Source organism: Macaca fascicularis, chromosome 19 (assembly GCF_037993035.2).
Source record: "Macaca fascicularis isolate 582-1 chromosome 19, T2T-MFA8v1.1".
Taxonomy (NCBI): domain Eukaryota; kingdom Metazoa; phylum Chordata; class Mammalia; order Primates; family Cercopithecidae; genus Macaca; species Macaca fascicularis.
The window spans coordinates 63,373,336-63,502,095 of NC_088393.1; the positions used below are offsets into that span (position 1 = coordinate 63,373,336).

The 128,760-nt window shown below is 56.2% G+C and overlaps 8 protein-coding genes, 1 long non-coding RNA gene and 1 pseudogene across 17 annotated transcripts; 3 read left to right on the plus strand and 7 right to left on the minus strand.

The window, feature by feature from the left end:
• Positions 1-795: 795 nt before the first annotated feature.
• LOC102132885 (uncharacterized) lies at positions 796-5,529 on the minus strand (annotated as a pseudogene).
• On the minus strand, positions 796-27,629 carry SHISA7 (shisa family member 7). Of its 3 annotated transcripts, none has more exons than XM_045380647.3 (6): positions 27,260-27,629; positions 14,525-15,227; positions 12,929-13,083; positions 11,066-11,131; positions 9,287-9,436; positions 796-5,628 (listed from the first exon to the last, which is right to left on the minus strand). In XM_045380647.3, the coding sequence occupies exons 2-6, from the start codon at positions 15,193-15,195 to the stop codon at positions 4,988-4,990; spliced, it is 1,683 nt and encodes a 560-aa protein (XP_045236582.2). In that variant the 5' UTR covers positions 15,196-15,227; positions 27,260-27,629; the 3' UTR covers positions 796-4,987. The 3 variants fall into 3 exon arrangements, with proteins under 3 accessions (XP_045236582.2, XP_065391013.1, XP_045236583.2); XM_065534941.2 differs by lacking the exon at positions 27,260-27,629 and adding an exon at positions 26,549-26,674; XM_045380648.3 differs by lacking the exon at positions 11,066-11,131.
• On the minus strand, positions 27,582-37,117 carry ISOC2 (isochorismatase domain containing 2). 5 transcript variants are annotated; one of them, XM_045380650.3, is made up of 6 exons: positions 36,871-37,117; positions 31,229-31,369; positions 30,248-30,457; positions 29,872-29,942; positions 29,596-29,713; positions 27,582-27,988 (listed from the first exon to the last, which is right to left on the minus strand). In XM_045380650.3, the coding sequence occupies exons 2-6, from the start codon at positions 31,364-31,366 to the stop codon at positions 27,908-27,910; spliced, it is 618 nt and encodes a 205-aa protein (XP_045236585.1). In that variant the 5' UTR covers positions 31,367-31,369; positions 36,871-37,117; the 3' UTR covers positions 27,582-27,907. The 5 variants fall into 5 exon arrangements, with proteins under 5 accessions (XP_045236585.1, XP_065391017.1, XP_045236584.1 ...); XM_065534945.2 differs by having other exon boundaries at positions 31,229-31,525; XM_045380649.3 differs by lacking the exon at positions 36,871-37,117 and adding an exon at positions 36,281-36,391.
• A 659-nt stretch (positions 37,118-37,776) lies between these two features.
• On the minus strand, positions 37,777-40,221 carry C19H19orf85 (chromosome 19 C19orf85 homolog). Its single transcript, XM_045379681.2, has 2 exons — positions 39,165-40,221; positions 37,777-38,753 (listed from the first exon to the last, which is right to left on the minus strand). Exons 1-2 carry the CDS (start codon positions 39,335-39,337, stop codon positions 38,261-38,263), a joined length of 666 nt encoding a protein of 221 aa, XP_045235616.2. The 5' UTR covers positions 39,338-40,221; the 3' UTR covers positions 37,777-38,260.
• Positions 40,222-46,122: 5,901 nt separating this feature from the next.
• LOC141409167 (uncharacterized) lies at positions 46,123-47,210 on the minus strand. Its single transcript, XR_012428107.1, has 2 exons — positions 47,064-47,210; positions 46,123-46,297 (listed from the first exon to the last, which is right to left on the minus strand). It is a non-coding gene; the product is annotated as an uncharacterized lncRNA (long non-coding RNA).
• Positions 47,211-52,411: 5,201 nt separating this feature from the next.
• ZNF628 (zinc finger protein 628) lies at positions 52,412-60,097 on the plus strand. Its single transcript, XM_045379356.2, has 2 exons — positions 52,412-52,598; positions 56,791-60,097. Exon 2 carries the CDS (start codon positions 56,796-56,798, stop codon positions 59,979-59,981), a length of 3,186 nt encoding a protein of 1,061 aa, XP_045235291.2. The 5' UTR covers positions 52,412-52,598; positions 56,791-56,795; the 3' UTR covers positions 59,982-60,097.
• Positions 60,098-60,782: 685 nt separating this feature from the next.
• On the plus strand, positions 60,783-63,158 carry NAT14 (N-acetyltransferase 14 (putative)). Its single transcript, XM_045378633.3, has 3 exons — positions 60,783-60,830; positions 61,231-61,350; positions 62,001-63,158. The coding sequence occupies exons 2-3, from the start codon at positions 61,279-61,281 to the stop codon at positions 62,547-62,549; spliced, it is 621 nt and encodes a 206-aa protein (XP_045234568.2). The 5' UTR covers positions 60,783-60,830; positions 61,231-61,278; the 3' UTR covers positions 62,550-63,158.
• Positions 63,159-64,032: 874 nt separating this feature from the next.
• Positions 64,033-89,394, plus strand: SSC5D (scavenger receptor cysteine rich family member with 5 domains). Its single transcript, XM_005590404.5, has 14 exons — positions 64,033-64,182; positions 65,020-65,046; positions 65,370-65,678; positions 65,899-66,012; positions 66,259-66,369; positions 66,732-67,040; positions 69,579-69,896; positions 70,587-70,760; positions 73,851-74,168; positions 75,772-76,368; positions 76,446-76,760; positions 76,991-77,158; positions 85,724-85,885; positions 87,600-89,394. Exons 1-14 carry the CDS (start codon positions 64,158-64,160, stop codon positions 89,315-89,317), a joined length of 4,665 nt encoding a protein of 1,554 aa, XP_005590461.3. The 5' UTR covers positions 64,033-64,157; the 3' UTR covers positions 89,318-89,394.
• A 9,627-nt stretch (positions 89,395-99,021) lies between these two features.
• SBK2 (SH3 domain binding kinase family member 2) lies at positions 99,022-107,120 on the minus strand. 3 transcript variants are annotated; one of them, XM_005590407.4, is made up of 4 exons: positions 107,041-107,120; positions 106,004-106,258; positions 101,496-101,698; positions 99,022-100,729 (listed from the first exon to the last, which is right to left on the minus strand). In XM_005590407.4, exons 2-4 carry the CDS (start codon positions 106,254-106,256, stop codon positions 100,139-100,141), a joined length of 1,047 nt encoding a protein of 348 aa, XP_005590464.1. In that variant the 5' UTR covers positions 106,257-106,258; positions 107,041-107,120; the 3' UTR covers positions 99,022-100,138. The 3 variants fall into 3 exon arrangements, with proteins under 3 accessions (XP_005590464.1, XP_065391020.1, XP_005590465.1); XM_065534948.1 differs by having other exon boundaries at positions 107,028-107,120; XM_005590408.4 differs by having other exon boundaries at positions 107,008-107,120.
• Positions 107,121-109,490: 2,370 nt separating this feature from the next.
• SBK3 (SH3 domain binding kinase family member 3) lies at positions 109,491-115,930 on the minus strand. Its single transcript, XM_005590405.5, has 4 exons — positions 115,102-115,930; positions 114,407-114,557; positions 113,704-113,906; positions 109,491-111,765 (listed from the first exon to the last, which is right to left on the minus strand). Exons 1-4 carry the CDS (start codon positions 115,144-115,146, stop codon positions 111,088-111,090), a joined length of 1,077 nt encoding a protein of 358 aa, XP_005590462.3. The 5' UTR covers positions 115,147-115,930; the 3' UTR covers positions 109,491-111,087.
• Positions 115,931-128,760: the final 12,830 nt, after the last annotated feature.

Sequence of the window (128,760 nt, forward strand, 5' to 3'; positions counted from 1 at the left end):
CACCACACCCAGATAACTTTTTTTTTTTTTGTATTTTTAGTAGAGATGGGGTTTTGCCATGTTGGCCAGGCTGATCTCAAACTCTTGACCTCAGGTGATCCGCCTGCCTCGGCTTCCCAACGTGCTGGGATTACAGGCGTGAGCCACCGTGCCTGGCCGGCTTGCCACCTCCTTGATGTTGGACTTCCGGCCTCCAGAACTGTGACCCATAAGGTGTTTTTTTTGTTGTTGTCATTTGTTTGTTTGTTTTTGAGATGGAGTCTCGCTCTGTCACCCGGGCTTGAGTGCAGTGGCGCGATCTTGTCTTACTGCAAGCTCTGCCTCCTGGATTCACGCCATTCTCCTGCCTCAGCCTCCGGAGTAGCTGGGACTACAGGCGCCCACCACCACGCCTGGCTAATTTATTTTTATTTTTATTTTTTTTATTTTTAGTAGAGATGGGGTTTCACCGTGTTAGCCAGGATGGTCTCGATCTCCTGACCTTGTGATCCGCCCATCTCGGCCTCCCAAAGTGCTGGGATTACAGGCGTGAACCACCGCGCCCAGCATGACAGAGGGCTTAGAACAAAACCCAGAACTTAGAAGCACCCTACAGTGCACCCCCACCTCCAGTCCCTGACCCCTCCTCTTGGTGGTGGGCCCTGGCCTGGGAACAAATGCTTAGAAGCCCATCCTTTGGCACATTGCCCACCTGCTACACCCAGCTACATGTTGGAGGCCAGGGGGCCTCCCCTGTGACCCACAAACATGGATGGAAATCCATCCTTTCTCCACAGTAAGCCTTGAGAACTTCGATCAGGAAAATGTCTATTTATTCCAAAAAATACCAAGTCACAGCTCCTCTGGCTTTCCTCACCAGGGAATCAGTTTGGGGAAGGGGCCAGTGTTGGAGAGGGGAGTGGAGAAAGGAAGGGAGGAGGAGGGAGGCAGAAGCTGTTGGAGGGTCTTCAGGTGTGGAACTATTTATCTTCTCCCTGTGAACCGCCCCCTCCCATGCTCCCCCAGCCAGAAAGGGAGATGCCTGTGTGTGTGTGTGCGCGTGTTTGTGCGTGCTTGTGTATGCATGGATTTGTGTGCATTTGCATGTGTTGGGGCAGATGACAAGGTCCCAGCTCAGGACACGTGGAAGGGAATTGTCAGTACACACCGGCTCCCACCCCTCAAGACTTCTCCCCTCTATGGCTTATTTGAGGTCAGATCAAGGCCCCAGGGTCAGGCAGCCTGTGCCACCTGAATGGGGACAGGGCTGGGGGCGGGATTCCTGGAATCCAGGCTGGCCTAGAGCTAGTGGAGGGGGATACAAAAGCTGAAAGGCCCGAACCCCCAAATCCTGGCGGCTGGAGAAAGCTGAGTGTTCCACGGAGGTGTGGAGCAGAGGGGAGGGGACTGGGTGGGGGCTGCGAGGGGGTGGGCGCTCAAGCTGGCTCCTTTCTGGGGAAGTCACAGTCGGCCTGAGCGGTGTCGGGCTGGGGAGGCCCCGGAAGGGATGGGAGAAGCTCCTCAGAGCAGCTAGAAGCTGTGGGGTTGAAGAACTGGCACCAGGGCCTAGGTAGATTTGGGTAACCGCCCCGTTTCCTCAGTGTGCTGTTTCCTCGCTGTGGTGTGAGCCAAGGGCTAGCTCTCTGCCCCAAGCTCCTGACAAGAAGGAGGGTGAGGTGCCAGTGTTTGCGGGGAGACATAAGAGGGAGGGGGACGGCCCAGGGGAGGAAGAAGAGACCCCCCCCACCTTGCCCTAGGGGCTGGGGGAGGGGCGTGTAGCCCTTTAAGAGTGGGGGAATGGCCGCCCCCGCAACATGGCTATGTACAAAGAGAATTGAGGGCAGATTGTGCAGTGGGTGCTGGGGACTTCCTGCCGCCCCTGGAGGCTCCCCCGGTGTTAGGGTGTTAGGGAGGGAGGTGAAGGAGCACCCCTGGCCCCTGCAGATGTGCTGGCAGGGACCGTTGCTCTCCAGCGTCCCTGCTGCAGGATGTGGCCAGCAGAAGACAGCCCTGAAGGCCCCAGGTTGGTCACCAGCTTTGGCCCATCCTGCGGGGGTCGGGGATATCTGAGGAGAATTTGGCCGGGGCCAGCAGAGAGCTGATCCTGGTAGGGGCCCCAGTGACAGGGACTGGGCAGGGGGCAGTGGTGTCACCTGAGGGTTGAAATGCTTCCCCTCTGGTGATGATGAGAGGTTTCTGGGTTGACCCTGTCACCAGTCAGATGGCTGGGTGAGGGGCAGCGCTGCTCTCAGGAGGGGCCTGGGTGCCTCACCGGGGGTAAGGTGAGGTTGGCTGAGGCCACATCTGTGGTGGGGTTGATCCAGGCAACATCCTCAGTCAGGAGTGAGGCAGTGACATAAGGAGGGCCAGAGTGGGGGTGAAGTTATCAGAGGGGGGCAGCTGGCCCCACCCCTGTCCTTTTTGTGGAAACGGGAATATGGCCTGTTATGCTGGTTCCCCTTAAGTGAACTACTGTAAGTACCATGCGGCCCCAGAGGACAACTGAAATACAGCCTGTCATGGTACTTGGCTCCTAAGATGATGGCTCTTGGGGGGTGATGGCACATGGTTGCAGTGGACTCTGGGATGACACCAGAGTTATGGTGGATCCTAGTGGGTGGTGACAGCACTGGATCTCATGGATCACAGGAGATGATGGCACCAGGGTTATGGTGGATCCTAGTGGATGGTGACAACATTGGACCTCATGGATCCTGGGAGATGACACCAGGGTTATGGTGGATCCTAGTGGGTGGTGACAACGTTGGATCTCATGGATCACAGGAGATGATGACGCCAGGGTTATGGTGGATCCTAGTGGGTGGTGACAGCACTGGACCTCATGGATCCTGGGAGACGATGACACCAGGGTTGAAGTGGATCCTAGTGGGTGGTGACAGCATTGGATCTCATGGATCCTGGGAGATAATAACATCATGGTTGGAGTGGATCCTGAGAACTGATAATAGCTATGGTGACTCCTGGGACATGAAGACACACGGTTAAAGTGGATCTGGCAGGTGATGACATCATGACACTCTTAGGTGTAATGAATTCTGGGATATGATGACACCATGGTTGAAGTGGATCCTGGGAGGATGACACCATGGTTCTGTCGTGGGAGGTGATGACACCAAAATCATGAGGGATTATGGGATATGGTGGCATCATCAGTCCTAGTGGATTTCAGTAGAGGATGTCTGTGTCAGGCATAGTGGATTCTGGAAGGTAATGTCATCATTGGTCATGGTGGGATCTAGGAAATGAATGACATCGTCAGCTGTGGTGGCTCCTGAAAGATGATGACACCGTGGTTGTGAGGAATCATGGAGGGTGGTGACACCGTTGGCTATGGAGAGTCTTGGGAGATAGTGACACCATTAGTCATGGTAAATCCTGGAAGAAGATGTTACCATAGTTGGGGGTCATAGGGAATCCTGGGAAAGGATTCCATCCTCAGACATGGGTAACACTTGACCCCGGGTGCAGTGCCATCATGAGTGGCGGGTATTGTGTGGTGCTGACAGTGTCAGTGAGGGCAAGAGTAGGTGTACCTCAAGCACCTCCCCCCAGTAGAAGGCTAGGACTTTGTTGACAGAGGCGATTGTCTCTAGATATGGCAGAAAGAAGAGTGAGGCCAGGCTATAGGACACCTATGAGTGCCAGGACTCCAGGATCCTGGTGATCCAGAGTGGCCTCCTGGGAGCAGAAGGGCATCTGGTGGTTCTGTCTCCCAGGAGTCATAGCACAGGTATGGGATCCAAAGCCCCATTTCCTCTTAGAGGGTCTAGCAGAGATCCTGCTGGGCATGTCCCTTGGGTTTGGGGAGGGAGCAACCAAGCTAAGTCACGGTTGGACAAGGCAGTAACTCTGGTGACACCATCAATACCGATGGCCTCCCAGAGTGGGCAGTGCCTCTGAGGAGGAAGCTCTGGTGATGCCATCACAGCACTGGGGTAGGGGGTTCACTGCCAACAGCCTACACAGACCATCATTTCTGGAGGAGGCCCTCCACATGGGCAGCTCCCCAGCGATGCTTCCTTTAGACAACATCTCAGGACAGGGCTCCTCTCTGCTCCCTGGCATCTTCCCTGGGGTTGTCCTGGACTCTGGGCCTGCCCTGCCTTCTACAACATGGTGGCAGCAATGGAGGCCTCTCCTCGTGCCATCTCAGAGCACGTAGCCTCTGGGCGACAGTGCAGAAGGGGCCTGCTCCTGGAGAGGTCCCAGAGTGGGTGGTCATCTCTGGTGATGACATCACAGGAAGAGGCACGGTCCCTCTGATGACGTCATAGGGCAAGGCACCTTCTCTGGTGATGGCATCACAGGAAGGAGGCGGGGTCCCTGTGATGACGTGGTGAAAAGGAGACCTTAGGTCTAGTGAGGACACATTGGTGAGGCATTTTCCCCTGCGACGTGTCCCAGGAAGATGGCTTTGTCCGTAACGATGACATCATAGGACACAGGCATCTTCTCCGCTGCAAAGACACAGGGAGAAAATCTCTTCCCCACGGCGATGATGCCAAAAGAGGCCTTGGAGTTAGAGGTGAGATTGTCTCTGCAGTGACACCACAGGATTGAATGCCATGGGGCAAGGCATCATCTCTGTTATTACACCACAAGAAGGAAGCCTCTGAGGACACCATAGAACATGGACATGGCCTCCAGCGAGGACCTCACCGGCCGGCCTCTTCCTCTGGGATGACCTCATGGGAAGGAGGCTTTGTCCCTGTGATGACATCACAGAACACAGACATTTTTGCTAGCGATGACGTCATGGGCCAGCCTCTTCCTCTGGGATGACATCATGGGAAGGAGGCCTTGGCTCAAGCAGTGACCTAATAGGAGGAGGAATCTTGTCTGCCAGGACATCCCGGAAGGAGGCTTTGACTCCTGTCCAAGGGCTGATCTGGGCCCCAGGCCCCTGGCGTGTGTGCGCCTGTGTCGGGGGATCCCGGCTGGGACGGGGGGCCCGGGAGGCCGCAGCCCCCCAGCCCCGGCCCTGGCCTCAGACAGTCACCTCGTTCTTGCTGGCCGTGCGCAGGTGCTGGGGCAGGTGGTGGCCCGGGATGAACTGCAGCTGCTCCAGCGTGCCCTGGCGCTGGAAGGGCGGCCTGCGGGCCAGCGTGCCCCCGCCCCCGCCGGCGTCGGACATCCAGGCGGGCTGCGGCGAGCCGTGCAGGGCGTGGTGGTGGTGGGCGTGCAGGCTGGACGGCGGCGGCAGCCCGCGCAGCGGTGTGGGGGGCCCCCCGGGCCCCAGCAGCAGGTTGGAGTGCGAGGCGGCCAGGCTGGCCCGGGCGGTGGGGTCGGGGGGCAGCGCGGGGCTGCGCGGGGGCGACAGCAGGTGCTCGCGACTCTGGCGCAGGGCCTCGGGCGAGGACAGCAGCAGGTGTTCCTGCGACACGAGGCGCGCCCGCGGCAGCGTGAACTCGTAGCGCGAACGGCCGCCATCGCCCAGCAGGTGCTCCTGGGACATGACCCTCCGGGGGTTGGGCGCGGGCGCCAGGCCCAGCTCCTCGGGGCCGCCCCAGGCCTCCATGCGGTAGCCGCCCCCGGTGCCCGGCCGCCGCAGCGCGTGCAGGGGCAGCGTGCCGCGGGGCAACTCCACGGGCCGGCGCTTCAGGTAGGCCTCGTCCAGATCCTTCTCGGCTGCGGGGAGAGGGGGAAAAGCCACAGCGGTGGGTCCCCTGCGCATCCAGAGCCCTCCCCCTCCCACCTCCTCACACCCCGCTCCCATGCAGGTCTGTCGCCCCACAAGGATCCCGGGCATCAGGTTAGCTGTGTGGCCAAAATGCAGATTCCCAGGCCCAGCTCACAATGCTGGGTCAGTAGATGTGGAGGACTTCCTCCTCTTCTCCCTTGCCTCTGCGTATCCCTTTTTGGGAGTAGAACCCAATCCAACTCTTGCTTTTGGGGGACCACTGATCCCCTCTCATCCTGGGGCAATGTGACTCACACTTGGAGTTGTGACCTGTTACGCTGTGAAGTTGATTTTGCGGGTAGGGAGCAGCATTTTGAAAAATGAAATCAAATAGACCAGAAGAGAAAACTAGGGGCCGGGCGCGGTGGCTCAAGCCTGTAATCCCAGCACTTTGGGAGGCCGAGACGGGCGGATCACGAGGTCAGGAGATCGAGACCATCCTGGCTAACACGGTGAAACCCCGTCTCTACTAAAAAATACACACACAAAAAAAAAACCTAGCCGGGTGAGGTGGCGGGCGCCTGTAGTCCCAGCTACTCGGGAGGCTGAGGCAGGAGAATGGCGTGAACCTGGGAGGCAGAGCTTGCAGTGAGCTGAGATCCAGCCACTGCACTCCAGCCTGGGCGACAGAGCGAGACTCCGTCTCAAAAAAAAAAAAAAAAAAAAAAAAAAAGAGAAAACTATCAGAAAGTGTTTATGTAATAAGGGAATCGGAGGTAAGTGATGGTTCATGAAATTCTTACTTCAGACGCGTGTGTGTGATTGAAATATTAAAGGATGAGATTTAGTTTAAAAGAATCCACCAAGGTCAGGCAAGGTGGCTCACTCCTGTAATCCCAGCACTTTGGGTGATTGAACAGGAGGGTCTCTTGAGCCCAGGAGTTCAGGACCAACCTGGGCAATATAGTGAGACTCCCATCTCTACAAAAAAAAAAAAAAAAAAATTAGCTAGGCCAGGTGGGGTGGCTCAAGCCTGTAATTCCAGCACTTTGGGAGGCCGAGATGGGCGGATCACGAGGTCAGGAGATCGAGACCATACTGGTTAACATGGTGAAACCCCATCTCTACTAAAAAATACAAAAAAAACTAGCCGGGCGAGGTGGCGGGCACCTGTAGTCCCAGCTACTTGGGAGGCTGAGGCAGGAGAATGGCATAAACCGGGGAGGTGGAGCTTGCAGTGAGCCGAGATCTGGCCACTGCACTCCAGCTTAGGCGATAGAGCGAGACTCCGTCTCAAAAAAAAAAAAAAAAAAAAAAAATTAGCTAAAGCATGGTGGCTCATGCCTGTAGTCCCAGTTACTTGGGAGGCTGACGTCAGAGGATTGCCTGAGTCCAGAAAGTAGAGCCTGCAGTGAGCCATGACTGCACCCCTGCACTCCAGCCTGGGCAAAAGAGTGAGATCTTGTCTCTTAAAACAAACAAACAAACAAACAAACAAAAAGAATCCACCAAAAAGTGGGGTGGAGGGAGTATAGATTAACAAAATGTGGCTAATTATTAAGGCTGAGTGATGGGAACCTGGGGCTCATTTTGTAATTTTCTCTACTTGCATATATGTTTGCAAATGTTTGTAATAAAAAATTTCAAAGCTTTCCTGTAATTAAAAATATATACATATATGTGTGTGTGTGTCTCACGGGTCACAATATGAAAATCGTTTCTGGGCCAAGCACGGTGGCTTACGCCTGTAATCCCAGCACTTAGGGAAGCTGAGGCAGGTGGGTCATCTGAGGTCAGGAGTTCAAGACCAGCCTGGCCAACATGGTGAAACCCCGTCTCTATTAAAAATACAAAAATTAGCTGGGAGTGGTGGCGCATGCCTGTAATCCCAGCTACTTTGGAGACTGAGGCAGGAGAATCACTTGAATCCAGGAGGCAGAGGTTGCAGTGAGCTGAGATGGTGCCATTGCACTCCAGCCTGGGCAACAAGAGTGAAACTCCATCTCAAAAAAAACAAACCAAATGAAACAAAACAAAAAACGCTGGGCACAGTGGCTCACGCCTGTAATCCCAGCACTTTGGGAGGCGAGGCAGGTGGATCACAAGGTTAGGACTTTGAGAGCAGCCTCACTAACATGGTGAAACCCCATCTCTACTAAAAATACAAAAATTAGCCAGACGTGGTGGCATGCACCTGTAATCCCAGATACTCAGGAGGCTAAGGCAGGAGAATCACTTGAACTCAGGAGGTGGAGGTTGCAGTGAGCCGAGATCATGCGACTGCACTCCAGCCTGAGCGACAGAGCGAGACTCTGTCTCAAAAAAAAAAAAAAAAAAAAAAAAGTTTCTGGCTGGGTATGGTGGCTCATGCCTGTAATCTCAGCACTTTGAGAGGCTGAGGTGGGTGGCTTGCTTGAGCCCAGGAGTTTGAGGCCAGCCTGGGCAACACAGTGAAACCCCGTCTCCACAAAAAATACAAAAATTAACCAGGCATGGCAGCACAAGCTCTTAGTTCCAGCTACCCGGGAGGCTGACACGGAAGGATCACGCTTGAGCCTGGGGAGGTAGAGGCTGCAGTGAGCTATGATCATGCCACTACATTCCAGGCTGGGTGACAGAGTGAGACCCTGTCTTGAAAACATAATGGTAACAAAGAAGAACAAGTGTTTCCTAGTGAGGCTCTCATTTTAAGAGGTTTGAAGGCTGCTCCACTGCCAGAGATGGGCCACAGACTGCAAAATGTCCTTGAGAGTCGCAGGAATGGGTTCGGGGATGGGCATGTGGCCCAACTTGCACCAGTGGCATCCAGGCCTGGGATTTTTTGCCAGAATTGTTGCCAGAGACTCTTTTCTGCCAGGGTCCCTGAGCTGGTAGAACGGCAGCCTGAACATCTGCAGGGCGATCGTCTCCACCACAAGGGGAGACTGTCTGAAAATGAGGCCCGCCGGTTGCGTAGAGAGCTAAGAGACAGCTCTTGGGCCCCCACAGCGGCTACATTGCAATCTGGTGACCTGTAGACTTTCCATGATCAAGTCAACGTATTTTTTTTCCTTTAACTTAAGTTGTATTTCTTTTTTTTTTTTTTTATTTTTTTTATTTTTTTTTTTCTGAGACGGAGTCTCGCTCTGTCACCCAGGCTGGAGTGCAGTGGCCGGATCTCAGCTCACTGCAAGTTCCGCCTCCCGGGTTTACGCCATTCTCCTGCCTCAGCCTCCCGAGTACCTGGGACTACAGGCGCCTGCCACCTCGCCCGGCTAAGTTTTTGTATTTTTAGTAGAGACGGGGTTTCACTGTGTTAGCCAGGATGGTCTCGATCTCCTGACCTCGTGATCCGCCCGTCTCGGCCTCCCAAAGTGCTGGGATTACAGGCTTGAGCCACCGCGCCCGGCAACTTAAGTTGTATTTCTATTAATTGCAAGTCCAAGTCCTGATTAATACAATAATAAGTCCTGGGAGGGGAGACCAGAAGGTTGCACTTAAAAGAAGCAAACCAGAAGTGATTCTGATACAAAAGTACATCAGGTAATTCTAGAACGAACTTGGTTAGTAAAACCTGGGAGAGAATCTAAAGCACTGGAAGGCGCTTGGGCCACTGTCCATGGTCCTGAACCCAGAATCTGGCCCCGCCCCTCCCCGTCACCGCCCGCTGCCCTTGCTAGGACTCACCCAGTCTCTTGAGGGAGGAGTAGCGGTTCAGCTCGGACTTCACAGCAGCCTCGTAGGACGGGGGCAGATGCGAGAGGTTGTGGAAGGACCGAGAGCAGGACAGCGTGGAGTAGTGCAAGGAGGGGCTGGGCGGCGGCAAGGCTCGCCAGTCTGGGTTAGAGGGGGCAGGGCCAGGGTCAGTCAGGTTCCTCCCTCAGACCCAGGAGTCCAGGCTCCCAGCCCCTCCTCCATCAGACACAGGAGTCCAGAAACCCAACCCCTCTTCCTTCAGACCCAGGAGTCCAAGCCCCAGCCCCTCCATCCTCAGACCCAGGAATCCAGGCCTCAGCCCCTTCTCCCTCAGACCCGGGAGTCCAGACCCCCAGCCCCTCCTCCCTCAGACCCAGGAGTGCAGGCCCCCAGCCTCTCCTCCATCAGACCCGGGAGTCCAGACCCCCAGCCCCTCCTCCCTCAGACCCGGGAGTCCAGACCCCCAGCCCCTCCTCCCTCAGACCCAGGAGTCCAGGCCCCCAGCCCCTCCTCCCTCAGACCCAGGAGTGCAGGCCCCCAGCCCCTCCTCCCTCATCCCAGGAGTCCAGACCCCCAGCCCCTCCTCCCTCAGACCCAGGAGTCCAGACCCCCAGCCCCTCCTCCCTCAGACCCGGGAGTCCAGACCCCCAGCCCCTCCTCCCTCAGACCCAGGAGTGCAGGCCCCCAGCCCCTCCTCCCTCAGACCCGGGAGTCCAGACCCCCAGCCCCTCCTCCCTCAGACCCAGGAGTCCAGGCCCCCAGCCCCTCCTCCCTCAGACCCAGGAGTCCAGACTCCCAGTCACTCCTCCCTCAGACCCAAGAGTCCAGACTTCCACCCCTCCTCCCTCAGACCCAGGAGTCCAGGCCCCCAGCCCCTCCTCCCTCAGACCTGGGAATCCAGGCCTAAACTCCTCCTCCCTCAGACCCAGGAGTCCAGGCCCAGCCCCTCCTCCCTCAGACCCAGGCGTCCAGACCCCAGCCCCCTCCTCCCTAAGACCCAGGAGTCCAGGCCCCCAGCCCCTCCTCCCTCAGACCCAAGAATCCTGGCCTCAGCCCCTCCTCCCTCAGACCCAGGAGTCCAGGCCCCCAGCCCCTCCTCCCTCAGACCTGGGAATCCAGGCCTAAACTCCTCCTCCCTCAGACCCAGGAGTCCAGGCCCAGCCCCTCCTCCCTCAGACCCAGGCGTCCAGACCCCAGCCCCCTCCTCCCTAAGACCCAGGAGTCCAGGCTCCCAGCCCTTCCTACCTCATACCCAGGAGTATAGGCCCCAGCTCCCTCCTCCCTCAGACTCAGGAAAACAGGCATCCAGCCCCTCCTCCCTCAGACCCAGGAGTCCAGGCCCCCAGCCCCTCCTCCCTCAGACCCAGCAGTTCTTTGGGCAGTTAGAAATCTGAGATTGTAGCCCATCATAATTCCAGCAGTTCAAGCTCCCTCTTCTCACCCCACCCCCTCCTCTCCAGGAGACAGGCTTGATGCTGGGGAAGAGGGCCCCGAGAAGGGGGCACCAGGCATTTGTCAGCATTCACTGAGTGCCTGGCCCCAGGCTCCATGCACCTTCTCCTCAACCATGTGGGAGAGAGATGCCACTTTTGGCGTCCACACGAGGAGGCAGGTTCACTTGGTGACCTGGCCAGACCATGAGCGCCATAAGGACTGAGCTCACAGTGGTCTCGCTCCTGCTCTACACTGGGCACCTGGCATGGCTGGCCCAACACAAAGCGGGAAGGGAAGGAGCCCTGCTCTTTCCCGCAGCCAGCCCCTCATCCGTACCCAGTGTGGCGGCGTGGTGCTTGGGGCTGTTGACGTTGAGGTGCAGGTAGTTGTGGTGCAGATTATCTGGGGGGACCGAGAAGGGAGGTGACGTCACTGCCATCGCTGACCCCCAGCTGGCACCGCGGCCCTGATCTCTGGGAAGGACTCTGGCCCCAAGGTTGGCCCCACATGCAGGACCTCGTTAGAGCTCCACAGATCAACCCATGCCATTGGCCACATGAACTGAGGCTGGGGGTCTTGAAGGTGGAAAGAGTGGGCATAGGCTCAGGGATGGGTAAGTGGTCTGTCCCAAGCTCCTAGCACCCCCCTCCCTGGTGCCCAGGCTAGAGATCTGAGGGGGTCACCTTGCTACCTCTCTTCACCTCCCACCCATGTCCTCTTGGTTCCTCTTGATATCTGAATCTCTGCCCTGATCTGTCCTCTCCCTCCTGGATTGCCAGAGCAGCCTCTGGCCATCCAGCCCATCCATCTCCATGATCAGCCTCACCGAAGTAACTGCCCTTCCACTGCTCAAGAGCCTTCCCATGGCTCGCCATCACCCACGGGACAAAGTTGAACCCAGGAATGGTGTTTGAGGCTTCAAAACCTGGACCCACTGGATGTCTGCAGCCCCATCTCCCATCCCTTCCCTCAAGCCACATTGCTCTTTCTAGTGAGCCCAGTGTGGTCCTGCCACAGGGCCTTTGCACATGCCACCATGCTGTTCTCACTGCCTTGAAGCCCTTCTTCCCATCTGCCTCAAGATCCAGCTCAAATGTCTCTTCTCCTCTCCACCCCTGACCCCAGCTCCGTCCTCGTCCTCTGGCTGCCTGGACCATCATCCCAGCCTCCTCCTGGGCCTCTTTCCTCTCATCTCTCCCCTTCGCATGGGTTCCAGAGGACCAGTTCTTCCACCCACTGCTGACTGTGTTGCTCCTCTGCTCGAACTCCTCTGCAGCTCTCCATCACCCTCAGGACAGAGGCAGAGCTCCTTAGCTCAGGCTGGCACTCAAGGCCTTCTTGGAGGTCACCAACCACCCTCTCCCTGTCCTCAAGTCTGGCCACCTCACAAGCTCTGCTACTCAGAGCTTCCCAGCCCCAGTAACTCCTCTCCTCCTCCAGGCCTTTGCTCAAATACCTCTTCCTCAGAGAAGCCCTCCTGCCCCCGAACCAGACCACATCTTCTCAGTCCCCCTGACAGCTCCTTGGACTTCTCCACTGATGCACTCATCATAAATTATAATGATATAGATCATATTTAAGTAATATATATTAAATATGATATATCCTATTTTAAAGATATAATTATATATATTTAACAACAGCAATAGCCCACCCTTAACATGGTATTTTTGCCTGTGTTACACATTATTCTAAACACCTGTGTCACCAATTCATTTGCTCTTCACAATAACCCCATCAAGTGAGTACTGTCATGCTTCTCATTTTACGGATGGAGAAACTGAGGCCCACAGAGGTGAAGTCACTTGACCCGGGTCACACAGTGGCAGAGTCAGGATTCAAACCCAGTCGGTCTGGCTCTTGACAAATTCGAATTTGGTAGTTGAGCCCTTGTGTGTTGTTGGCTGTCGGGTGGTCTGACACTGAGCGCAGGGGCTTGAGAAAGTCTAAACCTACATCACCAAGGTGCCCATGGAGCCCACCCACTGGAGCGCACAGGAGGGCAAGGAGGTGGTCTGGGTCTCTACGGAGTTCCCAGCCCCCGTCCGCCTTTCGCAGGACTCGGCGGTGCCAGGCGGGCGTAGAGGGGTGAGGGCGGGTCCGGGGTGATGGGGGTGGAGCCGCCATGGAGGGCGGGGCTACAGGATGAGGGGGCGTGGCCAGAGACGGAGGCTGCGCCGGATCCCACGTTCCACTCACCGAGGTTGGGGGTCTTCACGGTGTTGTAGAGGTTCTTGGGGGTCCTGGGGGGCATGCTGTCGGGACCGCCGATCCCCGGGGTCAGGGAGCTGCTTCGGGCCCGGTCCGGGCGGGTCCCAGGCCCCGCCTGATGTCTCAGAATGTCCACCAGAGCTCTAAAGGTGGCAGAGAGGTGGTCAGCGGCCTGGGGTCTGGGGGCGGTAGGGGTACAGGGAGCGCCCAGGCTTCGTTCCGCTCCCTGCTCTCTCCCTTGGGTAACCTGTCACTCAGCCTGCTTTTTTCGCCATTGGCCACTCCCGTTTCTCGTTAGCCACGCCCCCTCGAACGACCCCCTTTCTCGGGCCACGCTTCTTGCTTGAAGCGCTGCTGCCTTAACTCGTGTGGACCCCACCCCTTCTGTGGTCCCTCTCACTTCCCTGTGGGCTCACCCCACCCTGAATCTGGGACCCCATTCCCGTTCCTTTTGCAGCCTTCCCCATGGCAACAAAGGGTGCTCCATTTTCCCAGTGATGCGGACCTCAAACATTAAATCACCTTGACTCTTCTTTTTTCCCCCCACTTCATCCCTTTCAGTAATCCTACGGATCGAACCTCCAAAACATATCCCAAATCGGACCACTACTCACCACCTCTGAAATCTCTCGCCTGGATCATTGCAACAGCCCCTTCACGGGTCTCCCCCGTCCCACCCTAGCCCCGTACAACCCAGTCTCACGCGCAGCTCGCATAATTTTAAAATGGACAGATGGCATCACGCCTGAGCTCAGGACCCTGCAGTGGCCCCATCACACTTAGAATAAACCCGGGCCCACCTGCTTCTCCTCACCTCCTGCTGCCCACCGCCCCCAGCTGCACGGGCACTTCCCTGCCCTGAAGGCCACCGAGGGCCTTTGCACGCAGTTCCCCTGCCCCAAACCTTTCGCCCACAGATCCCTGCGTGGCTCGCTCCCTCCCTTTGGGTCTCTGCTCAGAGGCCTTTTCGGATCCCTTCCTCTAATCCAGCGCCCCCTCCCTCCACACTTTCCGCTGATTTTCTTCACAGCAGTCATCTAAAATTATACAGCACATGCATTTGCCTGCTTACGGACTGGGCCGCTGATATTTAATGAGCACTTACGGTGTGCCAGGACTCTGCACGAATCAACTCAGTTAATTACAATCGGAATAGATGGGGACGATGATTAGTCTCATTGTGCGGACGGGAAACTGAGGCACAGAGAGGTTAAGTAACCCGTCCACTGTCACACAGCCTGTGGGCCGTGAACTTGGATTTGGAAGTTAGGCTTTTCCACCATGGCAGAGACCTTGTTTTGTTCACTCCTGTATCCCCAGCTCCTGGCCCACAGAAGATACTCAAGAAATATGTGTCGATGAATGAGAGCCTGAGCTTCTCCCGCTCCCTGCATCACTCCGCAATAGCGGGGTCGGCTCTGGCACGGCTTTCTCAGCCCCTGCCCACCTTCAGCTCCGCCGGAGGCAGCCACCTGGGTCTCTGAAGACGCCCTATCCCTGTAGCCCCTCCTCCTTGGACGGCTCCACCTCCCTTGCTGGGCCCCGCCCCAGGCTCGCAGTCCTCCCGCCCCAGAGCACACGCACCTGGGCACGTTGATCTCCCGGTGCGCCCGGGGCGCACGGGACGCCTTGCTGAAGGCCACTTTGGCGCCGACTCCCACGGCCAGGGCGAAGCTGATGACCCCGCACACGACGTAGGCTGTGCTGCCACCGGGGCCCTCGCCCCCGCGGCCCCCGGCACCCCCCGTCCGGCCCCCTTCCAACCACCCGGCCTGGCCGGGCCCTGGCCCCCCGCCCGCACCCCCAGCGCCCCCGGCGCCCCCGGCTAGCGGCGGCGGCGTAGTGGCCCAGCGCGGCGTGTCGTAGTTGGAGCAGGAGGCCTGCGCCAGGCGCATGTGACGGTGCTCGCAGCAGAAGCGGTAGTGGCAGGTGCCGCAGCAGAAGCGGTAGGAGCCGGTGCTGCAGTTGAAGGTGGCGTCGTACTGGCCCATGACATCGTAGTAGCCGTGGCAGAGCTCGGCGGGAGGGGGCGCCCGGGCCGCCGCGCCCGCTCCGCTCGCGGGGCCGGTCCTCGTGCTGTTGGCGCCCGGGCTCGCTGCGCCCCCGCCACCCGTCAGCGCCCCGGTCAGGCGCCGCAGGTGCGCCAGCAGGGCGGGCAGCGGGCCCGCGGACTCGGCGCTCGTGGCGTTGGACGGGCGCGCCCCGGCCTGGCCGGCGCTAGAGGCCAGGAGTACGAGGAGCAGGAGGGCCGGCATGGGGCGTGCAGGGGTCGCACCGGGCCGCCAGGCTGCGGGGAGAACGAGAGCAGAGGTTGGAGCGCTGGGCGGGAGAGAGCCGGTCAGAGGGTGAGAAGCGTGGAGATGGGTGGGCAGAGAGGCTGGGGAGGGCGGGCGGGGGCCGGCGGAGTGTGGGGAGCAACAGGCTCCAGGAGGCAGGAAGGGCGGAGGGAGCTGAGCTGCGTGGGCCCAAGTTGGCCGCCCCACGCGCGGTGGGCGACAATGGGAGAGCAATGGAAACGCGCCTGGGCACGGCTGGGGGAGAGAAATGAGCATGGGCGGACAGAACCGGGATCAGGCGAGAGATGAATGCGGGAGAAGCGATTGGGAGGGTCGACAGACACCAGAGGGGTGTGCAGACATTAGGACGAGAAGCGAGGCGAGGCGCGATGTAAGGAGAAGAAACGGGGGCGGAGAAGAGGAGAGGGCAGGGGAGGCAGCCGAAGGGAGGCGCGGGGAGGAGAGGGGAGGGTGGCGAGGGGAAGGGAAGGGAGGGGAGGGGAAGGGAGGGTGTCGAGGGGAGTGGGGGCCGGGGAGGGAAGGAAGGGAGACAGATGAGGGGTGGGTGGGAAAGGAGGAGTCAGGGAGAAGAGGAAGGAGGGAGAAAAGAAGGGGAGGAGGAGAAGGGGGAGGAGAGGGAGGGAGGAGGAGAGAGAGAAGTTGAGAATTTGAGTTTATAGACCAGGCAAGTGGGAAGAGGCAGTGCACGGTTTATCAGCACTGACATTCGGGGACCCATGCTGCTTTGTGGTGAGAGCCTGTCCTGAGCACTGTGGGATGTTTAGCAGCGCCCTCTCGATGCCGGGAGCACCGCATCCCCCCGAGTTGTGACAATGTAAGATGCTTCCAGGCATTGCCAAAAGTCCACCTGTTTCGAGGAGGCCCCCGTGGAGAACCACGGACTTACACCCATATTGTCCTCAGTGCCCCCAAATGCCAATTTCTCTCCTTTATTTAGATCTGGTAATCAACGGATCTCAGGTGCTCTCTCGCGTGCTCTCTCTCTGTCTCGTTCCTCTCTCACACAGGCACACGCACACGCACGCACACCATGCTTATGGCGTCAGGTTTGAAGTGTCTCTGTCCACAGCTGAACCACAACCACAGCAGGGTGGCTCATCACCCGGCTGGACCTCCTGCCGGCTGCCTGACACTGACATGTTCTTATCTAAGCTACCTGTGCCCCAGTTCCCCCATCTGTAAAATGGGGATGAGGATGGTTATCTCTGAATGGTCAGGAGGATGAACTGAGTAAATATGTGTAAAGAGCTTAGAACAGTGCCTGGCATACTGCAGGTGACATAAGAAAGTGTTTGCTGCTGCTGCTAACTATTCAGAAGGGAGATACAGGCTGAGAAAGGGTCGTCTGGGTGCGGTGGCTCACGCCTGTAAATCCCAGCACTTTGGGAGGCCAAGGTGGGCAGATCGCTCAAGCAGGAGACCAGCCAGCCTCGCCAACACAGCAAAACCCTGTCTTTACAAAAAATAAAATAAAATAATAAAAAATAAAAAATGAGCCGCGGGTGGTGGTGCGCACCTATAGTCCCAGCTACTCAGAAGGCTGAGGTGGGAGGATAACTTGAGCCCCAGAGATCAAGGCTGCAGGGAGCTGTGATTGCACCACCACACTCCAGCCTGGGTTGACAGAGTGAGACCCTGTCTCAAAAGAGAAAAGGTGATGGAGAAGAGAGGTGGGAGTTGGTGGTGGGCAGGTCTTCCAGCTGTTTCTATGGCAACAGTCCAGCCAAGTCCCAGACACGCCCCCCACCCCCGTGGACCTAGAGGGTTGATAGGGGTGGGAAGGATGCCTGGTGAGAAGGAAACGTCTGCGCTCTACCTGCAGGAGGAACAACCTAGGGGTCTGGGGTGACTACTCACGGAGTCTTACGTTTCCTGTCTGCGAGAACCTGATCTGAACAGCGCCTGCCCTGAGCGAGCTGCCGAGAGGCTGCCATAGAGCTTCCCAGGAGCCGGCATGATGCGCAGGATGTGCATTCGTTCTGCACATCTTCATTCAATAAATGTCTCCTGAGCAGCCTCCCTGGGCTGAGGATGCAGCAGTGAATAAGCCCACAGGGTTCCTGCCTTTACGGGGGTTTACGTGCTAGTGAGGGGGGACAGTCAGCAGATGGACACAAATGAATGGGACACATGTTGACGCCAATTGTGAAGAAATATAAAGGAACGATGAAGGAAGCCGTAAAGAAATGAAAGCAGCATAAAGCGATGGAGGGGGTGGATGGGATTGAGTCAATACATATCACTCGGTGTTATTTTCTATTATACGTCTCTTTCCATCGTGTGTGTCTAGGGACCACACCACTGTAGACAACATTGCTGCTGGTGGGGATGGGCAGAGGGTTGGGAGGTGAACCTTCCAGAGCCTCAGTGAGCTCCATCGCGTCCTGCATGGGGCCTCAGCTTTACTTTTCAGCTCCAGCTTGGACCCCTCCCCTGACTCAGTGCTAGAATACCCCACTGCCCACTGGACCTGTCCACTTGGGTGTTTAATGGGAGTCTTAGAAATGGCTTGACCCACACCGTGGGAGACAGTTTGGCGCTTCCTTAAAAAGTTAACTAGAATTGGGCCAGGCGCGGTGGCTCACTCCTGTAATCCCAGCACTTTGGGAGGCCAAGGCGGGTGGATCACTTGAGGTCAGGAGTTCAAGACCAGCCTGGCCAATATGATGAAACCCCGTCTCTACTAAAAATACAAAAAAAAAAAAAAAAAGAAAAGAAAAAGAAAATTAGCTGGGCATGGTGGCGTGCACCTGTAGTCCCAGCTACTCACGAGGCTGAGGCAGGAGAATCTCTTGAACTCGGGAAGTGGAGGTTGCAGTGAGCTGAGATTATGCCATTGCACTCCAGCCTGGGCAACAGAGTGAGACTCCGTCTCAAAAACAAACAAACAAACAAACAAACAAACAATAAAACAAAGTTATCTAGAATTACCATGCACTTCCACTCTGCCGTGTCTACCCCAAAGAATTCAAAACATGTGTCCACACAAAAACTTATCCTTGAATGTTCATGACAGCACCTTGCACAACAGCCAAACACTGGAAACAATGCAAGCGCCCAACAAACCATGACAGGTACCAAAAGCTGAGATACAAACCACAGCATGCACGAACCTTGAAGACATGACGTTCAGTGGAAAAGTCCAGCCATAAAGCTCACTTAGTGTATGATTTCACTAATATGAAATGTCACAATAGTCAAATCCACAGAGACAGAAAGCTGATTAATAATTGCCCGGAGCTGGGGACAGGGGGATGGGAGTGACCACTCATGGGTGCCAGTCTTCCTCGTGTGGTGAGGAAAACGCCCTGAAACTAGATAATGGCCATGGCTGCACACCCTCACAGATATGCTAATGCCACCGAATCAGACACTTGGAGAATGGTTAGATGGTGTATTTCCCACAATTAAAAAGGTAATAGGGACTGGCATGGTGGCTCACGCCTGTAATCCCAGTACTTTGGGAGACCAAGACAGGCGGATCACTCGAGGTCAGGAGTTCAAGACCAGCCCGGCAAACATGGTGAAACCCTGTCACTACTAAAAATACAAAAATGAGCCTGGCGCCTGTAATTCCAGCTACTCGGGAAGCTGAGGCAGGAGAATTGCTTGAACTCGGGAGGCTGAGGTTGCAGTGAGCTGAGATCGCACCACTGCACTCCAGCCTGGGTGATGAAGTGAGACTCCATTTCAAAAAAAAAAAAAAAAAAAAAGAAAAGGAAACAGTTCAAATGGCATCAACCACTCCCCTGTCCACACTCTGGTTCCCTGTCGTCACACCTGGAATAAAACCCCAACTCTGCCAGGAGCTCCTCTTCTCATCCTTTTCTTTTCCCTTCATACCTTCCAAGTTCATGCTCAGGACACTCCACCTTCCTGCCTGTGCACCTGCTGTTTCCTTCCTCTGGGAAGACCAGATCCTGGTCTGACCTGCCTCCTTTCTCCCTTCCTTCAGGGTGTCCCTGGCATGCCATTTCAGCCAGTCTCCCTGTCCTAGTAGCAACAGCAGCCCCAGACATGCTCCCATTTCCTCACTGGCTTTGCAACTTTCCTAGCTGTCATCTCTGCGGGCCACATATATGTGTATTGACACACTCATTTCAGATGAGGACTCTGAGGTTCCAAGAGGTCCCATCGTTTGCCTGAGCCCTAAGGTGCCCAAAGAGTGGGGCTGGGCTTTGAACTCAGGTCTCTGAGCACTGTGACCTGTACAGCATGGATGCCTTTGTCCCCCACACAGAGACACATCCCTTCCGGAAGTGGCACATGCATGCAGCATTGTGGATTCCTTCATTCATTGAGGGCTGCCATGTAGGGTTGGGCAGGTCGTGTACTGCACAAAGGGGTCTGGCTGAGAGGCTGAAATCCTGCTGGGCTCTCCTCCCCAGGGCGTGTGCTAGTGGGGCTGCATCCATTTGGGGTAAGGAGTGCCCCTTTCAAACTCACACGAGGGTGCCATCTGCCTGCCAAACCATAGACCTGGGAGAGCTGATTAGGCAAGGTGGGGAGTGCCTTTGTCTCATCTGCACAGAGGCTGCTGTATGGGCTGGCAGTTCTGTTCACTCCCCATTCTGTGCCAAGCCTCCGCTGGGCTCCGTGGACACTATTTCTCCCTCTGGAAGTTGGAGGATCCCACTGGCTCCTCCAACTGCATGCACGTGATGCACACACCCAGAGAGACACAGCTCCAGGCCACTGACAACTCCAGCAGGGGAACAGGGAGGGAGATCAGGAGCAGTGGCACACCTCCCCTCAAACTCAGTGATACATGCAGACACACCACACACAGACCACACATACACACACGCCATACACACCACACTCCACACACACCACACAGACCACATATACACACACACCACACACACACGACATATACACACACACACCACACACACACCACACACACACACCACACACACACACCACACACACACCACACACACACACCACACACACCACACACACACCACACACACCACACACACACCACACACACACACCACACACACGACATATACACACACACACCACACACACACCACACACACACACACCCCACACACACACGACATATACACACACACACCACACACACACACCACACACACCACACACACCACACACACACCACACAGACCACATATACACACACACCACACACACACACCACACACACCACACACACCACACCACACACACACACACACCACATACACACACACCACACACACACACACCACATACACACACACCACACACACACGACATATACACACATACACCACACACACACGACATATACACACACACACCACACACACACCACACACATACACACCACACACACACGACATATACACACACACAGCACACACACACCACACACACACACACAAAACACACACAACACAGACACCACACAGCACACACATATGCCACACAGGCACCACACACACACACACAACACAACACACACCATAGACGCACACACCTCCCACACACCACACACCACACACACACCACACACATACACCACACACACCACACACACACCACACACATACACCACACACACCACACACCACACACATACACCACACACACCACACACATACACCATACACACCACACACCACACACATACACCACACGCAACACACACGCACCACACAACACACACATCACACACACACCATAGACGTACATACCCCCCACACACCCCATAAACCACACACCACACACACCACACACTGTACACACCACACACCACACACACCACATACCCCACACATACTGCACACACCACACACCACACATACCACACTCACACACCACACACACACCCCAGACACTGCACACACTGCACACACCACACACCACACATACCACACACACCACACATACCACACACACACCACACACTACACATACTACACATACCACACACACACCACACACTACACATACTACACATACCACACATACCACACACACACCACACACCACACCACACACACCACACAGACCACACATACACACACACCACACACTCCACACACCATACACTCCACACATCATACACACTGCACAAACCACACACCACATGCACACCGTACACACACCACACACAAACCACACATCACACACACACATCACACACACACACCACACACATACACCACACACACCACACACCACACACCACACGCACACCACACACACCACACACAAACACCATATACCACACACACACCACACACACACACCACACACCACACAGACACCACACACACACCGTACACACACCACACGCAAACCACACATCACACACACACACCACACACAACTTCTCTACCCCTCCTGGTCCGGGCAGCACCTATAGGCAGGTGGAGAGAGGACGTGAGCCTGCAGACACAGCGGCCCTATCCAGACACGGGATGAATTCTTCCCCGACCTCACACCAAGCTGTGCGGAGACACACTGCCGCGCACGCTGACACAGGGCGCCCAGACAGTCCCAGATACAACGCGAAAGGACCTGGTGGCACAGCCGTGGCCTCCTCCCAGCACACACACATACACACCTCCCCACGTGGACACACAACACACACATGGGCTTCTGCACATTTCGACCCCTCCACACTGGGACGGACCACTTACAGCTCTGGGACAGGGCCAGGGACCTGCCCCACCTGGCTCCACGTGGGTCCACGACCACACACATCACAGCTCACAGCCACGCAACCTCAGGGGTGCACACACGTGTGCAAACACACCCTCACCAGCAATGGAGAGTCTGGAAGGAGCCATGTGACACCTCCGCCCCACACCCGCCCCCACCGCGGCTCTCACGCACACAGTGGCGCTCTCCTCCTCCACAGCTGAGGGGGAAGGGGCCCGGGACCCCAGGCTTCACGTCTGCACCTTCCATGCCCCCCTGCACCCCAGCTCAGGACCTGACAGACACAGATGTGGGGACACAGGTCAGAGAGCCAGCCTGGGGCAGGGTCCCTGGGCTTCTGGGAGCTCCTCCCCCACCCCCACCAGCCCCCTGCTCAGCTCTGTGCTGCACGCTCCACCTGCTGCGTCCCCTCCCAACCCTCTTGCCTGGGGGCTGGGGGCCAGGGCGTCCAGAAGCTCGGAGAAAGGGACAGAGACACTAAAGGGGAAACAGAGGTCCCGGGAGAGGGGACAGAGAGCCAGAGGCAGGGCAGATTGTGTGTGTTTGAGAGAGAAGGGGGGACAGAGACCCAGAGAGAGAGGGGGACAGAGACCCACAGAGAGAGGGGGACAGAGACCCAGAGAGAGAGGGGACAGAGACCCAGAGAGAGAGAGGGACAGAGACCCAGAGAGAGAGGGGGACACAGACCCAGAGAGAGAGGGGACAGAGACCCAGAGAGAGAGGGGACAGAGACCCAGAGAGAGAGGGGACAGAGACCCAGAGAGAGAGGGGGACACAGACCCAGAGAGAGAGGGGACAGAGACCCAGAGAGAGAGGGGACAGAGACCCAGAGAGAGAGGGGACAGAGACCCAGAGAGAGAGAGGGACAGAGACCCAGAGAGAGAGAGGGGACAGAGACCCAGAGAGAGAGAGGGACAGAGACCCAGAGAGAGAGGGGGACACAGACCCAGAGAGAGAGGGGACAGAGACCCAGAGAGAGAGGGGGACAGAGACCCAGAGAGAGAGGGGGACAGAGACCCAGAGAGAGAGGGGGACACAGACCCAGAGAGAGAGGGGACAGAGACCCAGAGAGAGAGGGGACAGAGACCCAGAGAGAGAGGGGACAGAGACCCAGAGAGAGAGGGGACAGAGACCCAGAGAGAGAGGGGACAGAGACCCAGAGAGAGAGAGGGACAGAGACCCAGAGAGAGAAGGGGACAGAGACCCAGAGGGAGGGGACAGAGACCCAGAGAGAGAGGGGACAGAGACCCAGAGAGGGGACAGAGACCCAGAGAGAGGAGGGGGGACAGAGACCCAGAGACAGGGGGACAGAGACCCAGAGAGAGGAGGGGGGACAGAGACCCAGAGAGGGGACAGAGACCCAGAGAGAGAGGGGACAGAGACCCAGAGAGAGGAGGGGGGACAGAGACCCAGAGAGACAGAGGGACAGAAACTAGAGAGACAGGGGGACGGAAACCCAGAGACAAGGGGACAGAGACACAGAGAGACAGGGGGACAGAGACACAGAGAGACAGGGGGACAGAGACCCAGAGAGAGAGGGGGACAGAGACCCAGAGAGAGGAGGGGGGACAGAGACCCAGAGAGAGAGGGGGACAGAGACCCAGAGAGAGAGGGGGACAGAGACCCAGAGAGAGAGGGGACAGAGACCCAGAGAGAGAGGGGGACAGAGACCCAGAGGGAGGGGACAGAGACACAGAGAGAGAGGGGACAGAGACCCAGAGGGAGGGGACAGAGACACAGAGAGAGAGGGGACAGAGACCCAGAGAGAGAGAGGGACAGAGACCCAGAGAGGGGACAGAGACCCAGAGAGAGAGAGGGACAGAGACCCAGAGAGGGGACAGAGACCCAGAGAGAGAGGGACAGAGACCCAGAGAGGGGACAGAGACCCAGAGAGAGAGGGACAGAGACCCAGAGAGAGAGGGGACAGAGACTCAGAGAGAGAGGGGACAGAGACCCAGAGAGGGGACAGAGACCCAGAGAGAGAGGGACAGAGACCCAGAGAGAGAGGGGACAGAGACTCAGAGAGAGAGGGACAGAGACCCAGAGAGGGGACAGAGACCCAGAGAGAGAGGGACAGAGACCCAGAGAGAGAGGGGACAGAGACCCAGAGAGGGGACAGAGACCCAGAGAGAGAGGGGACAGAGACCCAGAGAGAGAGGGACAGAGACCCAGAGAGAGGAGGGGGGACAGAGACCCAGAGACAGGGGGACAGAGACCCAGAGAGAGAGAGGACAGAGACCCAGAGAGAGAGAGGGACAGAGACCCAGAGAGAGAGAGGGACAGAGACCCAGAGAGAGAGGGGACAGAGACACAGAGAGAGAGGGGACAGAGACCCAGAGAGAGAGGGGACAGAGACCCAGAGGGAGGGGACAGAGACACAGAGAGAGAGGGGGACAGAGACCCAGAGAGAGAGGGGACAGAGACCCAGAGAGAGAGGGGACAGAGACCCAGAGAGAGAGGGGGACAGAGACCCAGAGAGAGAGGGGGACAGAGACCCAGAGAGAGAGGGGGACAGAGACCCAGAGAGAGAGGGGGACAGAGACCCAGAGAGAGAGGGGACAGAGACCCAGAGGGAGGGGACAGAGACACAGAGAGAGAGGGGACAGAGACCCAGAGAGAGAGGGGGACAGAGACCCAGAGGGAGGGGACAGAGACACAGAGAGAGAGGGGGACAGAGACCCAGAGAGAGAGGGGACAGAGACCCAGAGAGAGAGGGGGACAGAGACCCAGAGAGAGAGGGGGACAGAGACCCAGAGAGGGGACAGAGACCCAGAGAGAGAGGGGGACAGAGACCCAGAGAGAGAGGGGACAGAGACCCAGAGAGAGAGGGGGACAGAGACCCAGAGAGGGGACAGAGACCCAGAGAGACAGAGGGACAGAAACTAGAGAGACAGGGGGACGGAAACCCAGAGACAAGGGGACAGAGACACAGAGAGACAGGGGGACAGAGACACAGAGAGACAGGGGGACAGAGACACAGAGAGAGAGGGGGACAGAGACCCAGAGAGAGAGAGGGGACAGAGACCCAGAGAGAGAGGGGGACAGAGACCCAGAGACAGGGGGACAGAGACCCAGAGAGAGAGGGGACAGAGACCCAGAGAGAGGGGACAGAGACCCAGAGAGAGAGGGGACAGAGACCCAGAGACAGGGGGACAGAGACCCAGAGAGAGAGGGGGGGGACAGAGACCCAGAGAGAGAGGGGGACAGAGACCCAGAGAGAGGGGACAGAGACCCAGAGAGAGAGGGGACAGAGACCCAGAGACAGGGGGACAGAGACCCAGAGAGAGAGGGGACAGAGACCCAGAGAGGGGACAGAGACCCAGAGAGAGAGAGGGACAGAGACCCAGAGAGGGGACAGAGACCCAGAGAGAGAGGGGGACAGAGACCCAGAGAGAGAGAGGGACAGAGACCCAGAGAGGGAACAGAGACCCAGAGAGAGAGGGGACAGGGACCCAGAGAGGGGACAGAGACCCAGAGAGAGAGAGAGGGGACAGAGACCCAGAGAGAGAGGGGACAGAGACCCAGAGAGGGGACAGAGACCCAGAGGGAGGGGACAGAGACTCAGAGAGAGAGGGGGACAGAGACCCAGAGAGGGGACAGAGACCCAGAGAGAGAGGGGACAGGGACCCAGAGAGGGGACAGAGACCCAGAGAGAGAGGGGACAGGGACCCAGAAAGAGGCAAAAGAGACGGACGGGGGGCGGGAGACAAATGCTCAGAGGGGATGCAGAGTCCTAGAGAAGTGGGGGTCATTGACCCTGAGATGAGAGCGCCAGAGAGAGGACGACATGACCTACAGAGGGGACAGACGCCCGAGAGTCGGCTCCTCTGGGGTCTCGGGAGCTGGGCTGGAGTGAGGTCCGCAGGGGGTGGGTGGGGGGCTGAGGGGCTCAGTGGGTGTGGAGAGAGAGGCCGGGGCTGGGCCAGGCGGGCGTGGGGTCCGAGTGCGAACGGTGGGGCTCCTGTGGGGCTGACAGGTGGGTTTGGGGTAGAGATGTGCGTTCAAGAGGAGGCGGGCCCGGGCGGGTGGGGAAAGCCCAGAGAGTAGGGGCGGGCTCCTGCTGGAGGGCGCGGGGACCCCAGTTCCGGGCGCCGGGGGCGGCGGGGCGGGGAGACCCTGGGGGGGCTGCGCGGGGGCGCCGTGCCTCGCTGGCCGCGGGGAAGGCAGGGACCAAGCTAAGGAAGAGGACCCTCCCCCGACCCGCAGCCCAGGCGGCGGCCGGTGCCTGCGCCCCCGCCCAGATCCCTGCGCCGCCGGGTCTGCGTGCCTGTCTCTGGGTCTCTGCATCTCCGCGTCCCAGGGCGCCCCGTCCACGCCTCCGCGCGGACCCCCGCCTCCCCCGCGCGTCTCTGTCTCTAGGGGGGTCTCAGCCCTCGTCTCTCGCTGCGGGTCTCCGCGCATCTCGGCGTCTCTCTCCGTCCCGGCGCCTCTGTCCCGGGCTCTCCCCAGCTCCTAGCCTCAGTTCCCTGCGCGCCTCCATTTCCCTCCTTCCCCCGCCCGATCTCCGTCTCCCCTCTGTCTCCACATTCCGCTCGTCTCTCCTCCCTGGCTCCACGTCTCTGTCTCTGTCCCTGTCCCAGGTTTGCTGTCGTCGGATCTCTGTCCGAGTGTCTGTGCCTCCACTCACCCGCGACCCGGACCCCCGAGCCCCCTCCCGGGTCCCCCACTCCCATTCAGGCCCGGGTTGGTGGGGTGGGGGGGCGCTGCGGCGGGAGCTGTGTGTTCCCAGCGCAAAATAGACTCTCGTTGCCATGGCGACGCGCGCGGGGCCTCCGAGACGCGAGGCTTCGGGCTCGGGGGGTGAGGAGGGGGGACACCTGGATCCGGAAGGCGGGGGCGGGGGGCGCCGCCGCCCGGTCCCAGGGGCTCCTCCTAGATCCCTGGGGAGAGGGGTGCTGGGCGCTCCGACGCTGGGCGCCGGGGGACCGGACCTTCTGGGAGGGGTCTGGGCTCCCAGGGTCGGCGGTGGGGGCTCGGATTGCCTAACGCGGGGCGGGCTGGCTGACAGCTCTGACGCCGGTGTCCCTGAGGACTCAGGGGTGGCCTCTCAGGTCCCTAAGGTTGGGGAAGAGGCAAGGGCTGCAAATCTGGAACGGGGGAGCTCTCCCTGGGGGTCTGCAGAGTTCCAACTCCCAAATCTGCAGAATTCTGGGAGCCCCCATGTGGGTCCCGGAACTCCTGCGTCTGGGGGAGCCGGGACTACAAGGCTGAAGCTTTCAGCCCTTCCTTCCGTCCGTCCATCCATCCACCCATCCACATGGATGTCTCTTCCTTCCTCCCCGTCTCCAGGTCCCCGTGCCTCAGTTTCCCCCCCGCACCGGGGTGCGGTCTCGCTCACCTCGCTTTCCGGATGCGGGACCCTTGGGGAGCCGGGGGCGGCGGCGTGGGGGGCGGCCGGAGGCAGCGGCGGAGCGCGTGTCTGCCGGCAGCTGGGCTGGGCGTGCGCGCGCCGGCTGGGGGCGACCCCGGCCGCAGTTCTCCTCCCGGCAGATGCGCCGCGTCCGTGCAGATGTGTCAGCCGCCAGCCCTCGCCTTTGCCTCGCGCCGGCTTTGAGCCGAGAAGAGGCACCTCCCCCTCCCCACCTGCTGGGGACCCCGCTTTCTCCCTCATGCAGCCCCCAGTCGCCCCCGGGATCCCCCCCAACCCAAGAATGGTTTGGTCCACAGCCACATGTATGTTTATTCTGCGAGTCCGTGTCCCACAGTTTGAGACTCTTCTTCCCCTCCCCTTCCCGCCCCGTGAAGTGGCCCGGGGCCGAGCCCCGCCTCCACCTCGGCTCAGCCAATTCCCACCCAGCTTTCAGGAGTCTTATTTGCATTTCCGGGAGCAGCTGTCCAATGGAAGGGCAGCACCCTACCTCCCCCCCCAAGGGGGCGGCACTCCTGGTGGATCGCACCACTCTTGGGATCCAGGGATGGGGGGAACGCGCTTCCACTGAGGTCCGGGCGACAGGAAGGTGGTCTTCGCTCAAGGCAGGGTTGGAGTTCAGTGCAGCAGGGGGTTCTGACCTTGGAAGAGGCCCAGCAGTCCGCTGTCTGGGGCGGGCTCCTTGATGAGCTTCTGGATCTGTAGGGGCAGAGGGAGATGGGACAGGAAGAGTCTAGGGTCCTGATCTCCATGGATGACAAATCTGAGGGACACCTCTCCGTCTTCATCTCTGAGATCTTACGGCCAGCAGCTGCCCAAGACAACACTCCCTCTTCTCAAGACTTTTTCTGGGGCCTCCCTTTCATTACACATGACTGGTTGAGCTCCTAAGCGCCCACCATCTTGGTCTGCTTTGCTGGCTTGGACCACTAAGGGTGGACAGCTCTGTGCCAGGGCTTCTTATCTACACCTTCCTCTTCTTAAGTAACCTCATCTCTCCCATCCCTCTTCTGGGCCCTCAACTCCCAAATCCAGCCTGGACTTTGCCCCTGAACTCCAGACTCATCTATCCAACTGCCTCTTAGATAGACATGAGCAACCAACCGCATTTCATCCATCAGCAAGTCCCAGCAAGTTTATCTCCAGAAAATAAAAATAATAATAATAAAGGAAAAAAAAAAAAAGCCTGCATCCCCACTGCCTCATCACTGCTTGGCTGGGTGCCCAAATTAACCTCCTTACTGACAGGTCTCCCTCCTCCCCTCTATGCCACACTCCCTAACCCATTGGTCACACAGTGCCAGAAAGAACTTTGTAAACTGCCAATCTGATATGGGCAGCTCCCCTGCACCAAACCCTGATGGCTGCCCATGGCTGAAATCCCAAACCTTTGGGCTCTGGCTCCTGTGTGAAGACAGGGTGCCGGCTCCTCCTGCCCAGTGCTCACCGCGGCCTGCTACAGCTCTTTGGACAAAGAAAGCTCAGTCCCCTCCCCTGGGAACACTGAGTGCCTGATGCTCCCTTCCCCTGCAGGTCAGAATTCGGGGCCACCCCCGCCACTCTCACTCATCCCTCTGCAACTCCCGCCCCAGCTGGGGGTCACGACGTGTGATTGAACATGGATTGATGCAGACTCCAGGGCTCACCACACTGGCTGGCATGGAGTAGGTGCTCAGTGAATGTCTCACAGAGCTGAACTAGAAGGAAGGCAAGGAGCAGACCTGGGAGGGCCTGGGAATGTCAAGGTCTGGGGCCTCTCCAGCATCCTGAGGGCCAAGGGCTTGAAGCAGGGGGGCCCAGTACCTGGCTGACCCTGGTAGCAGGGTGGCCACTCTGGGGGTGGGTGTGGAGTCTGAGAAACTGGAGGAGGGGCACCCGGGCTGGAAGGGGCAGAGGCGGAGGAGATGGAGAGTTGGGGATGGGTGTGGACAGGTCAAGGGGCTTCTATCTACAGGGTCTCTGCTGACCTGTTCTTGCCCAGTGTCTGCCTGGTCCTTTCCTCCTTCAGTTCATTCTAAAGTCACCTGCTCCAGGACGCCCCCCAGACCCTCCAATACAAACCCCCTCCTCTGTGCCCTGACCCTCTGGATCGCCTCCCCCATTTCATCGCTCTCTGTGGTCCTTGTGGTCCATCTGCGGGCTCCTTTCATGGATTTATGGCGGTGACAGTGACCAGCAGCCTCCCCTCCAAGAACCTGGCTCCCCCTGGAGGCGGCAGCCTGCTGGTGACGGGATGTATTCCCAGAACCCAAAGACAAGACCTTTGTCAGATGCAGGGGAGGTGGGGGTGGCCGCGAGGGCATTACCTCCTTGAACTGCGGGTGGGCGGCATCACCCACCAGCTGCAGAATGAGCCCTTCGCTGGTGGAGAGGAAGGCACCACTCTGTCTCATGCGGGCCAGCGCCACCAGCCGGTCCACCTGGCTGTGAATAGGAGGGAGGGAGGGAAGGTTGGTGTGAATGCCACGGCCTAGACACCCAGACACGCTGGCACTCTGGTGGGAATGGGAATGCCGCCTGTGGCCCTTCCTGGGAACCCCTCATGGCCCCCAAGTGCACCCACCCAGGGAGGGCGCTCTCACCTGCGTGAGGAGCAGGCGTCCACCACCACGTGGACCTGCAGCCCCCGGTCCAGAAGGTCCAGGGTTGTGTTCTGTGGGTAGAGAGAGGTCAGGGCCAATCCCGGATAAGAACAGGGGTCCTGGGTAAGGAACTGGGGATGATGAGTCAGAATTAGGGGCCCAGAATGGGGAGGAGGGAAGCTTGGATCAGAGCAGGGGGCCCCCAGGTCAGAAGGGGATCCAAGATAGGATGGGGCCCGTATGTGAGAAGAGAGGGCCCAGGTCAGGATGGGGGTCCGACAGGGAAGTGGAGGTTTCCAGTCAGGGAAGGAGGTTCTATTTAGGATGGGGGTCCCAGGTGAGAATGAGGGACCCCTGGGGTCAGTCAGCATCTCACCAAGATGCAGGCCTGTGCCTCAATGCCACAGAGCAGCACAGAACGCAGCTGGGGCCGGCTGTCCAGCTCCTGCTGCAGGGCGGGCACCATGCTGAAGCAGGTCTTGGTCAGCGGCTGAAGGCCCTCAGCCCCCAGCTCAGGCACCGTGGGGCCCAGGCCTTGTGGGTACTGTTCTGTCAGCAAGACTGGCACCTCCAGCAGCCGGGCCACCTGTGCCAGTGATGGGGAAGAAAGGTCAGGGTCTGAGGGAAGAGGAGCTGGGCCTGGACTCCTGGGTCTGAGGGAGGAAGGGCTATGCCTGGACTCCTGGGTCTGAGGGAGGAGGAGCTGGGCCTGGACTCCTGGGTCTGAGGGAGGAAGGGCTATGCCTGGACTCCTGGGTCTGAGGGAGGAGGAGCTGGGCCTGGACTCCTGGGTCTGAGGGAAGAGGGGTTATGCCTGGACTCCTGGGTCTGAGGGAAGAGGAAGTGGGCCTGGACTCCTGCGTCTGAAGGAGGAAGAGTTGGGCCTGGACTCCTGGGTCTGAGGGTGGAGGGCTGAGCCTGGATCCTGGGTCTGAGGGTGGAGGTCTGAGCCTGGATCCTGCATCTGAGGGAGGAAGAGTTGGGCCTGAACTCCTGGGTCTGAAGGAGGAAGAGTTGGGCCTGGACTCCTGGGTCTGAGGGTGGAGGGCTGAACCTGGATCCTGGGTCTGAGGGTGGAGGGCTGAGCCTGGATCCTGGGTCTGAGGGTGGAGGGCTGAGCCTGGATCCTGGGTCTGAGGGTGGGGGGCTGAGCCTGGATCCTGGGTCTGAGGGTGGGGGGCTGAGCCTGGATCTTGGGTCTGAGGGTGGGGGGCTGAGCCTGGATCCTGGGTCTGAGGGTGGGGGGCTGAGCCTGGATCCTGAGTCTGAGGGTGGGAGGCTGAGCCTGGATCCTGGGTCTGAGGGTAGGGGGCTGAGCCTGGATCCTGGGTCTGAGGGTGGAGGGCTGAGGTCATACCCTGAGCATGCGGGCTGCCACTGAGACGATCTGTGGGAAGTAGGCGATGTTGTGGCGGAACTTCTCCTGCATGTCACATAGGAACAGGATAGAGGATCCTGGAAGGACTCGGCCCAGGATGGGCCTGGCAGCCGCCATTTTCTGGGGGTGGCAGAGGGGCGCTGGGTCAGGCCCGAGGACTCCTCTCAGTGTCTCCAGCTGGCGTCCAGGTCCTTGCACACAGAGCCTTGCAGGGCCCGGGGCACCTTGCCAACCTTCTTCCCACCTCCAGGTCTCTGCGTCTGCTGTTCCCTGAGCCTGGAACGGGCTTCTTTCTTATTTCTGTCCTATTCGGCAGGGAGGTGACTTCCTTGGGAAGCCTTCTGGGCCACGTCCACAGGTGGCTCCAGGTGTCTCCCTCCCGGCCCCCGTGTTCTCCTTGCTGAGGACTATGTATAACATCAAGGAGTGCTTCATGATCCCGGTTACCATTCGCCCTGGTTACCATCCGCCCCAGTCACCATCCACCCTGGTTATCATCTGCCCTGGTTACCACCCGCCCCGGTTACTATCAGATCCCAGTTACCATCAGCCCCAGTACCATCAGCCCTGGTTACTATCAGATCCCGGTTACAAACAGATCCGGGTTACCATCAGCCCTGGTTACCATTAGCCCCGGTTACCATCTGCCCCAGTCACCATCAGCCCCGGTTACCATCAGCCCTGGTTACTATCAGATCCCAGTTACCAATAGATCTGGGTTACCATCAGCCCTGGTTACCATTAGCCCCGGTTACCATCTGCCCCAGTCACCATCCGCCCCAGTTACCATCAGCCCTGGTTACCATCAGCCCCGGTTACCATCCGCCCAGGTTACCATCAGCCCCGGTCACCATCAGCCCTGGTTGCTATCAGATCCCAGTTACCATCCGCCCCAGTTACCATCCGCCCCAGTTACCATCAGCCCCAAAATGGAGGCTCTGCTGGGCATCCTATGTTGGGGCAGCCCACTCCCCAAGGCCTCCTGAATGGCCCACCTGATCCTCACCTTGCTCCGAGAGGAAACTGAGGCCATATTCTTCAGCCATAGGAAGGAAGGGGCCCCTGAACAAGCCATAGCATGGACAGACCTCAACACAAAAGCCATGGAGTGTGAGATCCTGTTTACCTGAAATGCCCAGAACAGGCAAATCCGCAGACAGAAAGCAGATGGGGCCGAGCACAGCGGCTCACGCCTGCAATCCCACCACTTTGGGAGGCCGAGGCGGGCGGATCACCTGAGGTCAGGAGTTTGAGACCAGCCTGGCTAACATGGTGAAACCCCATCTCTACTAAAAATACAAAAATTAGCCAGGCAGTGGTGGGCGCCTGTAACCCAGCTACTTGGGAGGCTGGGGCAGAAGAATCGCTTGAAACCCAGGAGGCGGAGGTTGCAGTGAGCAGAGATTATACCACTGCACTCCAGCCTGGGCGACTGAGCGAGACTCTGTCTCAAAAAAAAAAAGGAGACTGGGCTCGGTGGCGCACACCTATAATCCCAGGACTTTGGGAGGCTGAGGCGGGCGGATCATCTGCGGTCAGGGGTTTGAGACCAGCCTGGCCAATATAGTGAAACCCCATATCTACTAAAAACACAAAAAAAATCAGCCAGGCGTGGTGGTGCACACCTGTTGTCCCAGCTACTCAGGAGGCTGAGACAGGAGAATTGCTTGAACCCGGGAGGTGGAGGTTGCGGTGAGCAGAGATGGCGCCACTGCCAGTCCAGCCTGGGCAATAAGAGCAAAACTCCATCTCAAAAAAAAAAAAAAAAAAAAAAAAAAGCAGATGGGTGGCTGCCAGGGGCTGTGGCCGCGAGGAATTCAGGGTGACCGCTGAGGGGTGTAGGGGTCTGTTTGGGATACTGAAAATGCTCTGGGGCTTGGTGGTGACGGCGGCACAACAGCATGACTCTATGAATGCCGCTCCACTGTGCATTTTCAAATGGCTGAAAGGGTAAGTTTTATGTTAAGTGCATTTTACCACAATAAAAAAAGAAAAAGAAAAAGAAAAAAAGGACAGGCTAGTGAAGCCACCTGGCCAGCGATTATTTTGCAGGGGAGGAAACCTCGACCCAGAGGGCCCGTTCACCTGTCCTAGGTCCTGCAGCCATGCAGGGCACATCTGACTTCCACTCGGTCAGAGCATCTACACTGTCAGAGCATCTACACCACAGGGGCCCTGTCTCAGCATGTCTTGGCCTGTGTCCCCGGGAGGCTAGTGTTTTTGGGTCCCCGAGTTTGCTGCACAACTGAGGGTTTGGGCTGCGCTTTGTCTGCAGCTCTCTCCCCGTCTGTGTGTACAATTTGTTTGTACTGAACTCATTTATTCATTAACTCACCAGGGAAATGGGAGACCCTGGAGGCTCACTGGAAGCAAGACAGAAGGTATTCTGGGAAGCTGAGGGAGGCAGGGCACTCAATGAGAAGCTGCTATTTTCTTTTTCTTCTTTTTTTTTTTTTTTTTTTTTGAGATGGAGTCTTGCTCTGTCACCCAGGCTGGAGTGCTGTGGCACGATCTCGGCTCACTGCAACCTCTGCCTCCCGGGTTCAAGGATTCTCCTGCCTCAGCCTCCCGAGTAGCTGGGATTACAGGCTTGTGCCACCATGCCTGGCTAATTTTTGTATTTTTACTAGAGATGGGGTTTCACCACCTTGGCCAGGCTGGTCTTGAACTCCTGACCTCGTGATCCACCTGGCTCGGCCTCCCAAAGTGCTGGGATTACAAGCGTGAGCCACCACGCCTGGCCGATTATTCTTTGAACAAAATCCATCCACCATAGCAAATGTTTTCTATGTGCATCATATCTCAAGTTTAAAAACGAATAAATGGTTAAAATAGTGAATTTTATGTTGTGCAAATTTTATCTCATTAAATAAAATTGAATGGAAACTCCCTCTGAAACAAAACCAGTGAATTAATCCCATAATTACAACAGTGATAAGTGCTGGGATTTGGAGGGAGCCAGATCTAGCTTGGCAGGGGCTGCAGTGTTCTCCCAGAGGAAGTGAAGACAGAAAAACGATCTTTTCCGAAAACACAAAGCTGACTATTACTCCCCTGTCTCAAACTGTCCCCTGACCCCCGTGGATTCTCTCTGTCCTCAGGACTAAGACGCAGACGCCCCTTTCCCTGCCCCGGCACTGCTCTGAAGACCCTCCCGCCTCAGCCCAGCCACTCCTTCCTCTCAAACAGCCCTTGCGGTTTCCTCCCCCTGGAGTGACCCCCTCACACCCACTCACATGCTAACCCTTCCTCCCCTGAGCAGGAGGCAGGACCTGGGACACTCAGGCCCCAAGGGATGATTCTGAGGGAACCAGGAGCTGGAGAGCTGACAGGTGGGTCACAAGGGCCCTGGAGTCTCTCTGCGGAGGGCAGTCGGGAGCCATGGAGGGGCACATCTGGGGGCCAGCATGTCCAAAAGCCTAGGACAGGGATCTGTAGCACCCAAGAACTCCCCTCTGGCCTGACAGGAGTGTGGGTTGTAACAACTCCTAGGGACAACTGAGCAGCTGTACTTCTCAAAATGATGGATACACAAACCCTCTGACCTCAAAAGCTGCTCCTAAGCATTTATCCTACAGACATTCATGTGACATGACACAGGGTTATTCATTACAGGACTCTTCCCCAGAGCAAAGGAGCAGAAGTATCAATGTCCACAATTAGGGTATACTGGTTATGTAATAACCAGTATGGTTAGGCCGTAACTATACTCTGTTATTCCTCGCAGCCAGAAAAAATTACGAGGAAGCTCTTTAAGTAACAATACGAAAACATGTTTGAGAGAAGTGAAAAAGAAGCAGAACAGTGTGTGTGGAATGCTCCTTTTTGTGCCAAAGAAAAAAGGGAGAGAAAGTGTGTCTGTGTTGCATATATCTATATCTGCTATCTCTGGCAAACGAGCAAGAAACGGGAGACTCAGACGGGTGAACCAGGCACTGGGGAAGTGTGTAGGAGCCTTTTCACTAGGTCCTATTCTGTTTCTTCTGAATTCTGGACAATGTGCAACAGGTTGTCTAGTCAATACTATACACAATAAAGGGTTTAAGTGAAGCCAAAACCCAGCAAAAATGATCTATGATGTCAGAAGCCAGGACAGTGATTGCCCTTGGACCACTGTGATGGAAACGACGACGGCAGGAGATCCTGGGATGTGGCGCATGTTTGACTTTTTTCTTTGGGTACTTGTTTACACCAGGGTGCTCCCTTTATAAATATTTATTTGAGCTGTGTATGTGCAAACTGTATGATTTTCTGCGTATGTGGTATTATTCCAGGAAAAGTGTTCAAAATGCAAAATACAAAGATGGCTTCATGGCCCCGCTGTGCGGTTGAACTGGAGGCAAAGGCCAGGGAGGAGGAGGTCGGGGCTGGGGCCCAGTGGGACAGGGGAGAGACAGGAAGGGACAGCTGGGACGGTGGGGAAAGTCGGTGAGAAAGGCCCCCCGTTTCTGGTCGAGCGAGGGGCATGACCTGAAGACTCATAGGAGATCCCGGGGAGGGGAACTGGTTTTTGGGAGATGAAAAACTGGGGTGAGAGTGGATGTGTGTGTGAGCGAGAGACATGTGGAGGGGAGGTCTGGGCTGGAGAGGGCTGGGCGTGTCCCGGGGAACGAGGAGAGGTTCAGCCTGAGCGGAGGGTATCCAAGGCCAAAGGGGGCGTGGCTGGAGGTGGGCGGCAACGGGGGCGGGGTAGGGCTGTGGATTTCCCGACGCGGTCTCGGAAACCTGGCCTTGGAGCCTGGACTTCCTGGTTGTGCGACCCAGGGCAAGTTTCTCTTTGTCTTAGCCTCAGTTTTCTCGTCAGAGAAATGGGGATGAAACCTGCCCACCCTGCAGCGCTGTTACAGAGGCGGCAGGCGCGACCCGAGGACGCTTCGGGTCTCTGGCCAGCCAATTCTGGCGGGGCCACGTGGCGTCCTCCTTCTGGTTCTGTGACCTTGGCCCGGGACGACCAGGCAGAGCCTCAGTTTCCCCATCTGTTAGGCGGGAAGGTCGATCTCCAAATAGCGCCAGCAGTGAGAGAGGACTTACCCGGAAGGTGCCGGGTTCGAGCCCGGAACGGCCCCTCCGCAGGTGAGGCCGGGGGCACCCTCACCTCTCGGCGCTCGGACGGCCGCCGCTGAGGCCTCTTGCGGGCTTCTCGGGGCGGGTTACCGTTTCGTTGGGGCTGGACACGTGGCCCACCCCCTGCACCGTCCGCGTTCCGCCCACTTGGGTCGAGCCGTCCAATCGACACTCATCATGCGCTGCCTCGCCCCCTCCCTCCGGCCAATCCGCATGTGCCACTGCGTCTGCCCGCAATCAGCGCTCACCAACTCTCCCCGCCCCCTGCTTCTCAACCAATCCGCATATGCTGCTGCTTTGCTCCCGCCCCAGGGGAGGGGCGCCGGCAAGGCTGTCAGTCTGGAGAAAATGACTAGCTCGCAAAGTCGCGGTGGGGGCGGGGCAGCAGCGCGTCCGCCCAATGGAGAGCCGTAGAGGGCGTGAGTGGCGGCCGACGGGGCAGAGTCGCGCAGTGGTCTCCGAAGGCTCAGATCCTGGCTGGAGAGAGGGCGTCTCGGCCGGCCCCGTTGCACAGAACAGGTCGCCGAGGCCGGGGGAGAGAGAGAGAGGGGTCTTACCTAGAGTAGAGGCATGTCTGCGGTTCGAATCCTGGCCCTCTGTCAAGAAACGGAGGCTTACAAAGATACCCAAGCACTTTCTAGGAAGGGGCTGGCTGAGGGCGTGATCAAGTGAGGAGTTTGACGCCCCCCTGTCCTTTGTGCTATGCGCTGCCTCAGTTTCCCCATCTGTACAGCACCTGCCTCCTCGAGTGGGGTTTAGAATAATTTAGACTCTGTGCTTGGAAATGGTGGTTGAGAGAAAGAGGGAATTTCCTAACTGACTTGGAATAAGTCCAAACTCCTCCCAATTCGTGGTTGGCCTTCCTGGTTCCCGCAGATCTCGCCTCTCACCACTCCCCCTGCTCACTCCGCTCCAGCCACACGGGTCTCCCCTTGCTGTTCCCTCAATGTCCCACTGCAGGGCCTTTGCACGTGTGCTCTCTCAGCCTGGAATCCTAGGACTTCCCATGGCCCAGCCTTCCAGGCTTTCAAAGCCTTTCCTGACCACGTGGTGTCAGATAGCCCCTCCATCAGGTCGCTGTTTTTAATTGTTTTGAAACATTAAAAAAAAAAAAAGAAAAAATTGCTCTATCAACCAGGCTGGAGTACCGTGGTAAGATCACAGCTCACTGCAGCCTCAACCTCCAGGGCTCAAGCAATCCTCCCACCTCAGCCTCCCGAGTAGCTGGGACCACTGGTATGCGCCACCACACTTGACTAATTTTTTTATTTTGTTGTAAAGACGGAGGTCTCACTCTGTTGCCCAGGCTGGTCTTGAACTCCTGGGCTCAAGGGATCCGCCTGCCTTAGCCTCCCAAAGTGCTGGGATTACAGGTGTGAGCCGCTGCACCCGGCCTTGTGTTTTATTTTCTTTTCAGCACTAACTCCAATCTGAATTGGAAATGAATCTTGCTTTTTGAAAAATGCATGGATATACTCTTTTATTGTCAGTTCCCCGCCAAAACACACACATGCACACAGAACGGGGAGCTCCCTGAGGCAGGGATCCCATCTGCCTCATTCACTGCTGAATCCTCAAGTCCTAGACCTGGGCCTGGTCCATAGCAGGCGCTCCATACGTCTTTGGGAATAAATGAGAGGAAAGCAGACATTAGGCAGAGGTAAGTCCGGCTGAGAGCGAGGGGTGGATGCCAAGATGGGGCAAGGAAGAAGGAAGGGGAAAGGCGAGAAAGCAAGAATGGGGCCTCCAGAAGAGGTGGAGGGGGGCCCTTGGGCCCAGGAGGAGACCCCTGAGGCAGTGGTCTGAGGAGGTGGTCTGGGTTGGTTTATTTTACCAGGGGCTGCCAGGTAGGGAGTGGACAGGTTGGGGGCTCCTGGAGAGGGCTGGAGAGCTGTCATGGAGGGGCCTCTGGCTTGTCCTGGGTTCTGAACTGGGTTGTGATTGGCCTTATGGGGAGCTGGTCCCCCAACCTTCAGGGATCCCCTGAGAATCCCAGGCACGAGGCACCTCCCACCAGTCCACCCAACCCCAGTCGGGAGCCTCGAGATCAGCCTCTTCCCCCAGGGCATGCTGGGGAAGGGGCAGGGGGCCACAGAAACGTGGGACCTGCTTCAGGTCCGGCTGGCCCAGGTCGAGATAGGACAGACCCAGCACTGGCAGGGGAGTGGGACCAGAGGAGGGGTCCCGTGGCACTGAGGTACACTCTGGGGTGGGCACAATGTTGTCAAAGAGGTCGAGGGTAGAGGTGTCCAGGGCAGTGAGACTCAGGCTGGCGCTGGCATGGGGAGCCTCAGTGGGGGCCACAGCACAGGCCACTCCCAGGAAGGGGGATGGAGGCGGCGGGGGTGGCTTTTGGAGCGAGGGTCTCTGGGGAGGTGCCTCCTGTGACAGGATGGAGAGGGCCAGGCGCTGGGTGGCGGCCTCAATCTTGGTGAACTGCCTGTAAAGACAGATGTGAGCAGGCTGGTCTCTAACGCCTGAACTCAAGTGATCCTCCTGCCTCAGCTTTTCAAGGTGCTGGGATTGCAGGCTTGAGCCACCACCCCCGGCCAGCATCATGTTTCCAAGGTTCACCCATGTGGTTGCATCACACCATGCTAGTTATTTATTTTGGTGAGTCCTGACCGCCTGCCACCCCCGTGAAAACACAACCTCCACGACAGCAAGGAACTTTATCTGCTTTGGTAACTGGCCTGGCACACAGTAGGCACTCAATAAATGCATGTTGACTGCTGCTGGCATCCAGCCCTGGGGGCTGCTCCTCTTTGTGCCTGGTCTCCCCAAGCCAAGGGTGCTGGTTGCTCGTCCCCCTCCTCCCCCTCCCATTCCCACCTTCCCCACAGCCCCTCACCTGCAGATCTGGTTGTGCAGAAACCTTCTGTGGTTGGGCCGCCTCTTGGGGGGTCGGGTGCGCCGGGGCTGCAGGGCCCGCAGCATGTGGGCAGCTGCCCCGCTCACGAAGGCACACAGCTCCCGGGGGCCGGGCTCGGAGACCCCAGGGCCTTCGGGGACCCCGGGATGCATGGCCGGGGTGGTCTGAAGTAACTCCCCACAATACTGCTGACCAAAGTACCCCCCAAATCTGTGAGCAGGGTGGGGCAGGGGACTCTGGAGGCCCAGGTACCCCGGGCTGGGGAGGAGGCAGGGCTGGTGATTGGGCCAAGGCCTTCCCAGTGCACCCTAACCCTGCCCCCACCTCCCAGGAGCCCGACCTGAAGTCCGAGGGACTGGCAGGTGGGGGCTGATATAGGAAGGCAAGGAACAGGGAGGGGAGGGGCTTTCTGGGGCCCTGTAAGTACCCAATTAGCGCATAGTTGGACCTAGGATATGGGACCAGCGCACGCCAGCGGGGGACAGAGAATAGTGCCTGGAGATGGCCAATTAAGGGAACAAAGGCGTGGTTCGGGAGGTGAGGCCGCCAGTGAGTCAAATGCAGCGATTGAGCGTGGAGGACCCTTAATTGGAGCCGTGGGGAGGGGGCTGGGAGGGAGGGGAGCTGGGCTGCATCTGCCCACTCACCCCCAGACACACCTGTGCCTCCCTCCCTCTGCTCAGCCCAGGGCCTTAGGAGGGGAAACCGAGGCTCCCAAAGGGGCTGCTGCGGGCCGAGGTCTCCAGACTGCAGGAGGGGTTGGCTCCTGGGGGGTTGCCCCCCAAATCCTGGGGCTCATAGAATCCTGAGCAGCAGAGTGAGGGAGGAGAGGAGAGGAGAGGGGTGAGGCAGGACGGGAGGGGACGAGAGAACAGGGCACGGTCTCCCCCAGGGTGTGTTGTGGAGGGACTGGGACCCCTGGTGTCTGTGGGAGGCAGAGGATGGGCCGGCCCCCCTTGTTTCTGGAAGGGTGTTGGCTGGAGCGGGGACCCTGGGTCTCAGGTTGGGTGGGGGAGTGCCAGGTGTGACAGCCTCAGTCTCTGCTCAGAACCCACCCTCGGGGGTGTGCGCTGGGAAGCCAGGGTGTTTCCCGAAGTTGGTGTAAGAAATGACCACGGTAGGCCGGACGCGGTGGCTCAAGCCTGTAATCCCAGCACTTTGGGAGGCTGAGACGGGTGGATCACGAGGTCAGGAGATCGAGACCATCCTGGCTAACACGGTGAAACCCCGTCTCTACTAAAAAATACAAAAAAAAAAAAAAATAGCCGGGCGAGGTGGCGGGCGCCTGTAGTCCCAGCTACTCGGGAGCTTGAGGCAGGAGAATGGCGTGAACCCGGGAGGCGGAGCTTGCAGTGAGCTGAGATCCGGCCACTGCACTCCAGCCTGGGTGACAGAGCGAGACTCTTGTCTCAAAAAAAAAAAAAAAAAAAAGAAAAGAAATGGCCGGGCGCGGTGGCTCACGCCTGTAATCCCAGCACTTTGGGAGGCCGAGGCGGGCGGATCACAAGGTCAGGAGATCGAGACCACGGTGAAACCCCGTCTCTACTAAAAATACAAAAAATTAGCCGGGCGCGGTGGCGGGCGCCTGTAGTCCCAGCTACTCAGGAGGCTGAGGCAGGAGAATGGCGTAAAACCCAGGAGGCGGAGCTTGCAGTGAGCCGAGATCGCGCCACTGCACTCCAGCCTGGGCGACAGAGCGAGACTCCGTCTCAAAAAAAAAAAAAAAAAAAAAAAAGAAATGACCACGGCTTAGTACCTAGAACCGCACGCGCTGATTCTCCTGCCTGAAGCAGGGATTTGAGCCTGATGTCATGAGTTTTTTGCCAGGCCCGCTCACTGGCCAGCAGTACTATGGGCAAGGTCAGCAGCTGAGGTCCTACCAGGCCTAGGATGGGGGCCAGCAAGCAGGTGGGGACATATTGGGAGCTGAGGCTGAGTGCAGCCAGTGATGTTGCCAGAGGTCCAGTTTCCTGTCAGCAGAGCATGGTGAGACCAGCTGCAGTAGGACAGCCAGACACCCAGTGCCCTCACCAGCCACGACACACACACGTTGACTGCCACCTCTGCCGTGCTTGACACTGCCACTGTGCTGAACCACTGCACAGGTGGGGCTGCTGGGCCTGGTGTGGCTGGTGTCTGTGTCGGGGACATCATGGGCCTCCCCTGTTTCTCTTGGGTGTCTCCAAGGGTCTGCAGCCTCCTAGACAGCCTCTTGTACTCTGCCCCTTCGTCCCTCTGCCTGCCAGCTGTCTGTGACTCGCACTAGCCCCATTGCTATCTCTCCATCTCCCCTGCTCTTGCTCTTTCCTCTTCTGTTCCTCGTGGCTTTCTGTCCATCCCTGAGTTGTCTACAATTCTTTCCACTATCAACTATCTATCACCTACCTATCTATGGATCTATCATCTATGTATGTGTGTATGTTTGTATATATCTATTTTTAGAGACAGAATCTGGCTCTGCCACCCAGGATGCACTGTAGTGGTGTGATCCTGGCTCACTGCAGCCTTGACCTCTTGGGCTAAAGAGATCCTTCCACCTCAGCTTCCTGAGAAGCTGGGACTACAGGCACCTGCCACCATGCTTGGCTGATTTTTTTTCTTTTGTAGAGATGGGGTCTCACTATGTTGCCCAGGCTGGTCTCAAACTTCTGGGTTCAAGCGATTCTCCTGCCTTGACCTCCCAAAGTGCTGGGATCACAGGCGAGAGCCACGGCGCCCAGCCTCTCTCCTCTGTATTGTCTCTCTGACTTCATCTCCCCCATTTGTGTTCTGGTTCCTCTCCCTGTCTCTGTCTCTTTCACCATCTCTGGAGTTTCTCTCAGTGTTTACGTTTTAGGCTCTGAATGCTCTTCACTGCCCGTCTCTCAGCTTCTCTGTTTCTGTCTCTCTGTCTTCCCTAGGGCAGGTCGTCTGTGTGTGTGCGTGTGTGTGTCTGTGTCAGATTGTTTCGGGGTGGTACCGTGCAGTTCCCGTCTCCTGGTGTCCAAAACAAAGGATTGGATGAGACGTGCACAGACAGCAAAGGAAAGGAGCAAACGCTTATGAAGCACAGTATTCCTCTCTCAGAGGGGAGAGCAAACTGAGCTCTCCGAGATGAGATCAGCCCTGGTTTGTTACATTTCATGGCCTTTTTTTTTTTAAAGGACTCTTTTTAAAAATTTATTTATTTTGGCCGGGCGCGGTGGCTCAAGCCTGTAATCCCAGCACTTTGGGAGGCCGAGACGGGCGGATCACGAGGTCAGGAGATCGAGACCATCCTGGCTAATATGGTGAAACCCCGTCTCTACTAAAAAATACAAAAAACTAGCTGGGCGAGGTGGTGGGCGCCTGTAGTCCCAGCTACTCGGGAGGCTGAGGCAGGAGAATGGTGTAAACCCGGGAGGCGGAGCTTGCAGTGAGCTGAGATCCGGCCACTGCACTCCAGCCTGGGCGACAAAGCGAGACTCCGTCTCAAAAAAATAAAAAAATAAAAAATAAATAAATTTATTTATTTTTATTTTATTTTTTTAATTTTTATTTATTTATTTATTTATTTATTTTTGAGATGGAGTCTCTCTCTGTAGCCCAGGCTGGAGTGCAGTGGCGCAATCTCGGCTCACTGCAAGCTCCGCCTCCTGGGTTCATGCCATTCTCCTGCCTCAGCTTCCTGAGTAGCTGGGACTACAGGCGCCCGCCACCGCGCCTGGCTAATTTTTGTATTTTTAGTAGAGACGGAGTTTCACCGTGTCAGCCAGGATGGTCTCGATCTCCTGACCTCGTGATCCACCCGTCTCGGCCTCCCAAAGTGCTGGGATTACAGGCCTGAGCCACCGCGCGGTCCTGTTTTTTATTTTTGAGATGGAGTCTTGCTCTGTTGCCCAGGCTGGAGTGCAGTGGTATGATCTTGTCTCACTGCAGCCTCCGTCTCCCGGATTCAAGTGATTCTCCTGCTTCAGCCTCTAGAGTAGCTGGGATCACAGGCATGCACCACCATGCCTGTCTAACTTTTGTGTGTTTTTTAGTAGAGACGGAGTTTCACCATGTTGGCCAGGCTGGTCTTGAACTCCTGATCTCAAATGATCCGAACTCCTGATCTCAAATGATCCGCCTGCCTCGGCCACCCAAAGTGCCGGGATTACAGGCATGAGCCACTGCGCCTGGCCATACATTTCATGGCCTTTTATATGTTTTTCATCTCTTGCTTAACCTCACTTTATCCCTTGTAGGTTAGTTGCTCATCCTTGCCTAATCTCACTTTATCTCTTCTCACCAAATCACTCATCTTCAGCTTTATTTTTCGTGACCAAACTGCTACTGCGGGTCCTTCTGGCTTATTTTCCTTATCCTGCATGTTCCACCTCACTGCTTCCTCCCTTATTTCGCATGTCCTGCTTCTGCCATCTGACACGTTTTGCTTCTGCTACTGCTTAAGCTAACCTACGTCCAAGGGTCCCCTTTGCCTCCCCGAATTCCTCTGCTATTCTCCTGCCTCAAGAGGTCCGACAGTCTGGTTCACGCCTGTGGTGTTGGGGGTGGCCTGAAGGTTTCCTGTCCTGTTCCGCTCCAGGTCTCAGGCACAGAGGGGAGGATCCAGGGTCCCTTGGCAAGAGGCCGAAGGGAGAGGGCCCCTGGGTCTCTGGAGGATGGGAAGGGAAGGATTGGCCCTGAGGGCCGGGAAGGGGCTCAGCCTGGTCCCGTCACGTGGCTGGGGCATGACTTTTGCTACCTTGATACACACTTTATCGTACGTATTCACATCTGGTAGCTCTTATTTCAAAATTTGCATTCCACAGCCCGGGGGCCAAGAGCAACCTCCGCCGGCCAGCTCTGTCCTTTTCAGGCCGGCCGGGAATGCACAGGGGGGCCGCCTGCAGGCTGCGGCCTCGGGACTGTCCACTAGGGGGCGCCCGCCTGGCCGGTGCTGGGCGGCCCGGCTCAAGGGGTGCGGCCCCAGAACTTGGGGCCCTCTCCTGTCTCCTGTCGTTGAGAACCATCAACCACGGTGAGAAGCGGGCTTCATGGGGTGTTTGTTGAGGACCTACACTTACAGGCTCCTCTTCCCTATCCCAGCCCTTGAAATGCTGTGTGTGTTGGGGGTGGATTTAGTCATTCAACAAACATTTGTGGAGCACCTTGCTTTGCCCAGCAATGGAGGAGGTGAGCCAGGCAGGTTGGGCCATGAGGGTAAGCGTGATGGAGAACCATAGAGGGTTTGGGGCAGGGGTAGACCCTGCCCCCAGCCTCCTTTGCAGGCCTTGCTACAGCTGGAATGTGGAGACCCCACCCCCTAATCCCCCTACAATCTGGATGGGGGTGTCAGGGCCAGGCCAGGAAGCCAGGGACAACACACGGTGTGTCCTTCCCTGTCCCCATCCACCCATCTGCTATCTGCTCCCTTTTTTTTTTTTTTTTTTTTTTTTTTTTTTGAGACGGAGTCTCTCTCTGTCGCCCAGGCTGGAGTGCAGTGGCCGGATCTCAGCTCACTGCAGGCTCCGCCTCCCGGGTTCACGCCATTCTCCTGCCTCAGCCTCCCGAGTAGCTGGGACTACAGGCGCCCGCCACCTCGCCCGGCTAGTTTTTTGTATTTTTTAGTAGAGATGGGGTTTCACCGTGTTAGCCAGGATAGTCTCGATCTCCTGACCTCGTGATCCACCCGTCTCGGCCTCCCAAAGTGCTGGGATTACAGGCTTGAGCCACCGCGCCCGGCCTATCTGCTCCCTCTTATCCAGTTATTGTGGGACCTTGTTTCCCTTAATTTATTTTATTATTATTATTGTTTGAGACAGAGTCTCTCTCTGTCACCTAGGCTGGAGTGCATGGTGCAGTCTCGGCTCACTGCAACTTCTGCCTCCTGGGTTCAAGAGTTTCTCCTGCCTCAGCCTCCCAAGTAGCTGGAATTATAGGCGCCCACCACCACGCCCGGCTAATTTTTGTATTTTTTAGTAGAGACGGGGTTTCGCCATGTTGGACAGGCTGGTCTCGAACTCCTGACCTCAGGCGATCCACCCGCCTTGGCGTCCCAAAGTGCTGGGATTACAGGCGTGAGCCACTGCCTCCAGCCCCCCTTAAAATTTATTGTTAAAATGTACAGATAGCAGAGTCACAATGTATCATCACCCTGGTGTTCCCAACCCAGAAGCAGAGGGGCCAACCCTGTCGTGTTTGGTTCACAACTCTTCTTCTGAGAGAAGGCTGGCCGTGGCTGCCTGTGTCTCCCCAGATTCCAGTGTTGCGGTTGTGACCCCCATGCTCCAGAGTGGGACAATATTAGGATAAAGTCTTTAAACAAGCAATTAACCTGGGTGCAATGGCTCACGCTTGTCATCCCAGCGCTTTGGGAGGCCGAGGCGGGTGGAGGATCACCTGAGGTCAAGAGTTCGAGACCAGCCTGACCAACATGGAGAAACCCCGTCTCTACTAAAAATACAAAATTAGCCAGGCGTGGTGGCACACGCCTGTAATCCCAGCTACTCCGGAGGCTGCGGCAGGAGAATCGCCTATACCTGGGAGATGGAGGTTTCGGTGAGCCGAGATCACGCCATAGCACTCCAGCCTGGGCAACAAGAGTGAAACTCTGTTTCGATAAAGAAGGAAGGAAGGGAGAGAGAGAGGGTGGAAGGAAGCAATGAAGTTAAACAAGGTCATCAGGGTCTGCCCTAACGAAATCTGATGGCGTCAATTACAGAAGAGATTAGGACACAGACACGCACCGAGGGGCCACCATCGAGGCCCCACAAGGAAGACAGCGTCTGCAAGCCAAGGAGAGAGGCCTCGGGGTAAAGCAACCCTCCAGACACCTTGACTGCAGACTTCCGTATCCAGAACCGGGAGAAAATAAGTTTCTGTTGTTGGGAGCACTCAGTGTGGAACTTTGTTATGGGGGTCCTAGCAGATTCGTATATATAACGAGTGTATTCGCTATCTATACTGTGTAAGAACTAGCCACTGATGCAATGGCTTTAAACAACATACATTCATTATCTCAGAGTTCCGTGGCCAGGAATCTAGGCACCATGGTTTATCTTGGTCCCCTGGTCAGGGTTGCTGCAATCCTGGAGTGGGCCAGGGCTGGGGTCTCATCTGAGGTTGGGGTCCGCTCCCAAGTTGACACAGCAGCATTCATTTCAGTGCCTCTGAAGAATGCATGGAGTCCTGGGTTCAGGGCCAGCAGAAGAATCTCTGCGTTTCCCATCTCTGACCTCTAGGCCCAGCTTTTTTTATATATATAATATAAATATATAAAAATATATATATTAATATAATATATAATATAAATATATAATATATAACATATAATAATATATTATATTAATATATAATATATATTTTATATATTTATATATTTTATATATTTATATAATATATATTTTATAATATATATTTTATATATTTATATATATTTCATATATATATATATTTTTGAGATGGAGTCTCGCTCTGTCACCCAGGCTGGAGTGTAGTGGCGCGATCTCGGCTCACTGCAACCTTCGCCTCCTGGGTTCAAGCGATTCTCCTGCCTCAGCCTCCCGAGTAGCTGGGATTACAGGTGCCCGCCACCACGACCTGCTAATTTTTTGTATTTTTAGTAGAGACAGAGTTTCACCATGTTGGCCAAGCTGGTCTCGAACTCCTGACCTCGGGTCATCCACTCGCCTCGGCCTCCCAAAGTGCTGGGATTACAGACATGAGCCACTGTGCCTGGCCTCAGGATCTTTGACCGCATCTGCTAAGACCCCCCTTGCCTTCACCATATCACATAACCATCACATCCACATAATGCAAAGGCACTCACATAAGGGCACGGGTCCCTGGGGGTCATCGTAGAAGGTGGCAGCCACTCTTAGGGAGGAAATTTAGCATGTATCTGTCTCTGTTTTTGCACTTAGAGGAATGTTTTACCTGTGCAGATGGAACCCTGTGTATTGTTGCTTCCTCCAGCGAGTCTGCCCTGGCTTCCCCCAGGCTGCATGTGGAGTCTCCCCTGGCTCCCATGTCCTGGGCAGCCTCCATGAGTGCCTGACCGTGCATGTGAGACCTGCTCAATAGGCCTTGGAAGTGGGTGGACTCTGGGGTTGGGCACATTCCTGGTCCAACCACTTCTGGGTTGCAGGAATTACTTCCTGGTTCTGTGGCTTGGCCATGAGACTTCAGAGGGCCTTGCCTTACCCCGCTGTGAAATGGGGATCGCACCCCTTCTAAGTGGAGAGGCCCATTAGCTCGGGGCCTGCTGGGGCTGCCATAGGGGCCTTAAGAGATGTCAGAAGGGAGGAGCACCGTGGCTCGTGCCTGTAATCCGAACACTTTGGGAGGCCGAGGCAGGTGGATCACCTGAGGTCAGGAGTTTAAGACCAGCCAAATTAGCTGGGTATGGTGGCAAATGCCTGTAATCTGAGCTACTCAGGAGGCTGAGGCAGGAGAATCATTTGAACCTGGGAGGTCGAGGTTGCAGTGAGCCAAGATTGTGCCATTGTACTCCAGCCTGAGCAATAGAGTGGGACTCCGTTTCCAAAAAAAAAAAAGAAGGGAGCATCCTAAGCCTGTGGGAGGCATGGGCCTGCCCCCTGGGTCCCTTGTCCCTGGGGATGGCTGACAACCAGTGACTCTCTTTGCCCATCCCCTCTGCCTTTGGTCTAAAATGCATCTCTGGTTCCTTACTCGACTTGTTTGAAAAAGGATGTTTTATTTTTAGTCTCTGGCCCTGGGAATCCAGTCATTACTCCAGATACCTTCTCTAGCCCCTGACCCCACTTTCTACAGAGGGAGGGAAGGGGAGTGGCAGGTTCCTTCTAAAGCCTTAGGCTGATCCTCCTGGGATCGGGGTGGATGGAGAAGAATCTCCCAAGTGCAGGGCCTCTGGGCAGGAGTGACAGCCCAGTCCCCAGGAAAGGGTGGGTACCTGGAAAGGCTGAATGGTTTACCTGGCTGGCAGGCGGCAGGGCTCAGAGTGTGAGGCTGGGCAAGGAGCCTGATCTAGTTGGGGTGGGGAAAACCGTGCCCCCAAAACACCTGGTGTTGTTGGCTAGAAACAGAAACATCTGGGGCCTGCAGGGGTGCAGGGGTGCACATCTGGGCATCTGCTTGGTCGTGCATTGGAGGCTCTGGAGGTCCCCTCACTGCCCTGAAGCTGTATCTCCTGCTTGGCTTTTCTCCACGGCACTGCGCAGTGGGTAGTCTGTCTTCTTGATTCCCACTGCATGCCCTGGGAGGTTCTGTGAGCTCACTGAGACGGTGAGTTTTTTTACTGGCTTTTCCCCTCCACATTCCTATGACCCCAGCTCCCAGGACAGGGCCTGGGGTGGAGCCCCGGTCTGGACTGTGGGTGGGAGCGCTGCTGGGCCTGGAACAGCTGCAGCTGAGGATTCTGTATGATCTTATCCGTGTCTTCGGCTATTTGATTCTGTTTTTGTTTGTTTGTTCGAGACGGAGTCTCGCTCTGTTACCCAGGCTGGAGTACAGTGGCACAATCTTGGCTCACTGCAAACCTCCGCCTCCCGGGTTCAAGCAATTCTCCTGCCTCAGCCTCCTGAGTAGCTGGGACTACAGGCACGTGCCACCATGCCCAGCTGATTTTTGTATTTTTAGTACAGAGGGGGTTTCACCATGCTGGCCAGGCTGGTCTCGAACTCCTGACCCTGTGATCCGCCTGCCTCGGTCTCCCAAAGGCCTGGGATTACAGGCATGAGCCACTGCACCCAGCTGATTCTGTTTACTTGTCAGCATGAGGGACCTGATGACATCCCTTGAAGGGCTACACAGAGGATCCGGGGGGTTGGGGGAAAACCCCACCTCCCCGTCTGAGACTCCTCCTTGGCCTGGAAAGTGCTGGACACAAGGCTGGCCTGAGTCCCGTCACTGTCTCCAAGGGGCTGCTAGGCTGTTCTGAAAACAAACCAGTTGAATCCACACCGCCTTTTCAGGGACAGCAGGTTGCCCGAGGCCATTGACTTCAAAACCTTTGTTCACCTTCTGGCTGCAAAGTGGAGAATGGTATGGAGAGTAAGCGCCAGTCTTAGCCATGCCCATCTCTCTCTCTCTTTTTTTTTTTTTTTTTTTTTTGAGAGAGGGTCTTGCTCTATTGCCCAGGCTGGAGTGCAGTGGTGCAATCTCAGTTCACTGCAGCCTTAACCTCCCAGGCTCAAGCGATCCTCTGAGTAGCTGGGACTAAAGGCATGTACTACCATATGAAGCTAATTTTTCTTTTTGTTTGTTTGTTTTTTAGACGGAGTCTCGCTCTGTCGCCCAGGCTGGAGTGCAGTGGCGCGATCTCGGCTCACTGCAAGCTCCACCTCCCAGGTTCACGCCATTCTCCTGCCTCAGCCTCCCGAGTAGCTGGGACTACAGGTGCCCGCCACCACGCCCAGCTAATTTTTTGTATTTTTAGTAGAGACGGGGTTTCACCATGTTAGCCAGGATGGTCTCCATCTCCTGACCTTGTGATCCGCCCGCCTCGGCCTCCCAAAGTGCTGGGATTACAGGCGTGAGCCACCGTGCCCAGCCTCTAATTTTTTGTAGAGATGAGGTCTTGCTATACTGCCCAGGCTGGGTGTCCCATCCCTTTTGTAATGCCTCTGGGTGGGCAGGTAAGTGAGGGGGGCTGAGCTGAGGACCCCTTTCACTATTGCAGAGACCCAGATGGCCTGAGGCAAGGGGGATGGAGGTGGGATCCGCACCTCTGGGCTTTCCTGGCCTGGCAGCCAGCTGGGCAGCGCATTCCCATCTGTGTCCCCACCCCGCATGGCAGCCGCTTTGTGTGGTTAATGCTGACGTGAAAGGAATGTTTGGGCTGAGCTGGATGCCAGGGGGTTTTACACGCACGAATGCACGGAGATATCACCACCAAGACCCTGTAAGGTAGGGGTGGGGCCACATCAGCGCAGATCAGCCCTGAGTTCCAGCCTGCTTGTGGACTTGGGAAACGGTGTGGGAGGCTGGAAAAATCCACTCATTCAACAAACAAGTACCGTCTGCTTCTCCATCAGGGCCCATGCTGGTTTGGAATACGTGGGCAGCGAAGACATGAAAGGTCCCCGCTGTCATGGGACATAGATAAATGTCGCTGAGCATGTAAGAGGGACACCACCTAGCACAGGAGGCTTTCCAGTGGGATCTTTGAAGGGGTGGCCTGCCCCTCCACACCTGTGGGCGTTTCTCGTTAGGTGGAACGAGAGACTTGAGAAAAGAAATGAGACACAGAGACAAAGTATAGAGAAAGAAAAAGTGGGCCCAGGGGACCGGAGCTCAGCTTACAGAGGACCCACGCCGGCACCGGTCTCTGAGTTCCCTTAGTATTTATTGATAATTATCTTAATTAGCCGGGCGCGGTTGTGGGCGCCTGTAGTCCCAGCTACTCGGGAGGCTGAGGCAGGAGAATGGCGTGAACCCGGGAGGCGGAGCTTGCAGTGAGCCGAGATCGCGCCACTGCACTCCAGCCTGGGCGACAGAGCGAGACTCCATCTCAAAAAAAAAAAAAGATAATTATCTTTACCATCTTAAAGATAAGGGAGTGGCAGGACAATAGGATCATTGTAGGGAGGAAATCAGCAGTAAGACATATGAACAAAGATCTCTGTGACATGAATAAGTTTAAAGGAAAATGCTGTGCCTTGAGATGCATATGCAAACATCTCCATAAACCTTTTAGCAGCATTGTTTCAGCCTATCACATGGGGAGAAACCTTGGACAATACCTAGCTTTCCTAGGCAGAGGTCCCTGCGACCTTTGGCCATGTACGTGTCCCTGGGTAGTTGAAATTAAGAGAATGGTGATGACTTTTAACCAGCAAGCTGCTTCAGGCACTTGTTTAACAAAGACACATCCTGCACAGCCCAAAATCCTTTAAACCTTGAGTCACCACAGCACATGTCTCTTGCAAGGACAAGGTTGGGGGTAGGGTCACAGATTAACAGCATCTCAAATACAGAACAAAATGGAGTCTCTTATGTCTACTTCTTTCTATATAGACACAGTAACAGGCTAATCTCTTTCTTTTCCCCACAATCTTGCTGGGCAGGGATGGGTTAAGGGCAGAAGGGCCTTCTGGTCTGAGAAACAGCATACAGAATGGCCTTCAGGCCGAGGGGACTGCCTTTGAGCAGTGGCTCTCAACTAGTGAACATTTGGCAATGTCTGGAGATATTCTTTTTTGTTGTTTGTTTTTTTTTTGACACGGAGTCTCACTCTGTCACTCAGGCTGGAGTGCAGTGGCATGATCTTGGCTCACTGCAACCTCCAACTCCTGGGTTTAAGTGATTCTCTTGCCTCAGCCTCCTGAGTAGCTGGGATTACAGGCACCTGCCACCGTGCCCGGCTAATTTTTGTACTTTTAGTAGAGTCAGGGTTTCACTATGTTGGCCAGGCTGGTCTCGAACTCTTGACCTCAAGTGATCTGCCTGCCTCAGCCTCCCAAAGTGCTGGGATTACAGGTGTGAGCCACCGCGAAGATCTCCATCTGGAGATATTCTGAGCTCTCCTAAGGGGTGTGTGGAGCGGGGCTGGGGGATGCTACCCGCATCTAGTGGGTGGAGGCCCGGGATACTGCTCACCACCCTACAGTGCATAGGACAGTCCCCACGGCAGAGTCCATCCCAAATGGCACTAGTGCTCTGGCTGAGAAACTGCGTTGCATGACCCTCAGAAAAGCCAACGTGGCTGGAACGCTGGGTTGGGCGGGGGTGGGGCGTGGAAAAGGGTTCTGGAGCAGCTCGGTCTCCCACGAAAACCCCGTAAGGAGTCTCTGGATTCCAGGCTCCCTGAACGGACCTTTGCCCAGCAGGAACCAGGTTCTGCAGCGTCTGGATGAGCGTGCACGAAGCACACGCCCGAAAATCCTGAGCACGTGGCTCTACTGAGGGACGGAAAGCGCTCCAGGCCTCGGTTTCCCGCAGGAGCGATTACACCCTGGGGGCGGGGCCCGCTTCATGGGAGGGAGTTTTGTACAACCGTGGTGCATGGAAGGATTTTTCTGCAGATGAGAGGGAATCGGGACTAATAAAGGTGAACTTGCGACCGCGCGTCTCGAGCTGGCCGTCCCCCGCTGGCCGTCCCCCGCCTTGGGCTCACCGGGGCCTCGGCCCCCAAGACCTGACAGCTGGAGTCGGGGACCACAACTGCGAGAACTACAACTCCCAGGATGCCGCGCACCGCCTGCGCCCGACCTCGTCGAGGACTCGGGCAGCCAATGGGAGGGTCCGGGGGCGGGAACTCGGCGTACGTGCGTCGTGACGCGCCGACGGAGACGTCGGGGTTTGTGTGCGCGAGAGGCCGCCGATAAAGGTTGGGTGCCTCGCGCCGGGGGCCGTTGGGAGGGAGTGCGCCCCCGCCCCCCCTCCCCGGCCCCCACAGCTGCACCGCCGCTGCCGGGGCCCCACCTTCCCGTCGACCCCCGCGAGAAGGTCCTGGGGCTGCCACCCTCGTTCCCCCGATTGGGGCCGCAGGTGAGAGACCGGAGGGGCGGGGGTGGGGGGAGGGACCGGAGGGCGGAGACGTTGGGGGTGGGAGGGGGGAGCGTGAAGCCGGAAGGGGTACCTTAAAGGGGAGGTCGCTATTTCACCGCCGACTTTTGCCCGCTGGGCCGGCTCCGCCCTCTTAAAGGGCAAGGGGCTGCATTGAGAGGGCGGGTCAGGCTTTGCATTTTTACAGAAGCTTTCTGACTTAAAACAAACTTTTTCCCTTAAAAGGCGGTTATCTCATTAAAAGCCAGTGGCCGTTTCCCAAACGTTGAAGCAAAAACTCCTGAGTCCTGGTTGCTTCAAAACGATCCCCAGTTTAGCTCAACAAAGGTGGAGATGGGTCTGCAGTGGCAGCATCCCCTTAAAGGGGAAGTCCAGCCTGCTGAAAGGGTGTGGCGCGGCCTTTTAAAGGGGATGCTCTCTTCTTGCTAAATGGGACCCCGCTGTTTCAGGGCACGGATATCGCGTTTAAGGAGATGCTCGGCCTTCTCAAAGGCACGTGCAGCTTCTTAGGATCAGAAGGTTCTTTTTTTCCTTTTTTTCTTTTTTTGGAGACGGAGTCTCTGTTGCCCAGGCTGGAGTGCAATGGCGCGATCTAACCTGCTTACATATTAAAGGGTACGCTTATCTTTTAAAAAGGAAGTTCTTGGCTAGGCGCGGTGGCTCACGCCTGTAGTGCCAGCACTTTGGGAGGCCGAGGCGGGCGGATCACTTGAGACCAGGAGTTCAAGACCAGCCCGGGCAACATGGTGAAACCCCGTCTCTAGTAAAAATGCAAAAATTAGCCGGGCCTGGTGGCACGCACCTGTCATCCCAGCTACTCGGGAGGCTGAGGCAGGAGAATCGCTTGAACCCGGGAGGCGGAGGTTGCAGTGAGCCGAGATCACGCCACTGCACTCCAGCCTCGGTGACAGAGTGAGACCCTGTCTCAAAAAACAAAACAAAACAAAAAACCAAGAAGTTCTTATAGCTTGTCCGAAGGGGATGCCCAGGCTTCATTCATTTAAAACTTGTTTACTGAGCACACACTCTGCCAGACATTATTGTAGGCACTGGGATGGCATACAACAGTGAACCAGACAGAAGCCCCTATTTTCACAGCGTTGACATTCTAGCATGGTGAGACAGAATAAAACAGAGAACACACTGGTCATATAGTAGCGGTTCTCATCTGGGGGCAGCGGTTCTCATCTGGGGGCAGCGGTGCTCCCCTCGGGCGACATTGCGGCTAAGACTTGGAAGTGCAGGAGTGAGCTTTGTGGACAGTGTAGGGGAAGGCTTCATAGGCCAATGTCAGGCGTCCAGTGGGTCAAGGCCAGGGGCCAGGGATGCTGCTAAACACCCTGCAGTGCACAGGACAGGTCTGGCCCCACAGACCATTCTGAGGCTGAGAATCCCTGGCTGTACAGTACATTAAAAGGTGATCATCGCTGTGGGGGAAAAATAAGGCAGGAAAAGGGAATGGGGAGTTGGAAGGGATTGTAGATTTCAATAAGGCTGTCAGGGAAGCTCTCACAGAGTGGATTTCAGCGAAGACTCGGAGGCGAAAGAGAGCAGTGGGCACAGGTGGAAAGGAAGGGGCGGTTCTAGGCAGGTGCCCTGAAGTGGGAGCAGGTCTGCCTGGCCATCCTGGGTGACCAGAGTGACCAGGGGTAGGGGGCCGGTGAGGACAGCAGGAGGACAAGTCAGGGAGGGGACAGGCCGCAGCCTGCAGGAAGTCAGCAGGCTCGAAGACCAGAGCTGTGGCAGATTTCTGAGCACAGGAATGCAATGCCCAGCCCTCCCTGTTGACTGGTTCACTTCAGCTGCTGTATTGGGAACAGAAGGGTGGGCAGGGCACGGGTGGAAACACGGAGATCCGTGGGGAGGCTGCTGCAGCTGCCTGGGAGAGAGACAGTAGTGCCTCAGCTCAAGGTGGAGGCCTGTGAGAAGCGGCCAGATCCCGGATATGTTCCGGCTGGAAGGGGAATCTGCTGACAGAGGTGGTCGAGAGGAGGCGAGGAGCCTCTGGCCTGAGGAAGAAGACCGCTGCCGTTTTCAGAGATGGAGAAGCTATGGATGGAGTAGAAGTTGGGGGCGAGGAGCAAAAGACTATAGATTTTGGGCACGTTAAGTTTGAGGTGTCTATGAGGCGTTCAGATGGCACAGTCTAGCAGGTGGTGTGGTATTCAGAGGGTAGGTCTCACAGCGCTGGAGACCTGGAGTCATTGTTCGTAGATGGTGGAGTCCTGAGAGTGGGTGGGGGCTCCCAGGGAGAGAGGACAGAGAGAAGAGGACCAAGGGGTGCCCGAGCCCCGGGTGCTCCCATATCGAGAGGTCAGGGAGGTGAGAAGGAACCAGGCTGGGGACTGAGAGGGGGTGACAGGTGAAGGAGGACAGCGAGGGAGCGAGGTATCCTGGAGGCCAAGGGGAGGCGGGCCACGGACCCAGCGACAGGTGAGCCACTGCGGGCCATGCACCACCGAGGCCGTGGTGGAGTGGGGGCACCAGTGTGGGACTGAAGGGGTTTGAGCGGGGAAAGAGCGGGTTGACACTGGAGTTGCTCTGCTATGAAGGAATGGAGAAATGAGTTCGCAGCTGGACAGGGAAGTGGAGTGAAGAGATTTTTGGTTTTTAAAGATGGGAGACATAGATTGTTGGTTCTGCACATGGGAATGGTCCAGGAGAGGAGGAAAAGTGGAGGATGTGGGTGGGAAGGCAGGGTCCATGGGCACCGGGTCAGGCCTGTGGGAAAGGACCACGCAGGGTTTCTGGACCTCGCACTGTTGACATCGTGGCTGGGATTGTTCTCGGCTGCGGGGCCGTCCTGTGAATTGTAGGGTGTTGAGCAGCATCCCTGGCCTCCTCCCACCAGATGCCAGGAGCACTTTCCTCTCTAGTTAACAGATAACCCAGAATGCCTCCAGGCACTGCCAGATGTCCCCTGGGTCAGAGGCACAATTTGTCCCAGTTGAGAACCACTGGTATCGTGGTCAGAATGTGAGAACCTTTATTTTCACAGAGGCATGATCAAGGACAGGGTTGCCTGCCAAGAACAGGAGGGGAGAGGAGGGGCTGGAGGTTTCAGGAGAAAGCAGCACACCTGCGAGTGCATGGACCAGAGACATGTAGTGTGAGCCAGGGAGGGTGATGGTGAGGGGGCTGCAGATTTCATGGGCATGAAGGCAAAGTGAGACTGAGGCCAGGCCAGGCAAGGCCAGGCAAGGGGGTGCCTGTCATGGCCACCTGCAGCATTTGTGCAGGGTCAGGCGGGAGTGAGGATGTGGGCTGGCTGGAGGAGGCAGGGCGGGCTGGGTGGTAGATGGGGATGGGCTACAGTCTAAGGATTTGGGGAGTTGAAGCACCAAGCGGGAGTGACCTAGAAGGCTTTGTGGTGGTGGGAAGTAGGTTGTTCCAGGCTCAGACCATGAGGACACTTTTTTTTTTTTGAGACGGAATCTCTCTCTGTTGCCCAGGCTGGAGTGCAATGGCATGATCTCAGCTCACACTGCAACCTCCACCTCCTGTATTCAAGCAATTCTCCTGCCTCAGTCTCCTGAGTAGCTGGGATTACAGGCGCCCGCCACCACGCTGGGCTCATTTTTGTATTTTTAGTAGAGACAGGGTTTCACCACATTGGCCAGGCTGGTCTCAAATTCCTGATCTCAGGTGATCTGCCTGCCTTGGCCTCTCAAAGTGCTAGGATTGATTACAGGCGTAAGCCACCGTGTCTGGCCCCATGAGGAGGATTTAGTTAGCAGGAAGAGGTTTAGGGTATGGCAGTGGGAGGAGTGTTGAGGCCCAGGCGGAGGATAAAGTCTTAGAGGGAGAGCAGCAAGGAGCAGAGCCCGGAGAGCCCCTCTGTGTGTGGTCTTCAGGGACCCTACCTGTCTGTAGAGGGAGTGAGCAGACTCCTAAAGGCAGCGCTTGCTCTCTTGAAGGCGGGGCCCCGCCTTCTCAGACCTGGCCAGCCTCCTAAGGAGGGTGACCACCAGTTTGCTGGGGAGTTTCCATTTCAGCACTGAAAGTCCAGCATCGCTGGCACCTGCTCATGTTCCAAGCAAACTGGGACCACTGGAGACCCTAATCCTAAGGAAGGTCCCCTGCAAAGTGGGTGACCCGGGGAGGTAGTGTGTGGGTTTGGCGTTGAGATGACCCAGTGCGGGGGTGAGCCCCTGACCCGGAATCCCTCCCCCAGGTGTGATGGTTGGCTCCCACGCGGACATGGCCCCGGCCTCTACTGCGGAGGGGGCTGGGGAGAAGCCAGGCCCTGCAGCCCCTGCCCCGGCGGCCCAGTACGAGTGTGGGGAGTGTGGCAAGTCATTCCGGTGGTCGTCCCGGCTTCTGCACCACCAGCGCACGCACACAGGCGAGCGGCCCTACAAGTGTCCAGACTGCCCCAAGGCCTTCAAGGGCTCCTCGGCCCTGCTCTACCACCAGCGAGGCCACACAGGCGAGCGGCCCTACCAGTGCCCCGACTGCCCCAAGGCCTTCAAGCGCTCCTCCCTGCTGCAGATCCACCGCAGCGTGCACACCGGCCTGCGGGCCTTCATCTGCGGCCAGTGCGGCCTGGCCTTCAAGTGGTCGTCCCACTACCAGTACCACCTAAGACAGCACACAGGCGAGCGCCCCTACCCGTGCCCGGACTGCCCCAAGGCCTTCAAGAACTCGTCCAGCCTGCGGCGCCACCGCCATGTGCACACTGGCGAGCGGCCCTACACCTGTGGCGTCTGCGGGAAGAGCTTCACGCAGAGCACCAACCTGCGGCAGCACCAGCGCGTGCACACGGGCGAGCGGCCCTTCCGCTGCCCGCTCTGCCCCAAGACCTTCACCCACTCCTCCAACCTGCTGCTGCACCAGCGCACCCACGGCGCCGCCCCTGCCCCCGCCCCGGGTGCCGCCCCCGCGGGCCCGCCCCCCCAGCCCCGGGAGCCCAGCGGTGGTGGCGGCAAGGTCTTCGTGTGCGACGCCTACCTGCAGCGGCACCTCCAGCCCCACAGCCCGCCCGCGCCCCCCGCCCCGCCGCCCCCGCCCCCGCCCGTGGTGCCCGAGCTCTTTTTGGCGGCGGCGGAGACCACGGTGGAGCTGGTGTACCGCTGCGATGGCTGCGAGCAGGGATTCAGCAGCGAGGAGCTGCTCCTGGAGCACCAGCCGTGCCCCGGGCCGGAGGCGGCGCCCCAGCCCCAGGACGCACCCGCCGAGGCGCCCAAGGCCGACCAGCCACCGTCCCCTCTGCCGCAGCCCCCTCCTCCCGCCGCCGCCCCCGCCCCTGGCTTTGCCTGTCTGCCCTGCGGCAAGTCCTTCCGGACGGTGGCCGGGCTCTCCCGCCACCAGCACAGCCACGGGACTGCCGGCGGGCAAGCGTTCCGCTGCGGCAGCTGCGACGGCTCCTTCCCGCAGCTGGCCAGCCTCCTGGCTCATCAGCAGTGCCACGTGGAAGAGGCGGCGGCCGGGCGCCCGCCTCCGCAGGCTGAGGCCGCCGAGGTGACCTGTCCCCAGGAACCGCTGGCGCCTGCCGCCTCCGCCCCGCCACCACCTCCGTCCGCCCCCGCATCTGCGGAGCGGCCCTACAAATGTGCCGAGTGCGGCAAGGCCTTCAAGGGCTCCTCCGGGCTGCGCTACCACCTGCGGGACCACACGGGCGAGCGGCCCTACCAGTGCGGCGAGTGCGGCAAGGCCTTCAAGCGCTCCTCCCTGCTGGCTATCCACCAGCGTGTGCACACGGGCCTGCGGGCCTTCACCTGCGGCCAGTGTGGCCTCACCTTCAAATGGTCGTCCCACTACCAGTACCACCTGCGGCTGCACTCGGGCGAGCGGCCCTACGCCTGCGGGGAGTGTGGCAAGGCCTTCCGCAACACGTCGTGCCTGCGTCGCCACCGCCACGTGCACACTGGTGAAAGGCCCCACGCCTGCGGTGTCTGCGGCAAGAGCTTCGCGCAGACCTCCAACCTGCGGCAGCACCAGCGTGTGCACACGGGCGAGCGGCCCTTCCGCTGTCCGCTCTGCCCCAAGACCTTCACCCACTCCTCCAACCTGCTGCTGCACCAGCGCACGCACTCAGCCGAGCGCCCCTTCACCTGCCCCATCTGCGGTCGCGGCTTCGTTATGGCCGCCTACCTGCAGCGGCACCTGAGGACGCACGCCCCGGCCAACACGGCTCCCAGCACCACAGCCCCCGCCGCCGGCTCCCAGCCCCCTGCTCCACTGGCTGCCGCCCGGGCCCCGCCAGCCACCCAAGATGTCCATGTCCTGCCCCACCTCCAGGCCACGCTCTCCCTCGAGGTGGCGGGGGGCACGGCCCAGGCCCCGAGCTTGGGGCCAGCAGCGCCCAACTCTCAGACGTTCCTCCTGGTGCAAACTGCCCAGGGCCTCCAGCTGATCCCTAGCAGCGTGCAACCCCCTACACCTCCGCCCCCTCCTGCACCTCCCAAGCTCATCCTGCTGCCCTCCTCCAGTGCTGGGGCTGGGAGCGGCCGTGCAAGGCAGGGCCCGCGGGCAGTGGGGAAAGCCAGCCAGGGGGCGGGAGTGGTCTGGCTGCCAGGCCCTGGGGGTCTAGGGGTGCAGGGAGCGGCCAGCGCAGGGGCCAGCGGGGCAGCGCAGAGCCTCATCGTTCTGCAGAATGTGGGGGGTGGGGAGGCAGGGCCACAGGAAGTGAGTGGGGTGCAGCTCCAGTCCCTCCGGCCAGCCCCAGAAGTAACCACGGTCCAGCTCCAGCCAGCACAGGAGGTGACCACGGTCCAGCTTCAGCCAGCACAGGAAGTAACCACGGTCCAGCTCCAGCCAGCACAGGAGGTGACCACGGTCCAGCTCCAGCCTGTGGCCGGCCAGCTTTCCAATTCCAGTGGGGGAGCTGTGGCTACTGAGGCGCCCAACCTGCTGGTTGTTCAGAGCGGAGCAGCTGAGGAGTTGCTCACGGGCCCCGGCCCCGGGGAGGCGGGGGATGGTGAGGCCAGCACCGGTGTGGTCCAGGATGTCCTCTTTGAGACACTCCAGACGGACGAGGGCTTGCAGAGCGTGCTAGTGCTGAGCGGGGCCGATGGCGAGCAGACCCAGCTCTGCGTACAGGAGGTAGAAACCCTTTCCCCTGGGCTGACCGAGCCGCCTGCCACCGGCCCACCCGGACAGAAACTCCTCATCATCCGCAGCGCCCCAGCCACTGAGTTGCTGGACAGCAGCAGCACTGGAGGAGGCGCCGCCACGCTGCAGCTCCTGGCCCCACCGCCCTCAGGCCCAGCCTCGGGCCCCGCGGGGCTTCCCGCGGCTCCAGCCTCCCAGATGGTACAAGTGGTCCCCGCAGGAGCTGGGCCTGGTGTTATGACCCCGCAGGGCCTGCCCTCCATCCAGATTGTCCAGACTCTACCCGCAGTCCAGCTGGTGCACACGTTTTGAGGAGAGCCAGTGATTCCCCTCCCGCCCCACACAGAGACCCCGACTCACTGCCAGCCGGGGCGGGGCGGGGCGGGGTGCTGCAGGCTGGCCTTGCCTAATAAAGACCCGAGTCTCCCCGCCTGTGTTCTGTTTTCCTGAGGGGAGCGGAGGGGGAAAGTCATGGTCCTAGCCCCCGCCTGGGAGCGTGGAGTCTTAACTCGTGCGTCCTGGGTCAGCGTCCTGGGGCCAGCCACTACGTGGGGCTCAGTTCCCCTGTCCTGAAACCAAAAGACGCAGGGGTCATTACAGTGGGGAGGTGGTGACATCTGACTCCAGGGAGCGCCACTTGTTCACTGTAGGTCGCCCTGCTGCACCCCTCGTCTGAGAAATAGGGGGATCCTTATGCGGGAGGGCCCTGCGAGCCCGGGCGCCCCGTGGGGGGAATGGGGTCCCTGGGGATGGGGGGGTGGGGTGCCGCTGGGCTGGGGGATGCTGAGCGCGGCACCCATGAGAATCCACCCGCGGGCATCGCTGCCCCGCGCTCAGGTTGCTCAGCAACGAGGGAACGTGGGGCGGGAGCTCGCGCTGGTCCCCAGCCCGCCGCCCGTCTCCTGCCGGCGCCCGCTGCCCTTTTTCCCCGGGTCCCCTTTCCCCGTTGCTCCTTCTCTAGGGATAGGAGAGGTCACCTCCCGGCCAGCCGCAGGGTCACTGCTCCCCGCCCGCCCTCCCGGGAGCTTAGCAACGGTTGCTACGACCCGCAGCGGGCAACGCCCCGCCCCCAGCGCGCGCGGTCTGACGTCACTTCCGCCGACGACCCCCTCCAGACCCGCTCCCGAAACCCTGTCAAAGGACCAAAGGCGACCCGTGCAGGTGCTTGCGGGTCCTTGTTCTTGTGGCGCGGGACGGGGACGACTGTGGGGGAGGGGGCGCTGGGGACCGGGGCGGAGCGAGCGTGGTCCGTTCTCCGGCATGTGGGGAGGGGGCTCGTGGCCCCGTGCCTGGGAGGGAGCCCCGTGCTGCAAAGTGTGGGCGTCCACAGCGTGTTTAGGAGTGTAGATCGCTGAGTAATACGGGGGAGGGGGGTCCTGGAGACTAGCAAGGTCGCTGAGTATTGTGGGGGGCGCCTGTCCTGCCCAGAGCCTCGCTTGTGGGTCCCGAGGGCTCTCATTGTCCTGATCGGGGAAGTGCTGCTGCTGCTGCTACCCACCCCTCGGGGGGCTTTGGGGACAGAGGTGCCCCCCTGGCGCTGACCTGCTTGTGTTCTCACCAGGTGCACGACGCCAGCTCCCTTCTTGGGGGCGGGGGCCTGGGGGCTGCCATGGCCCCCAGCCACCTGTCAGTGCGGGAGATGAGGGAGGATGAGAAGCCCCTGGTGCTGGAGATGCTGAAGGTGAGAGGCAGGGGCCCCAGGGGGCCTGGGAGTGGCTGGAAGCGGGGGCATTGCAAGTGGATTCAGCCACCCCCTCCCACCCACCTGAGCCAGCCTGAACCCCCGGAGCGGGATCTTTTCTTCCTGGTCCTCAGCCGCCCTGGGGGCCGGGAAGGTGTTCAGCAGCTGGAGGTGCTGCTGAAAGCTGCAGCACGTGTGGCAGCCGGGGGCTCACCCCCCAGCCCTACTGGGACCGCAGCACTAACGCCCTTCCTAGTCTCGCATCTCCAGAGGGCCCGGCACTCCAGCGCAACAGCCAGCTCTGTGCCTCCGACCCCAGCTCTTCAAAGCATAGCCAGCCCCCCAGTCTAGCCTAGCAGCCCCCCTCCAGCCTCCACTCCAGCCTGAGGCAGGCTCCCTGTCCCTACTTTCCTGGCGCCTCACTGCGGCATTGCTACTGAATTGAGTGCCCCCACAGCTCCTGATTCATTCTTCCATCCATCATTCACTCTCGTTCATTCACTCCACACCCAGCGTGCCACACTGGTGACCATGGGACTGTGCTGCTTTCCCTTCCCATTTGGGAGCCCTCGCCCCACCCCGGGCAGGGTCTACCTCTCTCTAGGAGGCCCTAGTGTTTTGGATGGCTGAGCCACCCCTCCTGCCCACAGGCCGGCGTGAAGGACACGGAAAACCGCGTGGCCCTCCATGCCTTGACACGGCCGCCGGCCCTGCTCCTCCTGGCGGCGGCCAGCAGCGGCCTGCGCTTTGTCCTGGCCTCCTTCGCCCTGGCCCTCCTCCTGCCGGTGTTCCTGGCTGTGACTGCGGTGAAGCTGGGCCTGCGGGCCCGATGGGGCTCACTGCCTCCACCGGGTGGCCTGGGGGGGCCCTGGGTGGCCGTGCGGGGCTCCGGTGACGTGTGTGGGGTCCTGGCCCTGGCCCCTGGCACGAACGCGGGGGACGGGGCCCGGGTCACCCGCCTGTCTGTCTCTCGCTGGCACCGCCGCCGGGGCGTGGGCAGGAGGCTGCTGGCCTTCGCGGAGGCCCGGGCTCGGGCCTGGGCTGGGGGCATGGGGGAGCCCCAGGCCCGGCTCGTGGTCCCCGTGGCTGTGGCTGCCTGGGGAGTGGCGGGGATGCTGGAGGGCTGCGGCTACCAGGCCGAGGGGGGCTGGGGCTGCCTGGGCTACACGCTGGTGAGGGAATTCAGCAAAGACCTGTGAGGCTACAGGCTGACAGCCAGGGCAGGGAAGGAGGGAGGGGCGCCAGCACCTGAAGAGCGCCTACTGTGTGCAGGTACTTTTACGTGCTCTCCCTCGGTGAGTCCTCAGCCACCCAGGGCCCAGAAACAGAGGCCTGCCGAGGGGAGGAGCCTGGCCTGTGCCCGGCAGTCGGCAGTGTGAGGTCTGGAGTGTTTGAGCTTCTAAGAGTGAAATGACTCCTTTTCCTTCCTGGCCCTCAGGGGCCTCTCGAGGTCAGCCTCTCCAAAACCCCTACCTCAGCTCTGTCTGCACTGAGAAATCTCCCCGGTGGATGTCTGCAAAGTCTGTGCCCCAAGCCTGGGAGAGCTATCTGGGGAGGGGGAGAGGAGGCCCAGCAGAATATGCCCTCGAGTTAGGGTTTGCGACTCCGCCTCCCTGGGACCCAGATTGGGTCAGATGCCTGTGCTTGGAGGGGACAAGGTTGACTGCTTAGCGGGCGCGGCGCACAGGGCTGCCAGGCCTGGCCCCTCTCCGGGAAGGTCGGTCGAGAGCTGAGATGGGCAGCCCTGTCCCTTCCCCCAGACCCATCTGGTTTTTTCCACCGTTTGTTAATAAAGCCTGGAACCGCTGTGTGCCTGTCTCATCTCTGATGCCTTTCCCAGTCTGTCTCCGGACACCCCCCGCCCATTTCTGTCTGGCTCCTCCTTTCCCCAGTTAACGTTAATTGTTGGGGGGCGGTGCTGGACCGGGAGAAGGGGAGGCTGTGAGCTCAGGGGCAGCCCTGGGCCCTGCCAGCCCTTCTGAGTCACGCTCCCTATTACCGAATTTTTTCCACCTCACAGCTGCCTGGTGTGCAGGGAGTGGGGTGTGTGTGAGTGTGTGGAGGAGTGTGTGGAGCCCCTCCCCTTCCCAAGCCTTGACCCTCGTGCTGCTTATCCCCCGACCCCAGCTCCCTCTGGGACGGTGAAGTTCAAACTCTCCTCTCTCAGCTGGGGACTGCGGGCTTCACACTCAGATCCACCAGTGACGGGGAGGACTGGAGGGACGGGTCTTTCAGTCTCTTTTCCTAACCCAGGAAGTCCCTCCTGGTGTCTGGCTGCAAATCTTCTTGCTGCTGCACCAAGAGCCCCTGGGTCTGCCCAAGCCCCAACCCTAGCAGCAGTCTCAGTGGATTTCCCTGACCAGACAAGAGAGAAGACAGGTGGGCGCCCTCTCCTGCTCGTGCTGCACCCCCACGCACACGTCCCCCAGCCCCTGTCCTGCGCCTTCCTGCAGCCAGCCACCCCCTGAGCATCTCTGAGCACAGCACTTCGCTGGCTGCAGCACGCCTGGCCGTCGTCTCCGTCTCCCGTGTGGGTGTCTGCAGTTGGACACCCTCCCTCCCGCCCGCCACCCCCCTCCCCCCCATGCCTGAGCCGCCGGCCAGCCCCCTCCCGCCCCCCCTGTCCCCTGCCGCCTCCCTGCAGCCTCTTTCTTTCTCCTGGCAAAGTGTCCAGCCCTGCCTGCTTCTCCTCGGGCCTGGGCGCCTCCGGCAGGCGCTTCCCTCCCTCCCTCTCTCCCCAGCTGCCTCCTCCTCTTCTCTCCCGCTCTCCTTCCCCTTTCACCCCATCCCCTGCCCTGGCTGCAACCATGAGGGTCTTGGCCTGCCTCCTTGGTGAGTGATCCATTCTCCTTGGGGACTCAGGGGGCCTAGGCCCCCACCTCTGACCCCTTAGCTTATCCAGTTTAGAGATTCAAACTTCCGGGACTGGTCCCTGGTGCTCCTGCACACCCTGACATCCCTTCTAAGGATCCCCGCCTGATCTGCTCAGCCTTCTGCGAGCCCAGAAGCCCAAGGGACCTGCCCCCTGCCCGCCCCCCAGCCCTGACCCTGCAGGGGATGTCCCGGACACCTGACCTTTAGCCAAGCCCATGTGAGAGTACCAAAGCCGGGGTCCCCAGCCCTGACTTCAGGGACCCGGCATCGGCAGCCCCACCCGCCTCAGAGACCTGTGCCTCAGCCCGCCCCTCTGTCCAGAGTCCTGCCTCCCAGCAGCGGGGTTTCTGGTTCAGAGGTATGAGGACTCTGTGTGTGTGCGTGTGTGCGCACGCGCGTGTGTGAGGACTCTGTGTGCGTGTGTGCGTGTGTGTGCATGCGCGCGTGTGTGTGCACGCGTGTGTGTGCGTGTGTGTGCGCGTATGCGTGTGTGTGCACGCGCGTGTGAGGACTGTGTGCGCGCGTGTGTGTGCGTGCGCGTGTGTGCGCACGTGCGTGAGGACTGTGTGTGTGCGCGTACGCGTGTGTGCGCGTGTGTGCGCGCGTGCATGTGTGCGTGTGTGTGCGTGCACGCGTGTGTGAGGACTCTGTGTGTGCGTGTGTGTGTGCGTGTGTGTGCACGTGTGTGTGTGTGTGTGTGTGTGTTGGGGTATTCAAGATGAGGGGCCTGCGCTGGAGAAAGGGCCACTCCCGCCCTGCCCCTCACTCTGCCCCACCCTCTGCCCTCCCTTCCAGCGGCACTGGTGGGGATCCAGGCTGTTGGTAAGTGCCCAGACTCCTCCCATCTCCCCCCCTCCACCCAGCGCCAGGACTCCCCCTTCTGCCCGTCCAGGCCTGGCCTCAACCCCACTGGGTCCCTGGCCCACCCGAATTCCACTGCGACCTTGGCCCCTGCTCTGTGCTGGGATCCCCCAGGTGTCTGGCCGCATCTCTCTGAGCACCCAGGAGTCTGGACCCAGGGGCCAGTGAGCAGGGCCACTGGCCTACCGACAGTACCCGCAGGATGGCCCCCTGCCCCCAGTCACCCTGGCCCTGGGACCCCAAGGATGCCCCTCCCCAGTCACAGTCATTCCTCCAACCCTCAGAGCGCCTGCGCCTGGCCGATGGCCCCCATGGGTGCGCTGGCCGCCTGGAGGTCTGGCACGGCGGGCGCTGGGGCACCGTGTGTGATGATGGCTGGGACCTGCGTGACGCCGCTGTGGCCTGCCGGCAGCTGGGCTGCGGAGGGGCGCTGGCCGCCCCCGGAGGGGCCTTCTTCGGGGAGGGGGCAGGGCCCGTGTGGCTCAGCGAGCTGGCTTGCCGGGGCAACGAAGGGCAGCTGGGCCTCTGCCACCACCGGGGCTGGAAGGCCCACATCTGCTCCCACGAGGAGGACGCGGGCGTCGTCTGTGCAGGTGAGGACACCCTGGCTGCTCCTTCACGGGGATTTCCTTTGGAGATGTCCCAGGAATCCCAAGTCCTTAGCCCCAGAAAGTCTGAGTGTGCAGCAGTCCAGAGACACTCATCCTCCCATCCCCTCCAAAGCCAGGAGTCTCACTTCCTCTTCCAGGGACCCAAGTGACCTGGATTCCCCTACTCTCCTCATAGCTTATGTCCCCGCCTCCCCCGCCGCAGGTCAGCGTGTGGCTAACTCCAGGGACGATTCAACGTCTCCCCTGGATGGGGCTCCCTGGCCAGGGCTGTCGGTGGAGCTGAGCCCCAGCACGGAGGAGCCCCCGGTGACACACGGTGAGCCCAGGGGACTGCCCTGCCCACCCCCACGCAGTGCACCCTCCTGCTCCCGCCAAGGGGAGAGGGACCTCTGCACTAAGAACCCCCAGGGGACACACTGCCCGCCTCTCCGCCCCACCCCGTCTCCTTCATAGCCCAGGGAATCCTCCATCACTTCAGACCCTCAGAGACAGAGGCCTGGCCCCCAGATGGGAGGAAGGATGAGGGGCTCAGCTCCTGACCCCTGGCTGTCTCCCCTCCCAGGCCCCCGCCTCGCTGGGAACCCCCAGAATGCCTCCCGAAAGAAGAGCCCCCGGCCCAAGCAGGCCAAGTCCACCCGGGCCCCTCTGCTGACAACTGGAGCCCCCCGCCAAGGTAAGCTCCCTGCAGGCTCCCCCGACCCCCAGCCTGGATGCTGTGAGGCCCAGGGCCCAGATAAGCAGGACCCGTGGGTGCCCTCTCCTTAACCGGGGCCCTGGAAGGATCCCAGTGTTCACCGTGTCCCTGCCCTGGAGATTTAGACGGTCAGGCCTGGTCTCCCCTTTTCTTCCTGCCCTGTCAGGAGGCCCAGGTGTCCTGGCCCACTCAGGTTGTGGACTCACCTCTTAACGGGCTGCTGGCGGGCAGATCTCAGGCCACCGCTCCCTGAGGCCTGTTTCCCCTGGGTGGAAATCGAGGAAGGGGTGTTTGAATCATTTCTCACTGGCCACACCCTCCCCTCCCTGCTCACCCCACAGAGCGGCTGCGCCTGGTGTCTGGTCCCCACAGGTGCGCTGGCCGCCTGGAGGTCTGGCACGGCGGGCGATGGGGCACCGTGTGTGATGATGGCTGGGACCTGCGTGACGCCGCTGTGGCCTGCCGGGAACTGGGCTGTGGGGGGGCGCTGGCGGCCCCCGGGGGTGCCAGATTCGGGCCTGGTGCAGGGCCCGTGTGGATGGACGACGTGGGCTGTGGAGGAGGAGAACAGGCCCTCCGAGACTGCCCCCGAAGCCCCTGGGGCCGGAGCAACTGTGACCACAGCGAGGATGCCGGGCTGGTCTGCACTGGTACGTCGGGGCTGGGGCCTGGCCCCCTCCCACCTTCCGCAGACCCCGGCTCCCTCTTCCCCCTCCAGGAAGCTGCAGAGGGCCTGCTCCCAGCTCTGCCTCCTGCCCGCCTGCTCTCTGCCTGTCCAGCGCCCACTGGCCACGCTCTCCAGCCCCTCCTCCTGCAGCTCCTGCTGTTCTCCTTGCCAGGAACGGGAGGAGAAGGCTTGAGGCTTGGGCTAGCGCTCAGCCCTGTCCCAGGCCCTAGGCCAGTGACAGTTTGTTTAAGCCTCAGTTTTCCTGAAGGAGCGATGGAGCTAGGAATGCCTGCCTCAGGCTTGAGCCAAGTCCTGGAGTGCAGGAAGCCCTGCCTGCCCTCTGCCACGGGGCTGGCCACGGCAGGGTCCCTCTCGGAGAGCCCTTGTCTCTGTGGCCAACCTCTGCTCCTCCCCCGTCCTCAAGCGAGCTGGTGGGAAGGAGGGAGGGAGACTGAGGCAGGGTGGGGACCCCCACGGGTGAGCCTCTACCTCCCCTCATACACGCCCCCTCAGCACAGGGTCTAGCTGTCTCCCAGGGGTCCCTCCCCTCTCCCATCCCCCTTGGACCTGGGCTAGAACCCAGAAATGGCTGTCGGCGGGGTGTTAGGTGAGAGCTCAGGGGCTCCCTCCCTCATCTCCTCCCTTCTTCCCTGTTTCCCTTTCTCTTTCCTTTCTTTCCTTCCACAAATCTTTACACAGCACCATGGCAGGGCCTGGAAACCACAGGAGAAAGGCCAGTCCCCGCCCTGCTGCACTTTGCGGTCCATTGACTGTAGGAGGCCGGCAGGCGGAGGGCACCCACCTGGCGTTTCATCAGCGCTGGGAGGGGGGAAGTACAGGCAAAGCTGGGTGCCTGCCCAGGAGGGGTGGGAAACGCTGACGTCAGTGGGTGTCCAGGGGGAAGAGAAGAGAGAAGGAGGCTGACTCAAGTCCCTGCTGTGTGCTGGGCCGTGCGCTGTGCACGTTACCTGGGGCCGCTCTGAGCCTCCGGCAGCCCCAACGGGGTGGATTCTCATCCCTCTCTTCACAGATGTGGGGCCGAGGCTCAGAGTGGTGATGTAAATGGCCCAAGACCCATGTGCCTAGCAAGCCCCAGCCCCAGCCGCTGACCCTTCTGGGTCTGTATAGGCCCACGCCCCCACGCCTCTCCCACCACACACTCGGCCGTAGGGACGTGGTGGGGATGGAGACCAGGACACGGAGGTCAGAGTGGGAGTGAGGGGCAGAGAAGGCTTGTGCGGGGCGGGGGTGGTGCCTTCGTGTGCCTAGTGTACAAGCTGTGGGGGCAGAAGTGGGACCTTCGGGGCAGAGTTCATTGGAGGGAAGTTAAGGCTCCAGAGAGGCGAGGGTGAAGGTGCCAAGCGAGGAAACGAATGAACTAAGGTGCCCGGTGAAGCTGGGAGCTTTGCCAGCATCTGATTTAATTCTCATGGCAACCCCGGGAGGGAGACGCTCCCCTTCCCTGCCTGCAGATGAGGAAAAGCAGACAGGTGTGTTAGAACCCTCCTTAGCTCTGTGCTCTTCTCTAGAACAGTGACTGGGGGCGATTCCACACCCCCCACGTTGGGGGACAGAGAGAGGGACTCCAGAATCCTCCAATGATGACTCAACTCTTACCTCAACAGAAATGTACCCTAAGAGCCAGGCATGGTTACAGGTTCACACCTGTAACCCACGTGCTTTGGGAGGATTTCTTGAGGCCAGGAGTTCAAGACCAGTCTGGGCAACATAGTGAAACTCTTTCCCATATATATATATATCTATATGCGCCATATATATGTGTGTGTGTGTATATATGTGTGTGTGTGTATATATATATATATATGGCAGGGCATGGTGGCGCATGCCTGTAGTCCCAGCTACTTGGGAGAGGCTGAGGTGGGAAGGATCACTTGGGTCCAGGAGGTCGAGGCTGCAGTGAGCCAAGATTGCACCATTGCACTCCAGCCTGGGTGACCCAGATCCCCTCCCCTCAAAAATAAAAAAATGAAGTGTACCCTATGCACCCCAAGGCCAGCAAGAGGTTAGTATCTAGACTAGTGGCTCTCAACTGGCAAGGGAGTGAGGGCTTTCTCATCCCCTTCCTCCCCAAAGGACATGAGGCAATGTCTGGAGACGTTTTTGGCTGTCACAGTTAGGGGAGGGGTTGCTACTGGCATGCGGTGGGTAGAGGATGCGGCACAGGACAGGCCCCATGATAAAGGAGGATACCCAGTGCCAGTGGTGCTGAGACTTGGAAATCCCGCTCTCTAGGATCTGGGGGCCAGGAATGGGGGGTGGATCCAGGGGACCAGAGCCAGAGCTCCCAGCATCCCCAACCCCCACCACCCCGAGGCGAGGGACATGGGGGATGCGCCCGAGCTGGACTCTGGGCCAATGACTTCCTGTCTTGGATCCTTTTCCTCATTTGGATAGTGAAGATGGAATATTTGCTTCCCAGAGTCATCTTGGGGTTGCAGCCTGCCCGAGCATAACTTAGTCCCTTGTTTCCTGGCCCTGTGTTCCCTCTCCCACTATCCAGGCCCAGCACCTCGGCTGCGCCTGGCCGATGGCCCCCACGGGTGCGCTGGCCGCCTGGAGGTCTGGCACGGGGGGCGCTGGGGGTCCGTGTGTGATGACGCCTGGGACCTGCGAGATGCCGCTGTGGCCTGCCGGGAGCTGGGCTGCGGGGGGGCGCTGGCCGCCCCTGGGGGTGCCTTCTTTGGGGAGGGGTCTGGACCCATCGTCCTGGACGACCTTCGGTGTCGGGGAAACGAGACGGCCTTACGATTCTGCCCAGCTCGGCCCTGGGGCCAGCATGACTGTCACCACCGCGAGGACGCCGGGGCCGTGTGTGACGGTGAGGGGGCTGTGGTGGAGGACTGGGAGGTGGGCGTGGTGGTGCTTGGAGCAGAGGGGCAAGATGGGGGGGGTCCCTACACGCCCTTCCTGCCCTTTGTCTGGACTTTCCACTCCCCCATCTTATTCCCCTCTGAATCCTCACCCTGCGTCAGTGGTTCTCAGCTGGGGGTGGCTTTGCCCCCAAGGGGACATTGGACAGTGTTGGAAACATTTTTGATGGTCACAGCTGGGGGTGGGGGTGCTCCTGGCATCCAGGGGTTGGAGGCCAGGGGTGTTGCTCAACATCCCGCAGTGCACAGGACGCCCCCGCAGCCAAGAACAATCCAGCCCCAAATGGAAACATCGCTGAGGATGAACCTCAGCCCTGTGGCAGCCCTGGCTGGCCCTGCCTCCTGGCCCCTGGCGGACGCCAGCCTTCTACTCTGCATAAAGTCACCTCCCGCTTCTCTGTCACCCCTAAGCTACCATGCCCTCTGCTCTCTCTGCTCTCTTGCCCCCCATTCACACCCCCTCTCCCCAGGTCAGGGACGTGGAAAGCGTGGGCTGTGTCTAGGGAGGAGGTTCGGCAGGAAGAGATCCCCGCGTGCCGCTGAGAGGACTGAAGAAGGATGATGCGGGAGGTGGGGATGCCGGCTCCAGCTCCCGGATGGTGTGTGTGGGTGGCAATCACTTATCCCCTGCTCCACAGGCATGCCCCTGGGCTATGTCCCTCCCACGGCCCCCATGGACAGCAACAACTCCACGCCCAGGGAGGCTGCCTCCAGGCCCCCGTCCACCATGACGAGCCAGGCTCCGGGGACGGCAGGCGTTTCAACTCCTCCAGCCTCCCCTACTGTCCTTTGGGAGCCCGGACCGGAAGCCGGTGAGTCCCTCCATGCTCCCCAAGAAAACAAGGTCCTTCCTTCTGTTTTCTTCTCTCAGCTCTGAGACTGTCTTATGGGGGGCCTCTTGCAAAGAGAAAGGTGGAGAAGAGGAGCACAGGGGCCTCACCCAGGACATTGAGCTGGGTTCAATGCTCTGCTGTCATGTCTGGAAGCGTGTGATAATTTTTGAACAAGGGGTCCTGACTTTCATCATTGACTGAGCCCCCAAAATTCTGTAACCAGTCCTCGATAAGAGAAAGGATGGTGGGCTGGGTCTGCTCTATTCCCAAGCTGCACGGTGTGGCTGTAGGATCCATCATGGGGTACTTGGGCCAGCTTGAAGGAACAGCCCTGCTCAAACATTACCTTTACTTTCCAGAGTCTCTAGTTCTTTAGCAAATATGATCAATGGCTCTGCCTGCCTCCTTTCCACCAGTTTTTGTTTTGTTTTGTTTTCTTTTCTTTTTTTGAGATAGGATTTCATTCTGTCACTCAGGCTGGAGTGCAGTGGTATGATCATGGCTCACTGAAGCCTCAACCTGCAAGCTCAAGTAATCCTCCCACCTCAGCTTCCTGAGTAGCTGGGACTACTAATTTTTTGTATTTTTTGCAGAGATGGGGTTTTGCCATGTTGCCCAGGCTGGTCTCGAACTCCTGAGCTCAAACCGTCTGCCCACCTCGGCCTCCCAAAGTGCTGGGATTGGAGGTGTGAGCCACCGCGCCTGGCCTCTGTCATGAGTATTGAAAGGACTGTTGTTTTAAAATATAGGTGTTATTATTACCCAGGTGCGGTGAGGCCAGGAGATCAGGAGATGACAGCCACTAAAAAGATTGTGACTCACGGTTCTCGAGAGAACGGCGTGCCACACGGGGTCACACAGGGAAGCACCAGGGCCAGGCAGGAGGTAGAGGGAGTGAGAGGGAGGCATGGCAGGAATCTTTATCTATATATTTATTTAGAGACAGGGTCTCACTTGGTTGCCCAGGCTGGAGTGCGGTGGTATAGTCACAGCTCCCTGCAGCCTCAAACGCCTGGGCTCAAGTGATCCTCCCACCTCCGCCTCCTGGGTAACTAAGACTACAGCTGCATGCCACCGTGCCCAGCTAAGTTTTTTTTTTCTGTAGAGACAGGTCCTCACTATTGTCCAGGTTGGTCTCAAATTCCTGGCCTCAAGTGATCCTCCTGTCTTGGCCTCCCGAAGTGCTGGGATTAGAGGCGTGAGCCACCATGCCCGGCCAGGTGCAGGGGTCTTTCTTGTGTTTTTTGCAGGAAGGAATAGGTGAGACAGGGCAAGCAGGCTTAGAATTGGCTGTTTTGAAGAATTTCGGTGGGGGGTGGGGGTGGCTCAGAAGCGTTGTCCTCAGTCGGCTGGTACCTGGCCCTGCAGCAGTGAGGACAGGTGCAGAGTGGCCCAGGGTGTGAGAGCCCCGTGGAGAGGGTGGTTTGCACACAGAAGGCATGCTCAAGCCGTTTACCATCTCTAGGAATTAGCTAACCCTGGGAGGGGCAGTCCCTCAGGATCAGGAATGCTCCAAGATGTCAAAGCATCAGAAATACAGAAAATAAGAAGGCGTGGTTAACACAGCTGTCTCCTCAAGACGGGAAAAGGCCGAACAAAAGCAGCAACTTGTTTTCACCATGGTCACCATTCCCAGAGGCCTCTTTCCCCTTTTCCTGAATAATAATGTCAGCTAACACTGATCGAGCATGCGCTGGCTCCTGGTCACTGATGCTGTTCCCAGTTCTCTCCATGTCTCAGTCCAGGTGACGCTCGCAGCCACTGCGGTGTGGGCATTGACAGGTCTTCATGTTACAGATGAGGCAGCGCAGCTGAGAAATGGGAGAGCCAGGATTCAAGCAAAAACGCTTGTTCCAGGGCTCACATTCTTTTAAAAAAATTGTGATAAAACATACATGACATAAAATTTACCATTTTTACCAGCCTTTTTTTTAAAAAAAAAAAAAAAAAAACAGGGTCTCACTCTGTCACCAAGGCTGGAGTGTAGTGGTTGCTCACTGCAACCTCTGCCTCCCAGGTTCAAGTGATTCTCCTGCCTCAGCCTCCTGAGTAGCTGGGATTACAGGCGTGAGCCACCGCGCCTGGCCCATGCCTGGCTAATTTTTGTATTTTTAGTAGAGACAGAGTTTCTCCACGTTGGCCAGGCTGGTCTCGACCTCCTGATCTCAGGTGATCTGCCTGCCTCAGCCTCCCACAGTTGCTGGAATTACAGGCGTGAGCCACCGTGCCTGGCCTGCTGCTTCCTGTCTTTTAAAGGACTTCCTCTGAGAAGGCTTCTCCAGCTTCCCCAGGCAGAATTTTTCTCACCTTCTCCTCGTTGTGTGTCTGCCTTGCCTTTTTGGTACTTCCACTACTCCCTTTAGCTCGCTGAGTTGCAATGAAGTGTGTGCATACTACCTTTTCTAAAGACCGAGAGTTTTTCAAAGCAGAGGCTGTGCCTGACTCATAAACAACAACAAAACACCTTATTATCCCTGGTGGTCTAGTGGTTAGGAAAATAAAATCTAAAAAAGAAGAAAAAAAAACCCTTATTAAACCAATAATAATGAGAGAAAATTAAGGGTGGTGAACAATTGCAGGGAAAAAGACTTTTATTTTAATTGAGGTGAAATTCATGTAATATAAAGTTAACCAGTTTAAGTATACAACTCAAGTGGTATTTATACATTCAAAATGTTGTACAACCACTACTATTTGGCTACTGTGAATGGTGCTGCTATGAACATTCACATACCGGTGTCTGTCTGAATACCTGTTTTCAGTTTATTTTGGGTATATCCCTACTATAGACTTTCTAGATTATATGGTAATTCGATGTGTAGCTTTTTGAAGATCCTCCAAACTCTGCCTGGCTCATCATCCCTCGTGCCTAATGCAGAAAATGGCACAAAAAAGGCTTCATTAAATATTTGCTGCCTGGAGGAAAGGATGGTTGAATGGAGGGGAGGCCTAGATGGATGAACGGATGGATGCATGGAAAGGAAGATGGAGGGAGGGAAAGGTAGATGAAGAGTCAGGAGGCTGGGTGGCTTCCCTGACTCTTAATTCTTTGGGTCTCTTCTACCCCAGGGTCCCCCCAGCTGCGCCTGGTGGCTGGGCCCAGCAAGTGCTCAGGTCGACTGGAGGTGTGGCATGACCAGCGCTGGGGGACCGTGTGTGACGATAGCTGGGACATGCGGGACTCAGTCGTGGTCTGCCGGGAGCTGGGCTGTGGTGGACCTCGGCAGCCAGACCCTGCTGCTGGCCGCTTTGGCTGGGGTGCGGGTCCCATCTGGCTAGATGATGTGGCCTGTGTGGGGACCGAGGCTTCGCTGTCCGACTGCCCTGCTGCTCCCTGGGGAAAGCACAACTGTGCCCACAATGAGGATGTTGGGGTCACCTGCACTGGTAAGGAGGCCCTAGCTATCTGTTGACTCCAGGAGGGCTTCCTGGAGGGGGAACAGTAACTAACATGGGCACTAACATTGAGCGCTTCCTAAGCCCCAGCCCTGTGCTGGGTGTTTTTGCACATATGACCACATTGAAATCACATAATAAGTCTAGGGTGGTATGTGTTATGCCCATTTTACTGATAAATAAGCTGAGGCACAGAGAGGTTAGGTAACTTGCTCAAGATCACACAGCAACAACTGACTGGTAGACCTGGGATTCCCACTCAGAGAAGCTGCTGCTTCCTTTTCCTTCCAGGAATCAAGGAAATCTCCCACTAAGAAGGAAGCTTTAGCTTTCCTAAGATGAAAGGAAGCAGGCAGGGCACTGGGAGATGGAGAGAAGCCAAAGCGAGAGCCAGTTAACATAAACTCAGGCAATGCCTGCTATTACATGGCAGAGGCTGAGCTAGGCGCAGGGTCCTCATGCTGGGCTCATGAATGGAATGAACATGGTCTTGGTCTTTGAATAGCTCACAGCTCATGGGGAGAAAGAACTACTCTAACAAATCATTGCAAACCTGTGTGACTCGTTATAGTTTGGGGTCACCAAGACCACTCTCAGAGTCGATAATTTGCTAGAAGATCTCATAGAACCAAAGAATCTGTTACACTCAGGGTTATCGTTTATCACAGTGAAAGGATACAGATTAAAATCAGCCAAGGGAAGAGGCGCCTGAGGCAGGGCTCAGGAGAGAGCAGGTGTGAGCTTCCAACTGTCCTGTCCCAGTGGAGCTGTGCAGACAGCACTTCATTACCCCAGCAACAAAGTGGGACAACACACATGAGGAACCGCCAACTAGGGAAGTTCCCCCGAGCCGTGGCGTCCAGAGTGTTCATGGGGGCTCGGCCACGTACATGTGGCTGATCATAAATCACACCGTTAGCACAGGTGATCCAGCATGGCCCAAGTCCCCCAGGGAAACAATCTCTTATCAGGCAAGGTGTTCCAAAGGCTTCGAAGCCATCTCCCAGGAGCCGGGGAAAGGGCTAAACCTTTCTTTGGGCAAGGTTAATCCTTTACTGCACACGTGTGCTAATCAGAAGGATGGAAGATGGAGAGTGGTGCCTCAAAGGATGGAGGTATCACCTCTGCTGGAAGCTATGGCTCTTCCCTCTGTCCCCCTCTTCCTGAGGGCCATGGGGGCACCACAGAAGGATTCTGAGTTCAGGAGTGGCCTGTCGGACCTGGGTACCCCTCTGGTGGTAAGAACTGACAGGAGGTAGGGAAACCCATCAGAAGGTCCAGGAAATGAGGCCCTGACTCAGAGCAGAAGCTGAGGAGATGGAGGGGGGGTCAGGTGTGAAGGGGTGAGGGAGTCAGTCATGTCCAGATTGTACATGCCAAGAAGGCAGGGGGCGGCGTCAGGTTTGGCTTACCACAGGCTCCCCAAGGGTCTAACATAGTGTGTGGCTCATAGGAGGTGCTTGATTTGTGACAATAAATGAATGAATGATGAATGAATGGGAACTGGGTAAGTCACTGGAGAGGAGGGGTCTGGGTAGATGATCTTATCATCATGGTGTTTCTGTCTTCTCTTCCTGCCCCACACACCTTCCAGGGCCCCCAGGCCTGGACTCCATCTCAGACCCCTTCAGCTGGAGCTGGATTCCTGGACTGGGGAGAGATCGGGATGCCTGGCTCCCGGGAGAGCTGGCCACCAAGCCCTCTGCAAGTGTGACTGCCAGTGTTCTGGAGAAAACAACCACGAAGGCCCCAGGGAAAATGCCTAAGAGTACTAAGAAGTGGGTGACAAAATATGCAAAGAGACCAACCACTCAACCTCCACTGACGCCAACCACAAAGCACTCCAGGGCCCAAAGCCCCCCAGACCTAACCTCACAGACCACTACAGCCCTGACCACTGAGGCTTCCCGAAGACCCACTGCTGAGTTTACCAGAAGGCCGACCACGGAGGACCCCCGGAGATGGACCTCTCACACCACTGCCACGCTGACCCCTCAGGCACCCCGAGAACGGACCACTAAGACCACGGCAATGCTGACCACTCAAGGCCCCCAAGAAATGACCTCTGAGGCCACTATCAAGAGAATCCCTCAGGCCTCCCTGGAGCCATCTGCTGAGATACCAGAAGGGTCTCCAGAGTCACCCAAAGACCCGGCCCCCTCTCCCAGTGCTAGCACCACCGGGGAATCAGGTGAGTGGCCATGAGGGGTGTGGGGAGAGAATGGGAGAGGCTGACCCTCCCTCCTAACCTCAGGGCCTTCCACGCAGGCCTGTTCCGGGTTCGTCTGGCCGATGGGCCCAACCGCTGTGCCGGCCGGCTGGAAGTGTGGCATGCCGGACGCTGGGGAACAGTGTGTGATGACAACTGGGACCTGCGGGACGCCACTGTGGCCTGCTGGGAACTGGGCTGTGGAAAGGTCCGGCCTCGAGTAGGCAAAACCCATTACGGCCCTGGGACTGGGCCCATCTGGCTGGATGACATGGGCTGCAAGGGAAGCGAGGCCTCACTGAGCGACTGCCCCTCGGGGGCATGGGGGAAGCACAACTGTGACCACGAGGAAGATGTGGGGCTCACCTGCACTGGTACCAGGGCATGGCGGCGGTGGAGGGGGTTACGGGGGGTGGTCAGGAGAATGGAGTCAAGGTGGGGCCAGGTGACCGCACCATGGTAGACTCTAAAGAACTGGGCTTGAGGGGTTGGGGTGGAGAGATCCCAGAGTTGCTCCAGAAGATTCCAAAAGGGGAGGGAGGAGCAGCAACAAGGACCTCTGAGAAAGAGGATGGGGTCAACCATTGCCCCAATTTCTCCAAAGGCTACACAGACTATGATGATTATCCCCCCTGGACCTGGGACCCCACCTCAACAGAGGACCTGGCCAAGGGGACCACCACGGCACGGGTACCCGGACACACTCTCCCCTGGGGCACCACCAGGCGCACGGGGATCTCCTCTCCAGCAACAAGGCGCCTGCCAGACACAGGTGAGGGGCGTGATTGGGGTGGCCATGGGGGGCCTCCATAAACCTCCATTTGCTTCCCTGCAGGGTTTCCAGAAAGACCCTTCTCAGTGAGCTCGCTGAGGTCTCAGGGCACCCCAGAAAGGTTTTCCTCAGCTCCTGAGACTCTAAACGCATTATCTCCTTGGGCTCAATGGTGACACTTCTCGAGAGCCGAGGACACCATCTAAGAGATCAGGCTAAGCTCAGCAATCCTGAGTCCATGGCCCTCCTGTAAACCACACGAGAGCCTGGGCCCCTCAGTCAAACCCACAACCAAGGGCCACTCTGTCATCACATAATCGTCCCCACCCCAGCTCCCCCAAAGCAAGCGAAACCTTACCCATTCTTGAAGCTCATGCTCTGGTCCAGGTCTGGTATGGCTCAGACAGAGGTGGGGACTCTTAGAGTGCTGCTTCTCTCCCTACCCTGGCCATCCCCTCCCTCCGGCCTGCAGAATCAGCCTCCAGGGACACAGCTCCGTCCCCCTCTGCTCTGTGGCCTCTGTCTTGCTGTTGCAACTCCTTCCACACCTGGGACCACATTTGGGACCTTGCCCTGCTTTGGCCCCCACATTGCTGCCACCACATTGTTCTGCATTTTTCTTTGCCTGTCTTCCTTGTATCCCCATCTCTCCGGGTCCCTCTGAATCCATCTCTGCTCCTGTTTCTCACTTGCTATTGGTCTCTTTTCTTTCATTATCCATTTCTCACCCTCGTCATCTCTATCTCTGTGTTGCCCAGGATGGAGTGCAGTGGTGTGATCTCGGCTCACTGCAGTCTTGACTGCCCGGGCCCAAGCGATCCTCCTGCCTCAGCCTCCTGAGAATTTGGGACTACAGATGCGCGCCACCACACCCGGCTCATTTTTATTTTTCGTAGAGACAGGCTCACTATGTTGCCCAGGCTGGTCTCAAACTCCTGAGCTCAGACAATCCTCCTGTCTCGCTCTTCCAAAGTGCTGGGCTTATAGGCGTGAACCACCATGCCTGGCCTCACTCCATTTTCCATGGTCAATTTCTCTATCTTTTCTTCTCTATGCCAGTTTCTTTTTTCCTTTCATTTTCAATTTCTCACGCTCATCTTTATGCCGTATTTTTTTTTCCATGGTCATTTCTCTTGCTCTATCACCATCTTTCTCATTTTTTTCTTTCGTTGTCAGTTTCATATTCCCGTCATTTCTTTTTCCCTATGTCTTTCTTTTTCAATTTCTCACCCTCATTACCTATTTCTCACTCCAGTTTTCGTGGTCAGTTTCTCTTTATTTTTTTCTGCCTTGTCCTTCTGTCTTTTTCTTTCATTATCAGTCTCACACTCTCATCATTTCTGTTTCTCGCCTAGTTTTTCCTGGTCAATTTATGTCTTTCCCCGTCAGCCTTTCTCTTTTCTTTCAGATCTCACCTTTACCACCTCTGTTTCTCCCTCCATTTTTCATGGTAAATTTCTCTTTTTTTGAGACAGGGTCTTGCTCTGTTGCCCAGGCTGAAGTGCAATGGTGTGATCTTAGCTCACTGCAGCCTTGAACTCCCAGGCTCAGGTGATCCTCCCACCTCAGTGTCCTGAATAGCTGGGATTACAGATGCACACCACCATGCCTGGCTAATTTTTTTTTTTTTTTTTGAGATGGAGTCTTGCTCTGTTGCTCAGGCTGGAGTGCAGTGGCGTGGTCTCAGGTGACTGCAACCTCCGCCTCCCGGGTTCAAGCGATTCTCCTGCCTCAGCCTCCTGAGTAGCTGGGATTACAGGCACGTGCCACCATGCCCAGCTAATTTTTTGTATTTTTAGTAGAGATGGGTTTCACCATGTTGGCCAGACTGGTCTCAAACTCCTGACCTCGTGATCTGCCCCCCTCAGCCTCCCAAAGTGCTGGGATTACAGGCGTGAGCCACCGCTCCCAGCCTGATTTTTAAATATTTTGTAGAGATGGGTTCTCACTGTGTTGCCCAGACTGGTCTCAAACTCCTGGGCTCAAGTCATCGGCTCGCTGCGGCCTCCCAAAGTGCTGGAATTGCAGGCGGGAGCAGGGCCCAACCTGTTTCTCTATCCTCTGTCTTCTTGTCTTTCACTTTCAGTTCTCCGCTTCGCCACCTGCTTCTCACTCCATTTTTCACGGTCAGTTTTTCCATGATCGCCTCACACTCTCATCATCTCCATTTCTCACTGCGTTTCCTCCCCAGGCCCAGGGCTGTGGTATCTTTTCCTTTGTCTCTTACCGTTGTTTTCTCAGTCTCCATCTCCCGTGCTTTCCCCCCAGTCTCCCGCGTGCTCTTCTCTCTCCCCGTCGTTTCTCTCACGGTCGGCCCCCTTCTCTCCGTTTCTGTCTCCCGCGCGCTCCTCTGTCCGTTTCTCACCGTCCGCGCCGCCCTCGCCTTTCCCTCATGGGAGGTTTCACTCCCCACCTAAGGGGCAGCGTTTCTGCCCTCCCTCTGTGCCCGCCGCGGTCGCTGTTTCTCCGTCTTCTCCCTCCATTCCACTCTCCCGTCCTGCACGCCATCAGGGACTGCCCGGGCTTCTGCCTCTGTCGCCCGCGCCCCGTACCTGTGCCCTCCTGAGGGGCCCAAGCCTCCCGCTGCGGTAGGAGAGTCTCGCCGCACGCGTGCTTTCCCGCCTTTTTCTTCTGGCGCTCAGCACGCATGCGCACGCGCGGAGGGTCCGGGAATGGAGGGCTGGGAGAGGCAGGCGTTTATCTGCCTCGCACCTCGTGACGTCACAGGCGCGCTGCGCCTCCTGATTGGCCAGCTGGCACATCGGCCAGCGGTAATAATAGCTGAGCGAAGGGCAACCAGGCCCTAAGAAGCGGGCCTTGCGGTGGGGAAAGGGAGGGAGGAAGCAGGCCCTGGAGGCGCCGTGACTTGGGGGTTAGTGGGCTCCAGTTGTGAGCTAGAGCTATCATTCCGTTTCCAGAGCCGGAAGCGGGAGCTCCGAGAGGTGATGCTTCTCGTTCAAGGACTGCCAGGGTTGCAGCGCCTCCCAGGCCCATAGCGCCCCCTGGTGGTGGAGGCGGGCACGTGCCGGGCGCGGTAGCTGCGGAGCCAGCGGGTCCGGCCTCGGTACCCCTCCTCCCATAGGGGAGGGAGGCAGCCAGCCCGTGAGCAGAAATAAATGCAGAATTGGCCGGGCGCAGTGGCTCACACCTGTAATCCCAGCACTTTGGGAGGCCGAGGCGGGCGGATGACGAGGTCAGAGGATCGAGACCATCCTGGCTAACACGGTGAAACCCGTCTCTACTAAAACTACAGAAAATTAGCCGGGCGTGGTGGCGGGCGCCTGTAGTCCCAGCTACTTGGGAGGCTGAGGCCGGAGAATGGCGTGAACCCGGGAGGCGGAGCTTGCAGTGAGCCGAGATCGCGCCACTGCACTCCAGCCTGGGCGACAGAGCGAGACTCCGTCTCAAAAAGAAAGAAACAAAGAAAGAAATGCAGAATTACAAACTGCGCCGGGGAAATGAAAAGACAGCCATGTATGCAACCTTGTCAATAAGAAGGTTTGGAGGTGTGTGCACGGTGGGGTGGGAGACACGGCAGGCAGGGATTCTTAGCTTCAGGAGCAATGTAACGTTGAAAAAGTGACTTCGTCTCTTTGAGTCCCCGTTTCTTTTTTCTTTTTTCTTTTCTTTTTTTTTTTTTTTTTTGAGACAGAGTCTCGCTCTGTCACCCAGGCTGGAGTGCAGTGGCCCAATCTCAGCTCACCACAAGCTCCGCCTCCCGGGTTCACGCCATTCTCCTGCCTCAGCCTCCCGAGTAGCTGGGACTACAGGCGCCCGCCACCACACCCTGCTAATTTTTTTGTGTTTTTAGTAGAGACGGGGTTTCACCATGTTAGCCAGGATGGTCTCGATCTTCTGACCTTGTGATTCGCCCGCCTCAGCCTCCCAAAGTGCTGGGATTACAGGCGTGAGCCACCGCGCCTGGCCCCCGTTTCTTATTTATATTGTATATTTTATTTTATTTTATTTTATTTACTGATTGATTGATTGATTGAGATGGAGTCTAGCTCTGTCACCCAGGCTGGAGTGTAGTGGTGCGATCTCAGCTCACTGCAACCTCCACCTCCTGGGTTCAAACGATTCTCCTGCCGCAGCCTCCCGAGTAGCTGGGACTACAGGCGTCTGCCACCATGCCCGGCGAATTTTTGTATTTTTAGTAGAGACAGTATTTCACCATGTTGGCCAGGCTGGTCTCAAACCCCTGACCTCGTGATCCACCCGCCTCGGCCTCCCAAAGTGCTGAGGTCACAGGTGTGAGCCACCGCGCCCGGCCACCCATTTCTTTCTCTGGGGAAAAGAAAGGGGGCTCCAGGGTTGTTGGAAAGGGGGAAGAACAGCTCACTTGGTCTGTGCTGGGCATGCATGACTCCAACTGCAGGCGGTAGGAACTGTTGCTACACCTGTGTTTCAGATGGAGAAAAAAGTGAGGCTCAGAGAAGTTTAACTTAAGAGCCATGATTATAATCTGTTTTAAGTGATTTCACACGTTTTGCTCTTTGGATTGGGAACCGTGTATGCTAAAACAGAAGCACGAGTCTGGAGTCCGACTCTCCTACTGGGTTCCAATCATGGTTCCAACCTGGATTAGAACTAGTTGGGTGACCTCAGGCCCCAATTCAATGAGCAGAATGTGTGTGAAATCGTTTAAAACCGCAGAATATTGCTTGTTAGGGTTATTTGCTGAAAACGAACAACAGCTGCAGGATTCCAGGGAAGGAGCGATGATTGTAGTAGGGAAATCAAGGAAACCTCACAGGGGAGATGGTATTATTTCATCAGCAGACCATAAGGAGAAATGAATTCTCACAGGAGCAAAAGGTGGGAGAAATTTGCATTGCCAGAAATTTGCATCGGTGTTATCCATCTCTGCTAGACTTGAAGCTCTGTGAAAGATCTGTATCTATTTCCATTGCTGCCATAACACATCCCCACAAATTTAGTGGTTTAAAACAACACAGACTTACTATCTTGCAGTTTTGTAGGTCAGAAGTCAGACTCGCTTAGTGGGCTAAGCGAGTCTCTTAAGCGAGTCACAGTTAAGGTGTCAGCAGGATGGTTCTCTTTGGAAGACTCTAGGGGAGAATCTGTTCCTGTGCATTTTCCAGCTTCTAGAGGCCACCTGCACTCCTTGGCTTGTGGCTTCATCCCCCATCATCAAAGCCAGCAACACTGCATCTCTCTGACCTTTCCTCTGCCTTCGTATTTTTCTCTCTCACTGTGGCTTGAAAGTTTCTCTGATTTTAATTGGCCAACATGTTGGCCAGGCTGGTTCTGAACTCCTGGGCTCAAGTGATCCACCTGCCTCAGCTTCCCAAAATGCTGGGATTACAGGTGTGAGTCACCGTGCCCAGCTTGATTTGTGTTCCTTTTTTTTTTTTTTTTTTTTTTTTAATTATTATACTTTAAGTTCTAGGGTACATGTGCACAACGTGCAGGTTTGTTACATATGTATACATGTGCTATATTAGTGTGCTGCACCCATTAACTCGTCATTCACATTAGGTATATCTGATTTGTGTTCTTAATGGAGTCTTCCTAAAACCCAGCATCTTGAAAATACATCTTTTTTTTTTTTTTGATGGAATTTTGTTCTTGTTTCCCAGGCTGGAGTGCAGTGGCGTGATCTTGGCTCACTGCAACCTCCACCTCCCAGGTTCAGGTGATTTTCCTGCCTCAGCCTCCTGAGTAGCTGGGATTACAGGCACGTTCCACCATGCCTGGCTAGTGTATGTTTAGTAGAGACGGGGTTTCACCATGTTGGTCAGGCTATTCTCAAACTCCTGACCTCGTGATCCGCCCGTCTCAGCCTCCTAAAAGGCTGGGATTACAGATGTGAGCCACCGTGCCCAGCTGAAAATACATCTTTAGTGATTTACTGCTAATGGGTTTTTTCCCCTGGACTAATTTTTCTTTTTTGTTTTCGTTGTTTTTTTTTTTGAGACGGAGTCTCACTCTGTCCCCCAGGCTGGAGTGCAGGGGCACGATCTCGGCTCACTGCAAGCTCCGCCCCCCGGGTTCACGCCATTCTCCGGCCTCAGCCTCCTGAGTAGCTGGGACTACAGGCGTCCGCCACCACGCCCGGCTAATTTTCTGTAGTTTTAGTAGAGATGGGGTTTCACCGTGGTCTTGATCTCCTGACCTTGTGATCTGCCCGCCTCGGCCTCCCAAAGTGCTGGGATTACAGGCGTGAGTCACAGCGCCCGGCATTTTTTAAAAATTAATAGTACCACTAATGGTGGTGTTTTTGTTTTTTCTTGGTTTGCTTTTATGTTTGTTTCCTTGTTTGTTTTTGAGAAGGAGTCTCACTCTGTGGTCCAGGCTGGAGTGCAGTGGTGTGAGCTCAGCTCAGTGCAACCTCTGCTTCCTGGGTTCAGGTGATTCTCCCACCTCAGCCTCCTGAGCAGCTGGGATTACAGGTGCCCGACACCATGCCCAGCAAATTTCTGTATTTTTTGTAGAGACAGGGTTTCGCCATGTTGGCCAGGCTGGTCTTTAACTCCCGACCTCAGGTGATGTGCCTGCCTCAGCATCTCAAAGTGCTGGGATTACAGGCGTGAGCCACAATGCCCGGCCATTACCACTAATGGTTTTTCAGGTTTCCTAATGGGTGTGGTTATCTGGTAGGATTTTATAGCTACCCTGTTAAGGTGTCTAATAGAAATGGAAAGGTATTTGATTAAGAATGGTTAATAATACAAAGGCATGACTGAGATGTCTGCTGTGCCTGGCATCAGGGTGAAACGTGACCCTTGTTCGATCAGCGTGCAGTGTGTTAGCGGGTAGCAGAGCAAGGGATTTCTGTGATTGGGATCGCTAGCCACAGAGCTCAAGATGACATCGGTGAACTTGCCCAAGGTCTTGGACACTGCCCTTCAGCCTGGTTTTGCGTTTGGAATGAGAAAACATCCTAACGGGCTCAGTTGGGTAGGAAATGAAGAGGAAGGGAATTCCGGGGGGGGGTGGGGGGTGGGGCGGCAGCATGAGCAGAGGCTGGGAGGTGCGAAAAGCCTGGGCGTTGTGGTTGTTCCAAGTGTTTTGCTGTCACAAATATGGCTGCCGTGAACTCCCTGTACCCACATCCCGAGCCTCATGGGCAGGGATTTCTCAGCACCTCCTTGTGGAATTGCTTGGGGAAGCTGGCATGTCCCCCTAAACACTGCAAACCTGCCCTCCTCACTCAAAGTCAGGGTCCAGCATGAGCAGAGCATTGTGTGGGACGAGACGATGCTGGAGAAGCTGGCAGGGGCTGGTTATGAAGGAAGATGGTGTCTGTGGGGTTCATGCTGTGGGCCGTGGGGACTCCTGGAAGGGTTTAGGGTGGAAAGGGGCGGGTGTCTGCCTGTTTTTAAGAGGCCTCCAGGGTCAGTGTGGGAGGCCAAGGTCTCAGAGGAAGTTGGTTTGATGATTCAGATAAGAACAACCAGGGCAATGAGTATGGAGTGTTTTGTTCGGGTGATGAAAATATTCTTAATTTTGATTGTGGCAATGACCACACAATCTTATGACCATGCTAAGAAGAACCACCCAATTGCACATTTTAGGTTGATGAATTGCATGATATATGAATTATATCTCAAGAAACCTGTCATTGAGGCTGGGCACAGTGGCTCACACCTGTAGCTCACTTTGGGAGGCTGAGGAAGGTGAATCACTTGACCCCGGGAGGCAGAGGTTGCAGTGAGCCGATACTGCGCCACTGTACTCCGTCCTGGGTGGCAGAGTGAGACTCTGTCTCAAAAAAAAAAAAAGAAAAGAAAAGAAAGCTATTGTTCATATAAGCTTTTTATCAACCAAGCTGGGACTGAATTATCTTTCTATTCTCCCTAAATAAAATGGCATACATATATGTATATATGTAAAATACATTTATATGTTATATAAAATTGCTATTGTGTAGAGATTAAGTGCATTCGGCCAAAAAAAAAAAAAATAGGAAAAATAGTATTATAGAGATGTTTCAGGCAGTTAATTAATAAAGATATTATGATTTTTTTTCCCCTGGGGCAGGAGCCTCAGGGAATTAAAATAACAAATTCCTTTTTTTTTTTTTTTTTTGAGATGGTGTCTCGCTCTGTTGCCCAGGCTGGAGTGCAATGGCACAATCTTGGCTCACTGCAACCTCCGCCTCCCGAGTTCAAGCGATTCTCCTGCCTCAGCCTCCCGAGTAGCTGGGATTACAGGCGTGTGCTACCACGCCCAGCTAATTTTTTGTATATTTAGTAGAGACGGGGTTTCTCCCTGTTGGCCAGGCTGGTCTTGAACTCCTGACCTCAAGTGATCCGCCGGCCTCAGCCTCCCAAATTGCTGGGATTACAGGCTTGAGCCACTGCGTCCGGCCCAAATGCCCTTATTTTATGTGCTAGTTTAGTGACAGTTTCTGTTCTTGGTAACCAGAAGCATCCCAGCTGAATGGAGAAGGTCTCCACAAGGTCAGGGAGGGCTGCAGTGGTGGTGCAGTTGAGACAGAACGATGCCTGAACTGGGGCTGGGCCCAGGAGGAGAGAGATGGGGAGTCAAACTCACAGGGGAGTTGAAGACTCAATCCTCTTCCCCATATCTCTCTAGGTGGCAAAGATGGTTACAAGCTTCCCTGGATGTGGGACACACCATCAGGAAGGGGCCTGGCTGAGGGGACCCCCACCGCAGGCAAACTAGGACCCACTCTTGGGGCTGGCACCACCAGGAGCCCAGGCAGTCCTCCAACTCCGAGGGTCCATGGAGACACAGGTGAGGCACGTGGCTGGGGTCAGGGGACTGGGGCGGTATGTGTCGTGGGGTAAAGAGACAGATTCCAGACTCCCTGGTGGAACCCTTACCCCAGAAAGACTCAGCAGAAATATATCCTTAAATAAGGGGTTATCGGCTGAGCATGGTGGCTCACGCCTGTAATCACAGCACTTTGGGAGACCGAGTTGGGAGGATTGCTTAAGCTCAGGAGTTTGAGACCAGCCTAGGCAACACGGTGAAGCCCCCAAGATATGAACATTAGCTGGGTGTGGTGGTACGCACCTGTGGTCCCAGCTGCTTGGGAGGCTGAGGCAGGAGGATCCCTTGAGCCTGGGTGCTCCAGGCTGTGGTTATGCCACTGCATTCCAGCCTGGGTGCCAGAGCGAGACCTTGTCATAAACAAAACAAAACATAACAAAACAGAACCAAGGGGTTATTATCTAGACCACTGGTCACCCACTAGGGTCGATTTTGCCCCCAAGGGGCATTTGACAATATCTGAAGATATTTTGGATTGTCATGGCAGGAAGTGAGAGGTCACCCATGGGCACCTCATCGGTAGAGGCCAGGAATGGTGTTAAACATCCCACAATGCACAGGACATCTCTCCATAACAAAGAACCACCCAGCCCTACATGACAACAGTACCGAGGTTGAGAAACCCCAGCCTAGATAGTCATAAGTCACTGCGACAAATAGGAAAATGATAGGAAGCCCTAGATGAGAAAGAGGGAAAGATACAAACAAGTGATTCCCCGAAAGGGAAGCCCAAATGGCTGAGTGTGTTTAGAAATGCCCACGCTCACCAGGAACCAGAAAATACAAATTAAAACAATGGCAAGTACGGAGGAGAATGAGAAAGGTGGGTATTATCAAGTGTGAGTGAGGATGTGGGGAGACAGGCAACCCCACTGGACAGAGCTGTTTGATAAAGACGGTCCAGCAGTATTTAGTAAAGTTAAGCATGATTAGGCCGGGCGCGGTGGCTCACGCCTGTAATCACAGCACTTTGGGAGGCTGAGGTGGGCGGATCACGAGGTCAGGAAATCGAGACCATCCTGGCTAACACGGAAACCCCGTCTCTACTAAATATACAAAAAATTAGCCGGGCATGGTGGCGGGCGCCTGTAGTCCCAGCTCCTCGGGAGGCTGAGGCAGGAGAATGGCGTGAACCCGGGAGGCGGAGCTTGCCGTGAGCCGAGATCGCGCCACTGCACTCCAGTCTGGGCGACAGAGCAAGACTCCGTCTCAAAAAAATAAAAATAAAAATAAAAATAAAATTTAAAATTCCATAAAGGTATTTTGATTACTAAAATTACCCTTCGGAGCCTCTTTGGTCTCCCTGCCTTCCCCGGCTCCCCACATCGCCCAGTCCCCCGCTGTCTCGGAATCCTCTCGTATGCTGCACGCTTCTGAGCACTCCCCCAGCTCCCGCGCCCCAGCATCCCCCGCATCCCTCCCTCACCTCACCCTCCTGCACCCACTCCCTCGACCCGCGTGCCCCTCCGCAGCGGAGGACACCAGGTGGCGCCTGGAGACATCGGAGGAGGCAGGAAGGAGGGGCCCTAGGGCCGGGTGAAGTCTGCCGGTGACCCATGACGTCTCGAGGCTCTGCGCCTCTCCATTGGTCGACTCCTCGAGGGGCGGGGCGGGACGCGTAGTGGGCGGAGCCGGCTGACCTCAGACCGTCCGTCTGTCTTTCCTCCTCCTCCAGGTTCCCCGAGGAAACCCTGGCCCGAGCGCCGGCCACCACGGCCCGCTGCGACCAGGACAGCGCCCGCAACCCCGTCCCCAGGTCCCTCCGCCTCTCCAGGACCCCCAGGCCCAGCGCTGACCTCTGACTGCAGTCCAGAGCTCACGCCCCACTCAGCCTTGACGCCCGAGGCGACCTCTGACCCTCCGGACACTTCACCACCCACCCCAGACCCGACCTCCCGGACGAACCCCGACCTCATCCTGACAAGCCCTGACTTTGCTTTGTCCACCCCTGACTCCAGTGTGGTTCCAGCGTTGACCCCGGAGCCCTCGCCCACGCCCTTACCCACCTTGCCCAAAGAGCTGACCTCTGACCCTTCTACAGCGTCGGAGGTGACCAGCCTTTCCCCTCCCTCAGAGCAGATCCCAGAATCTGACACAACCCCAGACTTGGACACAACTCCATACTCCAGTACAGTCTCGGAATATTCCAGATCCCCAGCCCCCTCCCCAAGCCCTCACCCCTCTACTATCCCTGATCCCACCATGACCCCTGACCACACCACAACCCCTAACCCTACTATGACCCCTCAGTTCCCTACCACCACTCACCCCACCACGACCCCTCAACCCACTACCATCACTCACTCCACCATGATTCCTGACCCTACCACAACCCCTCAACCCTTCACCACCATGCAGCCCACCACAACCCCTCACCCCACAACCCCTCACCCCACCACAACCCCTCATCCCACCACCACCACTCACTCCACCATGATTCCTGACCCCACCACAACCCTTCAACCCTTCACCACCATGCAGCCCACCATGATCCCTCACCCCACAACTCCTTACCCCACCACAACCCCTCACCCCACCACAACCCCTCACCCCACCACAACCCCTCACCCCATCACGACTCCTGACCCCACCACGACCCCTCACCCCACCACAACTCCTGACCCCACCACGACCCCTCACCCCACCACAACTCCTGACTCTTCCTCAACCCCTATCATCACTACTAAGTCCCTTCCAACCTCCTTGGGGACAGAACTCTCCTCTCCCACTCTAGCACCAACAGTCAAGCCCAGTCTGCACCCCCAGTTGACCTTCACAGCACCTGCCCCTCACACCTCCACATCCCAGATGCCCACCTTAGAGCCCTCTCCAGCCTTGGAGTCCAGCCCCTCCAGGTCCTCCACAGCCACAAGCATGGACCCACTGTCCACTGAGGACTTCAAGCCACCCAGAAGCCAGAGCCCCAACCTAACCCCTCCACCCACCCATACCCCACACTCAGCCTCTGACCTCACTATGTCTCCTGACCCCCACCTCTCCCTGATAGCCCACCCCTTGGATCATCCTCCCCTTGACCCCCTCACCCTAGGGCCAACCCCTGGTCAGAGCCCAGGCCCCCATGGTCCATGTGTGGCCCCAACACCACCTGTAAGGGTCATGGCTTGTGAGCCACCTGCCCTGGTGGAACTGGTGGCTGCCGTGAGGGATGTGGGTGGTCAGCTGCAGAGACTGACCCAGGTCGTGGAACAGGACCGGCAGGAGCGCCAAGCCCTGCTGCTGGGGCTGACCCAGCTGGTAGAGGCTGCCCGGGGTCTGGGGCAGCTGGGTGAGGCCGTGAAGAGAGTGGTAGAGATGGCCTGGACCACCAGCATGCCTGCACCAACCACCACTACCCCAGAGGAAGAAGAAAGGCCTCTGAGGGGAGACGTGTGACCCTCTCCAGGATTTGAGGGGCATAAGACATTCCCGATCAAAACAAAACAAAAAAAACCAAAGTGCCTAATTAAAAACAAGGTGTGGATGGTGTTTTTGGGAAATTCTAGAGAAATAGAATTACAAGATTGATCTTGATATGTGAATAGCCCAGGTGCCATGCAAGGCGGTGTTGACGATGGGGATGATTATGAGGGTGGTGATGATGGTGATGATCTTGATGGTGATCGTGATAGGAGGACGATCACTGTGGTGAGGATCATGATAATGAGAATGGTAAGATGGTGGTGGTGGTGGTGGTGGTGGTGAAGATGGTGAAATAATGCTGATGATCATGAGGGAATGGTCATGGTGTTGAGGCAGTGACTATAATGATGGTGGTGGTGGTGATGGTGGTAATGATGATGATGAAGATGGTGAAATGATGGTGATGGTGGTGGTGATGATCGTGAGAGAATTGTCATGGTGATGAAGCAATGACCATGATGATGGTGGTGATGATGATGGTGATGATCACAGTGATGATGATGGTGCTGGTCATGAGGGAGTGGTCATGGGGATGAGGGAATGATAGTAATGATGATGGTGGTGGTGGTGGTGATGGTGGGAATGTTGATGATGATGATGAAGATGGTGAAATGATGGTGATGCTGATAGTGATGATCGTGAGAGAATTGTCATGGTGATGAGGCAATGACCATGATGATGGTGGTGATGATGATGGTGATGATCACAGTGATGATGATGGTGCTGGTCATGAGGGAGTGGTCATGGTGATGAGGGAATGATGGTAATGATGATGGTGGTGGTGGTGATGATGGTGATAAGGGTGATTATGGGGATGATGGTCACATTGATGGTGATGGTGATGGTGGTAGTGGTGGTGATAATGATGGCAATGATGGTGTGAAAGGTGATCATGGTGGTGATGACTGTGAAGGAACAGCCGTGGTGACGAGGCAATGATGGTAATGATGATGATGGTGATGGTGATGATGTTGGTGATTATGGTAGTAAAGATGATCCCGGTGGTGATGACTGTGGTGATGGCTGTGACAATGATGAAGCTTCATGTGAGCAAAAACTTGGCCTTGTTCATGGATGGAAGCCCAGTTTCTAGGAAAGAAGCCGATGCAGAGTACACACTTGATAATTAATATCTTTTGAATGAAAGAGTGCATCATCATCATCATCATGGCTAATATTTCTTGGGCACTTCCTATGTGTCAGGCTCTGTTTTAAGGGCTTTGCATGGATGGTGATGTCATTTTGTCTTAACGAGTGCCTGCCGAGGAGGGTACTGTTACCACGGCTCAGCAGATGAGGAGGTGCGTATTGCAGCCTGGATTCCTGAGTTTGAGTCCTTGCTGGGAGTAAACATAAACCAGTTACTTAACCTCTGGGTCTCATCTTCTCCAACTATAAAACAGGGATAATAATAGTACACATGCCTCATGGGGTTGCTGTAATGATTGAATAAGTTAATACCTAGGAGAGTACTTACGATGGCTCTTGACAAGCGCCCGTCGTATGAGAGCAATTATTGTATTTATCCCCATTCTGCAGATCTGGGCATCCAGGCACAGAGAGGTTTGGTCATGTGCCCCGAATCACTCAGGGAACACGTGGTGGGCCATGCTTGGCACGCAGGGCCCTTGCTTTTAAACTAATGTTTTGGCTGGCCGTAGTGGCTCATGTCTATAATCCCAGCACTTTGGGAGGCCGAGGTGGGAGGATGGCTTGAGGCCAGGAGTTCCAGACCAGAAACATAGTGAGACCCCCATCTTTATTAAAAAAGAAAGAAAGAAAGAAAATATTCCACAGTGGTGTCAGACTGACCTGGGTTCAAGTTCTGGCTTAACCATGTCCCGCCTGTGGAACTCTGGCAGTTTCCCTCCCTTCTCTGAGCCTCAGTTTTCTCACCTGTAAAATGGGAAGAGCAATAGCACCTGCCTCGTGGGGTTGTGAGGATTAAATGTGGCAGTGCGGATAAGGACAACGTGGCATGTAGAATGTGTTCGGTTAACGACAGTGCTTGTGACCACGCCTGCCTGTACTTTTCTGTGCTAACGCTGCATGGACTTTTAATATACTACATCCAGTCCTCACCACAGCCCTTTGAGGGAGGAACTTTGATCCCCATTTCAGACAGGACTCTGAGGCTCAGAGAGGGCAGGCCCCTTGCCAAAGGGCACACAGCAGAGCCAGGGACTCAAACCCTGAATACGGTGATAGGAATTTCCGTGCTTTGACTGTGGCCTGGGTTTCCAGATTAGGGCTTCCATGGCTGCCCCACTTCAAGTGACCGTGGGTGGGCTCCTTCCCATCTCTGTGCCTCAGCTTGCTGGTTTGTAAATTGGGGGCCGTCTTGGAAGACCCTGCTACTCTGATTCTGGCTCCTGCAGCCTCAGGCAGGAAACCATTTCCTCCTCCTCCTCCTCTCTCGGCTCAGAGGTCGTGGAAGGTGATGGAGGCTGGCGCCCCCGCAGACCTGCAAAGGCCAACAGGGTCCAGTTACTTGCGTGGCGGGGGGAGGGGGGCGGATAATGTCTGGGGGTCCTGATGGATGGACTGTGTGCTCCTGCCAGCGGGCGAAGGAGCACGCTGAGAATTCTGTTCCCCAGATCTCATTAAGCCCCGAGACTTAAATAACTGCTGACTGGTTCCCTGGGGAGGCTGAGGGGACAGCTTCTGCCCTGGGTAGTCGGGGGGTCACAGGGCAGCACCCCAACGTGGAAGAAAACGGCTCCTTTTCCATGTCCAGGTGGGAGCAGATGAACCCTGGCTTTGGGTCACCCCCATCAAAAGTAACAGAGGGCCCAGCCTGGGGTTCGGGCTCCCGGCCCCTCGCTGCAGGCCAGAGGTGGAGGGGGGTGCTGTCGGGCACTCTGGTCTTAGGCCCCTCCGCCCCCTGCCACCTTCTGCCAGCTCTGTAGAAGGTAGTGCTTAATTACCCAGTCACTCTATCCCTGCTTGGCCAGGCAGTTAAGCCCAAACATCTGGCCCCAGGGCCCACGGCCAGAATGGGTGGCCAGCCCCCGCCCACTGCTGGCCCTGGCTCCGGACACCTCCCACGGGACAGCTGAGCTCGATCCTCTGCCTGCCAGCTTGCAATGAGCCCAAAACAGTAGCTGCATAGGCCCAGCAAGCTCAGTTGACACAGAGAAAAACATATGATGAAATTCAACAGCCATTATGGTACATGCTACACACACACACACACACACACACACACACACAGAGACAAAGACACAGAGAAAAACATATGATGAAATTCAACAGCCATTATGGTACATGCTACACACACACACACACACACACACAACAAAGCTGGAGCAGAGAGGACTTCCTTCATGAGATAAGGGGTATGAAGGAAGACACATATCTTTGATTTTCCCTGGGCATTGGACATGGTCTCCTATGAGCGCTGACACAGGAGGGACCGAAGAACGCAGCAGGTAAGCGGTTTGCGTGAGTGAGAGCTGGGTCCGATGCTGGATCCGTACTCTAAAGTCATCTTCTCATATTCCTGGCACCTCAATATGTGACCCACAGGCCTGCAGCATTGGCCTCACGTGGAAGCTGTTTATAAACCCGGGATCTCATGCTCTGCCCAGAGCCACCAAAGCAAATTCTGCCTTTTTTTAACTTTTTTTTTTTTTTTTTTTTTTTGAGACAAAGTCTTGCTCTGTTGCCCAGGCTGGAGTGCAGTGGCGTGATCTCAGCTCACTACAACCTCCTCCTCCCAGGTTCAAGCAATTTTCCTGCCTCAGCCTCCCCAGTGGGTGGGATTACAGGCGCCCACCACCATGCCCAGCTAATTTTTGTATTTTTAATAGAGGCAGGTTTCACCATGTTGACCAGGCTGATCTTGAACTCCTGACCTCAGGAGTTCCTGATCCACCCACCTTGACCTCCCAAAGTACTGGGATTACAGGTGTGAGCCACCACACCTGGCATTTTTTTTTTTTTTTTTTTTGAGACAGGGTCTCGCTCTGTTGCCTAGCCTGGAGTGCAGTGGTATAATCACCGCTGACTGCAGGCTTGACCTCCTGGGCTCAAGCGATTCTCCCACCTCAGCCTCCTGAGTAGCTGGGACTACAGATGCACACTACCACACCCGGCTAATTTTTGTAATTTTGTAGATATGAGGTTTCACCATGTTGGCTAGGCTGGTCTCAAACTCCCAACCTCAGGTGATCTGCCCGCCTCGGCTTCCCAAGGTCTTGGGATTACAGGCGTGAGCCGCTGCCCCAGCCCATACGGTAGACTATTCAGTGTACAGTAGCTTCATGTCTAAAAAAGTATTTAATCTGGGCATGGCGGTGTGCGCCTGTAATCCCAGGAGGGAGGCTGAGGCAGGAGAATTGCTTGAACCCGGGAGGCGAAGGTTGCAGTGAGCCAAGCTGATGCCATTGCACTCCAGCCTGTGTGACAGGGCGAGACTCTATCTGAAAAAGAAAAAAAAAGTATTTAATTACATACTTTAATTAAAAATATTTTATTGCTAAACATGCTAATGACCGCCTGAGTCTTTGGCAAGTCATAATCTTTTTGCTGGTGGAGGATCTTGCCTTGATGTTGGTGGCTGCTGACTGATGAGGGTGATGGTTACTGGAGCCTGGGGTGGCAATTTCTTAAAATAAGACAATAATGAAGTTTGCTGCATCAACTGACTCTTTCTTTCATGAAAGATTTCTCTGTAGCATGCGGTGCTATTTGATAATATTTACTCCACAGTAAAAATTTCTTTCAAAATTGGAGTCAGGCCGGGCATAGTGGCTCACACCTATAATCCCAGCACTTTGGGAGGCTGAGGCAGGAGGATTACTTGAGCCCAGGAGTTTGAGACCAACGTGGGCAACACAGCAAGACCCTGTCTGTAGGAAGAAATTAAAAATTAGCTGGCCAGGCACGGTGGCTCACGCCTGTAATCCCAGCACTTTGGGAGGCCGAGACGGGTGGATCACAAGGTCAGGAGATCGAGACCATCCTGGTTAACGCGATGAAACCCTGTTTCTACTAAAAATACAACAAAATTAGTCAGGTGTGGTGGCGGGTGTCTGTAGTCCCAGCTACTCGGGAGGCTGAGGCAGAAAAATGGTGTGAACCCGGGAGGCGGAGCTTGCAGTGAGCCGAGATTGCGCCACTGCACTCCAGCCTGGGCGACGGAGTGAGACTCCATCTCAAAAACAAACAAACAAACAAACAATTAGCCAGGTGTGGTGGAGTGCACCTATAGTCCCAGCTACCTGGGAAGCTGAGATGGAAGGAGCACTTAGCCCGGGAGATGGAGGCTGCAGTGAGCTATGATTGTGCCACTGTGCTCCAGCCGGGACAACAGAGCAAGACCCTGACTCTAAAAAAGAAAAAAAAAATTGGAGTTAATCTTCTCCAACCCAGCCTCTACTTTATCAAGTAAGTTTATTAACATTCTAAATCCTTTATTGTCGTTTAAACAACGTTCGCAGCATCTTCACCAGAAGTACTTTCCATCTCAAGAAACTGCTTTTTTTGGTGCTCATTCATAAGAAGCACTCCTTGTCTGTTCAAGTGTTATCATGAGATGGCAGGAATTTAATTCCATCTTCAGGGTCCGCTTCTAATTCTAGTTTTGTTGCTATTTCCACCACATCCGAAGTGACTTCCCACTGAAGTCTTGAACCTCTCAAAGTCATCCATAATGGTTGGAATCAACTTCTTCCAAACTCCTGTTAATGTTGACATTTTGACTTCCTTTTCTGAGTCACGAATGTCCTTCACGATGACATCTAGAATGGTGAATCCTTTCCAGGAGGTTTTCAATTGACTTTGCCCAGATCCATCAGAGGAATCACTATGTATGGCACCTATAGCCTTACAAAATGTATTTCTTAAATAATGATACTGAAAAGCAAAATCACTAAGGCCAGGTGCAGTGGCTCACGCCTGTAATATCAGCACTTTGGGAGGCCGAGGCAAGAGGATCACTTGACATCAGGAGTTCAAGACCAGCCTGGCCAACATGGTGAAACCCTGTCTTTACTAAAAATGCAAAAATTAGCTGGGCGTGGTGTTGGGCACCTGTAGTCCCAGGTACTTGGGAGGCTGAAGCAGGAGAATCACTTGAACTCGGGAGGCGGAGGGTGAAGTGAGCCAAGATTGCACCACTGCACTCCAGCCTGGGTGACAAAAACAAAATTCTGTCTCAAAAACAAAAAACAAAACAAAACAAAAACAAAGAAAGAAAAGAAAAAAAGATAATACACACTTTCAATAAACTAGTTGCCCAGGCTAGTCTCAAACTCCTGGCCTCAAGCCATCTTCCTGCCTCAGCCTCCCAAGGTGCTGGGATTCGAGGCGTAAGCCACCGTGCCCAGCCCATGCTTTTATATTCTATTTTTTTTTTGTTTGTTTGTTTGAGATGGAGTCTCAGTCTGTCGCCCAGGCTGGAGTGCAGTGGAGCGATCTTGGCTCACTGCAACCTCTGCCTCCTGGGTTCATGCCATTCTCCTGCCTCAGCCTCCCAAGTAGCTACAGGTGCCCACCACCACGCCTGGCTAATTTTTTGTAATTTTTTTTTTTTAAGTAGAGACGGGGTTTCTCCATGTTAGCCAGGGTGGTCTCAATCTCCTGACCTTGTGATCCGACCGCCTCGGCCTCCCAAAGTGCTGGGATTCGAGGCATGTGCCACCGCGCCCGGCCATGCTTTTATATTCTTTCACACACATGCATGCTTTCTCATACAGTGTTTCGGTCTCTCTCACGCACACTAATCTCACAATCTCACACTCATCCTCAGTCACACCTACACCCATACTCTGAAACGTTTATGTTCACCCCCACACATACAGCTCCCTCACGCTCACACACTCACACCCGCACACACACCCTCACCCCCATGCCCCCAAGCCCCTTCTCCCTCTGAGCGGCAGGACATCCCTGGAGGTTAACAGCAGGGACCATGCGCGGGAGACCAGCTGGGTTCCACTCCGGGCCTTGGCCCCCCCGGCCTGGTATGTGGGCATGGCAGGAACCTGGCTGCCCCGTGGGGTGAGCCCAGGGACCCCCGCCACCATCTTGGGGACAGGTCGGGGAGCAGATGTGGCCTCCGAGATCCCTGGTTGGGGTGCAGCCTAAGGTCAGCACCAAGCATTAATTAGTGTCGTCCCTGCCTGCCTGTCAGTGTCAGGCCCTTTCTGGGAAGTTTATGTCCCTCCCCTGCGCTTTGCCGGTGACAAGCTGGTCATTATCGCCTTCCAGATAATCCTCAGCTGCCGCCAACAATCAGCACCCCGTCCCCCGCTGCCCCCTGCCCAGTCTCCACTCCCACCCAGCATGCCGCATCCCAGCCACCTCCGGCTTTTTGGGACACATTGTTGGCCTAACAGCTCAGGTTATTTCACATTCACAGATAAAGGGGCAGGAGGTCTTGAAATATTCCACCCCCACCCCCCACCCCCCACTCCCGTTGTTGACACCTGTCTTCTCTCCTATGATCCCTACTCCAGGAAGCTCACCCGGATTGTCCAGGTCAGAGGCCCAGGGCTATGGCTCGAACCTGGATTCAAAGGCTCCTTGGGGTCACTCCACAGGAGAACACCTGCTGTCAGTCCTGCTCCAGGCAACACCTCCGTGGCCACAGCAGGGGCCCTGCGGGGTATGCAGGGGCCAGGGAGTGCGTGACACACGATCCAGCTCCGAGTTGTAGCCTCGCTCCGGGCCTGAGGCCAAGGAGGGTGCCGAGAGGAAGACTGAGTGTTTGCAAACAGGGCAGCTGCCAAGCAGGGGCCGGGGAGAGAGGAGGAAGGTGCGAAGGAGAGAGGGCCCAGGCAGCGCCCGCCCGCGGCGCCTGTGTGACCTTCTCACCCTGGCTACACATTGACAGGCATGTGCGCGCACACACGGATCCGATGTCCACACATTGCGAGTCACATTCACCCCACATACACACAAGTACGTCAGCACACACAAGCTCGGATGCTCATGGACACACAACAGGCACAAAGCCGTATTATCATTCACGCGCAGTGAGACACAACCCCATCCTCCCTCCTTTACATGTGTATGCACTCACACACGTGCACACACTCATGCTCACACATGCACACTTACACTGGCGTACACATACTCATGCTCACACAACACACTTGCACACGTGCGCACACACACACGTACACATGCTCACCCATGACATTCACACTTGCACACATGCGCACACTCATACATGTGCACACATACACTCGTGGAGACACATGCACTCAGTGGCACACACATACTCATGCTCACACATGACAGTCACACTTGCACACGTGCACACATACATGTACACACGCACACATGCACACACACACTCGTGGTGACACATGCACACTCACACTGGTGCACAGATACTCGTGCTCACACATGACCGTCACACTTGTACACATGTGCACACTTGTACTCACACATGCACATGCATACACCACACACACTTTGCACACATGTGCACACTTGCACTCATATATGCACACACACTCAGTCACACACATGCACACACTCATGCACACAGGATATTCACACTTGCACACATGCACACACTCACGCACACTCACTTGCACACACGTGCACACACGGACACATGCACACTCACACTGGTGCACACATACTCATGGTCCCATGACATTCACACTTGCACGCATGTGCACGCTCACATATGCGCACACACACTCTCCCACTCATGCACTCTCACACACTCTTACACACACACACTCTCTCACACACACACACACACTCACACTCACACTTATCCACACATGCATATAGAGTTCCTTGATGGAAGCTTTGAGGACCGTATTTTTCATTCCATTGTTAGCACACACACTTTGGTAAAGGAAAGGGATTCTTAGAAGCAAGTGGCTCACTCCCTCCTGCCCACAGCTCTGCCGCCAGGACACCCTAGAGGACAGCGGGGAGGCTGCCGCCAGGACACCCTAGAGGACAGCGGGGAGGCTGCCGCCAGGACACCCTAGAGGACAGCGGGGAGGCTGCCGCCAGGACACCCTACAGGACAGCGGGGAGGCTGCCGCCAGGACACCCTAGAGGACAGCGGGGAGGCTGCCGCCAGGACACCCTAGAGGACAGCGGGGAGGCTGCCGCCAGGACACCCTAGAGGACAGCGGGGAGGCTGCCGCCAGGACACCCTACAGGACAGCGGGGAGGCTGCCGCCAGGACACCCTAGAGGACAGCGGGGAGGCTGCCGCCAGGACACCCTAGAGGACAGCGGGGAGGCTCAGGCAGCACCATGAGCTCAGGCGGCTCATCCTCGCCCCTCCGTCTGTCTCTCTCTCTCTTCCTCTCTGTCTTTTTCTCTCTGTCTGCATCTCTCTCTCTCTCTCTCTGTGTTTGTCTCTCTCCATCTCTCTGTTTCTCTCTCTCCCCGTTTCTCTTTCTACCTCTGTATGTGTCTGTGTCTCTCTGTTTCGCTGACACTCTCTCTCTCTCTTCCTCCACCTGTTTCTTTTTCTGGGTGTCTGTTTCTCTATCTGCATCTCTCCTTCTTTTTCTCTCCCCCATCTCTCTGTTTCTCTGTGTGTGTGTCTCTGTCTCTCTCCATCTCTCCCTGCTCTCTGTTTCTCTGTCTCTGTCTCTCCACCTCTGCACCTCCCGCCCCCCTCCACACGCCCTCTGATGCAAACTCCCCTTCTTGTTCCCGAGCAGACAGACTCGCAGCAGCACTGGGATCTGAGTGCCAGACGCAGTTTATTTGCAGGGCGGCTGGGGCGAGAGAAGGCAAAACACATCACAGAGAGGGTGGTGCTGCATGGGAGGGAGACCTGGCCGGAGAGAAGGAGAGAGGACGACAGGAGGACAGGGACGGAGGGGAGGCCGTGCCACACCGGACGGGTTCATTTATTTAACAGACGTTTCCTGACCCCTGCTGCAGGCCATGGCTGGGTACATGAGTCCGTCAGCAAATGGGAGGTTGCAAAGACCTCCAACGCCAGGAGCTCACAAAATAACCACAAAAAGTAAGGCATACAGTTAGAAGAAGACCCGTGTTCTAGAGAAATAATAGAGTGGGGGGATGAGGAGGCAGACAGTAAGCATTTAGGATGCACAGCTGTAACCCCAGCACTGTGGGAGGCCGAGGTGGGAGACTCACTTGAGGCCAGGAGTTTGAGACTAGCCTGAGCTAGCAGGACTCGCCCCCCACCATCTCTAAAAAAATTTAAAAAATTAGCCGAGCATGGTGGCACATGCCTGTAGTCCCAGCTACTCAGGAGGCTGAGGCAGGAGGATTGTTTGAGGCCGGGAGTTGAGACCCACCTGGGCAACATAGCAAGATCCGTCCATCTCTTAAAAAAAGTTAAAAATTAGCCTTGAGTGGTGGCACATGCCTGTAGTCTCAAACTACTCAGGAGGCTGAGGCAGGAGGATTGTTTGAGCTGTAGATTTCCAGAGGGCAGTGAGCAGAGATCGCACCACCGCACTCCAGCCTGGGAGACAGAGGGAGACCCTGTCTCAAAACAAAATGAAAACGCAGTGGTGAGGGGATGAGCCTAAAGTGTCCCCAGCAAACAGCGAGTGCAGAGGCCCTGAGGAAGGTGGCGGCAGGTACCGAGAGACGCGCGGAGGTCTGAGACCCTGGGTAAGGTGGTGGCAGGTATGGAGGGACATGCAGAGGTCTGAGGCCCCCATGGACCCAGGGAGGCATACAGCCTGCAGAGAGGAGAGAGGAGGAGGACGCAGAGGGGAGCCCCAAGCCCCATGGATGAAAACACACAGAGGAGAAACCAAAAGCCGTTGGCCTTGGAGGCCTCGATGGCGCAGCGTCCCTTTCTGCATGCCCCGGGGCCTCCTCACTGCCCAGCCTCCTCTTCCACCCCTCCCACTTCTTCAGCCTCACCCTCCCGCTGCCTCCAGGGGCGCCCCAGGTGCTCCCTGATGGAGCTCACAGCGCTCCTCCTTCGGGGGTGAGGGTCCAGCAGCCCCCACAGAAGCGCGTCGGCCGCGGGGGCCAGGCCGAACCAGGGCTGAGGACGGTCCTGGGGCTGGCCCGACGCCTGCCAGATGAGGAAGTCCTCGTAGAAGGGGTCGGCCTCGGCCAGGGGCTGGTCCCAGGGGAAGTAGCCCGTGAGCAGGCAGAAGACCAGGACGCCCAGCGCCCAGGCGTCCAGGGCGGGCTGAATGGGCAGGCCCTCGGGGAGGGGCGGGGGCGCGCAGAGCTCGGGGGCCGTGTAGGGGATGGGCGGCCCGGCCAGGCGCAGCAGGGTCCCGCGAGGCCTCGTGTGGCCGAAGTCGGTCAGCTTAAAGTGTCGACAGTCCGGGTCGCACACCAGGACGTTCTCCGGCTTCAGGTCCCGGTACACCAGGCCGCGGGCGTGGATGTACTCCAGGGCGGAGGCCAGCTGGGCGGCGCAGCGGTGCACTGCAGGCTGTGGGAGGCCCACCTGCGGGGAGAGGGGTCAGGGCCCAGTGCCCCGAGGCCACGGAAAGCAACCGAGACCGCGGGGCCCCTCCTCAGCCCAGGAAGCAGGCCCAGGACACTAAGGAGGCCGGTAAGGAAGATGGTGAATAGCGCCGTGAGGCCGTGTGACCTGTGAGGCCTGTGGGTTTAGGAGGCCTAGGGTGACCCCATAAGGCCTACTGTGACCCCATGGGGCTTGTGGGTGTAGTGGGGCCTAGGGTGACCCTGTGAGGCCTAGTGTGGCCTGTGAGGCCTGTGGGTTTAGTGGGGCCTAGTGTGACCCCATGAGGCCTGTGGGTTTAGTGGGGCCTAGTGTGACCTGTGAGGCCTGTGGGTTTAGGGGGCCTAGAGTGACCCCATAAGGCCTAGTGTGACTCTATGAGGCCTGTGGGTTTAGTGGGACCTGGGGTGACCCCATGGGGCCTGTGGGTTTAGTGGGGCCTGGGGCAACCCTGTAGGGCCTGTAGGTTAAGCGGGGCCTCGGGTGACCCTGTAGGGCCTGTGACTTGATTGGGGTCCAGTGTGACCCGATGCTACCTGGTGGGTCTCCATAGTGTATCGTGTGGGTTCTGTGATGTCTGTGAACTCCAAAGAGGCCTAACAACTCCACGAGTCCTGTGGGCCCCGTGAGGGGCCTCCGGCGGGTAGGGGAGGCCCGGGGAGGCCCAACGCAGTGGCTGTGGTTCCTGCGGCCCAGGCTGCTGAGGCGGGAGAGGCACTCGAAGGCGGCGTGGGGTCTGCCTACGCACCTTGGGCTGGATGAAGGCCATGAGGTCCCCGTGCAGGACGGGCTCCGTCAGGAAGCTGTAGGATTGTGCTGACTCGATGCCAATGCCGTAGGCTGTCACGATGGCTGAGTGCACGCCCAGCGAGAGCCCCACACAGAACTCGTACAGGAAGCCGCGGAGGGACGTGCGGGGTTTCGGGAGCTGCTTCAGTGCCAGGGGTGTGCCTGGGGCAGAGGGACAAGTGTGGGAGGCGTGCAGAAGCCAAGGGCCACCTGGGCCAGCTGCTCTGTTCCCCTGTGGTCCCCCCGATGGCCCCTCAGCTTGGACTCTTTCCCATAGGCCATCTCCACCTCCTCCAACTCCCACCTCCCTCCAGAGCCCACCCTAACAGCACGGCCACCACGCAAGCATCACCAGCAGTGCCAATAGTTACAGCACGCTAGGGCCCAGCTGGGGGCTCAGGCCTGAAATCCCAATGCTTTCAGAGACCGAGGCGGGAGGCTACTTTGAGGCCAGGAGTTTACGACCAGCCCGGACAACACAATGAGACCCTATCTCTAAAAAAAGTTTTAAAAAGGCCGGGCACTGTGGCTCACGCCTGTAATCCCAGCACTTTGGGAGGCTGAGGCGGGTGGATCGCTCGAGGTCAGGAGTTCGAGACCAGCCTGGTCAACATGGTGAAACCCCTTCTCTACTAGAAACACAAAAAACTAGTCGAATGTGGTGGCGCATGCCTGTAATCTCAGCTACTCTGCAGGCTGAGGCAGGAGAATTACTTGAACCCGGGAGGCAGAGGTTGCAGTGAGCCGAGATTGTGCCACTGCACTCCAGTCTGGGCAACAGAGTAAAAAAAAATTTTTTTTTAATTAGCTGAGCGTGGTGGCATCTCTAGAAAATTAAATAAAACAGTAACAGTATGTGGTGAATTTCTACCCTGCTTTCTTACAAGCCCATAGCCATGGAGATGGAGGGATACCATGAAATTTCTCCAATGACCTCATTTGGCTTCTCATGACAGCAAACCCGTGTTTGAGGCAAAAAGGTATTTTTGAGACACCTGGGGGAAAGGTAACCTATACTGGGTAAGAAAGCCAGTTAGGAATTGTGGATCTTGTCACGAGTGGAAACGATTTCCTAGGAGCTAAACTCCCTGAAGACAGGAACTTCTGATGTTGTCCTTTTTTTTTTTTTTTTTTTTTTTTTGAGATGCAGTTTCACGCTTGTTGCCCAGGCTGGAGTGCAATGGTGCGATCTTGGCTCACTGCAACCTCTGCCTCCCGGGTCCAAGCGATTCTCCTGCCTCAGCCTCCCGAGTAGCTGGGATTACAGGCATCTGCCACCATACCCAGCTAATTTTTATATTTTTAGTAGAGATGGGATTTCACCATGTTGGTCAGGCTGGTCTCGAACTCCTGGCCTCAGGTGATGACCTGCCTCAGCCTCCTGAAGCGTTGAGATTACAGGTATGAGCCACTACACATACCCCCCCACCTTTTTTTTTTTTTTTAAAGACAGGGTTTTTCTCTGTCTTCCAGGCTGGAGGGCGGCAGCACAGTCGTGGCTCACTGCAACCTCCACCTCCAGGGCTCAGGTGAGTCTCCTGCCCAGGCCTCCCGAGTAGCTGGGACTACATTTGTGCATCACCACACAGGGCTAATTGCACACCCAGCTAATTTTTTTTTTTTCCCTGACGCCAGAAATTCCTGCTAACTGGCTAAGTTTTTAAAAAAAAAAATCTGGGCCGGGCGCGGTGGCTCAAGCCTGTAATCCCAGCACTTTGGGAGGCCGAGACGGGCGGATCACGAGGTCAGGAGATCGAGACCATCCTGGGTAACACAGTGAAACCCCGTCTCTACTAAAAATACAAAAACTTAGCCGGGCGAGGTGGCAGGCGCCTGTAGTCCCAGCTACTCGGGAGGCTGAGGCAGGAGAATGGCGTGAACCCGGGAGGCGGAGCTTGCAGTGAGCTGAGATCCGGCCACTGCACTCCAGCCTGGGCGACAGAGCGAGACTCCGTCTCAAAAAAAAAAAAAAAACTGTAGAGACAGTCTCGCTATGTTGCCCAGGCTGGTCTCAAACTCCTAGGCTCAAGCAATCCTCCTGCCTTGGCCTCCCAAAGTGCTGGGATTACAGGTGTGAGCTGCTGCGCCCGGCTTGGTTTCTTTAATTTCTGAGCCATCAGCTGCCAGGTGCAGGTTCAGTGAAACGCCCGTGGAGGGGCCTCCTTGGCATCGCCCCCACCCGTTACTGCTCATGCCTCCGGCTCTGTGAGCACCCAGGGCTGGATCTCTGAGTCTGTGCCTCTTCCCGAGGTGTGCTGTTGCGTGGCCGCATTATTGCCCTGTGTGTTATTACTGAATTGTGTCTCCCCAAAACTCATATGTTGGAGTCCTAACCCCTCATACTGCTGAATGTGGCTGTATTTGGAGAGAGGGTCTTTAAAGAGGTAAAATGAGGTCACTAGAGTGGGCGGGCCCTCATCCAGTGTGACTGGTGTCCTTATAAGAAGAGGAAATCAGGACACAGACACGCACAGAGGGACGACCATGTGAGGACACAGGGAGAAGATGGCCAAAGGCAAGCCAAGGAGAAAGGCCTCAGGAGAACCAGCCCTGCTGACATCTTGATCTTGGGCTTCCAGCCTCTAGAGCTGTGAGGAAACAGAGCTCTGTTGTTGGCCAGGTGCGGTGGCTCACGCCTATAATCCCAGCTCTTTGGGAGGCTGAGGCAGGAGGATCACTTGAGGCAGGTTTGAGACCAGCCTGGGCAACACAGTGAGACCTCATCTTTAAACAAAAATTTAAAAATTAGCCGGGCGTGGTGGCATGCGGCTGTAGTCTCAGCTACTTGTGGAGCTGAGGTGGGCGGATCTCTTGAGCCCAGGAGGTCAAAGCTGCAATCCACATACACCTCCAGCAACCACAGCAATCCACATACACCCCCAGCAACCACAGCAATCCACATACACCCCCAGCAACCACAGCAATCCACATACACCCCCAGCAACTACAGCAATCCACATACACCCCCAGCAACTACAGCAATCCACATACACCCCCAGCAACTACAGCAATCCACATACACCCCCAGCAACTACAGCAATCCACATACACCCCCAGCAACTACGGCAATCCACATACACCCCCAGCAACTAGAGCAATCCACATACACCCCCAGCAACTACAGCAATCCACATACACCCCCAGCAACCACAGCAATCCACATACACCCCCAGCAACTACGGCAATCCATATACACCCCCAGCAACTACGGCAATCCACATACACCCCCAGCAACCACAGCAATCCACATACACCCCCAGCAACTAGAGCAATCCACATACACCCCCAGCAACTACGGCAATCCACATACCCCAGCAACTATGGCAATCCACATACACCCCCAGCAACTAGAACAATCCACATACACCCCCAGCAACTATGGCAATCCACATACACCCCCAGCAACTACAGCAATCCACATACACCCCCAGCAACTACTGCAATCCACATACACCCCCAGCAACTAGAGCAATCCACATACACCCCCAGCAACTACGGCAATCCACATACATCCCCAGCAACTAGAACAATCCACATACACCCCCAGCAACTAGAGCAATCCACATACACCCCCAGCAACTATGGCAATCCACATACACCCCCAGCAACTACAGCAGTCCACATACATCCCCAGCAACATGGCAATCCACATACACCCCCAGCAACTAGAGCAATCTACATACACCCCCAGCAACTACAGCAATCCACATACACCCCCAGCAACTACAGCAGTCCACATACATCCCCAGCAACATGGCAATCCACATACACCCCCAGCAACTATGGCAATCCACATACACCCCCAGCAACTATGGCAATCCACATACACCCCCAGCAACTAGAACAATCCACATACACCACCAGCAACTAGAACAATCCATATACACCCCCAGCAACTAGAACAATCCACATACACTCAAAGGATCAACTATTCTTCCAAGTAGAAATCATTACCCATGTTTTTCAAAGGAGGAAACTGAGACTCAGAGAGGGCAAGGGAGTTCCTTAAAAAACACACAGTTTTTGGCGGGGCACCGTGGCTCACGCCTGTAATCCCAGCAATTTGGGAGGCTGAGGCAGGCGGATCACTGGAGGCCAGGAGTACGAGACCACCCTGGCCAATATAGGAAACCTCATCTCTACTAAAAAAGAAAAATGCACACAGAGAAATGTAGCTGGGTGTGGTAGGGCACGCTTATAATCCTGGCTGCATGGGAGGCTGAGGCAGGAGGATCACTTGATCCTGGGAGGTGGAAGTTGCCGTGAGATTGTGCCACTGCACTCCAGCCTGGGCAACAGAGCCAGACGCTGTCTCAAAACAACCAACCAACCAAAACAACAAAAAACACGGTGGAGGGCAGAGGTAAGACTTGATTCAGGCCTACCAGCCTCCCCAGCCTGGGCTACCCCAGGCCCGTGCCCCACCCCCAGCTGAACCCTGCCACCTCGGACCCCACGGCCTGGTACCTTTCTGACGATGGGTGACCAGAAGGACGCGGCCATAGCGGCCCTGGCCCAGGGGACGCACTTCCTCGTAGAGCTCGTCCACCTCGGCTCGGACCAGGGTCTGAGCGCTCAGCGCCATCATGTCCTCCAGCACCCGGGCAGCCTCCTGGCCCTGCTGGAGCTCCTCTAACGTCAGGCCGCCCAGACCCTCCTCCTCGCTGTCCTCCGAAGCCCCTGCCTCCACCGGCCCTTCCTCAGACTGTTTGCCGGGCATCTCTGTAAGGACAGAAAGGGGCACCCAGGCTCAGGTCCCAGGCCCGAGGGAGGAGGGGACTGGGGGTCTGGACTCCTGGGTCTGAGGGAGGAGGGGCTGGGAACTCATTGCACTTCTAATTGTGACTCAGTCTCCCTCTTGGTGAGAGGCGGGGAGACCAGTCTCTGGTGTGAGTTCAAACCCTAGGTCACAGACGTCCCCGCCCCCACATCCCTGCGTGCCGCGGCCGCCACCCGCCACCCTGACGTTGAAAGATGAACCAGATAACTGAGACTCCCCCACTGAGACTCCCCCATCTTGTTTCCAAAGCAAACAGACTTGGGCCCTGGGGGTGGATGAGTAGCCTCTGTCTCCTGAGAACAAACAGGTGCTCTTGGGCTCAGGGCTGGGAGGGCGGGCTGTGCAGAGGGCCTGGGACGGCTGGGTCCTGCATGGGACCAAGCACTGGGGATCAGTCCCCAAGCTCCTGACAGGCCTGGGGTCGCACTTTCACAGCCCAGCCACCTCCCTCAGACCCAGACCCGCAGCCCTTCCTCCGCCAGACCCAGGGGTCCAGGCCCCCAGCCCACCTCTCTCCCGGAGCCTCATATAATTCACACAACTGGGAACCCCCAGATTCTGTTTCCCTCCCCCTCCACCACTCTACAGCCTCCAGGTGCAGCCCGGCCTCCCCCGAGGGACTAAGGACTCAGGCCACCTGGCACAGTCACCCTCAGGTGCTGCCCACCTCAGGCCAGGGCACCTTGCTCACCTCCCAACCTGGGCACAGACCTCCAGACCTCACCTCCTCCAAGGCCCGCCTGACCCTTCAGCCGCCGGCTGTGGTCAGTGCCTGGCACTTAGGGCCCATGCCAGCAGACGCCTGCCCAGGACCAAGACCCCGCCCCGACTTTGGGGGTCGTAAGGCCCCGCCCCAGGCCCGCCCCTTCTGTCCCCACTGGGAGCAGAGCGACATCGTGTGATGACTCCTGGAACTGGCTGTGGTCAGGCGAATACCCTGACCCAGGAGCTCAGCCCTCCTCCCTCAGACCCAGGAGTCCAGGCCCCAGCCCCTCCTCCCTCAGACCCAGGAGTCCAGGCCCCAGCCCCTCCTCCCTCAGACCCAGGAGTCCAGGCCCCCAGTCCCTCCTCCCTCAGACCCAGGAGTTCAAGACCCCAAGCCCCTCCTCCCTCAGACCCAGGAGTCCAGGCCCCAGGCCCTCCTCCCTCAGACCCAGGAGTCCAGGCCCCCAGTCCCTCCTCCCTCAGACCCAGGCATCCAGACCCCCAGCCCCTCCTCCCTCAGACCCAGGAGTCCAGGCCCCAGCGCCTCCTCCCTCAGACCCAGGAGTCCAGGCCCAGCCCCTCCTCCCTCAGACCCAGGAGTCCAGGCCCCAGCGCCTCCTCCCTCAGACCCAGGAGTCCAGGCCCCAGCGCCTCCTCCCTCAGACCCAGGAGTCCAGGCCCCAGCGCCTCCTCCCTCAGACCCAGGAGTCCAGGCCCCAGCGCCTCCTCCCTCAGACCCAGGAGTCCAGACCCCCAGCCCCTCCTCCCTCAGAACCAGGAGTCCAGACCCCAGTCCCTCCTCCCTCAGACCCAGGAGTCCAGGCCTTAGCTTCCCCCACCCATCTGAAGTTTTCAGGCACAGAACTGAGGCCTCCCCTACCCGCCTCAAGGCCCCTCTCTTCCCAGTTGCTCCACCACCTGCTTCCCGCCCCCCTAAGTCTGAGGTCATCCCACACTGCATCGTTCTGGAATCTCATTGTCTCATTCTTTCCCCAAACAAGACCCCAGCATCTGACCCCCTGCACACCCCTCTCCAACCACTTGTGTCTGACCTGTCAATGGGGCGTTGATGGGGCAGCTGGGTGGGGTCAAGGCGGGGGTGGGTTCCAGAGATGATTTCATTTTCTACACGGGACCCGGACTCCTGGGCCTGAGGGAGGAAGGTCTGGAGGGCTCCTGATTCCAAAGACAGGAATAACAATAAAAATCGTTTGAAAGCACACAGTAGGAATACAGGCCAGTGAGTGCCTCCGTGCTCCAAGCACAGGGAGATTAAGCCCCACTCCGAAGTCCCCAAGCCTTGGGCCACAGTGGGACTTCAGACCCCTGTTTTTTTCTGGGACGGTTGCACCCACCCTTCCGGGTTTTTTATTTCTTTTTTTTTTTTTTCCTTTTTGAGACGGAATCTCGCTCTGTCGCCCAGGCTGGAGTGCAGTGGCGCGATCTCGGCTCACTGCAACCTCCAACTGTCTGGTTTGAGTGATTCTCTTGCCTCAGTCTCCCGAGTAGCTGGGATTACAGGCATTCGCCACCATGCCTGGCTCATTTTTTTTTTTTTTTTTTTTTTTTGAGACGGAGTCTCGCTCTGTCGCCCAGGCTGGAGTGCAGTGGCGCAATCTCGGCTCACTGCAAGCTCCGCCTCCCGGGTTCACGCCATTCTCCTGCCTCAGCCTCCCGAGTAGCTGGGACTACAGGCGCCCGCCCCTGCGCCCGGCTAATTTTTTCTATTTTTAGTAGAGACGGGGTTTCACCATGGTCTCGATCTCCTGACCTTGTGATCCGCCCACCTCGGCCTCCCAAAGTGCTGGGATTACAGGCGTGAGCCACCACGCCCGGCCGCCTGGCTCATTTTTGTATTTTTTAGTAGAGACGGTTTCACCATGTTGGCCAGGCTGGTCTTGATCTCCTGACCTGGTGATCCACCTGCCTCGGCCTCCCAAAATGCTGGGATTACAGATGTGAGCCACCGCACCCAGCTTGTTTTTATTTTTTTGAGACAGGGTCTTGCTCTGTTGCTCAGGCTGGAGTGCAGTGGCCCGATCTCAGTTCACTGCAATCTCCACTTCCCGGGTTCAAGTGATTCTCATGCCTCGGCGTCCTGAGTAGCTGAGACTACAGGCGCGTGCCACCACGCCTGGCTAATTTTTATATTTTTAGGAGAGATAGGGTTTTACTATGTTGGCCAGGCTGGCCTGGAACTCCTGACCTCAGGTGATCCACCCACCTCGGCCTCCCAAAGTGCTGGGATTTTAAGCCACCGCGCCCGGCCTACCCTTCAGGTTTGTACTGCCATGACTGATTTGAAGTCACTTAATTTTTTTAAATAAATTTTTTATTTTGGAATCATTTTAGGTTTATAAAGTGGTTGCCAAGATCCTGCGGAGAGTTGCCATGCACCCTCCCCCACCCTCCCCCAGTGCCGGCGTCGCAACGCAAACCAAGAGACATTTGTCAAAACTACGAGGCTCACAGTTGGGCCAACACCAGGCTGTTATTTCAGCGGCACTTCCAGGATGGATGGAGCCCAGGATGCCGCGTCGTATGTAGTGAGCTCACTTCTCAGCCGAAAAGCATACCTTCCTACATGGGAAACAGTTTCCAGTTCCTGACCCTCCGCTGGGTGCTGGGGTCTCGGATTTGGATCTAGTTCGTCCCCGTCCTGCAGGCGTGAACCTCCACAAGTCAGGCTCCGTGTCCTATCTGGGAGGTGCCGTGGAACTGCGGGACGCGGGCTGGCCTTGGTGAGGAAGGAGACCCGTCGGCACCAGACCTGGCTCTTAGGAGGCTCTCAGTGTGGGTCTGAGAAAGGTGGACGGAGCTGGGACAATCACAATCCGTGGTGCTCTGTGGGAGCAGAACTGGGAAGGATCTAAATATGGAGAAGACCAGGTCCAGCCTGGAGAGTCAGAAAGAGACACGGATTGTTCCAATACAAGTTCCCCTGGAGGCTAGAGAGGGCTGGGGGTGGGGCCGGTTTCTGGAGCCATGGGACGGGGGAAGATGCTCTCGGTGGAGGCCACACGGTGTGCCAATGTCTGCCAGCAGCTGTGCGTGTGTGTGTGCGCATGCGTGTGCATGTGTGCATGCGTGTGTGTGCGTGTGTGCATGTATGTACTTGTGTGCGTGCGTGTGCATGTGTGCATGCGTGTGTGTGCTTGTGTGCATGTGTGTGCTTGTGTGCGTGCGTGTGTGTGTGCGCGTGTGTGCGTGTGTGCTTGTGTGCGTGCATGTGCATGTGTGTGCATGCATGCGTGGATGCGTGTGTGTGCACGTGCATGCACATGTGTGCGTGTGTGTGTGCATGTGTGTGTGTGTTCAGATGTGTAGATTTAGGTCCAGAACAGATGAGTGACTCCCATGCCATCACCCAGAGCCCAGAGAAATGAGGGAGGCAGAGGGTGAGGTTTACACGGTGTTGGGTCCTAAAGTTCAGATCTTGGGACATGGACAGTGGGAGCCATGGAAGGTCTTAGAGGAGAGGAGTGATCCCATCAGAACTCCATGATGGCCGGGTGTTGTGGCTCACGCCTGTAATCCCAGCACTTTGGGAGGCTGAGGCGGGTGGATCACGAGGTCAGGAGATGGAGACCATCCTGGCTACCACGGTGAAACCCCGTCTCTACTAAAAATACAAAAGATTAGCCGGGCGTGGTGGCGGGTGCCCGTAGTCCCAGCTACTTGGGAGGCTGAGGCAGGAGAATGGCATGAATCTAGAAGGCCGAGCTTGCAGTGAGCCGAGATCGCGCCACTGCACTCCAGCCTGGGCGACAGAGTGAGACTCCGTCTCAAAAAAAAAAGGCATTCTGGACGGGGGGAAGAGGAAAGGTCCTTGAGGGAGGAAGGGCTGGGAGCCTGGACCCCTGCGTCTGAGAGGAGGGGCAGGAGCTGGACTCTTGGGTCCTCGGTTGGAAGAGGAATGCGCGTCCAAGCCCAGCGTGCCGTAGGGAGAGTGCAATGTGTTCCCTCTCTGTCCTCCCGGGTGCAGCTGTCTCTCCATCCAGGTGGCCCTGGGGGCTGGGGGAAGGGCCTCTGGCCCAGGCTCTGGCCACCTGTCTCTGTCACCTGGTCAGGGAGCTCCCCCATCTGTCCCCGTCCTCCTGCCACTTTTGCCGTCATCGCCGTCATCTGTCCACTCCTCCAGGCTTGAACCTCCCTCCTCCCTGTCCTCATAGGACATGCTCCCCAAAACCCCAGGGCCCTCTCTGTTCCCCTGCAACCCCCAGTTGTCCCCCAGGAAGTCCAGAACAGCCAGTGGGGGGCTCCTAGTCTCAGGATCCAGGTCCAGAAGCCCCTGGAGCAAGGCCATGGCTGGGGGTGCAAACTGGTCCCAGGGTGGTGGTGGCCGAGGTGGCTGGGGCTTGGTGGTCACCCAGCCAGCGAAGGCCTCAAACTCAGGGTCGGGGGCCAGTGCCACGTCCCACGGGAAACAGGCAGTGGCAGCACAGAAGAGAAGCACCCCCAGGCCCCAGGAGTCCACGGCTGGCCGCAGAGGCAGAGTGTCGGGCGGTAGCAGGAGGCAGAGCTCAGGTGGTGCCGTGGGCAGAGGCCCTGGTGGGGCAGGGGTCGGGCTGCCCTCCGGCCGGGTCAGACCCAGGTCTCCCAGGGCCACACGGCTGCAGACCGGGTCGAAGACCAGCACGTTGTCCGGCTTGACATCTGCATGGACCAGCCCCCGGCTGTGGAGGAAATCCAGAGCTCCTGCCAGCTGGGCCACCACCCGTTTCACCAGCAGCTCAGGAAGGCCCTGAGGTCAAGAAGACAGGAGGAAGGTCAGAGTGCCTTGGTTTTGTCTATTTTATGTTGTGCAGGCTGTTCTCAAATTCCTGGCCTCAAGTGATCCTCCTGCCTTGGCCTCGCAAAGTGCTGGGATTACAGGCCTGAGGCACCACACCAGTTGGTTCCTTCTGAATAATTCTTGAAAGAGGCTGTAGACTCCTAAGTCCTAAAGGTTTGACTCTTGGGGTTTGAGAATCTAGAACCCCAGACTAGTGGCTACCTCCAGTGTTCCCACCACTTGCTCCCAAAGACTCTCTCCATCATCCTCAACCTCAACCTGCAGCCATGTCTGCACTCCAATAGACCAACTCCCCGCTGGTCTCCCAGTTTTCCCCACTGGAATCCCAGTTATAACCAGTAGTTCCTTTGAGCTTCTTTCAAAGATTCTCCTAACTCAAATACTCAGGCATTTCTTATATATCTTTTATAATCTGATCATCCAGATCTTCTCCAGTGAGAACTCAAATTTCATTCTTACCCCTAATCTTAGTCTTATACGAGTCTAGACTCCATCTCTAACTCAGAGTCTGTTCTAAAATCCCCTGGTTTATTTCATTATTTCATCAATTGATTATCTATCCATCTAGCCAGCCAGCTGGCCAGGCAGCAATCCATCCATGAAGCCATCCATCCTTCCAACAGTATTCAACAGTGTGTCCATCCAACATCCGTTCCACCAACCAGTCAGCAATCCAGTAAGTTATTCAATTATTTAATATACAACATCCATATATTCATCCTCCCTTGCTTCCTTTCACCCATCCATTCACTGTCCATCTATCATCCATCCACCAATCCTTCCATCCACCCACTCATCCATCCACTCATCCATCCATCCATTCACTCACCCATCCACTCATCCATCCATCCACTCACTCACCCACCAAACCTTTCATCCATCCACTCATCCATCCACCTACCCATCCATCCACCAATCCTTCCATCCACCCACCCACCCATGCACTCATCCATCCATCCACTCACCCACCAAACCTTTCATCCATCCATCCATCCACCCACCAATCCTTCCTTCCATCAATCCATCCATCCACCCACCAGTTCTTTCATCCATCCATCCATCCACCCACTCACCCATCCACTCACCCACCAATCCTTTCATCCATCCATCCATCCATCCACCCACCCACCCATCCATCCACCCACCCATCCATCTACCAAAACTTCCTTCCATCCATCTATTCACCCATCCATCCATCCACTCACCCATCCTTCCACCCTTCTAATTCTCAATGAGACTCATTCATCCACATATACCTTCCTCATCCCTTTCCTTCTTTTGTTCCTTCCATTTATCCCCAACATTATCTCAAATCCAAAATCTATTCCTGAAACTATCCCTACCTCTAATCTCCAAACTCAGGAGGCCCTAGAATCTCATGGGTTCTGTCCTGACCTGGTCTCCTTTCAAGAAGAAACCCCATTACAGCCCATCTCCAACTCAGTCTGTATATACATCCTCAACCATCTCTGTTTCCCTCTGCAACCCTATTCATGCTTTTCTCCATACTTATGATCAATCTATAATCAACTCTAAACTCAACCTACCCAACTCCACCCATGCCCATGAGTCCACTAACCCCAGAGTCAACTAAAATCCCAACCCTGTCTCCATCCCCATCCCCTTCATTGACCCTAGTCCATCCTCAATCCCACCCCCAGCCCCCTGCCCTTCCATGCTTGTGTTTGGATGATTAGATGGATTAGGGTTGAGGTCAGGCATAGAAACTCGTTGAGAATTAGAAAGGGGGAGGTCATGTGGGGGCTCAGGGTGGAGATGGGTTGGGCGGGTCCTGATTTGGGGGTCAGAGTTGGAGATAGAGACGAGGCTTGGGACAGAGTTGGACCTGGGAAAAGCGCTCCCAACCTTTGTCCCTCGTGGCCTCACCCTTTCCTGCAGCATCCCGCTGAGGTCCCCACAGGGCGCGTACTCCTGGGCGAAGGCAAAATAGCGGGGGGTCTGTAGGGGTCCTGCCAGGGTCTGCAGCAGGCCTGGATGTGCAGAGACGCAGCGGCCCACACAGAACTCCCTCAAGAAGGTGGTTCTCGGGACCAAATCCCGACGCAGGAGCTTCAGAGCCACAGCCGGACCTGCCAGGGAGATGGGTTGGGGGGACACTCAGGCAGCCTCGGTCCTGCTGTGCACAGGCCCTGAGGGAAGCCGTGTAACCTCTCTGAGCCTCACATTTCTCATGGGCAGCACGGGCTCCTCCCTCTGTGAGGTGTGGGTGGGAGGAGACCTTCTTTGAAGACCCTCCCTGCTCTGCCTCGGACTGCGGCATGGGCTTCCACAGCCGCCTCACCCTCTCCGGGCCTCAGTTTCCCCTGGCATCAAGTAAGAGGCATGATGGTGACTTGGGTTCCAACCTGAGTTGCAAACCTGTCTTGCCGTGGGACCATAGGCAGCCCCTCGCCCTCTCTGGGGTGGGGCCTGTGTTTCTCAGAAGATCCCAGAGCTCTTAACTTTCAGAGCGTCCCCACCGAGAAGGGTCCCCATCAGCTCCTCCTGGGAATTCTCCCTGGTTGGGTGGCTTCCCAGAACGCTTATTATGTGGCGGTTGGGGAGGCTGCCCTTGGGTGGCCGAACTCACCCCCCTGGTGAGGCTGGGCGAGGAGCACGCGGCCGTAGGAGCCGGAGCCCAGCTTCCGGATGAGGTGGTACCGGTCCCGAAGGCTCCTCACGGGGGTCACCCTGCTGGCCGTCAGCTCCACCAGCCGTTGGAGGGCTGTGGCTGTGTCCTCCTATGGGAGAGGGGCAGGGTGAGGAAGGGGCGAGTCTGGGGTCCGCTGAGAATGGCGAGGGAGGAGGTCACGGCGCAGTCCGGGGATGGAGGGTGGGGGCAGGGGACAGGGGTCACTGTCCCCAGAGAGGAGGATGAGTCACAGTGACTCACCCGGACTCGGGCCACCTGTTTTTGTGTTCTGGCGAGGTTAGGGGTCCTTGTCACAGAGGCCCCGCCTGCCCCCATCTGTGGGAGTGGACCAGGAGCCCCCAGCCCTAAGCGGGGGTGCATCCTCAGTCCACACGGGCCCCCCGCCCACCCCAGTCTCTCTCTCCACCGTCCTCTTCCCCTGTGCATCCCGCTCTGTGTTTCTGAGTCCATTTCTCTGGGGGCCTCTGTCTCACTGTGTGTCCTTGGATCTCAGTCATCCTCTCTCCCTGGGTCTGGGTCTCTGAGATCTTTGCATTTCCCTGTTTTCTGTTTCTCTTCCTCTGTCTCCCCGTGTTGCCTCTTGCCTCTCCTTCTTTTCTCTGTGTCTTCCTCCCCTGTCTCCCGTCTCTCACCTCTGGGTCCCCATCCTCAGGGGTCTCGGAGGCCCTGCGCTCCATCTCAGGGCTTCCTGACGTGGGGTGGCCCTTGGGCAGGACTCCCCCTGTCAGGGCTCCCCAGAGAGCGACCAGCCCCGGGCACCCCACAGGTTCTCGCTGCGCAGGGCCAAGGGCTGGAAGCTTGTCTGCAAGGTCAGCCTCAGTCACCCTTTGTCTGTCCGAGTCTGTCTGTCTGGAGGAGTGTCTCTGCCTCTCTGTGCCCTCCTGCCACCCTCTGGGTGTATTTCTCGCTGTGCTTCCCAGGGGACCGCCCTGAATCCCCCACCCTCTCTCCCCTCTCTTTAGCCAACCCCAGTCTCTGCTTCCTCCTACATGAACACTTCTCTCTCAGTCTCTCCCTTGCCCCTCTGTCTCTCTCTCTGTCTCTGTCTCTCTGTGTCTCTGTCTCTGTCTCTCTCTGTCTCTCTCTCTGTCTCTGTCTCTCTCTGTCTCTCTCTCTGTCTCTGTCTCTCTCTGTCTCTCTCTCTGTCTCTGTCTCTGTCTCTCTCTGTCTCTGTCTCTCTGAGTCTTTGTCTCCTTCTCTCCCCGTCTCTCTCCACCCTCCCTGTCTCTGTCTTGCCCTTGGGTCTCTGGGGTGGGACCCCCCCTCCCCGTCCCGTCTCTGTGGGTCACCAGCCCCTCTCCTCTGTCCGCACACTGTCCCCACTCTTTCTCCACCAACTCTGGGGGTGTCCCCACGCTCTGCTCCCGGCCTGCTCCCCTCTCTCTGTCTGTCTGTTTCCCGTCTCTCCCAGCCCCTCTGGGCATCTCCGTCCGCTCTTGCCAGTGTCTCTGCGTCTCTCTCCTCCTCTTTGTTCCTGACTCTCTCTCATAGCCTTTGTCCCTCCCTTTCTCTGGGCCCGGGACAGGGGTGTGTGTGACAGCTCAGACACAGAGACACCCTGTCCCCCCACACCCCTCCCTCACCCCCTCTGACGGCTGCCCCCTCCCTCTCCCTTCCAAACTTAGACCGGCTTGGAGTCTGGGCTCCAGTCCCAGGACAGAGGGGACAAAACATATTGTGAACCCCCAACAAGGCCCAGGCCTGAGGGCGGAGGAAAGGGTGGGACAGACCCCTCCACACACCTGAACTGGGATGACAGGCCCAGAGCTGAGCGTCTCTGTCTTGCCCCAGAGGCCAGGAGCTCTGGTGTCCAGGGACCAGGGAACAATTCCCAAAGCCCTCCTCCTTCACACCAGGAGTCCTGGCCCCAGCTCCTCCTCCCTCAGATCCAACAGTCCAGGCTCCTAGGCACTCCTCCCTCAGACCCAGGAGTCCAGACACCCAGCCCCTCCTCCATCAGACCGAGGCCCCCAGTCCCTCCTCCCTCGGACCCAGGAGTCCAAGCCCCCAGCCCCTCCTCCCTCAGACCCAGGAGTCCGGAGTCCCAGCCCCTCCTTCCTCAGACCCAGGTCCCCAGTCCCTCCTCTCTCAGACCCAGGAGTCCAGAGTCCCAGCCCCTCCTCCATCAGACCCAGGCCCCCAGCCCTTCCTCCCTCAGACTCAGGAGTCCAGGCCCTGCCCCTCCTCCCGCAGGACTCGGGAGCTGAAGTGGCTGTGGGAAGCGCCAGGGACAGAGGTGCTCTCATGTTCTCAGCACCTGTTCCGCGCCTAGCCCTGCACAGGGCTTTACACTGGATCCTCCCAGCTGCCCAAAGGGTCAGTATTTATCCCCAGTTTACGGAGCAGGAAACTGAGGTTCCGAGAAGCGATCGTGTTACACAAGGTCAGAAGGGGAGCGGGCCCCGGGCCAGGTCTGTGTGACTCAGAGGCCTGCTGCCTGCCCCACTCGTGTTCCCACTACTACTACAGCCCTGCTATTAATAAAGAAACAGCAGCGGCAGCGACGCGTAGGCTCTGGAAGGATCTGCAGGAAACCGGCTGTGGCGCTGGCCGCTGGGGAGCTGGATGGGGCCCAAGGAGGGTCAGAGGTAGAACTTCCTTTGCTGTTTGACTCTTCTGAGGTTAGACTGGAGAAAGTCACAAACCTACAGAAAAGTAGAAAAAGCGCTGTCCATGCCCGTAATCCCAGCTACTGGGGAGGCAGAGGCAGGAGAATCTCTTGAACCCTGGGAGGCGGAGGTTGTGGTGAGCCGAGATCACGACACTGCACTCCAGCCTGGGCAACGGAGCGGGACCCCGTCTCAAAAACAAACAAAAATAATCACAACAAAACAAAAGCAAAAAAGCGCTGTCATGAACACCCATTGGCTACACTTCACAGATGTGACCATTGGCCTTATTTTCTTGATCTTTATTTCTTTGTTGGGGGGGCATACAAACTAGTTTCAAGTAAATGATATGAAGTCTTTTGGAAGTGGAAATGCTGAGTAGCTTAGTGTGTTTACTTTAAAATCGTCTGGCCAGCTGGGTGCGGTGACTCACGCCTGTAATCCCAGTACTTTGGGAGGCCGAGGTGGGCGGATCACCTGAGGTCGGGAGTTTGAGACCAGCCTGACCAACATGGAGAAACCCCGTCTCTATTAAAAATACAAAATTAGCCGGGTGTGGTGACTCGTATGCCTGTAATCCCAGCTACTCGGGAGGCTGAGGCAGGAGAATCACTTGAACCTGGGAGGCGGAGGTTGCAGTGAGCCGAGATCACACCATTGCACTCCAGCCTGGGCAACGAGCGAAACTCTGTCTCAGAAACAAACAAAAAAACAGTCTGGCAAAAGAAAAGAAAATGTGTGTGTGTGTGTGTGTCTGTGTGTGTGTGTGTCTGGGGGGCTGGGTGTGTCTGTGTGTGTGTGTCTGTGTGTGTGTGTGTGTATGGGGGGCTGGGTGTGTGTGTGTTTGTATGGGGCTGGGTGTGTGTGTGTGTATGGGGGGCTGGGTGTGTGTGTGTGTGTGTCTGGGGGGCTGGGTGTGTGTGTGTTTGTATGGGGCTGGGTGTGTGTGTGTGTATGGGGGGCTGGGTGTGTCTGTGTGTGTGTGTATGGGGGGCTGGGTGTGTGTGTGTGTGTCTGTGTGTGTGTGTGTATGGGGGGCTGGGTGTGTGTGTGTGTGTGTATGGGGGGCTGGGTGTGTCTGTGTGTGTGTGTGTGTATGGGGGGCTGGGTGTGTGTGTGTATGGGGGGCTGGGTGTGTCTGTGTGTGTGTGTATGGGGGGCTGGGTGTGTGTGTGTGTATGGGGGGCTGGGTGTGTGTGTGTGTGTGTCTGTGTGTGTGTGTGTATGGGGGGCTGGGTGTGTCTGTGTGTGTGTGTGTGTGTATGGGGGGCTGGGTGTGTGTGTGTTTGTATGGGGCTGGGTGTGTGTGTGTGTGTGTGTATGGGGGGCTGGGTGTGTCTGTGTGTGTGTGTGTGTATGGGGGGGTGGGTGTGTGTGTGTGTGTGTCTGTGTGTGTGTGTGTGTGTGTATGGGGGGGTGGGTGTGTGTGTGTGTGTGTGTCTGTGTGTGTGTGTGTGTGTGTATGGGGGGCTGGGTGTGTGTGTGTGTGTCTGTGTGTGTGTGTGTGTGTATGGGGGGCTGGGTGGGTGGTGAAACAGGTGAGAGGAAAGGGACTCATTTTATTCCTCTGTTTTTGGTTATGCTGGAAAATTTTCCTTCATGAAAAGCTACAAGTTATAAACTAAACTACAGGCATCACGATGAATTGGGCCCAAACACTAGGGTGTACCTATCTGTAAAAGTAAGGAACATTTCTAGCTCAACTACAGTAAAATTGTCATACTTAATGATTTTTTAACAAAATTGAAGATGAGGCCAGGCATGATGGCTCACGCCTGTAATCCCAGCACTTTGGGAGGCTGAAGCGGGAGAATTGCCTGAGGTCCGGAGTTCAAGATCGGCCTGGCCAACATGGTGAAACCGCAACTCAAAAATTAGCCAGGTGTGGTGGTAGGCGTCCTCGCTACTCAATCCTAGCTACTCAAGAGGCTGTAATCCCAGCTACTCAAGAGGCTGAGGCAGGAGAATTGCTTGAACGCAGGAGGCAGAGGTTGCAGTGAGCCGAGATGGCACCACTGCACCCCAGCCTGGGCAACAGAGCGAGGGTCTGTCTCAAAAAAATAAAATTAAATAAAAAAAGAAAAATTTAAGAGGGAGTCTTGCTGTGTGGCCCAGGCTGGTCTCAAACTCCCAGGCTCAAGTGATCCTCCTACCTCGGTCTACCAAAGTGCTGAGAATACAGGTGTGAGCCACGGTACCCAGCCCAACAATTTCTTGAAATCAGATAATAACAAGTCTGTCTTCAATTTCTCACATTTATTTTTTTTTTTAAATGCCTTGGCTGGGCGTGGTGGCTCACGCCTGTAATCCCAGCACCTTGGGAGGCCGAGGCAGTTGGATCACCTGAGGTCAGGAGTTCGAGACCAGCCTGGCCAGTGTGGTGAAACCTCATCTCTACAAATACACAAAAATTAGCCAGGTGTGGTGGTGTGCACTTGTAATCCCAGCTACTCCGGAGGCTGAGGCAGGAGAATTGCTTGAACGTGGGAGGTGGAGGTTGCAGTGAGCTGAGATGGACCACTGCACTCCAGCTTGGGCGACAGAGTAAGACTGTCTAAAAGAAAAGAAAGAAAAGAAAAGAAAAGAAAACAAAAATGCCTTATTTGCTTTATGAGTCAGGAATCAACGTCAACGTCCTGTATGACTTTCAGGGAACTTTTTACCACTGTGCCTTTTACATTATTTGAATTTTTCCTGTGAGTATGTGTTACTTATTCAAAAATTTGTGATAAAATAATACAGTGATGATGATACAGTAATATAGTAACACTTGGTGCTTACTTGGTGCCAGGCCCTGGTCACGCTCTCTCGGTCTCTCCCTCTTTTTCACCTAAGACTTTGTGGAGTCCCGCCAACAAGCCCTGGGTCGGTAGAACGATGGTTTCCAATTTCCTGATGGGGACAGGGAGGCATGAAGCGGCAGCCATGGGCCGCAGAGCCACAGCCAGCGAGAGGCAGAGCTGGGATGCCTTGAGGTCTGGTGACTCCTGGCTCCTCTGTGCCCCCTGCCCACGCAGGTCCTGTGAGGCCGACCTCAGGTGCCCAGCTCCAGCTGAGCTCCTCCACTGGAGACCAGGGGCTGGCTGTGCACCGACGGGACAAGCGCATCTGCTACTCTAGAGCCGAAAGGTCTGACTGCAGAGCCGGCCACCTGGGTCCCCCCGGGGAGGAGAGTGAGAGGGAACGCTGCGGGCCTCTACCCCTCCCAGCCCTCCCCCAGAGGCTCGCTGGTGATCTGGGGAGCTTTGCACCTCCCCATTTAGTAACGCCGCTCTGCGGGGTCACCCGGAGTGACCTCGGCACGCAGGTGTGGTGGGGGAGGTTGCAGTCCTGGCCTCAGGGTACACACACACCCCTCATTAAAGCTGGGCAGTGTGCCTCTCTCCTCCCCTCCCTCCCGCTCACCAGCCTCCCAGGGCTCCTTCTGTGACCGTTTCCTGGCTTTGTCCCCTCCTGGCCAAACGAGGGCACGCCAACAAGTCAAGTGTGTTAACAACAACAACAATAATAATTTTGTTCAACACTCGTACCGTACTCGGTGCTGTGGCTTGTGTTTTCATCTATTATTGTCATTGTTGTGATGAGTTTTTGTAGAGACGGGGTCTCACTATGCGGCCTCTACCCTCTCACTATGTTGGAATTTGAGGCTGGTCTTGAATCCCTGGGATACCTCTGTGCTTCCGTTTTCTCCTGTATGAAATGAAGGTCAGCCCCAGCTCCTACCCACAGCACTGTTGTTAAAAAAAATTAATATGTATAATGCATAAACTAATGTACATCATAATATATCTAAGATAATTATTTTAGATATGATATATACTATCCTATATTACATATTAAGTGATAGATGTAGTATATATCTTATGTATAATATATATACTTATATGTTATTTTTAAAGTAAATTCAATTAATAAAATATATACTGAAAGAACACATAAAAATTAGTTTACACTTCAAAGATTGTTCAGTTGACAATATAACCCACTCCCCATCCCACTCCATCCTTAGGCCAAAAAAGGTAAAAAGAAAAAGAGAAGGAAAAAAAGTGGTAACTTTAAACTGATTTGCTTTATCTGGAAAGAGGTTATAAACTAGTAGACCACAATCTCAGCCTTCCATAGTCATCCTGATGAGTTCACCGACCTTCGCAGGAAAGGTGGAAATGCTTTCACTCCTGGTTTTTTTTTTTTTTTTTTTTTTAATTTGCTGTTGTTTTTGTATGTTTTTTCAAGATGGAGTCTCGCTTTGCCACCCAGGCTGGAGTGCAGTGGCCCGATCTCGGCTCACTTCAACATCCACCTCCCGGGTTCAAGCAATTCTCCTGCCTCAGCTTCCTGAGTAAAGTGCTGAGATTATAGGTATGAGCCACTGCGCCTGGCCCACTCCTACTTTTTTTTTTTTATTTTGTTTTTAAGACAGGGTCTCACTCTGTCATCCAGGCTGGAGTGCAGTGGCACAGTCATGGCTCACTGCAGCCTTGCCTTCCTGGGTTCAAGAGATCCTCCTACCTCAGCCTTCCAAGTAGCTGGGATCACAGGTGCATGCCACTGCACTGCCTACTTTTTAAAGTTTTTGTAGAGGTGGGATCTCACTATGTTGCCCAGGTTGGTCTCGAACTTCTGGCCTCAAGCTATCCTCTGGTCCTGGCCTCCCAACGTTCTGGGTGGGATTACGGGCGTGAGCCACCACACCTGGCCCTTTGCTCCTGTTTTAACACAGTAATGCTATTTTCTTTCTATTGTACCACATATACATTGAACAAATATTGTTAAATAAAATAATGGAGTCCGGGCGTGATGGCTTATGCCTGTAATCCCAGCACTTTGGGAGGCTGAGGTGGGTGGATCACCTGAGGTCAGGAGTTCGAGACCAGCCTGGCCAACATGGAGAAACCCTGTCTGTACTCAAAATACAAAATTAGCTGGGCAGGGTGGCACATGCCTGTAATCCTAGCTACTTGGGAGGCTGAGGCAGGAGAACTGCTTGAACCCGGGAGGTGGAGATTGCAGTGAACCAAGATCGTGCCACTGCACTCCAGCCTGGGCAACAAGAGCGAAACTCTGTCTCAAAAAAACAAACAAACAAACAAACAAAAAAAAACGGATGAAAACACAAGCCATACCACGGATCACAGTGAATGCTTGACAATTATTATTGCTGTTGACAAATACGCTTGAGGCAGTAACTATAGGCCAGGCACCGTTCTGCGGCTTTCCATACCCTTATAGTAATCTCATTTAATCCTTATGTTCTACCTATGACATAGGAACTATTATTTCCCAAGGCACAGACAGGCCACACATGCTAAGTCTTATGGTCATCTCTGACCAGCTCACACACAGCACAAAACCTTGCTGGGATTCTCTGTGAAGTGAAACATTTCACACATATCCCCCAAAATATAATGAGTATTCACGTATCCACCATTCTGTTTAAGAAATATAATTCTAGGCCGGGTGTGGTGGCTCACACCGGTAATCCCAGTACTTTGGGAGGCCGAGGCGGGCGGATCACAATGTAGGGAGTTCGAGACCAGCCTGGCCAATATGGTGAAACCTGTCTCTACTAAAAATACAAAAATTAGCCGGGCGTGGTGGCGGGCGCCTGTAGTCCCAGCTACTCGGGAGGCTGAGGCAGGAGAATGGCGTGAACCTGGGAGGTGGAGCTTGCAGTGAGACAAGATCACGCCACTGCACCCCAGCCTGGGCGACAGAGCAAGACTCTGTCTCAAAAAAAAAGAAATATAATTCTCCAGATATAACAGAAACACTGCGTGCACTTGCCTCTCCAAATCCCTTCCCTTCTAAAAGTCACCTCCAATGAGGGGTTTATTATTCTTCGATTACAAAAGACTTTTGCTATGTAGCGTAAATCCTAGACAATGTTGCCTTGCATGTTTTTAAATGTATAAATAGTGGTGGTGGCTCAAGCCTGTAATCCCAGCACTTAGGGAGGCCAAGGTGGGTGGATCACTTGAGGTCAGGAGTTCGAGACCAGCCTGGCCAACATGGTGAAATCCCGTCCCTACTAAAATTACAAAAATTAGCTGGGCGTGGTGGTTTGCACCTGTAGTCCCAGCTACTCGGGAGGCTGAGGCAGGAGAATCGCTTGAACCCGGGAGGCAGAGGTTGCAGTGAGCCGAGATCGTGCCACTGCACTCCAGCCTGGGCGACGAGCAAAATTCCATCTCAAAAAAACAAAAATAAACAAACAAATAGAAAAGAAAGAAAAATATATAATTCTCCAGATATAATAGAAATCCTGAGTGCATTCTCCTCTCCAAATCCTTTCCCTTCCAAAAGTAACCACCGTCTCCAATGAGGTGTTTGTTATTCTTTGATTACAAAAGACTTTTGCTACATAGTATAAATCCATAACTGCTAGAGTATTCTTGCATGTTTCTAAATGCTGTATAAACAGTATGGTGTTTCCAACCTTCTGCAGCTGGTTTTGTCCACACCAGCTCAACACTGCTTGCAAGGGATTGTTACACAGAGCTCAGACCTCTTCCTTTGCAGAGTTGTTGAATCTTCTAGTGCGTGGACATACTGTCTTGAGGGATCCATTCTTCCGGTGATGGACATTTTAGGTTTCTCCAGTACTGTGCTCTTAGGAGCAAGCAGGGCAAAGAATATTCTTATACGTGTTGCTTTGTGCTAAGTGGCGTGTTTTTTCTGGGGTATTGGCCTCGGAGTGGAATTCCTGGGGTCAGAGGATAGGAGAATGAGCAGCTTTCTTAGATCTTCTCATACGACTCTCCAGAGTGGTTGTATCTGATTTTTTGTTTGTTTGTTTGTTGAGTTCATAGATCCCTTTGAGAATCTGAAGAAAGCTGGCGCGACTTGTGTGGTCCGATACAGAAACCACTGGCCACGTGTGGCTCCAAGGCATTAAAACGTGGCTGTTTCAAACTGAGACATGCTGTCAGCATGCAATAGACTCTGCGATTGAAAAAAGAGAGTGTTGGCCGGGCGTGGTGGCTCAAGCCTGTAATCCCAGCACTTTGGGAGGCCGAGACGGGCGGATCACGAGGTCAGGAGATCGAGACCATCCTGGCTAACACGGTGAAACACCGTCTCTATTAAAAATACAAAAAAACTCGCCGGGTGTGTTGGCGAGCGCCTGTAGTCCCAGCTACTCGGGAGGCTGAGGCAGGAGAATGGCGTGAACCCGGGAGGCGGAGCTTACAGTGAGCCGAGATCTGGCCACTGCACTCCAGCCTGGGTGACAGTGCGAGATTCCATCTCAAAAAAAAAAAAAAAAAAGAAAAGAAAAAAGAGAGTGTCAATCAAGTAGCTCTGATTCATTACTTGGTTTGTTTGTTTATTTTAAGACAGATTCGCTCTGTTGCCCAGGCTGGAGTACAGTGGTACCATCTTGGATCACTGCAACCTCTGTCTCCTGGGTTCAAACAATTCTCGTGCCTCAGCCTCCGAAGTAGCTGGAATTACAGCCATGCCACCAAACCAGACTAATTTTTTTGTATTTTTAGTAGAGATGGGGTTTTGCCATGTTGGCCAGGTTGGTCTCGAACTCCTGGCCTCAAGTGATCTGCCTGGCTCGGCCTCCCAAAATGCTGGGATTATTATAGGTGTGAGCCATCCTGCCCGGACAACTGATTTTTATATCAGTTACGTGTTGACATGATAATGTTTGGATACACAGTTGCTCTCATTTGAAGATTTCGTATTTGCAAATGTTCTCATTCCCTAAAATTTATTTGTATCTCCCAAATCACAGGGTTGGCCCAGTGGGGTGGCTCACACCTGTAATCCCAACACTTTGGGAGCCCAGGCAGGAGGATGATTTGAGACCAGGAGTTCAAGACCAGCTGGGAAACATAGCTGGTCTTGCTGAGATCAGCTTAGGAAACATAGCGAGACCCTATCTTGACCAAAAAAAAAAAAAATTTTTTTTTTTTTGAGACAGAGTCTCGCTCAGTCACCCAGGCTGAAGTGCAATGGCGTGATCTCGGCTCACTGCAACCTCTACCTCCTGGGTTCAAGCGATTCTCCCACCTCAGCCTCTTGAGTAGCTGGGATTACAGGCACCCGCCATCATGCATAGCTAATTTATTTTTTTATTGTTTATTTTAATTTTTGTAGAGATGGAGTTTCTCCATGTTGGCCAGGCTGGTCTTGAACTCCTGACCTCAGGTGACCCACCTGCCTCGGCATCCCAAAGTGCTGGGATTATAGGCCTGAGCCACCGTGCCCATCCTACAAAGATTTTTAACAAATTAGGCGTGGTGGCATGCACCTATAGTCTCAGCGGTTTGGGAGGCTGAAGTGGGAGGATCACTTGAGCCTAGGAGATGGAGGCTGCAGTAAGCTCTGACTGTACTGATTGTACCATTGCATTCCAGCCTGGGCAACACAGTGAGACCTTGTCTCAAAAAAATATATATGTATATGGTAATGATGATGATCATCACAGCGCTATAGTTAATAACAATGTATTATTGTATGCTCAAAAATTGCTGAGAGAGTAGATTTTAAGAATTCTCACGGCTGGAAACAGTGGCTCACACCTGTAATCCCAGCACTTTGGGAGGCTGAGGTGGGCGGATCCCGACGTCAGGAGATCAAGGCCATCCTGGCTAACCCGGTGAAACCCCATCTCTACTAAAAATACAAAAAATTAGCCGGGTGTGGTGGTGGGCGCCCGTGGTCCCAGCTATTCAGGAGGCTGAGGCAGAAGAATTGCTTGAACCCAGGAGGTGGAAGTTGCAGTGAGCTGAGATCGCATCACTGCTCTCCAGGGCTCTCCAGCCTGGGCAACAGAGGGAGACACCGTCTCAAAAAAAAAAAAAAAAAAAGAATTCTCACTGCAAAGAAAAAAAAAGTATGTGAGGTAATGCATATGTTAATTATACAGCTTGATGTAACCATTTTCCAATCTGTGTGTATATGTGTACATTTATATAAACGTCATGTTAGCCAGACATAGTGGGGCATGTCTAGTCTAGGAAGCTGTCATGTCACGTCTGTCTAGGAGGCTGAGGCATTTCTCGAGGCCAGGAGTTAAAGAGCTGGAGTTGCACTTGTGAAAAACACACACCGCACTCCAGCCTGCACAACGTCGTGGGACCCTGTCTTTTTTTTTTTTTTTTTTTTTTTGAGACAGAGTCTCGCTCTGTCGCCCAGGCTGGAGTGCAGTGGCCGGATCTCAGCTCACTGCAAGCTCCTCCTCTCGGGTTCACGCCATTCTCCTGCCTCAGCCTCCCGAGTAGCTGGGACTACAGGCGCCCACCACCTTGCCCGGCTAGTTTTTTTTTGTATTTTTTAGTAGAGACGGGGTTTCACCGTGTTAGCCAGGATGGTCTCGATCTCCTGACCTCGTGATTCGCCCGTCTCGGCCTCCCAAAGTGCTGGGATTACAGGCTTGAGCCACCGCGCCCGGCCAACCCTGTCTTTAAAAACAATAGAAAAGGCTGGGAGCTTGCAGTGAGCCGAGATCACGCCACTGCACTCCAGCCTGGGCTACAGATGGAGACTACATCAAAACAAAACAAAACAAAAAACGGCCGGGCGCGGTGTCTCACGCCTGTAATCCCAGCACTTTGGGAGGCTGTGGCAGGCCAGTCACAAGGTCAGGAGATCGAGACCATCCTGGCTAACATGGTGAAACCCCGTCTCTACTAAAAATACAAAAAATTAGCCGGGCGTGGTGGTGGGCACCTGTAATCCCAGCTACTCGGGAGGCTGAGGCAGGAGGATCGCTTGAACCCGGGAGGCGGAGCTTGCAGTGAGCCGAGATCGCGCCGCTGCACTCCAGCCTGGGCGACAGAGCGAGACTCCGTCTCAAAAAAAAAAAAAAAGGCCGGGCGCGGTGGCTCAAGCCTGTAATCCCAGCACTTTGGGAGGCCGAGATGGGCGGATCACAAGGTCAGGAGATCGAGACCATCCTGGCTAACCCGGTGAAACCCCGTCTCTACTAAAAAATACAAAAAACTAGCCGGGCGAGGTGGCGGGCGCCTGTAGTCCCAGCTACTGGGGAGGCTGAGGCAGGAGAATGGCGTAAACCCGGGAGGAGGAGCTTGCAGTGAGCTGAGATCCGGCCACAGCACTCCAGCCTGGGCGACAGAGCGAGACTCCGTCTCAAAAAAAAAAAAAAAAAAAAAAAGAAAAAGAAAAAGAAAAAGAAAAATCTTGTTGTACACAACAATTGTATACATTCTTTATTTGTCAAGGTGGAACAAAAAAATAATAAGGGAGGAAAGAACAACAACAGCAACGAACAAAAAAGATGACTTTTGCAGGTGTGCCCAGAGCTGTGAAAAACGTGAGTTGCCAATCCACACATCCCCAGCTGAGGCTGAGGAAAGCGACGCTCCGCCTTTTCATTTCAGCCACTCCTACAAACAAGCATCTTTTTTTTTTTTATGTTGGTGCCACGATTTTCACATTTTTGTGTTTTTGTTGGTGATTCTGCAGGTTTGTGCTTTTTGTTGGTGATTCTACACTTCAGTTCCCAAGCTCAGTGCTGAACAGGGTTCTCTTCAGTGCTTGGGAACGTTCTGTAGTGCTTCACGTAGAAAATCCGGCCGGGCGTGGTGGCTCACGCCTGTAATCCCAGCACTATTGGGAGGCCAAGGCAGGCAGATCACTTGAGGCCAGGCATTTGAGACCAGCCTGGCCAACATGATGAAACCCCGTCTTTACTAAAAATGCAAAAATTAACTGGGAGTCGTGGCGCACACCTGTTATCCCAACTACTCAGGAGGCTGAGGCAGGAGAATTGCTGGAACCTGGGAGGCAGGGCTTGCAGTGAGCCGAGATTGGGCCACTGCACTCCAGCCTGGGCTACAGAGCGAGACTCCGTGTCAAAAAAACAAAAAAAAAAAAACAAAAAAAAAAAAAAAAAAGAAAGAAAATCCATGTGTTAGATGAACTTCGTTTAGGTATGAGCTGTGCTCCTGCTGGCAGTGAGTTCAATTACAATGAATCAACAATATATATGTAAAAGATGTCTTTAAACAGAAAGGCAAAGTCAGCGAGGTTATGTATTGGTTGTTTGATGAAGATGTTGTAACCAGCGGCCTGCAGGAATCTAACCCTGTATTTCCCCCAGTGGTAATGGCTCGGTATTTGCCAATTTGGTGTTCTCAGCTACTTTAAGGAAGATAACCACCATGAATAAGGAGAATCGAGTGTGTCGGTTCTCCCCCCTCCCTCCCTCCCTCCTTCCCCCTTTCCCCTTCCCTCCTCCCCCATCCCTCCCTCCTCCTTCCTCCCTCCCTCTCTCTCTCTTTCTTTCTTTCTTCTTTCTTTCTTTCTTTCTTTCTTTTTCTTTCTTTCTTTCTTTCTTTCTTTCTTTCTTTCTTTCTTTCTCTTTCTTTCTTTCTTTCTTTTCTCTTTCTTTCTTTTCTCTCTTTCTCTTCCTTCCTTCTGTCTGTCTTTCTTCTCTCTTTTTCTCTCTCTTTCTCCTTTCCTGTCCTATCCTCCTTCCCTCCCTCCCTCCCTGCCTCCCTCCCTCCCTCCCTCCCTCCCTCCCTTCCGTTTCTTTTTTGAGGCAGAGTCTCACTCCATCACCCAGGTTGGAATGCAGTGGTGCAATCACAGCTCTCTGCAGCCTTGACCTCCCATACTTAAGTGATCCTCCTGCCTCAGCCTCCCAAGTAGCTGGGACTACAGGTGTGCATCATCCTCCCCAGCTAATTTTAGAATTTTCTGCAGATA

Excerpts from the sequence above, each read along its gene's own strand:
- SHISA7 (XM_065534941.2), bottom strand. The coding sequence starts at position 26,594 with ATGGGAGTGGGGGACCCGGGAGGGGGCTCGGGGGTCCGGGTCGCGG. Across the intron at positions 15,228-26,548 it reads CTCGGGGGTCCGGGTCGCGG|CCTGGCGGCCCGGTGCGACC; the intron begins GTGAGTGGAGGC and ends TTCTCCCCGCAG. Across the intron at positions 11,132-12,928 it reads CGTGAAGACCCCCAACCTCG|ATAATCTGCACCACAACTAC; the intron begins GTGAGTGGAACG and ends CGGTCCCCCCAG.
- ISOC2 (XM_045380650.3), bottom strand. The coding sequence starts at position 31,366 with ATGGCGGCTGCCAGGCCCATCCTGGGCCGAGTCCTTCCAGGATCCTCT. Across the intron at positions 29,714-29,871 it reads GACGCCTGCTCCTCACGCAG|CCAGGTGGACCGGCTGGTGG; the intron begins GTGAGAGCGCCC and ends TCCTATTCACAG. Across the intron at positions 27,989-29,595 it reads CCCACCCGCAGTTCAAGGAG|ATCCAGAAGCTCATCAAGGA; the intron begins GTAATGCCCTCG and ends CTGCCCCTACAG.
- C19H19orf85 (XM_045379681.2), bottom strand. The coding sequence starts at position 39,337 with ATGCATCCCGGGGTCCCCGAAGGCCCTGGGGTCTCCGAGCCCGGCCCC. Across the intron at positions 38,754-39,164 it reads CTGCACAACCAGATCTGCAG|GCAGTTCACCAAGATTGAGG; the intron begins GTGAGGGGCTGT and ends CTGTCTTTACAG.
- ZNF628 (XM_045379356.2), top strand. The coding sequence starts at position 56,796 with ATGGTTGGCTCCCACGCGGACATGGCCCCGGCCTCTACTGCGGAGGGG.
- NAT14 (XM_045378633.3), top strand. The coding sequence starts at position 61,279 with ATGGCCCCCAGCCACCTGTCAGTGCGGGAGATGAGGGAGGATGAGAAG. Across the intron at positions 61,351-62,000 it reads TGGTGCTGGAGATGCTGAAG|GCCGGCGTGAAGGACACGGA; the intron begins GTGAGAGGCAGG and ends TCCTGCCCACAG.
- SSC5D (XM_005590404.5), top strand. The coding sequence starts at position 64,158 with ATGAGGGTCTTGGCCTGCCTCCTTG. Across the intron at positions 69,897-70,586 it reads CGCCGGGGCCGTGTGTGACG|GCATGCCCCTGGGCTATGTC; the intron begins GTGAGGGGGCTG and ends CCTGCTCCACAG. Across the intron at positions 77,159-85,723 it reads AAGGCGCCTGCCAGACACAG|GTGGCAAAGATGGTTACAAG; the intron begins GTGAGGGGCGTG and ends ATATCTCTCTAG.
- SBK2 (XM_005590407.4), bottom strand. The coding sequence starts at position 106,256 with ATGCCCGGCAAACAGTCTGAGGAAGGGCCGGTGGAGGCAGGGGCTTCG. Across the intron at positions 101,699-106,003 it reads GGTCACCCATCGTCAGAAAG|GCACACCCCTGGCACTGAAG; the intron begins GTACCAGGCCGT and ends CCTCTGCCCCAG. Across the intron at positions 100,730-101,495 it reads TGGCCTTCATCCAGCCCAAG|GTGGGCCTCCCACAGCCTGC; the intron begins GTGCGTAGGCAG and ends CTCTCCCCGCAG.
- SBK3 (XM_005590405.5), bottom strand. The coding sequence starts at position 115,146 with ATGGAGCGCAGGGCCTCCGAGACCCCTGAGGATGGGGACCCAGAG. Across the intron at positions 113,907-114,406 it reads CGCCCAGCCTCACCAGGGGG|GTCCGGCTGTGGCTCTGAAG; the intron begins GTGAGTTCGGCC and ends TCTCCCTGGCAG. Across the intron at positions 111,766-113,703 it reads GCGGGATGCTGCAGGAAAGG|GGCCTTCCTGAGCTGCTGGT; the intron begins GTGAGGCCACGA and ends TCTTGACCTCAG.